General features: G+C 35.5%; 4 protein-coding genes across 7 annotated transcripts; 2 read left to right on the top strand and 2 right to left on the bottom strand.

Annotated features, from left to right (window-relative positions):
• Positions 1-15,727: 15,727 nt before the first annotated feature.
• LOC135087252 (JNK-interacting protein 1) lies at positions 15,728-28,292 on the bottom strand. Of its 2 annotated transcripts, none has more exons than XM_063982086.1 (8): positions 28,168-28,292; positions 27,745-27,983; positions 25,252-25,506; positions 24,686-24,886; positions 24,494-24,611; positions 21,509-21,671; positions 20,454-20,635; positions 15,728-18,476 (listed from the first exon to the last, which is right to left on the bottom strand). In XM_063982086.1, the coding sequence occupies exons 1-8, from the start codon at positions 28,248-28,250 to the stop codon at positions 18,404-18,406; spliced, it is 1,314 nt and encodes a 437-aa protein (XP_063838156.1). In that variant the 5' UTR covers positions 28,251-28,292; the 3' UTR covers positions 15,728-18,403. The 2 variants fall into 2 exon arrangements, with proteins under 2 accessions (XP_063838156.1, XP_063838157.1); XM_063982087.1 differs by having other exon boundaries at positions 25,252-25,494.
• A 12,806-nt stretch (positions 28,293-41,098) lies between these two features.
• Positions 41,099-54,495, top strand: LOC135086506 (tryptophan 5-hydroxylase 1). Its single transcript, XM_063981230.1, has 10 exons — positions 41,099-41,440; positions 41,527-41,680; positions 48,259-48,424; positions 48,965-49,015; positions 49,899-50,016; positions 50,314-50,477; positions 50,995-51,121; positions 51,783-52,015; positions 52,851-53,067; positions 54,276-54,495. Exons 1-10 carry the CDS (start codon positions 41,162-41,164, stop codon positions 54,363-54,365), a joined length of 1,599 nt encoding a protein of 532 aa, XP_063837300.1. The 5' UTR covers positions 41,099-41,161; the 3' UTR covers positions 54,366-54,495.
• Positions 54,496-57,710: 3,215 nt separating this feature from the next.
• On the top strand, positions 57,711-75,375 carry LOC135087019 (UDP-N-acetylglucosamine--peptide N-acetylglucosaminyltransferase 110 kDa subunit-like). The gene is made up of 9 exons (XM_063981872.1): positions 57,711-58,016; positions 58,117-58,475; positions 66,382-66,776; positions 67,286-68,526; positions 68,599-68,890; positions 71,253-71,433; positions 72,712-72,816; positions 74,393-74,578; positions 75,000-75,375. Exons 2-8 carry the CDS (start codon positions 58,357-58,359, stop codon positions 74,544-74,546), a joined length of 2,487 nt encoding a protein of 828 aa, XP_063837942.1. The 5' UTR covers positions 57,711-58,016; positions 58,117-58,356; the 3' UTR covers positions 74,547-74,578; positions 75,000-75,375.
• Positions 75,376-83,457: 8,082 nt separating this feature from the next.
• On the bottom strand, positions 83,458-114,885 carry LOC135086508 (gamma-aminobutyric acid receptor subunit beta). Of its 3 annotated transcripts, none has more exons than XM_063981232.1 (10): positions 114,806-114,885; positions 92,018-92,118; positions 90,623-90,690; positions 88,146-88,372; positions 87,968-88,050; positions 86,245-86,382; positions 85,636-85,920; positions 85,283-85,461; positions 85,050-85,184; positions 83,458-84,872 (listed from the first exon to the last, which is right to left on the bottom strand). In XM_063981232.1, exons 1-10 carry the CDS (start codon positions 114,883-114,885, stop codon positions 84,708-84,710), a joined length of 1,461 nt encoding a protein of 486 aa, XP_063837302.1. In that variant the 3' UTR covers positions 83,458-84,707. The 3 variants fall into 3 exon arrangements, with proteins under 3 accessions (XP_063837302.1, XP_063837303.1, XP_063837304.1); XM_063981233.1 differs by lacking the exon at positions 90,623-90,690 and adding an exon at positions 90,170-90,237; XM_063981234.1 differs by having other exon boundaries at positions 85,271-85,461; positions 114,806-114,843.
• Positions 114,886-135,022: the final 20,137 nt, after the last annotated feature.

Here is a 135,022-nt window from a genome sequence, read left to right as displayed (position 1 = left end):
AGATTCACAATAATAGTTCACGGCACTGCACAAGGTACAGCCACAAACTGACTAGTAGGCTACATTATTATTTGAACATACTCGTATTAACGTTATTGCTATGTACTCGTATTTTAGGCTCCGTTTCTGAACGTTGTTGTTCCGCATTGTACAGTTATCCGATTTTGTTTTTTGCTATAGGAATAAAAGTTACACAGTTCTACTCGATGAATCATTCCAGAACTATCCGGAACTTCAGTAGCTGGAAATTTTGATCAACTGAAATAAAATGCGCGTATATTTTAGCAAGAAAATGCTTGATTAGGGTAAGTACGTTGGTTCTCGTCCAATTAGCGGAGTTTATTTATTTATTTATTTATTTATTTAAGGATAGTACACAGCACAATATCAATCTGTAATAACAATGTTTTTTAGTAGATTTTGTAGGCCAATTATGACTATCCAACATTAAACATTTCTACATACCTTCTCGAGTGACAACCATTATGAATTTAAATATCCTACTGAAGGGAAGCTAAAACATTATGTAATTTAAATAATGATCCATCACACACTGCACCATGCAAACCGCAAGTTTTTTTTTTTTGTATCCTTAATGGCTGTATTGTGCGCTGCCAATGTGCTGAAGATAATTCTTGCATGGACAGCGCCGAACACAACCAGTCTTGCTCACACATAAAGACCACCCAACACCACTAAAATATAAACATTATACCCACGCAATGCACAACCCAATATCTCCCTCATTCCTCACCATTATTAAAACATTGTTTAATATTATTTTGAAATTTATGTTTGGAGCCAACGAAAATGTCAATATGATTGAACTTATCATTATAAGTGCGTGGTATTCTAGCGAAAATGGAGTTCCGTCCATAGTTAGTGCGATGGTGCGGGACATGAAGCAAGCGAGTTTGCCTCGTGCGACGCGTTGAATTGCCAGCTTTGTGATGCGAAATATATATCTTGAAACACCCTTACATATATGTATCATATGTCGTTTTAGTCCTTATATAGTCTACTTTACGTTAATATTACATAAGAATAAGTACATATCACGGTTTTTTTTATAAAAAATATTTTATGCAAAAGAGGCGATTTCGCTAGTTTTCGTCCAAAAAAATTGGTTTTCGTCCTAGTGTAAGCTAGTTTTCGACCACTGTGTAGAATAAAGAGTGCAGTTGCATTATTGAGTTAAAACCAATTCTACAATACAGTAACTATGCATTGTGGTATATCATTTGAAAGGTAATTTTGTTAGCTTTCAAATGATATCAAAAAGATATAAATAAGTTTCTTACCTAAATTTAGGAAAATATTGCAATAGGTCGAAGGACAAATGGACGAAAACTAATCTACAGGAATAGCTAATTTTGGTTTTCGTCCACCCCAGTGCTTGCTCATGACGTCATGGACGAAAACACAACAACGTTTAAAGCTGTTTTGTTTTCGTCCACATCTTTTTAACGGTTATTATGGGTTCATCACTGTTAAAAAGTGGACGTAAACTAAAATGTTTAATGTAATAGCAATAAAGATCATATGGAAGAAAAAACATTGTATTTTGTAGGTCCAATGAAGTAAAATGATATTTAAAAATATTAACTAGGTGTCAGGGTTTCCGTCCACGTGGACGAAAACCAAAATCTTGCAAAATTGTTATGCTAGTATTAGTCCACTTAATTATCTATGATTTCTATACAAAAACTTTAATAAACCCTTAAAATAGTGTTTATTATGCTAATAATTAGACATACGTGCCAAAAACATTACGTAAAGTAGCTAAAACAGTAATTAAACATACCATGAAAGTTCCCTACCGGCATTTCTAACTTGACGACGTTTTCCATTCACCTGTATTATAGATTGTAACAAGTCCAAACTTGCACGGAAAGTTAGGTTTGTATTCAAATTTTCCGTATTTGTTTGTGGCAAGTCGGTCAAATGGACGAAAACAGGAGCTGGACGGAAAACCGGCGCAATTACCCTACTTATCGTAAAATAAAAGTCAACTTCAAAATATGTACCTATGCTAACATTCAATTTCATTTTTAAGCAACCTCGATGTTGTAGGTATCTTCTGTGGTTCATTTAATTCATTATTTTCAACAATATAGCGCTTTTCTTCTTCTCTCTTTATCTCAAGAATATTAAAGAAATTCAATGGCCGCGTGAACTTTCTTATTATTCTTTGTTCGATCCGTATTGCTTTGTTGTTATGCACTAGTCCGCGAAAAACCATTGAATAGGAGTGAAGACTAGAATAATAATATGACCTGATGATGATCGGGATGATGTAGGTAGGTATGTTCAGAACTTGACTTCCAACTCAATGCTAGAAATCCTATGAATTTAAGTGTAAATTATTTTTAATTAGAAAAAAATATTGTTTTTATATACAGGGTGTTAGGTAAATGGGTATGTGAGCCGACACTAGCCCATGTTAACTTGGGCATATAAATGGTATGGTGAAGTCAGAAAGATATCATGATTTTAATTTTTTAAATTTTCATACAAAATAAATTTTATAAAATCTGATTTGTATGAAAATTAAAATAATTAAAATAAAGATATCAATTTTCTGACTTCACCATACCATTTATATGCCCATGTTAACATGGGCTAGTGTCGGCTCATATACCCATTTACCTAACGCCCTGTATAAACGATTGAATGGAGACAATAAAATATATTTTGTTCAGTGTTATCAAATTATGTAAGTACTTTAACATGAATCAAATGTAATATTGAATGAATATCAGTTATTTTTCCTTAATACGTTTTGAATAGCAACACTCACCTATTCATTTTGTGTTTTGACTTTTGATTTTGATGTGCTTTTTCAAGTTTGAATAATACGAGTCATCCTGTGCCAGTTTACGGGGAGTTGTAAGTAAACCTATTGACTATGGGGCCGTCCATATTATATTACGTCATTCTAAATTAGGGGGGGGGGGTTGGTCTGCGAATGACGGTAAATGATAGATAGGGGGAGGGGGTGTTTCGAAATTGACGTCATTCTTATTTATTTATTTATAGTTTATTGTTCACGTACAAAAACAAAAAGATTATTTCTAAAAAGAAATTTCTTCCAGCACACCTAGTAAGTGAGACTGCAAATGTGAGAGGCGGCTAAGGAGCGTACAATACTAAAATAACTCATAATAAACAATTAAACATACATAATGCAACATAGATGTACACAAATACAATAATAACTACAGATAAAATACTCTAACAATAATATTACATATAATACTAGCTGCCCGCCCCGGCTTCGCCCGTGGTACTTACATGTATTATACATATAAACCTTCCTTAAGAATCACTCTATCTATTAAAAAAAAAAGGTGATTCTATAACCAAGTGTTTTAATTTTGTCAAACTGGTAATGACGTCAATTTTGGGAGAAGGGGGGGGGGGTCATTAAGAAATGACGATAGGATGATTGTAGTGGGGGGGGGGGGGGGTCTAAAATCTGAAAAAATCGATGACGTAATTTATTAATTTATATTTATTATACGTCTGTACTTACTGCATATTTACATAATATTATCATGTTTCGTGAAACTAAACTAGTTTGTACGTACTATACTACAGTTAGAGATGGTTATCTCTAACTCTCTAACTTCGTACGCGTGGATCCCGTTTTACCCCCTTCATCTATCTTACGCGGCTTAGATTTTTTCATACAAATGTTTTTTCCCGCTAACTCCCGTTCCCGTGGGAATTTTGCAATATCCTGTTATAACTAAGCTTTAAGTTTACTAAGGTACCATGCATGCCAAATTTCAAGCGTCTCACTTAAGCGGTTTAGATGTTTCATACAAAAGGATTTTCCCGCTAATTCCCGTTCCCGTGGGAATTTCGGGAATTCCTTTCTTAGTGCACCTCTACGGTACCTAAGCTACGTCCCTTCCAAATTTAACCATTAAAGCTGCACACACGACGGAAGCTTAAAAAATTGAGTAACTTCTCCCGTTTTCCCAAAATTTCTCTTCACTATACTCTGCTCCTAAGTATACTATAACCTGCCCAGGATTATGAAGAATAATTGTACCAAGTTTCGTTAAAATCCGTCGAGTAGTTTTTGTTTCTATAAGGAACATACAGCCAGACAAAAATTTTACTGATTGCATTTTTGGCATCAGTATCGATCACTAATCAGTAATCACCCCCTGATAGTTATTTTGAAAATATATTTCATGTACAGAATTGACCTCTCTACAGATTTATTATAAGTATAGATAAAAAGACCGACCCGACTGCGCCAGAAAGAGGGTTATGTTTTTCGAGTGTATGTATCTAAATATATATATAACTTAAAGGTGACTGACTGACTGACATAGTGATCTATCAACGCACAGCCCAAACCACTGCAGCACTGGACGGATCGAGCTGAAATTTGCATTTTGATGCACACATACCTAAATGAATTAAAAGTCACAATTTAAGAAGTATATAATTTATAAGGTGTCTGTGGCTACTCCATTTTATAAAGTTGAAAGCAAATATAAACATTTGAGATAAGTTGGATAGTTCCTGAGATGTTGCGGACGGGAAATCCCACTGGGCGCACGGCTAGTCTGTATTATAAAAGGCAAAGTTCTGACTGATTCATTTTCTGTCTTTTCATCGCACAGAAAACATAGTTGAAAACTTCTGGAAATTTTCTACGCGTTAGTTGCAAAATGTGTAATATTGAACTTCTTTTATGTTACCTTTTTAATGGCATCTCATCCATCCATCACATCGTCCTCTTTCAGCACTTTTGCCAGTATTCATTTTGCAGCACTAAATGTTACTGGATTGGAACCACAGGTCTAAGAAGCTTAGCCTTGGATTATTATGTTTGCTCTACGGTACCGGGGAAGCGCTTAGTCCTTTGCCAAGCTTTGCACAAAGAACTATTGTGTAATATGTAAGGCTGCAAGGGGTGTTCAGCGAATCAAATATAATCAGATATTCAGTATGTATTAAAAACTTATAGGGATTGAGAGAATCGGAAGTAAATTAATTTATTGAATTATTACCCCCTTACTAATAAAACTTACACGCTCGGTGATCAGTGTTTTAAAGTGACGTTTAGTATGGAAATGTCATTTTAAAACAGTGATCAACAACTGTGTAACTTTTTATTAGTAAGGGGGTTATGGTTTAATTCCACAAATTCATTTTAATTAACCGACAAAAAAGGAGGAGTTTCCATGTTCCACTCTATGTTTTTTTTCCTAGACAGTTTTTATACATGTTCAAAAATGAAAAAGGAGTTTTTTCTCTGCGAAATGGCTAGGTTAAGTGCTCAGCAAGAAGGAATACACCGGCATGCCGCGGCATTCCTACCTCCTTTTTAATTTTTGAGCAGATTGTATTTTACGACGAGTATTTTTACCCGACTACGGCAAAGCAAAAGGAGGGTTATGATTTTGACAGGCAATGTATGTATGTATGTTCATCGGTTCCCTCGTAACTTCTAAACTACTTATCAGAATTCGACAAATGACATAGGCGTAGTCACACGTTACATATAGAGTCATTCGGGGTAACAGCACGCGGTGGGTAAAAGTACGCGGTGGTCCGATCTCCGACAGGGGTGGGGGAGCCGAGGTCTGTGTTTGTAAAACAGAGTGGCGCTACTGTCGACGTTTAGGGGCCACGCGCCGCGCCGACGCAATCTAAGTACTGGACGCGACACGTCGCCGAATACTTGTAGCACGCTTATTTCGTTTAATTTTGATGCCACAGAAAAGTGTGCTGTAGTTAAATGGATAGCTCTGTGCCAGTAAGTATACTATATTTCTATTGTTCATTTAATGTAGTTTTGATCTAAGTTTATCATATTCGTAAAAAGTATTTAACGTGTGTGTTGTGACTGATTATTTGGTATATTTGCCGATTGGGGTAAGAGTACGAGATTAATAGTACGCACGCGTACGTTTACCCCCGTTGCGCACTTATACCCCAAATGAAATAAAAATATCTAAAATTGTTCAATCTTTCAGAATACCTACACCAAAATGCCGAGAAATTACATAAGGAAGGCCTCTCAGCGGACCCTCATCTCATCTCAGATGACCAAATAATGAAGGTCAATTATTTTGATCTCAAAGTGTGACTATTGCCAATATAAATAATTTAAGACAAGATTCACATTATAATAGATACAGGGTGGAATTTTGTAATGCCACCTGGAGGGAAAGTACTCTTAGTAATGTAGAGGAATCGAACCAACTAAAATTTGTTAAAAATTACACCCTGTATTTTTATTGCATCGATCGTTAGGGTTAAGTTTATGGATGAAATCTCTCTAACAAACTTGCTTAAATTAAATAAAAGGAAAACCATGAAATCTTAATTTATTTTAATTATTTACAAAAAAAATTATGGTATGATAGTGAATTTTCGTAAAATTTTCAAAAATCTTTGAATGGAGTTCTCTTTGTTTAAAAAAATTAAGGAATGTTTTATTTGAGTAAAATTTTCTATCTACAATATTAAGAGTGCTTTCCCTCCAGGTGGCATTACAAAATTCCATCCTGTACCTATAATACAAAGAGTTCTTATTTTTTTAAATGTTAAAGTTCTTAAAATGATTAAATAAATATTGATTACTTATTGCCAATCTTAATTGTATTTATTCTCTTAGAAATCTGAATGCGTACGTTTACCCCGCGTGCGTAACTTTACCCTAAGACTTGCGTAATTTTACCCACACATCGGGTCAAGAGTACGCATTGGAAAAGTTTTCAGTTAAGTCTATGTAGGGCTAAAACTAATTAATCTTGATGGAATTTTTTCTTAAATAGTGAAAATTTATTAAATATTCTACAGATTTAATATCATAACATGCCAATTATATAATTCTTTATAGGTCTGGGAGGCCATCAAAAAAAAAGTGCGTGCTCTTGACCCGAATGACTCTACCTACCTACCGTAGCACTTTGACAACGTGTGACTGCGGTTTTCCAAACATGAAAATTACTATGCAACTACATTAGCAACTTTGTTCAGTTCAGTATTCTGAAGATCTTGTTTTATACTTTTTCAGCGTCGTTTTTTGTAGTAGTTGTTCTTATTATTCTAATCAATGAATTTACAAACCGTTTTTGATCATTGTTTTAAAAAGATATGAAAATGAAATGTTAGGCTCCAACCACAGAATAATAAATAGGTAAGTACTGCCTAACCTATCATATCACGGAAAGTAAAATGCTTACATTGCCCATGTAGGGCATGGTTATAGGGAAAATTCTTCCTTAACATTTATTTTTAGCTCATTATGAAACGTCTTCCTGTTTCGTCATATAACACGATATTTTGGGACACTAAGAGCAGTATTCTTATAGTAATAAAATGGCAAATCAAGAGGAAAATAGAGGGGTAGCCTGGATTGGAGCGTTGCTTGCGCAGAGTGATAAAATATGAGCTCATATCGGTATGGGTGTGTCAGGATAGCAACGAAATCTGATTTTATTATCTTGTGGCCGAACATTTCGGAACAAAGCATTAAAATTTTTGAGTTTTTTTTTTCTGATAATTGTGTTAAACTAGTAATAATTACCATGTCTACACGTTTCGATTTGTATTTGACAGCATACTAGCATACTTTCATTATTGTATTAGGAGCAACGCGTCGAAAGTTCACCGGCATTGAGATTGAGACATCAGCTTTTGCAGATAAACTTTGCGGGTATGGGCACCTAACGCCATCTATGGGGAAGTTTTGAAACGTCACAAATTAGGCGGGAGCTTCAAAATTAGTTCCAGCCGATTTCAATACTTTTGTAGAGTTGTTTCATTGTCGACTAGAAGAAAATTTAGTGAAAAAAGTTGCTATGAGTGAGGTTATATTGATGAAAATAAATTAAATTAAGATCTTATTAGAGTTTTAATGAATTAAAATAAAGAGAAAATCACTCTGCCACATCCAGTTTGATGCGCATGTGTAAAATGAGAGTGGTGGTGTGAAGGTTATTAGCTAGATGGCGCTTAGAGCGCTGTTATTGATCAAGTCTGCGAGAGCAGGTAAACAATATATTGGACTTGTTTTGTTCATAGGGGTAGGGGGTTGGTTTCACTTTCGCTAGCCCCGTCAACACGTGCTGTTTATCGCACTCTTCTCTCCTGAGATGTCTCGCTCTGTCACCCGGTGTGGACTAGACAGATTTCCGAGAATTCTTTAAAATCTGCGTTGAAGTAAAACTTGGAATATGTAGTTCAAGTTCAATAACGTCGCTTACGTTATGCATGTGTGTGTAACGCAGGTTATTGCAGTTTTGTCACTTGCTTCGAGCTTAGTTTTGATTTGTGAGGACATTATTATTTTAGTAAACATGATGTTTATGACGATGTCATAATTTTTTAATGACGATGTCTTTAAAAATCGAATAAATATTTTTTTGTTATCATTTCAGTTACGGTTACAGTCCGTCAGACAAATAATTAGAAAATATTAGACAGTTTATTTTATTTTATTTCATAATTAAATAATAAACAGTGCTACATAAAGTTGAAATGTCGCGTGACGCGACTCAATATAATACATAAATACTGTAATGATTCGATTATGAAAAAAATTAAAAATACGTATCCAATATTTTTTATTGTCTGTCTTGACGGACTAAAAAGAATTTCGACTTCATTACCCAGTATCATCCCAATTATGGAATAGAAAGAGGTTTTTATTTTCGGAGAACCCTTTGTGGCGGTTGTTTACTGTGTGTAATGTTAAATTATGGGCTAAAGTATGGTAACGGTAAGTAATGGTAGGTAGTACTTATCTGCTAGGCGAGGAAAAATATTTTTCAAAAGGTCTAATCATTATGTTACTTGCCTGAAGATTTATCTTTGATTTTTCGTATCGTTGCTTTTTTCTGTTTATTACCATCCATACCTTAATAATTATCTTATCCGGACTACTCTAAACAGACATGCATATTTTTGTTTCCATGTTTCTCCTGCCCGAAGAACCGCTTTATCTACCCGTCTCTCTAAATTTCTATCATGACCCCCTTACTCGAGGCCACTTACCTGGCCTCTCTGCCGTTGACGAAGTGGGGTGCCCTGATTCGCATCTAGATTTTAATATGTTAGACCTAACAAGCATCGGGAATACTGCACTGTAACTTAGCAGTTTTTTATAAATAAAAATATTATGAGATGAGAGTACATAATATCAAATAAATTTCTGACAAATAATGTACCTATGTTAAAGTCATACATTGGAGGAAATCATCAAAATTATTATGACTCCTGAAACATTACTTCAAATGAATACTACTAATGAAAATATCTATTCTCCAAGCTTTTATTTGACTTCATTTTTAGTATTTTTTTTATCTCCAGCCGAAATTACCGGAATTAGGTTTTTGCAAGGTAATAAATAGTATTTTAAATATGCAGACAAATTAATGTACATATTTAGAGAGTGCTGGTAGCTTCTCGCCAATGTATATGTCACCGTAAAATTGTGAATTTCGTCAGATTATAATCTGACGTAGTTAAATTACAATCTAACCTAACCTAACCCACTGTTAGTTTACAATCTAACGCGATATATTATAAACTGACAGAGTTCACAATTTCACGTTGACATATACAAGCAAACTTGTAGGCTCCATACTTGACACACATTTATGTACAAGATTTAAAATTAACAAAGTTGTCGGCCGTTTGGTGTAGTGGTTCGAAACGGACTACTATTCCGGAGGTAGCGGGTTCGATTCCCGCACAGTACAAACATTTGTGTGCATGAACATAATTTAATATGTTTATATCCGTTGTCTAGTACCCATAGTACAAGCTTTGCTTAGTTTGGGACTAGAAGCGCAGTGTAAATGTCCAAGGATATTTCCGTACCGCGCGGGAATAACTTGACATGTCATTTTTGCGTACTTTTCAGGGGAGCGATTTTAAAGTTTAGAGTTCTCTGGTAAATCTGAATTAATGATAATTGATATTTTTATGATTCAAATAAGCTAATTTGATGCGTATCTTTCGATTGGCGTAAGAATTTAATTAAATTATCTTCTTAATCTATTAAAAAAAAGACTTGTCAAGTTGTTTACCGACGACTTGTCAAGTTATTCACCAAAGAAAAACAAACATTTAAGGTGTAAAAATTGGATTTAAGTTAATTATTTTGAATGAAGTTTAAGTAAAAAAAACAAAACATAAAAATAGAACATATTTTTATCACTTTTGCAATGAAATAGTAACAAATTTATTAGAAAAATCAAATATAATCGCAGATTATGATTGCTTTTGATCAGATAACTGTACGTTTACTTAAAATAAAAAAAAAGACAAATAAAAGAACAAAAGCCATGCTTCATAACAAGCACAATTAATTTTAATTATTTTAGGCTTACCATTAAGCTTAAAATAATTAAAATTAACTGAAATATTTTTGCGTCAGGTCGACACGCCCTTTCGCGTCCACCGTCCAGTTCACGTCCAAATGACGGATCACTCTAGAACGAAAGCTATTGCTATGATTCCCTGAATGTATGACAGGTAAACCCACATTAAAAAAATCTTATAGCATGCTACCGTTTTTGCCAAAAATAAATCCCACGTGAGCAGGTGCGCGTTTCAAGGTAAGTTTTTAATATATTTAGGTCTAGTTTGGGATTTACCGCAGTCTCTAAGCCTTAACCATGAACCATACAATACGGATAATGATATCGGTGATTGTACTTTATTAAATGACACTTAATATAAGGTGGATGCGAATTTACTACAATGAAATTTCCACTTTGCGTCAGAAGTGATCGCGGTCTGATCTAACTGGGTCTAAGATATTAAAATATACAAAACAATGCATGTTGTATATTATTTAAAACGTTATTTACATGACTTATCGAACACAAAGATTTTTTTCAGTACTTAGGCCTTTTCCTGGACGCTAATACACGCTCCAAATGTAGCTTACCCTTTGTGATAGCCAATTTGTGTCCACATTATCACGACAATTTTTTTAAATACAGAGTACAGACGTTGTAAATAATATTAAAAAGCAAATTGTGCCTAGAGAAGAGACCATATTGCAAATTGAGCCATGCTATTGAAATTTAAAAAAATGAAATAAACTAAAAATATGAATGTTTATAATTATTAAGTGTGATACCTAAATATTTTGAATACCAATTAGGTAGTAAGATTTTATCTATATTTTTTTATTTCCATGCTGTTATTAATTATTAGTGATTTGAATGCATTTTTTCTTTATTATTAATATTACAAAGATATTAAAACTTCTAATGGTTTAGAGCAAGTTTAATACTATACTTATAAAGACTAAAGGGAGCATAATGACAACAATTTTTCGTTCAAAATGATTACGAAAAATTGTATATTATTTTTATTCCTCAAATCTACAAACTCACTAAATAGACGAGATCTGGCGTATCGACCCTACTTACCTCATCATTATTCCTAATTAATGTCATTGAAGTCAATAGACTATAAAAATATCCGGAACTTAAAGTTGACCTAAAAGTTTATTATTAGATTTTTTACTTATATTCGGTTGTCAAACGAAATCTTAGTCTGCTATGAAAAAACATAAGTAGATAGTACCTACCTATTGACTAAACTTATCCTTCTACTTTCAACTTGCTATTTAAACGTTAATTTCGATGGGTGCCTGGAATAAAGCCGCAATAGCCATAGCAGCAGTTTTCCGATTAAGCGATTTTCGTAATCTGGGGGTCCCTATACACCTTGTGATTTTTTTTCAGAATTTTATCTTTGAAACTGGCTGATTTACCAAAAGCACTATGGATATTGAATCGTTATTCCCGGAAATTTATTTACCAGAATAATCGTGGCATGTTCAATGTTAAAAGTTTTATTTCAAACTTCTACAAGTAACGGCCATTGCGGCTTTGTTCCCCGAAACAAACTATGTGTACCAAGTCACAATAAACATTACCTACTTGTACAATTTCTTTAAACTTTCTTAAGTAATAATACTTCATGGTGTTCTTCTATGCAATAAAAATATGTTGATTGGATTTACATTAAGCAATGCTGTGTACGAACCTGACAACTGCTGGAACACAGTAATGCTGTCAACATTATTGTTATGGCGACAGACTTAGGAAGATAAAGGGGACTTAGGAAGAGAAGAAGGAGGGATATTTGGTTTATGTTCATTAAAGCTTATTTATAATAACAATATGTTTCGGCATTGGAGGTAGGAAGCCATAGTTTCTCTGTAGTTGAAGTTTCCTTCTACCTTGAGCCTGATCACAGTTTCCACCAGGTGTGATAAAGGGCAAAAGCTTCCTTGCTGAGAATAAAAACATGTTCTTTTCAGTTATTGTCTCTAAATCTGTTCTACGTAATGTAAACTTAGAAGATTGCCCATATTAATTCACTTTAAGAAAGTCAAAAACATTTAGCGACTTACCACTTTAGTGGAGCGATTACAAAAATAGTGGCCTATTAAGTACATGTTTTTTTTGTATTATTATGAATGTCCAGAAAACTGCGCAGTTTTTAAAATTATTTTAGACCTATGAAAGTTCTCATTTTTTATTATTTAAACATTTAAGTTGAAATTTTGAGAATGTTCTGCTAAAAGCATTTTTTTTATGTTTCTAGCAAAAATTTTGAATCTTGCATCAAAGATAGGAAGGTGAATATTTTTTTCAAACATTTGCAATTAATAGCGATATTGTCAAAATAAAGAAATCTGAGATAAGTCAACCCGAAATAAAGATAAGTTTTTTTAAAGCCTACTAGGTCATGAAATTGAAAAAAAGTTACAAAATTATTGATAACTTCTAAACTACGAAAAAGCCGCGGGCAAAAGCGTGTAATATTATAATATTATCATTATGTACTAATGAATTCCACTACTTTATATAAAGATATTAACGAAACACTCTAGATATTCAACTTTGTACTCATTTCGGTACGGACCATATGAACATAATAATGTACACAGCATTCACCAGTACATTTTCCAAGTCGATCATTAAATTCAAGCAAACCGCTATTACTGTATTCGCCATACATCCTTCAGATCAGCGCACAACGCTGCAATGCACTATTGCTGTATGATTACTTTTGCACTTTTTACCGGAATAAAACCACAATGGACTCTTACGAAACCGACTTTCAATGTATGAAGCGGCAATATGTATTTCTACCTTTTTTATGGTATATTCTAAGCACTATAACCTTATGCACATTATATGTTACTCCAGAAAAAATAACGCATCGTTTGATATACAAACCATTTGGATACGCCTCGTAGTTTAGTTATTATTCAAAAATTTCACTAAATCTCTTCTCCTGTAAAATTGTGTTTTGTCGATTGCGGCTTTATTCCAGGCACCCATCGATTTAGTTTTAAACTATTGAAAATAGTAATAAAAGTAATAATTAACGCTTAAATATATTAAAAAATATTTTCAGGTGTTGCAAAGTAAAAAATATTTAAAGACGCTCGAAATCCTGACAATGTTATATTTTAAAACTGCTAAAACACATATAAAAATATGATTATACGAATGTAATAGCTGGATAACTCCAAATATCCAAACTCTTGACAGTGTGCATAACTAGACAACTGCACATATCATGGATGTGTTTAGTACTCAGAGGGGATCATAACTTGATAACTGTTTTTGTCAAATTAAAAACGAAAATCCATAAATGTATAAGTCGAGATATTAACAAATACATGTTCTGACATACATTGATAAATCGAAATATAAATGTTTGTACAAATAATATTAATTGGATATATCGTTATGTCAAATATTTATTGCCTAAATTGGAGATATTTACTTGTGAACAAGAGCTGTATTTCAAGTATTTTTGGATATTTCGAGTTGAGTTTTTTATACCAGAAGGGTATAAGGTAGAGGAAACGTTTAAGCTAATAAAAAAAAAAAAGTGCAGGTCGAGATGTCAAGTTATTCCCGCGCGGTACGGATTTATTATTATTTAAAATAAGTAAGATAATATTTTTATAGTGGTTTTTTTTAATATTTAATATATAAATAAATTTCAATATGATATAAATACTTAATTATACATTTATGCAATACTTTAAAAAAAAATACATAGGTACATATTATTTCTTATGTAGGTACTTTTGTATTCTTTTAAATTATTTACCATATATTTACATAGTTCTGTGAATGATTGGATGGTGATCGTCGATATTTCAAAAAGTTTTACTTTAAGGTATTGGCATATAGCCATATGTTGCACTCTTTGCCGGATAAAACGCGGACAGTCTTTGAGTAGATGGAGTATATCCTGGACAGCATTTGGATCGCAATTACACTTGTCGGTCTCAACTATCTTGAATTGATGTAAGTATTGTCGGTGATAGCCGTGACCGGTTAGAATTTGTGTCAGGTGGAAGGAGTATTCCACCTGAACGAAAAGTTGGATAATGTTGTCCAGGTTTGAAAGCCAGTTCCGAGTTTTAGTATGTGTGGGACAAATCTTGCAACTGAAATTGGGTAGACTTATGTAAGTACGATGACAATGCAATGATATGGTACCATTGAGCTGGTCTGATGATGGAGTCTGGAGGTGGCCATAGAAACTCTTAAACGAAACGGCGGAATCGCATCGAGTTTGGGTTCGTTCGATTTGTCTTTTCGAGCACTGTGATGCTAAATAATGACCAGGGTTCTGATGATGTAGTCGGAAGGTGGCCATAGGAACTCCTAAACGAAACGGGGGAAAATAATCGAGTTTGGGTTCGTTGGATTTGCATACCCGAGGACTTTGGTGCTAAATGGTGACCAGGGTCCGGATGATGGAGTCGGGAGGCGGCCATAGGAACTCCTAAACGAAACGACGGAAACTCATCGAGTTTGGGTTCGTTAGATTTGTCTTTTCGAGCACTACCGTGAAATAGTGTTACATTACAAGAAATGCGGAGATTGAGAACAATTAAAAAGTGTAAAATAAAATTATAATAACAAACTTTTTTTAAAACTAGCTTTTATTTTATAATGCAGTTGTACAAAAACGAAAAATAACCCAAAAAAATGTACTTACCTAAAATAATTTGGAAAGCTTGTATCGCAAACAGAAAACAGAGGAATCGAAATTATTTTATGTACGTACAATTATTATTTTTTTCGTTTTAGTACAACTGCATTTTAGAATAAAAGCTTGTTTTTAAAAAAAGTTTTTAGATTTACCTACCTTATGGGTTTTTCATGTTATCAGAACTCAGAGTGAATTTAATAAAATATGTACTTGTACTTTAAGATGATATTCCTTGAAATATGATTTTATACCAATAATGTAGGATTAAACATAATGCAGTGTAATTAATTGTCATCTGCAAATTACGCTTATCTTCTTACTAATATTATAAATGCGAAAGTTTGGATTTCTGGATGTCTGGATGTTTGTTACTCTTTCATCCAAAAACTGCTGAACGAATTTTTATGAAACTTTAAAGTATTATTGTTTATAACCCAGAATAACATAATAGGCTATAATTTATGACGATTTGTGACAAAATTTCACACGGGTGAAGCCGCTGGAAAAAGTTAGTATTAATTATATCTCAATCACAAGTCTTTGTGAAATAAATCAAATTAGAATCCTCTTCGCATCTTTATGTTATACAGAACCTCCCTATTTTTTCCAAAATGCTGACAACGTTCAAATTCACAAGAGGTCATACCTACTATAAATCTTGATAGGACGGGAATGTTAATTTTAAATTAAACAAATATTCAGTCCCACAGATATTTTAATGCCTTATGCGTTATAATGTCGAATATGCTGACAATTATTGGAAAAATAAATAATATATTTAGTTTTATTTCTTTCACAGCTCTATTCAGCTTTGTTGAATACATTCTCGCTTCGAATACGCTGTAGATAAATAATTGTATTTACAAGTTTGGGACACATTCATGTGATAATACTTTTGTATATACACATACTAACCTTACAAGCAATCTTTGATAAATCTCATAATATGTATACAAGTATTTTATAGAAGTAAGTGTGTATAACTACAAGAGTATTATATTTAAAGCTTAGTTCTTAAACGTTGTAGGCGATTTGGCTACAAGCATAATGTAAAGTAAAACAACGCAAAGAAAACCTATCCAAAAAGTTAAGCTATGTACAAGTCATAGAATATACAACCTTTTGTTTTCACTAATACTGTTTCTTCAAGGGCACTATGGTGTTCTATGTGGATTAAAATAGTAATAATATTATTGTTATAGCTAGTGTCTCACTATAGTTTGTATTTATTGCTGATTTATAAGCTTACTCGGTTACTTATGTAGACCTTGGGACTACCTCCACGAAACTGTCAGTTTCATGTTACTTACCTCAAAAATGACAGACTTTCATGCAAAACCATAACTTTACAGGCTGCAGCAATGTGCTTTCAGCCATTGAGATTGTTTATTTATAAAAATATCTTTTTTTTTTTGTTTCATTCATCAAAACCTTTCCAACACTGATGCTCAACAACCCCGGATTTTATTAATTACGTACGATTTCAATTTCACCCCCACTTATTGGGTTTACTAAATATTATAGAGGGAGAAAATTAGAATGTAAAAAAATACTTTCTCTTATGAATCGGTAGATATGTTAGTTCATATTTTTTTTTGTTTTAAGTCATAGAAAACAGAATAATAATATTTTATCGATTGATATAATGGCCAGAATGGTATTTATAAAAAAATTGAAACTAAAACATTAAGAAAGCCTGTCACCTACATGCATTAATTGTAACATAATTATGATGGCCTTTACACGGCACAAAATATTGCTCCAATATCTTATAATCTAGAACATGAATGTGACCCGTTACAATTATTTCTCAAAAGATGATCATTTACAATTTAATTACCATCTAACTTTTAATTATGGTGCAGGTATAATCAACCGAAAATAATATCGCGATTAAGCGAATCAACCGCTATTGGTTACCTATCTACATACAATACATACATTGAAACTGCAATGCCTAATATATTACATTAAATTCATACGAATTTCTGTACAATTGATTCTATCTGATAACCGCTTTTAACACAATAATCTAATAATATGCAATGTAATGGTTATTGATTTACTAAAAAATACTCGTCATAACCAAATAATTATCAAAAATTTTGACGATACAAACTTACAAACAAAAATTTTTAATAAGAAATTATTATAAAATATACCTTACACCAGAATAAATTATTTGAATTGATATCACAGTGGTAGAGATTCTTGATTATTATCAATGATCAATAACACCCGATTAAAAATTCTGAGATGAAGAAATCTTTGCTTTACCCTTCTTTGCATTAATCTTAATTGAGCTCTCTAGCCGTTTTTATAAAAATACACCAAGTTACATGAAGTTATTGAATTCAATTTAGTATACGGGGTGAGATTTTGTAATGCCACCTGGAGGGAAAGTACTCTTAATACTGTGGATAGAACATTTTACTCAAAGAAAACATTCTTTTAATTTTGAAAACAAAAAGAAGCAAAAGTATATTTTCGAAAATTTTGCGAAAATTTACCACCATACCATTTTTTTTGTAAATAATTGAAATAATTTAAAATTGCATGGTTTTCCTTTCATCTGATTTATCAATTTTGTTTGAGATTTCATCCTTATACCTACTTAACCTTAACGATCGATGCAATAAAAATAAAGGATGTAATTTTTAACAGATTTTAGTTGGTTCGATTCCCGAAAATAAAGAAATGTTTTCTTTGAGTAAAATGTTCCATGTACAGTGTGAAGAGTACTTTCCCTCCAGGTGGCATTACATAATTCCATCCTTTATAAAATTTTGATCATACAATATTCGTAATGTTTCTTCAAAAATAATCTCTAAGTCTTATATCTGTAATGTGGTGTACTATTTATATTCATTTTTCTATGTAGCCATGCCAAATTACTCATAGTTATAACAATCTATTACATTACTACATAGTATTAAACAGCAGTGGAAATTTTAATTAATTAAGATATTTCATTTTACATTAATCTTATGCGATAACAATACAATTATATCATCAATTGCTAAAAATGTAATTTAATTTCAAGGCTGAAAATATACGTAACGACATATCAATGTCTTATGAGTACATATTGTTTGAATATCATTAAAAGTTTACAATGTAATTTATAACCTATTGAAAAGGCGACATAGCATCGATAACAAGTTCAGAAGAATTACATAATATAAACTTTATAGCCACTGAGCTTAGTATTTGAGAGACAGAAGAAGAAAATAATGTAAGACGGGACAACGAATCAGTATGTACGAGTATCTATGCTTCAAAAATAATAATATTCTCAGTTACCTTTAAGCTCTGTGGCTTTAAAGTGAAATAAGTATAAAAAGCTAGTGAAATGTTTTGTTAATTATGATTTTTACTCTATGTAGATATCTTCAATCGGATACGCTGTCTCTATAAACTTCTGATAAAACCTCTGGAAAGCTCTCCTGAAAAGATAAAATAATATGTTATGAAACTATCTTTTATGTCTTTATGGACTGCAAACTCGACTTATTGCTTAAATGTGTCTCAGAACACTAGATTTCTCTGTCTCTGTGTCTGTGGCTGTTTTTCAAGTATCATAAGTCATGATGATGATCTGCCGGCGTCTTAAAAAAAGTTTTTAATACTTTTTAAGTTCTCATCCCTCTTTTGCCCAGATTTTTAAGAATAAGCTATCAAAGTAAATAAAAAGTAAGCATACGTTTTTTATTTTCAGTAATATCCAAATTTTTTATGAAAAAATACACACTAAGAAATCATCATCAAATCTAAAATCGGCGATTGAAGGATTGCACTATAACTGTTAAAAAATAACATTCAAATAACTAAATGCAGGCGTTTCGTACAATTTTAATAACATAACAGTAAAGAACTACTACATAGATGGATAAGGCAGCATTTCGTGTAACAAAAACTCTTTGTTTTTGCTGGCTGTTTTATTTTGCTGGCCACTTTTGTATTTTTTAATTTCAAATTTGTCAAGAACGTGGTTTCGTAAAGAAATACACTCAACATCAAATAAACCGCACCTTCCGCGACGTGAACTTTTAAGATTTTCTTCTGACACAATCGTGGTGCCCCAACAATATTGGTGTTATTTGAAAGCCCAATAAACATCCTTAAAGAAAAACACATTTAATTTCTTAATAAATGATTAAAATATACCATAAATGTGACTTGAAAAAAGACCTCACTTTGGGCTCACCTCTGGGATCAATTAGACCAAATTTTATGGTTATAAAACCAAATAATGATCACACATGTCCTCTTTAACAGATGGATAGCGATTAATCCCAAATTAACAGTTTTATAGGCATAAAAGTTAGCTCAAGCGTAACTACCTATTTTTTGAAGAAGTGACTCTGGATTCTTCTACAGACACATTTTTGGGGTAAAAACCTATCCTTTAAAGAAATGAAGTTTAGAACTAGGCTTTTAAATGGTGCCAATATTGGTGGGAAGTGGGGGGGGGGGATGCATACGTTTGAGAAGTGCTTGTTGCGGGAGGTGCGATTTATTTGATGCCGAGTGTATTTTGATGCCTGACAATCAATAAACGTAAAGTATCAGAGCTGAGAACTCAGAATTTTATTGAATATTGTATTAAACATAATCTTGTACAATTATGTCTATTTTTGTGCCATGTGGTTTTTGTGCCTTCTAGGATTCTATTCGGATTTTAGTATGTTTTTAAACAAATTAATCAGTATTGGAGTCTATCGTATTTTTGGTTTTTGTCATACCAATCCTACCACGCCACTCCTGTTCCGACACAAATACATGAAGGAGTCCTCCATTTTTCCCTCTGTCATCTGTCGTTTTTCGCTTTATCACCTGCCGTTTTTCATTTTAGGTACTTATCTGGTTGCAGGTCGTTAATTTTGTGAAAGGGAATTGTTTTCGCTATTTTGCATGCACCATGTGCTTGATTTAATAACTTGGGTTTTTAAAATGTAGTCCAAAATCATTTATAATTCCGCGAGTTGTTATTAACCTCCAGTACCAGTAGTCCGATTGTTCGTCCGGTTAACCAAACTATAAACTTTTTAGTAGCAGTGCTTCGGTTCAAAAGTAGAACCGAACTACTGATACTCTTTAATAGCAACAGTTTGGTTGGTAATATTCAGAAATAAATTGAACAATATTATTTTATTGATAATTCTATAATGTTATTATATTCAGGTCAAAGTGAATGCAGCCTGCATTATGTATGAACAACATTGTCGGTCTCTACACATTTTGTTCTGATCCGATCTGACAGTGCGGGCACGAGCAAAGAACGTAACCTGACAGCTGCTAGTTGCGTTCATTTCATCTGGTCGCAGACCGTAAAACGCTTCATTAAATACACTCTGTATCACCAAAGGTAGTTTGTTTAAACTGAAATGGAAGATGATAATATTGTTACTGTTTATACTTACCCCACGGCTTCGGCGACAGGCCTAGTAGACTCCTGGCCCCGGAAGACGTGGCACGCAAACCGTTGCAGCGTTGGATGCTTTGTGATGAATCCCAGATACCGGTGATCACGGGGGTGAAACGCGCAGAACGATACGTTCTTCAGCGAGTAGAAGTAGTCAATGCAAGGGCCACTACGACTTCTCTGTAATAATAATTTAGATGTGTTCAATAACGCGAGTAGTTATTCTTTCAAATAGTGTTAGTTTTGTATATTGAACGTTTCATCATCATGTCAGCCATAGGACGTCAACTGCTGAACATAGGCCTCCCCCAATGATTTCCTTCATTCTCAATAGTTCTACTGAAAGTGAACAGTTTTACCGTAGAACTACTTTTAATAATTATTTACTTTTTTATTATTTGTTTATAAACGATATTATATATTTTTTTAAATATTGTGTAGAAATAATATTAAGTTTTCTTCAGAAATAATGTTCCCACTAGTTTCACTAGCTAGGTATTCGGTGGTACATTTAAAAGTAGAACTAGTGGGAAATAAGTCCCATTAGTACTACGAACTATTGAGAATGAAGGAATGATTTCCACAATGACCGGTTGGTAGTGGTCTGCATCCAGCGCAAGGAACATATTTACTGGGATCCAGCTCCTTCCTGTTATCTTTATGAGGTCGTTGGTCCACCTTGTGGGTGGATGTCCTCCTTTCCAGAACCTTGCTGCCTCATCGGCCGTCAGTCCTGCGTACTATGTGCCCTTAGCTGTGTTTCAAGGTTGGGCAAAGTTAAGAACATAATGACTAGGTCACAGTCATTTTACTATCATCATTATCATCTGGGTATTTGGTTTCCACTGCAGGAGTATGAGGGTCATCTTCTTTCTCTAACATGTCTAATTCACCGGACGCGAAAGGAAGGATTAGGCCTACGTCGTCACCCTAGTCAGACGGTTTGTCGAGGCCTGATATCCTTTAGTCGCCTATTTATGAAAGAGTTGGGGTGGTCCTATTCTTCAAATATTCAATGTGTTAATAAACATAGGTTAAAAATGTAACACTTACATCTGGCTTTGATCGGTCGACCATACGTAGGCCTTGGTCTGATACTTCCAATATACAGGGCTGCACGACTGGTTCTCCACTGCACTCGCCGACGATCTTCTTCACCGCTTGACATACCACACCTGTTCCTTTGTGAGCCAAGGTTTCTACTGACCCCATATATCTAGAAAAAAAGTGTAACTCAAACAGTGTTCAAAGCATTTAGTTGTCTTGTGGTGTAACAGTCGAACTCTAACCCGAATCTGGATTGGATTCCCACACCAGTTGCAATTTCACTTTATGTTTGTTAACAATAAAATCAGGACGTTCTAGCAAGCTTCAATAAATCCGATTTACAAAAAAAAAATTAGAGAATTCTTTCTGCGGAGGGAAATTTTGAGCTGTTACGTTTTTATTTAGCACAAGCGGCCGCCCGCTACTTCGTACGCGTAGATCCCGTTTTACCCCCTTCATCTATCTTACGCGGTTTAGATTTTTCATACAAAGGGATTTTCCCGGTGATTCCCGTTGCCATGGGAATTTCAGGAAATTCTTTCTTAGTGCACCTCTACGGTACCTAAGCTACGTCCCTTCCAAATTTCTAGTGCCTACGTTTTGCCGTTTAGGCTGTGCGTTTATATTGTCAGTGAGTCAGTCATACAAAAGGATTTTCCCGCTAATTCCCGTTCCTGTAGGAATTTTGCAATATCCTGTTGTAACTAAGCTTTAAGTTTACTAAGGTACTTGCATGCCAAATTTCAAGCGTCTAACTTAAGCGGTTTAGATTTTTCATACAAAATGATTTTACCGCATATTCCCGTTCCCGTGGGAATTCCTAAGTATACTATAACCTGCCCTGCCTATGAAGAATAATTGACCTCTCTACAGATTTATTATAAGTATACAGGGTGGAAACGATAAGTGATCTCACGCGATTAATTCTAAACTATACAAGATATCGAAAAACTGATTACTGATCCTGAAAGTGCTTCACGAGCTCTTTCAAACGATATCAGTTATAAGTTACAGAATTAACTGGATCTCTCCGAAAATTCAATGTTTTCAGCCTCCATACTAAATGTATGCCACTATGCCTGCCACACAATATTAGAAGTGTTAATTTTTTTTATTTTAAATAATAAACACTTAAAATTAACTAGTTAATTGCATTCTCATTTAAAATTATCCATGGCAAACATTGGTTTTAGGCTTTACTTGCTATAATATTATCAAGACATGAGTACCATGACTGTGGCAGTACTAAATGTATGGAAGCTGGAAACATTGAATTTTCGGATAGATCCAGTTTATTTTATAACTTATTATTGGTACCGTTAGATAGAGCTCGTGAAGCACTTTCAGGATCAGTTACCAGTTTTTCGATATCTTGCATAGTTTTTAATATTATGTGGTTTTACTAAATGTATGGAGACTGGAAACATTGAATTTTTAGATAGATCCAGTTTATTTAGTAACCTATTATTGGTACCGTTGGATAGAGCTCGTGAAGCACTTTTAGGATCAGTAATCAGTTTTTGGATATCTTGTGTAGTTTAGAAATAATCGAGTGAGATCACTTATCGTTTCCACCCTGTAGATGATGCCAATGGTGGCTCATATTAGTCGACACCCTGGAGACTAAGATATTCCTTATCAATATTTAATTTTCTTCTCTTCAGAGTGATGTCACTCATGTCACATCATCTCTTTTATAAACGTGAATCATAATAAGCATAGAAATAAATACCTCGAGTACCTACAATACAGTACAGCTTTCCAGCTGTATGTAAATCGAATTTTCGTATAGATCCAGTTTATTCTGTAACCTATTATTAGTATCTTGATAGAGCTCGTGAAACACTTTCAAAATAAGTAAGTAACCAGTTTTTCGATATCTTGTGTAGTTTTACAAATAATCAAGTGAGATCACTTATCGTTTCCACCCTGTATAAAATGTACTATCACTATTTGAGATATACAATGTTATACCAAACACAACGTTATCTTTGGAAAGGCCACCATAGACACGACACGCGCCGTACTCTCCATTCTGAATGCGGTTACCCCCCCGCCGTCCGCCCGCACGTTTAATTGATGACAACAATAATATCACTATTCATCAATTTCCCGTTAATACTCGTAATTTCTCGGTACTTGACGTCAAACTGCAACGATCGTCACAGGGCGTGTAGTGGCCTCTTTGATTATAATTAAAAGCGATATAAATAACACAACGCCCCTTCGTCCATTCAATGTATGTATTTGCCGACAAGTTTAGCTTGACCTGGTATAATAACTCCTTTCGGAAATGTCATTGCAGATTAAATTGAATGAATTTATTCCCAATGATTAGACAGATACAAAATTGTCATTTAGGAATTTTACATTGTCATGTTGTTGGATAAAAAAAACCTCTGTGGTCTAGTGGTAAGACCACCTGCTTTAGACGCAGAGGTCCCGGGTTCGATGCCCAGTGGGGGCAGATTTTTTTGTTCGGTTTGGTTGGTGGTAGGGCTTGTTCTAAGTCCGCCTGGCTAGCTACCACCATCTGACCTAAGTCTGTCGCCATAACAACAATGTTAACAGCATTATTGTGTTCCGCAGTTAGAGGTAAGATAGCCAGTTCCTCCGTGGTTGAGGATTCCGGGTGAAGCTCGCTTCCACCTTCGGCCTGATCGTCACTTACCATCAGGTGAGATACAGGCCAAGAGCTTCCTCGTTGTGGATTAAAAAAAAGTCCTGATCAATTGCACTACCGTTACAAAGAATAAGATTTCCATATGCTTGTGTGTGTAAAGTATCCAGATATTTGAAAAAGTCTATCATCATAGTCGGATAATACTTACATTAGATACGGGTCCCGTATGAAGCCAGGATACGCCGCCAGTAGTAAGTTACACGGGGGTATTTATTGGTCTTGTAAGAAGTGCTTCGCATTGTGGGATCATAACGTTACGTTTTGTTTCTTTTGAGATACTTACTAATATTAAATAATATACTACTTACCCTAATAAATATCTCTCTCGTTTCACTTTGGCATTGGCTGGGTCAAAATCGTTATAGTCCATGTCAACAGCATACGCAGACGGGAAAATTCCTTGTTGGCCTGTCCTGAGATTTACACCTGTGAAAAAGGAGCAGTTGATAAAATATTCGTGAGTTGTTTGTATTTACATTTTATTTACTTGTGATTCTTACCTTCGCACCATAAATCATCTGCTTCCTTTTGTACATAAATGGGATCCCCAATTTCTACTTCGATTTCATCGTGATGTCTAGGGTTGAACTTGTGTAGGCCTCTGTGCGTAGCTTCGAGCATTTCTAGTTGGTTATGTGGAACTGTTGTCATGTTACCCGCAAAATGAATGCCGCTGATACTGCAACTTGATGATGGTGATACTAAAAAAATAATTATTGTGTGAAAAATACAAATATGAAAATCTAGATTATGTTAAATTGATGGTGATTATGAAGGCAAAATACGTCTATTGCATTAAAAGATCTTTATAAAAAAAATATCCCTTAAGAAGAGAGATTGTGATGTTTTAATTACCTTAAGTATAAATGATAAAAGGAGTGCAAGTAGATTATTTTTTCAATCGTGAAGACTGAGGGTTAAATTGAGGTCACTACTTCAGCGTTAGACTTAATGAGCCGCCATAGAGGCGTCTGAGATGACTCATTTTGACTTAACCTGTCCTTCGCAGCTGGGATCAGATGCATATTTAGATTGCAAAAATATGATATACGAACATAATACGAACCATTTTGTTGTAACGGCGTTGGTGATATACTTTTCGGCCCCGTGTCGATAGGGGAGTGTGCTGTGCTGTGTCCACTGTCGACATCACCCAGACTCTGCAGTCTCTCCGAGTCAGGGCTCGAGTCTTCGTCAAGGAGGTACCCGCACTTGAGCACCAGTAGTGGTCGGCCCTGGCATCCTGGTCTGATCAGCACTCCAGCGAGGGCTCCTAGCTCATCAGCGAGAGATGCGGGCTGGCTGCATGCTAGTATAGAAGCTGGAATTTGTGAAGATTTTATCTCAGGGAATGTTACCTAAAACTTTTACTACGGCATAATAACATATTATTTGGTAGTTTTGTTTACTCAAAACTTGACCTTTGTAATATAAATTAATATTCTATTAAGCCTTATAGCACAAGTTTGTCATTTTTTATAGCAATATTGGTGAAACTGTAATTGAACTAAAGATTAAGTTTTGATTTCTAATACAAAATAATATTTTCATAACTTCTTTGCCTTGCCATGAGTCTGTTCCCAATATTTTGAATATCTACCTACAGTTTTTTTAGGGATTTAACTCGGATTTAATGGGCATGATGAGATATTTTTGCCTCAGAAACAAAGAAGTTCCAATAAATAAATGGTGCACAAACTCCTCGAGATATCACTGTTTGAAAATCAAATTTTTGGACTTTTTGAGTAAAACTACCCAATAACCCTACATACTAAATGAATTGTCTTCGTGCACCGCTTAAAGATTTCTTCGTTTGTTCCTATTTTATGTATGATAATGGTAATATAATGAACCACAGCATGTCATTGATATTTATTTATTCTTTTTAAATATAGGCACAACAAGATCATTTAACTTTCACCTATCGTGGCTTTACTTAACTACTACAAAAAAACTTTTTAAAAGCATTAAAATGTAGATTGGTTTTTAGAATTTTAACTTTAACGTCTACAAGTAAATTAATTCTTCTCCAATAAAACATTAAATAAGTTGTAACCAATTTTTGAACACAGTATTACATAAGATCCGATGGTGACAGTACTTTAACGTGAGTAGTAGTAGTCGCCTATGCATGCATGTTTAATGGTGCCCTATAATCGTTAATGTACAATTATGAATTCTGATATCATCGATTTTCTTTCCTTATTGTGTCAGTTATGGTTTTCTCATTGTATTCAATCAAATGGAGTTGTCGTATAAAAAATGAGCAATTTTTTAAGTAGACACTATTATTTAGAATTTTAGAAGGTACCGTTTTCGTTAATTAAAAGACCATCACTATTGTTACGTATTATTTTTGAAATAATTTTAAATATCTAAATTATCAAAAGGGCGTCTCTCATGATCTCCGAGTAAAGATACTTCTCAATAAATATTTAATAATAACAATACAGTATTCTAGCTTCAAACTCTTTGTCATGGTTTCGTTGCTACTTGTGACTTTAAGCAACGAGTAGCCTACTTTAACATATTACTCAGACATTGTGAACGAATCCCTAAAGATCGTAAAAAAAATTGTAATAAAAGTTTTTTGTTGTAGAAAAAATAATTAAATTTCTATTATAGATTTGGACTTTTGAAATGAAATTGATTATTTTATTTTAAAAAATACAGGGTGGATTTTTGTAATGCCACCTGGAGGGAAAGTACTCTTAATATTGTAGATAGAAAAAAATTCTCAAAGAAAACATTCCTTTATTTTTGAAAAGACATAGAACTGCATTCAAATATTTCCAAAAATTTGCTTGCCGCACCCGGGAATCGAACCAAATAAAATCTGTTAAAAATTACACCCTGTATTTTTATTACATCGACCGTTAGGGTTAAGTATAAGGATGAAATCTCTCTAACAAACTTGATAATTCAAATGAAAGGAAAACCATGAAATCTTAAATGATTTTAATTATGTACAGAAAATTGTATGGCATGGTATTGAATTTTCGAAAAAATATCGAAAATCTTTGAATGCAGTTCTCTTTCTTTTCGAAAATAAAGGAATGTTTTCTTTCAGTGAAATTTTCTATCTACAGTATTAAAATTACTTTCCCTCCAGGTGGCATTATAAAATTCCACCCTGTATATGTATGTAGGTTTAAATGAGAAATATGATTATTAAAATTTAAAATAAATATAGAAGTAAGTATAATTAAAAGAAATATTTGTGATTGATTTGTTACAGAGAGCAATGATAACTACATTATTTGACGTCTGTAACTGTGTATCATGTTATCAGATCAATTTTGTGAAAATTCTAATCATACAATATAGGATATACCTACCTTCAACAGAAACAAATAAAAAAATTTTCGCTCCGGCAATATAAAAAGTGATAAACAATATTATAGGAAAAAGTCAGTCGCGAGAGCGCAGTTGCAGTTTAAAAATAGAGAGTCAAATATAGGCGCAGACTTATATTAACTGTCTGGCGACCTTTACCTGTGATATTGAACTTTCATAGTGGCGTACTAGTATCTATATTTAATAAACAGATGGTACTAACATCTTTTGTCCTTTGGTATTTCGGGTAATTTTCTCCTTCGTCTTTGGCCATTTGTGAATGTTTGATGACTCGGGCTCCGTTGTGTTTCAATTACGTCGGGTTGTGGTGGTGGAGAGACAATTTCTTCTTGTGCTGAGGCTGCCGTTTCATTGTCGCCCATACATCCTCTGTCCTCCTCAGGCGAGCCGTCACTTTTTGATGACGGTGATTCATCATCCAAACCCACATTTGGCACTAACCTGTATCGATCAAGAGAAAACCTTCCATTAGTGATGCCAATGAACTGGTGAATGAATAAAACACGTCACTCAGAGAGAATCCAATTTTGCTCACGTGACAAATGCACCCCGACATTATTGTTTTCAGGTGAATCAACCGGCGCGGGGTATTCACATATAAAAACATTGCGTAAAATGTACTTACGAGTAAAACGGAGTGGGAGCTTTTATGTGCTGGGGTAATCTGTCGAATACTCGACGAAATTCTTCGAACTCGCTATCGGCCATGTCGCTTTTACACCTGATTGTCGGCGGAGACAGTGTCGCATGCGCGAATGGTCCCCGCAACTATATCGACCGTAGTCAATGGAACCAGATGAGTGCGATCGCATTGCGCATGTCAACCCTCCCTTGTACGCGCAACGTCACAGCGCAGGCGCGAGTGTCCCCAACAAATGCATTGAACTTGATGCATCAGCGGGAAACCCCTTCAAAACTTTAATTAGGCTTGTTGAACGCTATGTCACAGACGACCTAGTGACCGACTTGTAAGCACATGTATTTGAAACACGGGATGAGCTTGTTTATGTTTATCGCCTATCGTATAAGCGTTTTTGGTAAATAAACTTATTCATTATACATATTATTATGATAAATAAATAACTTTTTAATTTTAACAAAACAGGGTTTTCAATAAGAACTTTTTTTTGGAAATCAAAATAAAATAATGAATTAAGATGCCCATATTAGATTGTGTTCAAAATTAAAGTTTATTAACTAAGTATCATTGAAAAATGAGAATGTCACGCCACGACCACAGTTACAGATGTCGATTCATTAATAAAAGCTTGGTCCCTTGGAATTTTTCCTTTCCAAAGTGGAAAACAATTATTTTATTGTGTTATTTATTTTTGAGGAATAAAATAAAGGGACCACCTCGTGGTGCACCCTGGGCAACGTCCGCGTTGTCTGTTCACGCGGGCGGCTAACTTCTCACTTGCGCGGCAGGTCTCGTCAAAAGGACCGGGGGCCGTCGAGGCATTTGCCCGGGCCACGATGCAGGGCCCATTCTTTGGAGGGCAGCTCTCGGTACTTCTCTGATCAGCAGAGCTGACTAAGCAGCGGCATGGAGCAGACCGTAACCCGCTACGGCGGGCTGGGGGTCCTGTTATACGAATGTCCAACTAGGACAATAACTCGCGGCTCCGTTTCTTTGGGCTCTGGTGGAAACCAGATGACTAATATTATGCATTTTAGGAGTGCTGATTTCAGATCCCCCTTCCTCCAGTCAAGATGGCCGATAGGCCGGCAACGCACCTGTAACGCCCCTGGGACTGCGGGTGTCTATGATCGACGGTAATCACTTACCATCAGGTGATCCGTCTGCTCGTTTGCCTCTTGTCACATAAAAAAGTATCTACCTAAATAACTTAGTTGAAGTTTTATAAAACTATTTCAATTTTATTCATCAATCGACTTTTTCTTAGATCTATAATTTCTGGAAGAACACAATCAAAATAAAATTTTGTTAATCGTCCGTGGAACTACATATCTTTTGTTCCCAGAAATTATCGTCTCTGAAAACTTTGATGACTTTTATATTAAATTCACAGCCAGTCCACACAGCAGACAAAAACACACATTCTTGTTAGCGATGTGTAGTAATTTAAAGTAAAGTTTTTTTTGCTGAATAGCAATATCTAGATCGATACCAAAAATAGAAAGAGGGTACTTTATTTCGATGTCACATCTTCATATATTCCGTCCTGTGATGCTTCCAGGAAGAAAAGGGATTTGTCAATAAACAACCCACATTTCTCCATGGCTATGTTCTCTACTGACTGACTTAGTTGTTCAATAGCTTTTGCCTCGTTTTCTTTGCTGTGTTTAACTGATGCCATAATATTATCCACATTATACCTAAGTATTTCAAGCCAGAGTGCGCTTTCTGCTTGGAGTATTGTTTCGCGCTCATTTTCATGACGCATTGTAGCTTGTTTTTGTAGACTCTCCAAAAAACAAGATTTGGCTTGTTCGTAATCTGCAGAATTCATGTCAGGCTTCTGACATTTATTTGTGTCTTTTTTGTGTCTTCAGTACAGTAATAGGGTATAAATAAATCCCTTCTGACCCGTGGAACACCAAAGTGGTACACCTAGGTTTTCCATGGTTAACTTCTTGTGCCCCTGGTTCACCTAGGTGTTCTGCTATTCAAAATAATTCAAAATCAAAATATCAAAATATTTTTATTGAGCCATCCATTATTCTTACTAACTAATCAACAAAAACATAACTTATCAGTAAGTGTACATTGTTTATTTACACATAGATAATTCAAAATAATGTACCCGTAGTTCACCTATTTCGTGAAATACAAGTAATAAGGATTCTAAATAATTCAAAAACTAAATGTTAAAATTGATAAAATTAAACATATTCAGGGCAAGACAAGAAAGAAAACTGTTTTGGTAATGCAACAATTTAATAAGAGATAGAAAACAAATTTTACCCCAGAGGTGAATACTCTAGTTTAAATTAATAGATATTGTGTCAAATGCTTGGTTCGCATAAACAATTTAAAAATCGCCTAATTAACTTCGTAGCTTTTCTAATGCACTCTCTATAGTGATTTCCTTATTAACTAATTGCATTTGTATGTTGAGAATATAGTTATCATTTTCGAGAAATATTTTTCTTTTTTTAATAGGAATTTTATCAGCATGTTCAACTGATACACTTTTTTCTAAATTATTTAATAGTCTTAATAATGTCACTGTGTTTTTGTTTAGCCCTTGGTTTAATTTGGCATTGAACCCCTCGGTGACATTATTGGTACGGTGTTGCTGTCCAAATACACTTAATGTTTTCATTATATCATGTTTAAACCAAAAACAATTTATATAATTTATAAATTTTGACATCGAAATATTATAATGGTCACATTCGGAAACTATGTATTTCCAACCATCTAAAATAAATTCTTCCGGAAGTAATGGTAGAACTGCCGTGAATGCAATAATTCGCTTTTGAGGTTTTGAATTAAGATTCCTTAGTTTCATCATTTTCCACAAATAATTCGACCAATGATAATAGCAGCCTATAATCTTCACATTTGGGAATATACTAGATGTTATAGCTTTTAATGCTCCAATTTCAAAATCTACGTGGAATTGCTGAGGATTCCATACAGGTAACTGACTCTTAAATAATTCAAATAAAATAAAGTAGGTTTTTTTCTTTTTTGTCCGGCAATAACGCAAATATTAGGGGTATTACCTTTGTAGCAGTAATAGAACTTCCTACTTCGCCATATAAATAAAATAAAGTTGGTAGAAAGGCTTGGGGCAACTACATTATTTTGAATTATTTTGAATAGCCGAACACCTAGGTGAACCAGGGGTACAAAAAATTAACCGTGGAACACCTAAGTGAACCAGGGGTACAAGAAGTTAACCATTGAACACCTAGGTGTACCACTTTGGTGTTCCACGGGTCAGAAGAGATATAAATTACAATCGGAATGATCTCCAAAGATGTGTTTGGGGCTGTTAAGAATTTCTTTTTGTAATCAAATAATTTTGCTGGATTCCGATGTAGACGTCTTGGTCTTCCAATGCCGTACTGCAGCCCGGACAGCTGTTCTTAATCTGACTAATCGTTCAGGTGTTAGTAATTTACGTTCCTTTAAGGGAATCGTGGTATTTGTTTTCAGGAGCAAATTTTTTCCGTTGTAGTTGCTGAGTAGTTGGTTAGTGCATCAAATTTTTTGAATAGGCACTTCAGGATACGGTCTACTCTCTAGTAGTTATACGTGCTGGCATCACCATCTGCAATTAGCGTATTGTAAATCAGTTTCCGTTTCTTTAAAGAAGATTTGAATCCCTCATCTAATATATTTGGTTCCATACTTGATACATCAGTATCAACCAACACCCATTGAGACGTCGTGCTCCATGATGGTAAGCGTGCGAATGCGATACGGAGCAGTGCGACAGTGAGTGGCGGGTGTCGGCGTTTTGTGTGGCACGTAATGACCACTAGAGTGGCGAGTCGCGGACACTACTGTAGCGAGTGGCCGCCACCGGATACACGGGTGCAGCGCTTTTATACAGAATATAATATTATTATTAAAAAGTGTGTTAAGTCGCCGTCGCTGGGCACCGGTGACTGTCGGTAGCCCATTTGCGCCGAGCCTCACAAAGGTAAAAATCATCTTTATCACCATTTCAGGATGCCTCCCCCTACCGATGATAAACCGTTTGGTGTAGTGGTTCAGAACGGACTACTATGTCGAGAGGTCCCGGGTTCGATTCCCGGCCGAGCAGAAATTGAAATGATGAATTGTAATTTCTGTGACGGGTTTGGGAGTTACTTAGTAGAAAAAACGCATCTCAATCCACACGACAATGCGTCGAATAAGTTATAATAACGGAATTGGAATGAAGTTCATTGGCGAGATTATAGGTACACGAAATTGACCTTGGTGTGCGAATTTTGTAGAGATAAAAATCCTTTTGTTCTTCTAGTTAGCGCAAGCCATCTAAAAAAGCCAATGCTACCCAGTGACATTTGCAATTAATGAATGAATAAAAGTGTACCTACTTGTATACATGTATTAATTGTGCAAATAAATATTTGAATTTCAAAAGGTTACTACGAGTATGTCTTCCGAGTCCTCCGGGTCAAGGATGGCAATACGCCCAGTAAACCGCTCATTATCCTGGAATACCTTAACAAGACGCTGCTTCTTTGCCTTGATAGTTTCTAAAGGCAGTCGGAAAAATGCTTTTTTTGAGTTAAGATAGCGAAAAATGTTCGTGAGCCGTTTCAAAGTCGCAAGTGATAAAAACACTGTTTTCCCTCTTCTCCTATGATGTTGTTCCTACCTTCAAGAGTTTTTTCAATATCTTCCATCACTTGATCCTTAGTCTTCTTTAAGGAGTAATGTAGTTGTACGAGTATATGATTACTAGAGAAACTGTGAGAGGACTTGCCTGTTCTTGATAGTTAGTTTAAAACTTCTTGAGTGAATCCTCTCTTCCTCACACCAGAAAACGAAGCCTGCTTGTGTCTACAGGGTCAACATTTCCTAAACATTTTGTCAAAAGTGCTTGTGCCATTATAGACATAGGTATTTTATATTTAAATCTTATCGGAGCAAAATCTAACTTTGGTGCTTCACCCCTTTTTAAGAAAACAGAGTTCATTTCTTTCCTTTGGAACCATTTATTTGTTCACAAATATCCAGGTCTTCGGGGTAGATACCAAACATGGCATGGAAAACAATTTGAGCTGTTTTTATTATACATATCTGAACTACTACTGTGCATGCGGAAAACCATACCACATTTCATCTTATCTTATCTTATCTTATCTTATCTTATCAAAACTTTTGAGTGGATGTAGCAATTTATTTGTAATGTTTATTTGGAAAATATATAAAGTTAAAATATTATACATAGAAATAAACTACCTACATAGACTAAAATATTCATAAGCCATAATAGGTAACATCTGGAGGCTATTAGATAATGCTCCTTTAAGTTTATTGTAATATTTTTCTTCCATTACAAACATTACAGCTTATATAAGAGTTCCTAAGCTTCTAATCACACCTGTCCGTCTTTCTGGAGCAAAAGTTATTCCTTGTAGTAATGGAACATGATGATTCTTTAGTCGATATTGAGTTATGTTTTAAGTTGATTCACTGTATTTATCCCGCCTACCAACAACCATTCCTGATGATTTTCTTTTGCCACTAATTTTTGCTACATTTTCCCTTACTCTAAATCTTATCACTCCTGTTTTTACTTCATCAAAACACTATTCGTATTACAATTAGGAAGTTTAATTCAATCTTTGTCTTCTTAATTTTCTCCACTATGTCACTAATTAATAGAACTTCAGTCTCCATTATCTTAGTTGTATAAGACTTACATCTAAGTTTTACTCTTTGCGTAAATACGTGAAAACTGTCATAAGGACACCTGCTAATTTTATCAATGTCTATTATTACCTTTCTTATATCCGACTGCAATAAAGTTATTATAATACCTAAGCAAGATAATAAGTTATTAATCTATACGTCTCTTTCCGCCAACCTGTTTTCAGGATCAATCTCCATATACACGGTGTTAGGTAAATGGGTATATGAGCTGACACTAGCCCATTATATTAACATATTAATATAAATGGTATGGTGAAGTCAGAAAATTGATATCATCATTTTAATTTTCATACAAATCTGATTTTATAAATTTTGTTTTGTATGGACATTGAAAAAATTTAAATGATGATATCAAACTAACTTCACCGTACCATTTATACGCATATGTTAACATGGGCTAGTGTCTGCTCATATACCCATTTACCTAACACCCTGTAGATGTGGATGCCGTATTGAATTTTAGAAGAAAGGTGTGTTAATATTATTTATTGAAACTGAATCGTTAATTTATAAATAGGTACTATCACTGTTTCTGCAAGTCAGATTTATTCATTATTATTTACTTACTAACTTAGCAGACAGATGAGAAGTAGTTTTGTATAGCATCTTTCATGATAGAAATGTGAACTATTTTAGGAATTGAAACTCGAGATAAAAAAGCTATGAAGTGAACTAAGTTTGCTTCTAGTGCTGTCCAAACAGCATTGCGTCATCTGTGGTCGATTGGCGGCTTAGAGTGTTGATTTTGCTCTCAGACGTGCCCCGGCCGGCTCGGACTGGATGAGGGCGGAATCTTACCACTGGCACAGTTCCGTTTACTTTAGGTGCTCTAATACTTCAATTGACATAACAATCACATGGACCAAGGCTTCTTTTATTAATAATAACCGAGGAAATTATCTTTGAGGATTTATAAAATTCCTAACAATACTTTATTGTTCACCACACACAGAACAAGAACAATTAAAGGAAATACACAGGGCCAGTACAATTTATTATTTTCTTGTCGCTCTTCCCACTACATAATTTATTAACCCGGCGTCATTGTGGCGGAAAAAAGTTACACTAACGTTGAGGTGGGTCATTATGACCCTGGTTATAATTGTCACAATTTTGCCTAGTATAAAATAATTTTTAATATTTTAAATTTAATATTTATCATAAATACTGTATAATATAATCAATAGCAGCAATAAAACACATTGGTAATGTATGCAATAATTTTTATTTTTCATTTTTCTTATAGACTATTAATTATACAACAAAACTGTAACTCAACTTTTAATCAACAAAAAGCAATATCGTTTCTAACAAAAATAATACTTAAATCAATTCTATACTACCTATGCTCTCTATCATTAGAATTTTATACCATTTAGTACCATCTTTCCCGCTATAAAAGGGATCTCGTACCTCGAGGTCTGACGATTCAGAATTGTCGTCATTTGGAGCCATTACATTAAAAAAACTGGATTGACGTAATTGTTGCAATGGAATGTCATCTTCACTGTCACTTACTTCTTGGTCGGTATCACTTTCCTGGCTACGAACACTAACATCTTCATTTTACAAATCAGACGCATAAGGTCCATTTTCGTCACTATCTGAGGATTCTTCCAGTATCGCCAAGATTCGACGACCCTCACGTTCTTCCGGGTCCATATTAGACAAGTATCTGAATATAAAGTATCGAAAATAAGTATAAATAAAACATTAAAAAAAAATATGGCACAAAACAGCAACGTCGCCGTTGAGCTGGGTCATAATTACCCGGTCGCACGTTTACACACGTGTTGCTCCTTGCGCGGGCGACAGACGACTGAAGTGAGGTACGTGAAGGGGAGGGGTGATCCTTTGCTGCAGCTACTGAGACAGACGGTTGTGTGCGGCAATTATTTGTAAGCAAATTTTCGTATGCAAAACTTGCAGGGTCATATTGACCCTGCCTCAATGACGCCGGGTTAATATCTTACTGAACAACTGACTACGAATTTTTTACCATCTAACTTTCATTAATAACTCATAAAATTTACAATAATAATGCTTATAAAAATACATCCAGTCTAGTTGATGGGGAAAAACTACACCTAGCCACTCTAGTATAGTACCGGTTCGTATAACTAAATCCTGGTGGCGTTTTTCCAAATTGTCACCGAGCATCTTTTAGTGGTAATCCTTGTGATAGTGATGCTAGTCACCAGGGGGAAGTTATGACACCAATAACCACAAAAAAATATAATAAAATTTCAGCAGGGATATCCTTTAAACAAAGATCGGTATCTAGGTAATTGTTTTTAAATATTTTAATACATGGTGCCCCCTAACGGAGCGAAACTGCTAAATTAAATGTCGTATTGTCTAGAAGTGTGCCAATATGAGGACAAGATATAGTGAAGCCAAAGACCTGATTTCCACTCGGCTATAGCCAGAAGACGAGCTCGATCGGCAGAACTGGAAGACGTGTTTAATAGGTTATTCCGTACAAGTCTGCAGTGCGACTCGTTCCACTACCTTTGTGAAATGTGAGACAATGGAAAAATTTCAGAGCTTAACTGTCTCCAAGTATTAATGTCTTCGGCTAGGTGGATGGTAATTGAGTTAGAACACTTACTCAGTATTTTTGAAACCAATCCACTAGTGCTATGAGCTGAAGACAAAAAAGCCGGTAGAGCAACACTGGAAATTTTGCGGATACCCAAACTTTCAAACCTAATAGGAAGAGAAGCTTGGGTCTATGAAAGATCAATCATCTAAAAAAAGTATATTTAAAACGGAGGATATAATTTGTTTTGAAGAGGTATCTAATTTGGCAGTTAAGCTAGGGTATTTCCAAAAATATTATTATGAAGAACGAATACAATACTTACTCGTATGTGAATTTAGGGACAAAAAGACAAGACCGAATAATAATAATTGTGCACGCCATGTGTGTATTAATTTTAAGTAAACGGTTCGAAACATTTTCAAAGCTGTATCATTTTTCGTCTGTAAAAGAAGCAAACGATTCCTTTATTATAGGAGACTCAACGAGGCGTAGCGAATCTTTTTTAATATTTATAATATTGAGAGCTATGAAATTAAAATTTGAAAACGCTATCTGAATTAGGGGAGGAGTCGGGTGCAAACAATAATCACATTTTGAAAATTTTTAATCTAAACCAGCTTTTTTCACAATTTTGTGTTAGCATATTTAAATCGGCCAAAACTGTATTAGGGTTTCCTCAAAGGGTCCCGTCGTCTAAATCCACTGAATTAAAAGCATTTTTAACATCCACTGTCAGCAGGACGTCGCTCGGATTACTGTACAAAAAAGAGCGGAATGAACGAATGGCGGCTTCGCAATCGCCTTTTATACCAAAGCCATGCTGGACAGGTTCAAAATAAGCTGCAAGGCTATCGGAAACAGCCCTACAGCAAATTTTGGCCATTAGTCGTCTCAGAGTTGAGCAATGGGTCGAATGCCACCATCCTTTTTTTGAGAGCGCAGATATTGACTCCGTATAAAATATTTATAAATTGAGGGTTGACGCCACCAGATAGCATCAAATTTGTCAGTACGAACAACTCCTTCAGGAGGATAGTACCGGCTTCGCCACAGTTAGCACATACTAGATCTTTGAGATGCTGTGGAATAAGACCATCCAAGCCGCCCGCAGAACCACTCGCAAAGGAATTGATTGCACCCAATAACACTTCTGGTGTCGTCTGGAGGCAGGACTGTGTAGGATCTGGTTGATCAGGGTATACTGTGCTGGTTGCTGAAAGTGGATGTTTGCTTTTAAGGGCCGAGAGGGGGGTATCAGGAGTGTAAGGTGCTATAAGATCGTCGGAGAACAAAATACGAGCAGCACCTTTGATGTCGCCGTCACTGATTTTTGATTCTACATGTTTTATAAAATTTTCACTATTAGAAGTACGGGAGCTAGATATGGAAATGATAATATCAGAGGTTTGCCACGGTGCACTACAATTTTACTAAATTCTGTTGGTCAATGATTGATAGTTACTTATTTGTTTCAGATTTTATGTATGAAACTCTATAAGAAAATGTAAACAAATGCTTCCAGGCCTCAACAGAGCTGCTTCTAACTACTTGGGATATGGAATGACTTAGGCACTGTGTAAATATAACACGAGCGTCACGACGAATGCGTTTAATGATGGGATGCGAATGTTTAGGTGGCGTATTTTTTCCAAAAAGGACACGTGGACGGTGAGGGTTGAGATGAGGATCGATTTGGTTGGATGGAATCTGGAACTGCACTTTGATGAATATGGCTAAGATGAATTCTCAGGCCCCGTTGGCTTTTGAATTTATAAATTGTGGTACAAATACCCATCACCCCATTTCCCCCTTTTTGGCGAAAAAATTGTTCTTTTTTATTTAGTGACTTATTAAACTCTCAATGAATTGTTTTTTTTTTTTCAACAAAACAGACCTGTTACCGACATTATTCTACAAAACCTTGTTGCCTGGAAGTATCACTCAAACCACTTATTAAGAAACTGACATTCTAAGTTTATTGGTATTTGAAATTATGGCATATTATGTTCACAGTGGCCCTTTTGCAGTATTATTGATGTTTCTCGTCGTCACGAGTCACAAGTAATCACAGCTGAAACTGCTCGTTCGTTAGCCATAATTGGGTTATGGATTAATCAATTCAATTAGCCAGATATAAAGTCAAACGTTGCTTGATTGATCTTAGAAAGAAATGTTGTTTGCAAATACTAATAGACATGAATCGCGGGAATCAGAAAGGAGCTGGGAGCCGTCTCGGGGGAAATCGAATTAGAAGCGACTCGCAGCCAAAGGAGACACACTAAGGCTTAGCACAGTCCACAGTCTACGCCGAACAGTTTGAAATTTGCTTTGATTGACAAATAAAGTTACCAGAGCATTCACATTATCTGGATATACCTACATATTCATAGAATCCAGTTCAGAAAAGTTACATAATACATGCTGATGTTATTTGTCACTCACCTGCTTCTAAAAATAAAGTTTGTGGGTACGACATTGTAATGAACTTTTTACGAAGATACTATTCTAAATACGTATGTATGTATAAAATATTTATCATCCCAAATTAGGCAAGTTTATTGTTGTATGTTACTCCAATGTCTTATAGAAAATGGTTACAATAATTGATTTATTACTCCCAACGCAAATTAACACCTTTGCTGCGGCAGTAACTTTCTAATACTTTCCATTCCTTCGGTACAAGGTCGGTAAACCTGGTATTAAAACTTACGTTGTGGCGGCACAAGGCTTAAAGACCTTGTAATATTTAAGATATATTAATTTTATTTTTGGCTTCATGTTAATAGATATTGTGTTTTTTTTCTATGGATATTAATAATAATGCATTTATTGACATACACCTGAAGGCGTTCGTGAATAACTTGTTTAGTATAAAAATTATAGCTATATCCAAAATACAAGGCTTATGCACCCTGTGCCGCACTGAAGTAGGGAAGGCTGGTGGGTATTCTAGGGATGTGAAATACAAATATCGATAGTTTTAATTAAGTTTTAATAAAAATTTAAAAAAGTAACAAACAAAGATGTTTTAATAATTTAGTCTAAATATTTTACAAATAAGACATACGTGCAATAAGCTATATTTAACGAAAACATATTATTTAATAACATTTAGTTACAACTTCAAATATTTGTCACGAAAAACTATTTAAATTAGCAATAAATCGTGTAGCAAATTAAATAATAATCAATTTGCAGTTTTGATTTTGTTTGTTTCTCTTGACGCCATGTCGACATGTGCGTTTCTTACGAATGCGAGGCAACACTGGCTGCACGAAGCTAGCGTGGGGTGCGGTACCAGGTGCGTAGGGTACAAGGTGCTTCGACCTGGTTTCGCATTGTGAAGACATTTTATTACTTCCGTGCGGTACCAGGTCTAAAAACCTGGTATTAAGGTAGGTACACCATTGGATTCTATTTTAAGAATACATCATAGATATATATTCATCACTTTCCTACACCGGACCCAATTGAAGTTATGCCTTTCGCACGACAAGGAAGACTATAATTTTCTTAGCCGCACGGTAAGCGAAACGTACACAAGGTCTATAGACCTGGTTTCGCACTCAACGTGTTAAGGATAGAATATTAATTTGTGCGATGTAACGAGGCGTGAATAAGTCAAGATAACGTATGACGTCACCCACGTTTGTGATAGTCATGTCCAGCCATAGGGGTGGTATCAGATTTTGCATGTAACTTGGTATGTACTATGGGCGAAATAATGAAAGTGCCTACTAGAAAATGTTCGATTTACACTGTTAATTTAAAAAAAATTAAACGTGCCAGTAAAATTATATTATTTATCTGAAGAATTTGTATTTTTACTAAATAATTTTGCCAGTGGGTGGAATGAATGTCGTGAGATAGAGCTCCATTTTATTTTTACATGGCGAAGGCATTGAATAAATGGCGGGGTTCTGCTTGGTAATGAACGATAGGGAATGCTCTTTCGCTAAACAATGGTAATAAATACAGTGACTATCGCTTAACACCCGTCAGGAGGATGGAGGCCGGACGCACACGTTTGCACCGTGGTGTGAGTTTAGTCTGGGTGTACGATGTGAGCTTTTACACCGAATAAATAGTTTTATTTAAATTAATAAATTGAAAATAAACCAACTTGGCCTATACTATCAAATTGGAATAGAATATGTGTTTCATTGTTATTTCGATTGCGTTCCTACACAGTAACTATATTATTACTTTCATAAAAGTGAAAAATTAACAACTACATAAGAATACAAATAAATGAAATAGTAAATTGAAGTTATTTTATATCACTTATTTATTAGTTCATACAGTTGTAAAAATTGATTGCAACATAATTTGTCTAATCTCATCTTCGAAGTGAAAAAACTTTACTTCGGGCTATGCATCGAGCAACCACAAACTCCTACTAGGTATATCCCAAGCTTCACAGCTTAAATAACTTTAAAACTGAAATAAAATAAATAAATCTTAGATAAAGTGTGTCCGTGACTTAACGGTGTGAAAAGCGAACGTTTCCAAGTTACTCCGAACAGTTGATTCAGCCAATCAAATATACCCACCCTCCGGCGTGTCTCCCGCGCCTCTTCTCTTTATAAGGCGAGCACATCCCCTAGAATGGCACAGTATCCCTTAGTCCACTGCGTCGTCGCATCAATTTTGACCGGAATAATTATCTTCCAAAGTAATTTAATTGATTATTGTAATCTTGTAATCATGAGTGGATCAGGGAAAGGCCTTCTGGGTCTCTGGTTGTACCGAAATGGTTCTGACTGGCAAGTAAAGAATGAGTCACCTCATCATCCCAAACTTGGTGATCTTCAAGCACAAGTAGCTGCTCAGCAGCAAGCCCACGCTGAAGGCGAAAGGATTTCAGTGATTTTCACCTTGAAGAATCAAGTCGGAGGGCTGGTTCGAGCCTTGTCTGTTTTCCAAGATCTGGGAATAAATGTTCTCCATATTGAATCAAGGAAGTCTATGACAGCTGTGTCTTCTGTAAGTTTAGCATTTATTGTGTATGCTGTGTTATCTTTTTTAATTTCAATTATAAAAAGAGTAATGTATATTGTAAATTCATTCAGGCTGACATTCTAGTGGACGTAGAATGTGATCCAAATAGGATGGAACAGTTAAAGCGAATGCTAAAACGTGAAGTTCAAGATTTTGAGGTGGTTCCGCCTCAATCTGGCGAGGAGTTTCCACCACCGACTCCTCTCTCGGCAGCTGCTAGTTTTGGTATTTTTCAATTTTATTTTCAAAGAACTATTACTGTGCCAGCCTGTATTCAATATGTGTGCATTTTATTTTTATTTCGATGATTGTTCTATAGCGAAATAATCCGAAAACTTGCTTTTACGTTTGCGTGTGTTTCTAACTTTAATTTGCTCACAATTTTATTGTGTTTATATACTCAACATCAAATAAACAGCACCTTCCGCGACGCGAACTTTAACGATTTTCTTCTGACATAATCATGGTGCCCCAACAATATTGGTGTTATTTGAAAGCCCAATAGGTAAATATCCTTAAAGAAAAACACATTTAATTTCTTAATAAATGATTAACATAAACCATAAATGTGATTTGAAAAATACCTCACTTTGGACCTATGGGATGAATTAGACCAATTTTTATGGTTATAAAACCAATTTTATTTGATTATTTGGATAATGATCTCACGTCTCCTCTTTAAAAGATGGATAGCGATTAATCCCAACTTAACAATTTTATAGCCATAAAAGTTGGCTCTAGCGTAACTACCTACGAGTATTTTTTGATGAAGTGACTCTGGATCCTTCTAAAGACACATTTTGCGGGGAAAAAACTTTCCTTTAATGAAATGAAGGTTAGAACTAGGCTTTTAAATGGTGCCAATATAGGTGGGAAGTGGGGATGCATACGTTTGAAAATGCTTGTCGCAGGAGGTGCGATTTATTTGATGTCGAGTGTATTTTTTGTTACAAACACGTTCCATATTAATCGCCATTATGTGAATTGTGCAAAACACTGCTCGTATGAAAGAAACTTCAAACTTCAGAAACTTCGTAGTTACAAAATTATATTTACAATTTTACATGCCTATTCTGAACCTTATTTACTATGTGCAAATTGAAGAAAATTTCAGTAGTAATATAGTGACAAGTATTTCCATGTATTCAAAACTGAAACCAATTTACGCTCTATCATGCGAAGTCTAATTTTAATTTATTTATAATATTTAAGAATTTTATTGCTTTAATGAAAAACCACGTAATTAGTGTTATTACCAATTAAATATGGCTAGAATATGTAAAAAAAATCGTGTAATAGAAGATACGATCAAAAAAATATTATCTTATTTAAAATTAATTGCAAAATCTTACCATATTTTTACTACCACCATTGCATGTAAGAGCCCCACACTTAAAACGATTTTACGAATCTTTTCATCATTTTAATTTTAGCAAGGCAACAATAAAGATAAAATACCACGATTTCTTTAAGGTACCTACCTACCTAATCACTTAACTGATTGCTACAGTTGGCGATCAATGCTGGATTGAATTTCAGATTCCGATGAAGTTCTGAAGTTAAGCAATTGATTATACTTTAGTAGTCAAGACGCGATATCTTTAGAGCCATAACATTCAGTGGCACTTTAAATAAGGTCACTGAGTAGTATAAATTAAACTTTTTAGATATTTGAGTGCATTATACCATACAAACATGATGAACGAATATGTCAAGCAACACAGTGAGATAGATATTTTTAAATTGAAAAAGCTTTTAATTTAGTGAAAATAACAAATTTTTATCTTTACATAAACAAAGTTGCTACCGTTTTATGTACGCTTAAATCTTATCTATACAACTATTTTTAACGCAGTTTTCAGCAATAGATAGTAGTGATTCAAGAGAAAGTTATGTATGATAAATACCTGTGCGAAACCGGGGCGGGTCACTAGTATTGTAAAAATAACTCGATTCCTTAGCGAACATTCTGTTAATTATTTTAAGCTTTCACATTGCATGACTATTTTGTTCGTTTAAAATTAAAACAATGAATTTTCCAAAACCATAAAAACAAGTGACAAACGCTAAGAACACACATAATGAAAAACAAATTTCTCGCTGGCCAGGCGCGCGACAAAAGTTGCCATATGCGACCTTTACAATTTAATTGTTTTTTTTTTAATCCATCTAATGCCCTTCAAGGGACAGACCAATGCCAATGCCCTTAGATATCTTTCTGTACCCCCAGTGAAAAGGGATCTAACTCGACTTAGATCAAAATTGACTTTATAACTTAATGTGAATCTCTGAAAAATTAGCTATTTTTGTATCTAATCGGTATGTTTCTACGACGTATAGAAAAGAAAATAATTTTGTGCCAAATGATACAAGTAAGGCTTTGTGAACCAATTTTGAGTTTTCTTTCGTGTATATTGATACATGTCTACTTTTAACAAAGTGTACCGGAGGCTTCTTTCAATTTTTTATTGTGTCAAGAGGTACGACTCGTGTTACTACTTTTTACACGATTGAAGTTGTTCAGATTGAATTTGTGATTAACAATATAAGATGACTCATATTAATATACACAAAAAAACTATGTATTGTTGGTTGGTGAAAAAGAATGTAACTTAATTTATAGCACAAAAAGTAAAAGACAAATGATTATTTATTTTGTGTATAATGATTCAATTAGACTAATACCATTAACCACAAAAGTTTCGTACATGTGTAAAATGTTATCAGTTACTTAGATCAAAAACATTTGAAAATCGCAACTAATGATTTGGTTAATTATTTGGTGTAAAATGATATAACTTAACCCAATTGTCAGATTAAAGGAAAACATAATGCGTAGTTTATAAATCAAAGAACTTTAGTTAATAGTTTTAATAAATAATGGTTAACATCTACTAGTAAAACATATAATTGAATTCATAGTGCCTAACGTTGTCAATAAAAGTACTTAATAAGTGCATTATAGAATTTACAAGAGCTCCAACTACCAGAACTCTTTATAAACAAAACTCATCACCTTAGACAACAAATTGAACTGGACGAGTCATGTCGAGAACAAAATAAAAATGGCCTGTATAGCATTCCATCAGTGCAAGAGACTCATTGGTAGTAGATGAGGTCTCAACCCAAAGATAACACTGGCTCTACACGTCGGTTATATGGCCCTCTTACACATATTATTATAGATCACTTGTTGGTGGCACAGAACACAACTATCAACAGCAAGATCAAAACTCCAAAGCCTGCAACGCCTAGTAAGCATAGCGGCCACTAGTTGTATGAGAACCACTCCATCGATATCACTTGAGTACCTTCTGAATCTCAGATCTTTAGACCTCATCATTCAGGAGGAAGCGCAAGCAGCCGCTCTAAGACTTAAAGGTAAGAACGGCATATAGAAGCAAAACAAGGAGACAGGACATTCCACGATCCTGCACAAAACCCTAATAAAAGAAATACCTCTCACCGAGGCACCTATCGGCAGAATTCCCTGTGTTCACTCTTCGACTGAAGATATAATATCCAGCTTATAACGGAAACGCAAGATTGCTCTGGAATCAATGAAGTTAGGATATTACACTGACGGCTCCAAAACCCAAAAAGGTACGGGAGCTGGTGTCTTCTCGAATTACCTAAATATACTAAGAATATCAACAACACTAGATAAACACAATACAATTTTCCAAGCAGATTGCAATCAGAGCAGCACAGGCGGTTGCAACCATAGACATCCGAGGTCTGAATATAAAAATAATCTCAGATAGTGCAAGCAATACAAAGCAACTTAATATACTACATTATAATACTTATATTGGAATGCCATGACGCGCTCCTAAGTCATTGCAGATGCAAATGGCGTTACCCTGCACTCCTGAAGTGGATCAAAGGACACAGTAACTCCTTGGGCAACGACGCAGCAGATGAACTGGCCAGAAGGGGATCGTACATGACGGTATTTGGTCCGGAACAATTATAATGCCGATACCATAAGCACAGATCAAGACCTGGCTGCGCTCCAAAATAGAAAAATAACACCACACAGAATGGAAAGATTGTGAAAGATGTAGGCAAACAAAAGATGCAGTTGTGGATATTATATCGAAAAAGTCAAAGACTCATAAGACTAAACAGGGACAACATCCGCAAGGTCCTAAGTGTAATAACAGGTATGTTAAACAAACACCTACACAGTATAGCTGTACAGACAGCCTGCTGTGCAGAAGATGCATGGAGGCAGAAGAAAAATCACAGCACGTGCACAAGGAGTGCAGAAGCGAAGCAGATCAACAGGCTCAAATTCTCCAATCACCAGGGTCGCTGCAAAAGGCCTGTAGAGACCTAGATAGGCTGCTGCTACCTGGGGGGATCTAAAGCGGTTGGAATAGGAAGATCAAATAGCGCACAATGGTCTAATCAAAAGGTTAAGTGCAATATTCGATTGCCCTGCAAAACTAACTGCGTAAGTCCTTATGAATGGATACTATGTATAAAGTAAATAATTATGTAAATGGCATGTGTTGCTGGACTTTATCTGCTTAGCTCGCAAGTATAACATGTCTTGTTAATCATGTCTCTATTGATTTAAGAAGATTCCCGTCTTAGGCAGTTCGATTTTTTCAAGTTATTTATGATTTAAGAAGAGGCTGACAAGGGTGGCTAAATATCTTGCGCTGCTTCTTCTCAGCACTGACCTATTTATGTCCCAAAATAAAAGTAGGGTAGTAGAGGGCTTTTTAAAAGCCTCTTTGTTGAAAACAAATGCATTTTATGACTTTACTTTTATATTATCCTTCTGTAGCCAAAAAGCAATCAATATAGCTTGACATCATCATCTCTGGTCCAGAGTTTGATTCCTAATAAGGTAATTGTAGAAAACAAACTTTTCTCTGTCTCCTGTCTAATTAGTTGATGTGAAACCATTGTTGTTTCTGGTCTTTATTACCCAATTGCTTCAACTAATACTTACTTTAAAATAGGAGATAATGTATGTGATTTAGGTCGATATCATTCATGGTATATGGTGTAATAATTAATAAAATAGTAGTTTCAGATCAGAATAAACATTTAAGGAGTAAATAATTAGAATCCACTCTAAAATTCTAGCCTTATTCCTTTATAATCGCCACTTATATCACTTTACACATAATTATTAGGATACTTAGATCGCTATTATGTTAGTTAGATCAGTTTACACATTTTTTTTCTCATCACAAAATTGGTGTATATTGATATAAGTAGAAATTTTTGGACGATTTACCCTAAATAACCTGAAATAATGATTCCTCATAGTGTAATTACTAATGTTTGTTTTACAACTTTTTCTAAAATTAAAGAAACAAAAAAATATCAACAGAAATGGCGTAAAATGTATCACTTTACACTTGTTAGCGGGTGGTCAATTCAGTGTGGTGTAAAATGATTTATGTCCCATTACATCACTTTACACGAATGTAAAGTTGCCGTGCATGGCGATATAACTGGGTTTTTATTTAATTGCGAAAAAACTACATGCTATATTTCCCAAACTGGCACACTGCCTAATTATATCTAACATTACCTTTCACCTAAAAAATATTTCACCAAGTTATCTCTTATAGCGACGAAGCAGGATTTTTTTTAACTTCAAATGCGATTTCCCAAAAATCACCATTTTTGACTTAACTCCGTTTTCACTGGGGGTACAGTTTTGTCTCGGTACTCGTCTGAAAGTGAAAAGTAAAGAAAGGTGTTATTCTAGTATTCTAAAAGAAAAAACTAATAAAAATAATATTTCTTTATTGCTTTGAGAACATTATTACGAATAGTGGTCGAAGTAACCTTTTAAGCATTAGAACAATTAATTCTGTGCCAGGAGACTTCGCTTCTTTTTATTGTATTGATGATAACATTATAATTTATGATCTTTTACATAAATTAAAAATCAATAAATAAGGAATACAACACAACACAAGCAAATAATTGATCAGATTGCAAATTTAGATTATACAGAATGAAATCACTCATTTCTATATGACATTTCATTCAACCAACATACTTAATTTGTTTTTTATTCCTGTATGTTACTATTATTATTATTTCTGTATGTACTTGCGCGTATTTTATTTACAGTCAATTTACAGTATCACTTCCGATCCGATCAGTGTTAAGTTAGCTTTGCTAATATTTGATGTGTGCAAAATGTAAATGTTTGTACTGAAATGAAAATATGTACCTACTGAGAAATATTTACGATACGCATAAAGGGAAATGCATCTTTCACTCGTTAGACATGAAATTGTATTTTAAACTGAAAAGCAGTATGTTATACAAAATTAACGAGCATTGTTGCTAATAACAAAGAGGAAATGTGGCTGATTTTGCTACCTGCTTGTTTTAAGGAAGAAAATTACCTTTGAAAGAATGAAACGTCACTATGAACTAAAACTACTAAATCCTACAAATTAATTCTTTAAAATCAAGCACGTAATGAAGAGTCAAAGAAAATGTTTTGAAATCATTATTAAATGTAATCATGAAAATCAAAATGGATTTCCTCGCTACTTTCATATTACTTAATTTAAATTATACTGATTTTTAAGGTGCCCTCAACTTTATTATCAAATCTTTAGCATTGTATATAATTTATCATTCAGTGATGTTTTTATCCAATCATTTAAAAGCATTTAGTCGCAGTTTTTTTGTCGCTTGCATGATTTTATTGTTGGCTTTCTGTTTGAGTTATTCTAACATTTTATTTCATTTTCCTATATAATTTTCAAGACGATGATTTTTTGTTCGTTATATTAAATATCTTGAATATACAGATTTCGGGGAGATGCACTGGTTCCCGCGTAAGATCTCAGACCTGGATCGAGCTCAGAATGTCCTGATGTACGGCTCTGAGCTGGACGCCGACCACCCTGGATTCAAGGATCCTGTGTACCGCAAACGTCGGGAGCAGTTCGCGGCCATTGCAAACAACTATAAATAGTTAGTATTTAATTAATTGACTCACGTTCCGCCACGTCTATTGAGACGACTCCCATTGGAGTGCAAAATGTCACTCAGACAATTGGGGCAGGGGCAGGGGGTTAATTGCATGAACGGAATTGCGGGAAGCACCTGAATGTGGACAGCTCAAGATCGACAGTTGTAGAAATCCTTGGGGGAGGCCTTTGTCCAGCAGTAGGCATCACTTGGCTAAAACTTACGAACAAAATATTCATATTTTTTGAAATTAATTTTGATCTAACTAAATACTTCTTTCTTTTCTTCGACGGTTGTTGATAATATAAAAGTTACGAATTGTTTTTAAAGCTGGTAAAGGCAAAGTAATATGACTAAAGTAACAAACACTTCTTGCCTTTTTGAATCAAGGTGCCTACTTATTCAATTATACACACACTTGTTTGTTGATTGTTTGTAAACTCATACACATAATACACGTATAAATCCACACATTCACACAAACACTGGTGGTATTCGTGGAGATATCTTATTAAACTTTTTAATTAACCATTTGTATTATAGTGGTCAGCCCATTCCTAAGGTACAGTACACCGAGACCGAAATCAAAACTTGGTAAGTGTTCAGAAGTTTCCAGCAGGTATCTAAGTGTTATTGTTGGGTCGCTTACCGCTTTTTAGGTTGGTTTTGTTTATGTTTGTGTAAAATTAGTGCGATCGCATTTGTTTTCGTATAGTCGGCGAATGCTTGAAAAAAATACATTTCATAAAACGAAAAGTCGTGCAAAATAAATAATGATCCTGAAAATGAAATCATAATTATGATAAACATAAACATTTTCACAACTGTTTACAAATCTCATTCCACAGTTTACTTTCAAGAGTCATGTGTTGTTTTATATTTAAGGCATTCCATAAAATCGGTAGCCAAAATGATGTTGTTTTCATATTATTTGCGCAATATTTTTTGTGTCAAACAATTTAAGTGCTTTGTGTTACACTCACTTTTCTTTTTGCTATTTATTCCATAGCAGTGCTTACGGCCGTTATATTGAATACACAGTATTAGTTTTTGTGCTGTTAATTATTATCGATCAAGGCTACTAACTAAACTGCAAATTCTTTTGCATTCACTGAAATGTAACGTGCAATTCACGCATTTAGACACTTTTATAACAAGTCGACTTTTTCTTTTTTGATTAAGATTGGAATGTTTTGTTTCCCAATTTTATTCAACATATCGTTGTGCCCTCTTTGTAAAGGAATACGCACTATGAGTATAGAGAATATAATTAATTTTACTTCGTGACTTAAAAAAAGCTCTTGAAGTCTTTACTCCAATATTTTACTGTAGATAAAATCCGAAACGTATGTTATTAAAGAATAAGCCTATAACAAGGATAAAGTGCGTATTCCTTGTTCTGAAAGCTCTCCTATAAGGACCCTGTCTTATAATTTGTTTGCAAAGACTTGTTGCTAACTTGAATTGCCATTTACAGGGGTATTGTATTCCGTGAGCTGCACAAACTTTATCAGAAACACGCTTGCGAGGAGTACCTGGAGAATTGGCCCCAGTTAGTCAAGTACTGTGGTTACAGGGAGGACAACTTGCCTCAGGTATTAATGGCTTTTGTTGTATCATTGAAGTGCTGTTACTACAAGTTTCCGATAAAGTTTATCTAGAGAACAATCTAGATATTGTTATGGTTATACCCGTACCGCATCCTCAATTTTGATCACATATTGTGCCTAAAATCTATGTAATACTTTATTCATTTATTTTATGTAATGTTCGTCGAGTTGGAGAATAAAATAAAATTGGTGAAACAAACTTGATTCAAGTTTCCAAGTTAAAACGAATGTTGATTTACTAAACTGAAAGTGAATGCATAATTAGCTCATTTAATCTTTCAGTTGGAAGACGTGAGCGCTTTTTTGAAGCGCAAAACTGGTTTTCAATTACGGCCTGTCGCCGGATATTTGTCACCCAGAGATTTTCTCTCTGGTTTAGCATTTAGGGTGTTTCATTGCACCCAATATATTCGTCATTCATCGGATCCTTTTTACACTCCGGAACCGTAAGTACAAGATACAGTCGGTAATAAATCATTTTTTTTTATGCATAATGATATCGGTTACAATAAATAAAAGTACCACAGTAATAAGCGAACATCACAGGAATAGTAAACGTTCAAACTTAATAAATAGATTACTTAACAAACTTTATAATCCTTATTTATTGTTAAATCCCTTTATTGTAAGTAAACATAAATCAATAAATTACTTCGGTCCTATTTTGTGGCTTCGGTCTTAGTTCAGATAGACTCCATTCAGATTCAGATAATTTCAAATAAGATTTTGCTAACTTGACATTACCATAATTCCACTTACTAGAATCACAACCCGCAATAAAGATATAACACCGCTTTGGGCAACGTATTCAGAATAATGTAGATAGTGTGATTCATCGTCTAATAATACCCGACTAGAGTTCAAATACCAGAGCCAAGGTTGTATTTGATACTCAATATTACTGGATTAATATTAAACTGTGAAATAAGTGATAAAATAAGATAGTAAAAGTTCTATTTTTAGGGATTGCTGCCACGAATTACTTGGTCACATGCCACTGCTGGCAAATCCGAGCTTTGCTCAGTTCTCTCAAGAGATCGGACTGGCTTCTCTTGGTGCTTCGGATGATGATATTGATAAACTAGCGACGGTAAGGGACAATACGAAAATATTAGTAGATATTTAGATGAAAGTCATTCTAAATATCACCTACATATAGGTATACTTAGTTTTGAATAATCGAGTCAATCCCATGCGATACTATTTTTTTATCCCAATTTGAAGTGATCCGGTATGGATACGAATAAAATACCTCATTAGTTCCAGCTGAATTGAGTAAATTATTTTAGCAAACAACATTCATAATTGGGCACTCGATGATGATTGAGATAAATATCATTTTCTGAAGCATATCTCTTTTACGTATAATCGAGCGCGAATTTTCTTTATTATTTTTATCTGTATCTGGATAACTTATCTTCATGAATTCTAAGCACGTGTTCCAAATTAACTCGTTAATACAACTTTGAAAGTTTACAGAACACTTCTATCTATCAGAAATACTTCGGAAACTATGCGTGGAATTTGTCTTGCTCTGGCGTAGTGGTTTTGGCAACTCGCTTGATTTTCTCGATTAATGTTTTGTCTCATCCATCTCAGGAAATTTATACTTTTAACTTTTGTATATGTGGCATCTCAATGCCACAAGCGGTCATTTCATTATTTATTATGACAACATTTTTTATTATTTTCTGTATGGTACCTATTAAAATCAGTTATAAATTGCTTGTAAAGGTCGATAAATTTTCCAGCTTTATTTCTTCACCGTCGAGTTCGGGCTGTGCCGGCAGACGGACGGCTCTTTCCGAGTGTATGGCGCTGGTCTACTATCATCAGTCGCTGAGCTTCAGCATGCCTTGACCACCTCCGAGAAAATCAAGCGCTTCGATCCTGACGTCACCGTTAACGAAGAGTGCATCATTACTTCTTACCAGAATGCTTACTACTACACTGATTCGTTTGAGGAAGCCAAGGAGAAAATGAGGTGATTATTAACATTGTCTTTTCGAAAACTATCAAATAACTTAGATATTGAAGCAGATCTTGAATAATGTAAAGTTATTAAAAAAGAGCACAAACCCTAGAGAAACCGTAATAGCTTGTAAAAACAACTAATGTCATCCGCCAACGTACCAGGTGGAAATTGTTAACGTGCCACTTAAGAATTAAAGCTGTAATAAGAGAATCAAGGTAATTTCCACTACTTCAGAGATCCAAGACGGTCTCGGTGTGTCGTTACATCTTGTTTGTTCTACACGCTCGTAAAATTGCGCTCTCAAAACATATTCCGGAGAGCACTCAAATTATCGCTGTTTTCACGATCATGAAATACCTAATACATACATTTTGTTCGGTTGGACGTAGCTTCCAGAAAAATTGTTCCATAATATTTGATAAGTTTGCTATTGGCGCGAGTCCCTGCATAACTGAAATCAGAAACACAATAATGCTCGCTAATGGATACTTTAGCCGTCCAGTGGCGTGGGCTGAAGGTTGTCTCGTCTTTGTGGAAATTCCACGTGTTGATCCTATTTAGTTGAACAACGGATTTTTTTTTATCAGTATTCTTAAGTTTAGATTTGGACGTATACATTAATTCAGAGTGCTAAAGTTTTTTTCCTTAAGGCCATCAACAGTGCTTTTAGAGAAAGTTTACGTCGAAACGAATATCTGTACTTGACCTATATTTAGATACGATTTATATTTTTACTGCCTTAAAAATAAACGTGATGGTACGTTGACACAATTCAGTCTCCAACATTAGGATTACAGAAATTTAATAAAGGTACAAACTACAGTTATGTAATGTGTAATTACAGGGCTTTCGCTGAAAGTATACAACGACCATTCGGGGTCCGCTACAACCCTTACACCCAGAGTGTTGAGGTGTTGAGCAACGCTCAGAAGATCACTGCTCTAGTGAGGGAGTTACGAGGAGACATCTGCATAGTGTCGTCTGCTATCAAGAAGATTTCAGCCCAAGACTCCACTCTCGACGTGGAAACCATCGCCAATATGCTACACACTGGCTTACAGGTGAGAAAACGCTTGTACAATGGGGCTATTCCCTCCTCTTGTTCCCACCGCTGCAACTCCTGTGTAGCCAGGATCTACAGCTTCACCGCCAATAAAAACCCAACCAATGAAGGTCAAGTTTGTCCCGGGTGAAAGTTAAACGCTTGTTCAAGACAAATTAATTAGGTGACCAATGTGACCATAGAGATCACTCATTGTTTCAGCAATGTGTATAATTACATTTTATGCATAATAAATACAATCATTCTTCCATGATTATTCATAATGATTACTTATTTACGTAATGATTTTTAGTTCTGAATTGTCCAGGAAATTTAATTGGGCATTTATATTTCGTACTGTCTCGATATTAAGGACATTAATATTACGAGACTGTTGTTATAAAAGCTTCATTTAGAAATGAACGGTAATTTGACTTCGTTTTCCATCCACGTAATAATTAAATGTGCCTAAATTTTGATTGTATTTAAAGCAGCTTAAACTAAGTGAACAGATTAAGATCTTTGTGTTTTGTGTATAATTATGTTAACCCAAAGAAGATTGTCTGTTTGAACTCAAAAACACACGCAAGTTATACCTGGCACGCTTGTATTTACTGTTAAATTAAAACGTAAGATATCGTACCAAAGGGATCAGAGGTAAACATTTTAGCCTTTGATCATTACTTCAAAGAAATATGTAATTAATTACGCCTACAGACGCCACCCGCTGTTTACAATTGAGTAAACATTTTGACCTAAATGTAACTTTGTGCCGTTACTTACTATAAATAATAAGAATTCATGTCGGTAATTGAAAAAATATTTTAGCCGTAAAAGGATAGCTTGTAACGTTTTATTTTCACTGAAAAGGAACTTTGGCCTATTCCATGAAAAAAGCATTAGGTACTGTAAAGGCATTGATCCTTCCCGCTTGCTCGTTGCGCCGCAATGCAGAGTTTCTTTCAATTTCCGACCTTTCATTCGAAAATGATTGATTCGTAATCCCAAATTCATCTGAGATTGATTCGACGCACAGGCAATCTTTATCGTACGAACCATTCCTGTATAATAAAATATGGATACTTTTATTGCCAAAGCTCTTTCAAATAGCAACAAATGAATACTATGATGATAGTTTGCAATTACCTAAGATATTTATTATCGTGTATCAGGAAGTAAAATGTAATTATGGATTTTTGTATTTTCATCATTTTGGTTTTCATGCAGGTAAACGAAAGAAGCCCACAAAGTACATCTGGATGCAGCACTCCTAACTCTGAACGTGGACATTCACCTAAGCCTGATGCCTGCAAGTAATTCGACTCCCGACGACTTATGGCCACGATGAAAGGTTTTACGATCTGCAAGACAATATTATAACAATAAAATATGTATTATGATGACAATAAGTTATACCCACTTATAACTATAATCTTTTAAATATTCCTACATTTATAATAATAATATGTCAAACATAATCACAATAATAATTTCATCTCATCTTTGAACTAAAATATGTATTTATAATATGCTTAATTAAACTGACACTATTACATAAAAATGTTTATCGAACTAACGTAACGTTGTAGACTAATCAAATATTTATTATGTCCCTCTAGGACCACTTGTCTCTAGCTGATATAATATTTATTACCTACTTAAGTAAACGGTGGTAATTAGAAACTAAATTAGAATTATAATGATGTTTTCGTTACAAATAATTAATTACCTTCTACTTTTATTAGTGCGCCTGAACTACATTATAAAAACGATAAATATAAAGCTCCATATTTAGACCGTAACATACTTAAGTTTCTCTCGATGGAAAAATCATACATAAACAAAATTAGGTAACTTAATATTTCTCTAGAAATTTTAGTAAGACTAAGTAATCATTTTATGAATACCAATTAATCTTATGTAGCTGTTAAGTTATACCAAATTAAATCATGATGGCAAAATGGTTGTTTTATTTGCAGCCCCACCCAAATGTATTTTAGAAAAATATATTTTCAAAAATAAAATTCAAGTGAATGTGGGATAATTGTAACTGACATCAAAGCGTTTGACTGATCCAGTAAGCGGCTCAAAATATATCGATGACTAAGTAGCGTTCAGTCAAACAAGAACAGGTCCACTAAACATAAACCGAAATGTTATAAACCATACCTCTGGTTTTACCCGTAAACATTCATTTACTGGCAGCTCTAAAATAGAAATGATTTAACGATCGTAATCTAACCTTAGACGATGTGGAGTTAACGGCATTTCTAGCCACACGTTTGGAGAATATCCAAAAGAACGATATTAAGTAATTAATGACACGAAAAAACAGGAATATACGACTGTATCGTCACCGCGCCATTAAAATCATTACGGGAGAGGCAAAATGTTTCTCTGACGTAGGACTTCCGAAGCGGTTTAGGCACGTTGCCAAAAATATTATTCCATTAATTTTTAAAATGAAATGTTGCAACGATGCAAAATTGGGTCGTGTATGGTTATGGTATCCGTATGTGCGTTCGAAGATGAGTACCTAAGGATGGTTTAAAAAAATCATACGCTGTTGTTGAAAGTGGCGCAGACCGACTCTCGTAAATCAGAACGATGTTTGAAATACGGAAGATAATGTGCCATCCCGTGTATATTAAACTAAAGTCCTTGGCAATGTTTCTTGAATTTAATTATATCTACTTACGTATCTGTCAAAATCGTATGAAAGTTGGCAAGTGAACGTAAAGAGTAGTGACAAAATTAGCTTTTAACATTGAAAACTGTAATCACATGACTCTTAATTCAGGTCTTGTAAAGGAAGAATTTTGAAAATTATGTACTACTAGCTTTACGCCCGCGGCTTCGCCCGCGTGGAATTTTGTCTGTCACAGAAAAACAATATCGCGCGCGTATTTACTCACCGTTTAGACCTACCCTGGACTACGACAAACATTTTAAAACCAAAATCAGCTCAATCGGCCCAGCCATTCTCGAGTTATAATCAGACTAACGAACATCAATTCATTTTTATTTATATAGATAGATAGATCATGATAGCTAGCGGCCGCCCGCGACTTCGTACGCGTGGATCCCGTTTTACCCCCTTCATCTATCTTAAGCGGTTAAGATTTTTTTCATACAAATGTTTTTTCCCGCTAACTCCCGTTCCCGTATGAATTTTGCAATATCCTGTTGTAACTAAGCTTTAAGTTTACTAAGGTACCTGCATGCCAAATTTCAAGCGTCTATCTTATGCAGTTTAGATTTTTTCATACATATGTTTTTTCCCGCTAACTCCCGTTCCCGTGGGAATTTTACGATATCTGTTGTACCTAAGCTTTAAGTTTACTAAGGTACCTGCACACCAAATTTCAAGCATCTAACTTAAGCGGTTTAGATTTTTCATACAAAATGATTTTTCCGCTAATTCCCGTTCCCGTGGGAATTTCGGGAATTCCTTTCTTAGTGCACCTCTATGGTACCTAAACTACGTCTCTTCCAAATTTCAAGTGCCTACGTTTAGCCGTTTAGGCTGTGCGTTGATCTGTCAGTCAGTCAGTCAGTTTCTCCTTTTATATATTTAGATTGTTAAATGTCAATCTGCTATTAATAGTACCTTTTCTTATTATGGTACATTATCAATTTAAAATCTTTAACATATTTTCAGGTAATAATTTATTAAATTATTAATAATAAATACAGTAAAAAAAAACTATACAAAAATTTTCAGGAACTATCTCATAGTCAGAGTAGAGTCAAAGTAAGTGTAAGAGAGATCAAGTTGTTTATTTAAAATTTATTTAAAAAGTAAGAGAGATACTTCAAATTATTAAATGGTGGTGACAGGAATTGAGTTATTGTAGATTATGAACAATTGTCCACGGATTTCATAAAATCAAACCGTAGTAAATAGTTGAACTGGGCTGTAGTTTACCACAAGTTCGTGCTCGTTGACTAATAACTATTCATGCCACAAATTCTCCCGATTCTCATTTTATCTGTAATCACTATTACGATACCACCTCTTTTATTTCACTAACCAATATAAATGCCGTAATTATTATTTTCGGTAGGATTTTTAAATGATTTTAAAATTTAAAAAAATATATAACGTTTAAAGTCACTATCAATTCAAAATGATGATATAATATTCTGTGCCTAACAAATATTGGCAAAAATAGGACCTTATTATTTTCTTGTAAGTAGATAGGTACTGGCTATTATTAGGAGACGATATGACAAAAATTGACCATGTCAGAAGACAAACAAAGGCGTTATCTACTCATACAAGAAAAACACGAATTATCAATATTATACTCGATATACAATTTCATTTATGTTTATTTATAGGCTGAAATTCGGAGTTAAAATTATTCCTATTTAAGAGTAAAACGAAGAGGATAATTATTTTAAAGGATACGGACAAAAATAGGTCAGTAGAGCATTGCGGAACTGAGAGCGGTTAGCAATGTCAAGCGAGTTGCCCAAAAAGTTCTCATCAACTTGCAGTAGAGTTTGGCGCGTTGGCTTGTTTAGTGTTTAGTTCAAAGTTGGCAATGGGATGTGTTTAACGTGTTAGTTATGATTAAGGGGAATGACATTGGGGACTAGAGTACGACAAATGTCGGCCAGCCTCCAGCGGGATGGCCAGAGCGACCGCAGTCGCGTCGAGCGCCCGACGCGTCCCGACGCCGCCACCGACTCCACCGCTTGCCGCCCGCCCACGCTAATCGATATCACTGTTCCGCACATGCACGCTTTTATAGCAACACGTAAACATTTTTTTTGCCGTTAAAAGTTTAATCACGCGGATCTAATCAACTATGTAATCCATCGCTTCCCCATCAAAGAATCCAGCGCTCGCATGACAGTCCGCGTCGCGATGTAAACAATATGAAAATAAACGGTCGCGTAACAGCTGACTTATCCAAACAGCTGATCGTTTCACGCGTGCACCAATGATCGTTTTTAAAGGTATTTTATCTAAATTGTAATATATTTTTGCACAGCGAATGCGATTTGCGACTGTCTAGAAAGAGTTTGGATGGAATTAAGTTTATGTGGATGTTTTTAGTACGTCAAAGCGTTAATAGCGGGCGCGCATGGAGTGTGTGTCGCCAATAGATCGTGTGAAGTATGTTCGCGATTTGAGAATATAAACGTGCGGTTTGCGAAGGCCGCGGTTTGCGTCGACGCAGCGTCGGTCCCGGCTGGGGAAGTTGGCAGAGGCGCGCGCGCGTCTCTCCGCGATGCTCCCGTGATCGCGCGGTCGCTGCCAGTACAACCTTGCGCGCCCTGAGGACATGTCGATGTTATGGATTACCAATGCGTCGTCGTGTACACCGTCATCAACATCGCGCCGCCCAAACTCACGGCGCAGGCAACGGAATTCTCCAACGGTTGTGTCACTTGGTTCAAAAATAAAATCAAGAGGTTAGTCAATTTCAACACCATTTCAACTCTGCCAAAATTCAGTGTTTTTCAATTATTTCGGAGAATCAGCTTCATTTGTCTTTATTTAAGATTTTTGTTTCAATTTTTTTTTTGCTAGAGTTTGTGGTCGTTTTACGATTGATGATTTGGAATTTTCTTATTACGCTCATTAAATTGAACTACTATACAATATTTTTTACATATCTTTCGTCTACCTTATTTTGCTTTTAAATATTTATAACCACTTCCTGCCTATTTCCATCGAGTTCTAATAATTTATTTCTACTCGTTGACCGAGTCTTCCTGAACTAATAAATTAGGACAAGCCTTCAGAGATCGTGCCGGCATACAATTAGTGCCCACGTAGTAATACCGACCGGAGTGCATTGATTAGCACACACCCTCATCGCTACTCCATAATAATAATAATTGGCTTGGGTGACCCTGATGTAGTATGATGTTTTTAATTTAATTAGCTTTTATTACTATGTTTTTCTTTTTTAGCCATTTTAAAAATGTAATGGGATCGATTTAACATTTTAGCTGACACAGTAAACACCAAGTCAGTTAAAATGTCTCAAATCATCCTATGGCAATCTTGTACAGATTGCCGTAGGATGCTTGCTTGTAGAATCCGAAAAAACTTTACACAATTTTAATGTCATGTTTGTTAATTTAAGTATGATAACAAAATTAATGTAAATCTGTTTGAACGTAACTAAAAAAAGTTAACTACTATACATAAATACAAACGTATTCATATTACATGCCGGGTGCTAGTTTTATGTCGAGGAAGGCTGTAATGGAAATTACTAGCATTCCAACAGCTAATTTCAATAAATAAAACAGCTGTCAGGACGGCACACCCTACTAATACAAATGGAAAGCACGCCACTAACTCATATCCACTTAGATTATCATATTGTGCGAATGTTATATTTACAATTCATTTTAGTATTAGTTGCTCAGCGAATTTTCCAGAGAATGCTTGTAATCTGTAGCGGCAATTTGAAACTTTTTATAAAATCGTCATCATTATCAAACCCACGTCAATCCGCTATTAGGTATAGGGTGTATGGGACAGTTTGGCAACTGCTTAAGCAATAAATTGAGGCAGACATCTTGATTCACTTCTTCTTCATTCTCAGACTTTTAACACAAAATAAAAAACTATACTTATCTTATTATATCCACAGAATCTTTTTTTCACTCCATTTATTATTATACCTATGCAAACAGCATATTATAAAGTTTTCCAATTTATGGAGCTGTACCTAATCGGTGACAGTTTGCAACAAAAAAATATCAACGCTATCGATTTTTACAATATTACCGCAGGTTTCATAGTCTGATTTCATTATAACAGTTGAACACTGGCTGAAAAGTACTTTTTTACCGATCGATATCATTAATCAAGCGTTGTTTAGTCTCGTTTTTCATAAAAATAAATTGTACTTTGACTCACCTTTCTTAATCAAACTGATAATGGTAACAATAATGAAGTTTATTAAACAACTGTAAACAGCGATTTGTTAAAGGGCTCATGTAGAATAATTAATTCAGGTCACAACATTCAAGCTCAATGACTACCGAATTGCTTATTTTGGACTACTTTAAAAAGGATTCCATGGCCATAAGCATTAAGAGTGTATGAAAGCAAGATACATACGGAGGCAAATGGGTTGAGAAAGCACACGTAATCCGCCCCGCTATGTAGAACTCTTGAGCAGTTCCAGATACTATGATAACGATATTACGTATATTTTATGTATAGATACATGGCGACAGATGTACTTTGGTCGTATTTCAATTACATAATAATTTGTTCCAATCAACCATTATAAATTCCTCAATCGTTAGGATATTCGAGAATAGGTATTCTTTAGGCCTTGAGAATCTATAATAATCTTGGAAAATAAACGTGGCCTATTCTGTCGCTGTATCGAAATAGATTTCTATTTTTTTTTATTTGACGATAAAAATAATAACTAGGTACCTACTTGTGTGTTAAAAACCCATGGTACGAGTAGAGTCTGAAAGTATATTATTTTTTAATATAATAAATTAGAAACATGAAAAAAGGTCGATTTCACTTCATATTAGAGCATCATAACTTTCCTGTACATTGAGTGAGCATGCCTTGTGGCGCATCTACATATGCTGGGCGGCACGGCCGGCACACTGGCAAGGCATTTGAAAGCCGGCGGCAAACCCGGCAGCATAAGCCGGCGGCATGTGTGGACACGCCATTGGAAAGCATTCAATTTACACTTATCTATTAGTAAAAGGCCTAAAACAATTATTTGTAAAAACAATCTTACCATTAGTAAAAAGATGAAGCCAAATATAAATAGTGAAAAGTCGACTAACTCAGTTCTTTCAGAGGATCAACCGGATCTCCGTATTATTATAAGTTTTTAAATATCATCAGTTCCCGTTACTTTGTAAAAACTCTCTAAAGTAAGTGTCTTTAGTTTAAGATTTGTTAGGGCCGTAATTACAAATGTTTTTTTGTGCTCACTCAATCCGCACGCTATGCAGGGTGTCCCAAAAACAATGGATAACCCTGTAACCATCGATAGGCCTCGCCTCGTCAAATTTGTAACTTTTTGATTACAGCCCTTACAAATCTAAAATTATAGACCCTAACTTTAGAGAGTTTTACCAAAGTAACTAGCACTAATGATATTTTATAAACTTATTTAATTATAATAACACGGAGATACGGCTGTTCCTCTGTGAGAACTGAGTAAGCCGACTTTTAAATATTTTTGTTTCATCTTTTTACAAATGGTAAGATTGTTTTTACAAATTGTTTTATGCTTTTTACTAATAGATAAGTATACATTTAATGCTTTCCAGAGGATGCTCACTCAAAGCACACACATACTATCAAAACAGCCGTGCAAAACATCGGCAATACGATCCAAAGAGCTTTACGATGTCCAATACAAAAGTGGAACAGATAGATGGTTTAAATTAAATTGCGCAGACCTCGAAAGTGCTAGAAGATTGAAAACTAATACAATCGAGTTGCAACACTGAAGAATTTTGCAATAGGATACTGTATTGAGCATTTTCAACTACTCGTACTAATATTACTCTGTCGAGTAGTGTTGTCACTCGTTTCGTTACTCGTTTATTTTTAAAAAAGAGATCAACTTTTAGTAACATCAAGAAAATCAGCTTATCCACCTTATCGATAAAATTAGATAATTTACGAGAATATTTTATGCTAAGCTAAATCAAAATGTCTAAAGAAAACCTGTATTTTGAAACTTCAATCAAACTAAAGCAGATTCTAGCATATTGTTGTTTGTTGGAACTTTCTTGTATAAATGGCAGATTCTTAACCCTCCGTGTACGAGGTGACTAAAAGTTACGTCCCGTACCAGGTGGGGTATGACACACCCCAATATACAAAGTGATAAAATTTTCATTCAACATTTTTTTAGGTGGAATTTAATATTTAATATTGATTATTTACGTATGCTAATTAGGTTTAAGAAATGCTCTGAGCTGAAAATATGTATTATAATATTTGTATCATAAAAAACAAAAAGACACAATTTCCGTTGTTCTTGTAATTTAGGAATCAGTTTCCTAAGTATAATTTTTAATTAGTGCCTTTAATTATGACAACCGTTTTTATTTAACAAAGTACAAGTATTTACTTATAATTTAAAAGTAAATTAAAAACTGGAAGGGTATAAAGGACATCATCCACGTTTCATATATTTTTGGTCCAAAATCAAAAGTGCCGGCCAACAAAAGAAAGTGCTGTATTCTGACAGAATACGTCTGCCTTAGCATTTGTTACTATGGCACCAAAGCCGTAGCTCCACTGTGCGTCGAGTATTTGAGATCTAAAAGTCATCGATTATTCATACATTTTTTGTTCAAAATCAAAAGTGTCGGCCAATAAAAAAAAAAGTGCTGTGTTCTGACAGAATACGTCCGCCTTAGCATTTGTTACTATGGCACCAAAGCTGTAGCACCACTATGCGTCGAGTATTTGAGATCTAAAATTCATCGACAATTCATACATTTTTTGTTCAAAATCAAAAGTGTCGGCCAATAACAAAAAGTGCTGTCTTCTGACAGAATACGTCCGCCTTAGCATTTGTTACTATGGCATCAAAGCTGTAGCACCACTGTGCGTCGAGTATTTGAGATCTAAAATTCATCGACGATTCATACATTTTTTGTTCAAAATCAAAAATGTCGGCCAATAAAAAAAAAGTGCTGTATTCTGACAGAATACGTCCGCCTTAGTATTTGTTACTATGACACCAAAGCTGTAGCACCACTGTGCATCGTAGTATTTGAGATCAAAGTCAGTCGTTTCATATATTTTTAGAGCTCAAATACTACGATGCACAGTGGTGCTACAGCTTTGGTGCCATAGTAATAAATGCTAAGGCGGACGTATTCTATCATAATACAGCACTTTTATTTTTTGGCCGGCACTTTTGATTTTGGACCAAAATGGATGATGTCCTTTGTTTAGATCATCGGTTTTCAATTTACTACAATTTTTATGAAAGAAAATAAGTATGCTCAATGCATAAAATGGGAGCGTAACAATTTTATTTATTTATAAAATATGTTATTCCATTTCAGTAGCCCATAAATTGTATCACCAAGTATAAATTGTAGCCCATAAGTGTATGTTCACATACATCTTCGGATCTCAGTACTAAACTTCCAGATTCGCACTAAAAGTCATCTCATTTGACTAAAAGTGCTTGAAAATTTCAAATACCGTAAAAATCACGAAAAATAATATTTGTATTGAATTTTATTCAATTGACAAAGCTAAAAATATATAAATTACACCAAAACTGTTAGATTTTTTTTTAAACTTTTTAACAACGTCCCGTACCAGGTGGGGTGTGTGACACCCACACGCACTTTAAAGGCATGTAACTCAGTTGGTAGTCACCGCTGGACTGATTTTGCAACGCTGATCGAAGCAGCAGTGTCATAATTCCAGCTACTGAGAATTTCAAATTCATCACTTGCAAATTTTTAAAATTGTGGCTATTTTTAAAGGACTGGGGTGTGTCACACCCCACCTCGTACAGCGAGGGTTAATTGAAAGTTGTTTCAGTAAACCGTAGATTCTTAGTTCTTAGTTTATCTTTATTATGAAAATATAATTATCATTAAGCTGCAGACGGCAACAGATGAGTTTGAGGATTGAGGAACCTCCGTGGTTCCGGGTGAAGCTCACGTCTTCCACCTTCGGCCTGATCATCACTTACCATCAGGTGAGATACAGGCCATGAGCTTCCTCATTGTGGATAAAAAATAATAACATAAATAACAATTCATTTCTCCCACGAAAGATGTTTATAAGACTGCTATGTTTATTCCTCTTTCGTCCAAACAAGATAACATGTTTTGGGATCAACGCAGCTTTTGCCTGAAAATGATTAAGATCCTGATTAATATTAATGTGCAGGGTAATATTTTTCTAATGAATAAAGTTATTCTCATTAGAGACCGCCCTCTCTAAAACATTTATAATGCGTGTCGAAAGTTCCAAACCAACACATTGTATTAACCGTTATCTTGCGAATCAAAGTTAGAAATTTAGAAACTGGAGAAAACCATTAAACTTTTTAATGAAGTACAAACTCTAGTAGGTATTTTCTTTTAAGTAAAGATCTTATTAAGTTACCGTACCTACCTATTTGTGTTGAATAGGTTTTTGTATCTTATTAAGTACTAGCTGACCCGGCGAACTTTGTTCCGCCTTAATGGCAATAATAAGCAGACTTTTTTTTTAATTTCGAACGGGATAAAAAGTATCCTATGTCCTTCTCCTGGCTCTAAACTACCTCCCTGACAATTTTCAGCTAAATCGGTTCAGCCGTTCTTGAGTTATAAGTGGAGTCTAACACGACTTTCTTTTATACAGTGTGAGTCACGTTAAAGTGTACATATGAAATTAGGTGAAACTAGACCTATTTTTATCGACAAAAAAGAGGTCAAAAATTTTTTGAGATTTTTTTTTAATTTTTTATCGAATTTTTTTTCTTCCAATTACTTATTGTACAGAAAACGTAATAACTTTTAAACTAAGCGGTATATCCTGATAAAATAAAAACAGTAATAATGCTAAATAACAGGCGATACTAAAAAAATACATAAAATATACAAAAAAGGCCAAAAAATAATAAAAAATGATACTTTTTGAAAAAAATCTGCTTAAAAATTCGTATTTTTTTGGTTATTTGATAAAATACTCCAAAAAATGCCCCTATAACTGGTGGTTTTTATTACTTTGTATTATTCTCTATCGTATTACCTTCGTAAAACCAAAAATCGCATGTCTCTATCCCTATCACAACGTTTGCAATGACAGTGTGAGTCACGTTAAAGTGTACATATGAAAATAGATAAAAGTAGACCTATTTTTATCGACAAAAAAGAGGTCAAAATTTTTTTGAATTTTTTTTTTAATTTTTTATAGAATTTTTTTTCTTCCAATTACTTATTGTAAAGAAAACGTAATAACTTTTAAACTAAGCGGTATATCCTGATAAAATAAAAACAGTAATAATGCTAAATAACAGGCGATACTGAAAAAATACATAAAATACCCAGAAAATGCCAACAAATAATAAAAAATGAGACTTTTTGAAAAAAATCTGCTTAAAAATTCGTATTTTTTTGGTTATTTGATAAATTTCTCAAAAAAATGCCCCTATAACAGGTGGTTTTTATTACTTTGTATTATTCTCTATCGTATTATCTTTGTAAAACCAAAAATCGCATGTCTCTATCCCTATCACAACATTTGCTATGATCGTTTGAACAAAGGCCTGCCACAACATTATTCTCCGCTACAGGTAGAGACAATTTTAATTTTAACTAAAATGCTTATTTTACTTCGAAATCTTTTGTTTTTATTTGAAATCTAACTTGTCTTTATCAAAATTACAAATCTAGAGCCATTTTCATTTTCGTTGTTAACGAAGCGTTGAATGGCGCGCCCGGAGAGGCTTAGTTCAAACAATCATTGCAAACGTTATGATAGGGATAGGGACATGCGATTTTTGGTTTTACGAAGGTAATACGATAGAGAATAATACAAAGTAATAAAAACCACCGGTTATATTTTATTATTTCATCTATTTTCATATGTACACTTTAACGTGACTCACACTGTATAGACTTATAAATTTTACTTCCACTAACAACTGATACTCGTGTAGGCGCATGGTATTAAATTGTTCTCATAACTCTCATTACATTGTTCTAAAATGGAGGCAGAGTAAGTTTTAATTGGGACGTGTAAATTAAAAGTTATCGTATCGTTACCATAACATTTCTATATCGATATTTTTTTCTATACTCGCATTCGATAATGACTTACTAAGCCATTGATTATTTATTAATTTGATCTATCGATTTATTTATTCGATAATGGATATGTACGCAATACGCATTTGATGGAATAATAGGCTGTCGTGAATAGGAAAACTACGAATTAAGTTTTGTGGTGCGATTTGCGTCGGCAACGCGCTGAAGTTTAGAAGTTTCGCTTTTTATAATAATTCAGAATCAATTATTTGTAATATTCTGATACTCATAAAAACCTAGGTAAAGATAATTTGGATCAAGGCAAAAAAATCTTAGGGTCTTTTCTGGTCAAAATCCCTTTGATAGCTTGAATACACTCTCATTTTTATTTATGGACTTAGTCTTATGTTACAAGTCCATAAATAAAAATGAGATTTAATAATCTTTCAGAGCTTTGAATACAGCAATCAGTGTTCGAAACGTACTAGAAATCCCTGATTAGGAACTGTGTCGACTCCTGCTATATTTAGACGCTCAAATGCAACACACATCATGCAAATTGCAAATTTGAATAATTTATTTTCTATTCCAGGGCGGTAGCGGTGTATTTGCATTCGCTGAAACTGACGCCGAACAATGGCTTCATACACGGAAACCTTGCGTGCATTTACTACAAACAAGGCCTAATCGACCTAGCTATAGACACATATCGCCGTGCTATAGAACTCCAGCCCAATTTCCCAGATGCGTACTGCAATCTGGCTAATGCACTGAAAGAAAAGGGCCATGTCATGGAAGCTGAGGAGTGCTATAACATGGCTTTACGATTATGCCCCTCACATGTTGATACACTCAACAATCTCGGTAACGTTAAGAGAGAACAGGGCAATATAGCCGAGGCAACGAAATTATATATGAGGGCTTTGGAAGTGTTCCCTAACTTTGCCGCAACACACAGCAATTTAGCCTCGCTTTTGCAGCAGCAAGGTAATTACAATTATTGTGCTAAGATTAGTGTATGTACTTAAGTGCGTAGTGAAGTTATACATGAAGTAGTGTGAGTCTTAAAAATTATTAAAAAATGTTAAAAAAATATTTTTTAGGTCTAGCAGAGTAAAACAATTATTGATAGCATTTATGTGAATCGAAAGCTACTTTTTAATGCAATCTAAGAATCGATCTGATTACATTTTAAACCGAGAATAGACTGATAAAGAGTTAATTATTATGTATAGTGTTTAATAAACTAGAATTTACAGCCATATAGACAAACTATGTCTTAGGGATCTCCAACATTTTCTCTTAACTCTTCACTCCAACAATTCGATCCGTAGACTGTTATTTGCTATTATTTAATTTTATCATTTTCAATGCTTCAGGTATTTGATTTGACAGATAGAACTAAAACTAATATTTTTTAATAATTTTTGGGGAATGTTTAACATTATTTTCTGAAGTTAATTTATTTAGCAGTCTAAAAAAATATTTTTTCACAGGTAAACTACATGAAGCGTTAATACATTACAAACAAGCTATCAACATTCAACCAAAATTTGCAGATGCTTACAGTAATATGGGAAACACCCTGAGAGAACTGCAAGACATTACGGGTGCACTCGTATGTTTTAAAAAAGCCATACAAATCAATCCATCTTTTGCAGATGCTCATTGTAATCTAGCAAGCATTCACAAAGATATGGGAAACATCACTGAAGCGATAGATTCTTACAGGAATGCTTTAGAGTTGAAAACAGATTTTCCCGATGCTTACTGTAGTTTGGCTCATTGTTTACAAATAGTCTGTGATTGGGACGATTACGAAGAGCGGATGAATAATATTGTTGCAATTGTTGAAGACCAATTAAAGAGTGATAAGTTATCTTCTGTACATCCACATCATTCCGTTTTATATCCACTATGTAACAAATCTAGAAAAGAAATAGCTGTTAGGCATGCAAACTTGTATGCCGAAAAAGTAGAAATGCTGGGTGAGCATGTAAGTTTTTCGTACCAAAAAGAAAAAAGGAGTGAAAGATTGCGAGTTGGCTACGTAAGTAGTGATTTTGGTAATCATCCTACTTCACATTTGATGCAGTCAATTCCGGGATTGCATGAAAAATCAAAAGTGGAATGCTTTTGCTACGCTTTAAACCCAGATGACGGTACAACATTCCGTAGTAAAATAGCGAAAGAGTCGGAACATTTCTATGATTTATCAAAAGTTACATGTAATATTGCAGCTGCAAAGAAAATCCATAATGACGGTATTCATATTTTGGTAAATATGAATGGTTACACAAAGGGTGCTAGAAATGAAATATTTGCTTTAAAGCCAGCACCAATTCAAGTCATGTGGCTTGGGTACCCAGGCACAAGTGGCGCTGAGTATATAGATTATTATATAACGGATGAAATTTCTTCACCTCTTGTAATGAAAACTGATTTTACTGAAAAGTTTGCTTTCATGCCACATACTTATTTTGTTGGAGATCACCACCAAATGTTTCCACATTTGAAAATCAATTATAAAGTTAATACAAATGACAATGACTCGTACGATTTTAATGAAGCTTTAATTAATGCAGCTGAAAATATCAATATTAAAGAAACTCTTAGTGTAAAAGAAAAAAAAGAAATTATTCATTATGAACAAAAGCCACCTATAGAAGAAATCGTAAGAAAAGTTAACATTCCAAGTTATGTTATGGAAATGACAATGAATTCTAGACAATTGCAGGTATTAACTTGTGCAGTATACTGAATTGTATATTTTCGTTTTAGCATGGTTTATATTGCTATGTTGTTTAAGGTGCTAGTAAATGGTGCGACGATTGACAATGGTCTATCCATACATCATAGTAACAAAAAAGTAGCATCGGGTGAAGAGACATATGACAATATTATATTTACATCGCGGAAACAATACGGTCTTCCGAACGACGCAATTATATACTGTAATTTTAACCAATTATACAAAATTGATCCATCCGTTATGAAAATGTGGATTAACATTTTGAAATTAGTGCCAAACAGTGTTCTTTGGCTACTGAGTTTTCCTCCTGCTGGAGAACCTCATGTTAAAAAATATGCTCAAAATTCAGGTAAGTAATTCTAAGGACCAAAAAAAAAAGTACTTCAAACCCTGGTGGTATCGTGGATCTCTATACAGTTTAATACTCAGACCCACCATACTACTGGCGATACCACTGTACGGTGGATCTGAAGTGTTAACCAACGGTACCACCAATCTATCGTGTTGTGAAATACCTTTATAAAATAAAAATGCTTTCATTGATTGAAAATAAAGGAAAAGAAGTAAAAATAAAAATTTAATGGAAAAAAGATATATTACATTAGAAAAGCTGTAATCTTTGGCGCTGCTACTGTTAATCTATGTGCGCAATTTTTGTAGTGCATATCCAACAGAGATATTTTTATGGACAATTTGTAGTTGTACATCGGTAATGAAATCATCGTTAATCATTTTTGCTCCTTCCTTCGCTTCTTAGAAGGACCATTTCAAATGTGTGGATATTTATTAATACTTTGAATAGTCGCATTTTTTTTAACTGTATTTTTAGTAACGAGTTTATTACTTTTCGAGTGGTACGACTCCAAAATATTTGTTGATCTACGCTCGGGCCGGTGGAAATAACAAAAGGCCTTGGATAAAATAAAGGTTTATTTTCCTTAAAATGCTCAAACAGCTATCAAAATATTACTTACTTCAAAAACTTAAAACAAAATGGTATTAAAAAGAGTAAAAAAGTACTTATAAAACATAGACAAAGATTCAGTCATAACGTATTGAACGCCATTTTGAATTTCTTTAGCAGGAAGAAGTGGTAGTACGCTTGCTAAGGCTACTAGTCTTCGGCCTGGCTTATGTTTGGTACATCTTAAAGCAGAAAGGCAACTTTCTTACACATGTTTTTTTATTCACAACGAGGAAGCTCTTGGCCTGTTGTTTCGTGTCCAATGATAATAGCAGCCTCGTAAATTTTCTGATGGAAATAATGCCATGATGGCGTTCATTGCACCTTTTTCGTAATTTGTGTGGACTTTATGTGGGTTCTATCCTGAGATTTGTTACTTTATCATACTGTACAAAATGAGATAACTCTTTTCAGTTCGATCCGACATGAGTGCGAAAATCTCCATTCTCTTCTTCTTCTCACATCTCCATGAATTTATAAACTTTAGTAAAGGGTTTTGGCCAAGAATAAAATGTACTATTGAAAAAATATTCATCAGTATTCGGAATTACTTGTCGCATTCTTTCGAGCAATAAACTATAATTCGTTTTTGATTAGTTTCATCACTGTAATAGTAAAAAGTATAAAACATAGACAAAGATTCAGTCTTAACGTATCCAACGCCATTTTGAATTTCTTCAGCAGGAAGAAGTGGTAGTACGCTTGATAAGGCTACTAGTCTTCGGCCTGGCTTAGGTTTGGTACATCTTAAAGCAGAAAGGCAACTTTCTTACACATGTTTTTTTTATTCACAACGAGGAAGCTCTTGGCCTGTTGTTTCGTGTCCAATGATAATAGCAGCCTCGTAAATTTTCTCATGGAAATAATGCCATGATGGCGTTCATTGCACCTTTTTCGTAAATTGTGTGGACTTTATGTGGGTTCTATCCTGAAATTTGTTACTTTATCATACTGTACAAAATGAGATAACTCTTTTCAGTTCGATCCGACATGAGTGCGAAAATCTCCATTCTCTTCTTCTTCTCACATCTCCATGAATTTATAAACTTTAGCAAAGGGTTTTGGCCAAGAATAAAATGTACTATTGAAAAAATATTCATCAGTATTCGGAAATACTTGTCGCATTCTTTCGAGCAAATACTATAATTCGGGTTTGATTAGTTTCATCACTGTAATAGTCTGCTAAAATAAAATCATGACACTGACCCGGAATTACGATTTCTTCCAAATCACGGCATATAGTTTTTGAAGTTTCAAGAGCTGATTTTGTTCGGGCGTCCTGAAGAAAATGCTACGCCTTCATACCTAGGATATTCCCCTATTTCGAAATTAATTTCCGTGTTTTCGTAACTTCTTTTTATATTTTCGTACAATCGTTCAATAGGTTCATCAGATGAAAGTACCACTTCACGCAAATTAGGTACATTGTTTTTTCAATATTTCGTTACTCGATGAATTTATTTCACACTTGTGTGATCCTTACTTTTCATGTAGTTATTCTCCTAAAACATAACCGGGTTGTATTATAAGTATTTCTAAATCATAGGTCTAAAGAAAACTTGTGACTCGCACTTGGCCGGTTCGTATTTTATTTTATAAAAGTATTTCGCAACACTATACGTAGATTGGTGGTACCGTTAAACTTTACTACCAGGGGTATCGTTGGTCTGAAGTGAAAAAAAGTATAATATTTTTAAAGCCTTTCAAGATAAACTTTTTCAGTTACATTGTAATTATTTTGTTTCAGGGTTATCACCTAGTCGAATCGTATTTTCTCGTATAGCGTGCAAAGAAGAACATGTTCGTAGAGGGCAGTTAGCTGATGTTTGTTTGGATACCCCGCTATGTAACGGCCATACAACTGCAATGGATGTTTTGTGGGCAGGAGTCCCACTCGTCACACTGCCGGGAGAAACACTAGCATCAAGGTAACCTCAAAAATTAACAATAAAAGACATGCACACACAACGCTAGGGACAATAGCATTTCGTTCACAATATTACGGGCTGACGGCAGTTTTATCACCGATTGGTTATCAATTTGACATCTTAAAATATTACTTTGTATACGTATCAAATTTTCATAACCTAATACGAAAATTATGGACGAGCGCCTAAACGAATAAGGGCCTTCGCTAAAATCTCACGTGCACTGCTCATATTTATTTCCGATAACACTCCGCGCGTGCACCCGCGCGATTTTTAGTAGAGGGACCTAGTTAACAACAACCACTCCATTGGAATATTCAATTGCAATATGTTATTTTATGGTAGTTATTAGAATAGAATAGAATAGAATATTGTTTATTTGGCACAATACACAATACAAGATAAAACATACATAAAAAAATAAAAAAGAAACGTTATAAAATTAAAAAAAGTTTGAAACAGAAAATAAAATTTGAGTGCCCTGTGCCAAAAAGGTCCCTGGCTCAGCATTAGTCGTTACACTAAAGGTGCCACGACACTGATTTTTAGCAAGGACCTTTGGGGCACTGGGGTCGCCGTAAAAATTAAAAACAAACACACAGATTACCTACCACAGAAATACAGACAATAAAATCATAAAACAATTATAAAAAAAAGTTCCAAAAGTGCAAAATGTTACAAAGGAAAATTAAATGAGTAAATTAAACAAATAAAAAAATAAAATTAGGAGGAAAAGGTAAAAAAGGACAAATTATATAAATAAGATTAATGCACAGGCATGACACATTAAAAATAAAAGGGCACATTTTTACAACTTTGGCTGCTACGTCCAAAGTATTGTGTTGAAGAACAATTGCCAAATGATAGAGAATCGTAAATTTAAAATAATATTCTTGCTGGCACGAATTGGGCCAGCGACTTTTGCGATTATTCCTTTTTTAAAAATGAAATATTACCCTTCATGGCCTAAATGTGTCTTCAAATATAAATTTTAGCGCCTATTATTAACACTTTTGTGAACAGAATCAATGACAACATTTGCGGATATAATCCGCAATTGTCATTGATAATAATAAAATAATATATAAACTAAAAATAATAAACTAATACCTATTGACTGCTCATGTAAATATGAGTGGATTCATGTTTTTTTACGAGTATATTGATTCAATGCTTTTCTGTTACATGCGTGCACGAATAATTATTTTGATTCACTACTTTACTTTCATAAGTTAGATTAAGAAGAGGAAAAATTACACCTACTTGGATTGATTTCAGAGTTGCTGCTTCACAATTGAACACATTGGGGTGTTCTGAGCTTATTGCAAACAGTCCAAAGGAATATCAAGATATTGCTGTAAAGTTAGGTCTAGACAGGCAATAGTAAGTTTTTATGATAATCCCTTTTACCTATTATTATTACTCGTACCTAATAATTAGATAACTTACGTATTTACAAACATTACTATGAAGACTCAATGTATGTAGGTCTCAAGGTATGTGTGGAATCCACGCGCACTGTGAGACATTGTCCACGCCGTGGACGCACAGGGACCCAAAATTTGAGTAAAATTTGACTGGCGGAGTGACTCACACGAACCAATCACAGAGTTCTATTCAACGCTGTGAGTTCGACTTCGCATAGCGTTGCTACTTCACTTACGCAAGCATCGTTTGTGAATACAGGATACACCTGTTGTTGGGGGGTTGTTGCTCAGATTTAAGCCTCCTGCCGAATCATAAAACAGGCGACTGCATAATCATTGTACTCGTAAATAAGTTACCTTACCCATTTTTGTTGCATTGGCTCCAATTTCAACTAGTACCTACCTAAGATGCACAGTGTTTAGCTTGAGCTTTGTTGTCTGTACTAAACAAGTTGTTCAAAACAAAAAATGTGTCACAACAACAGTAGATGTTACCAAAAATAACTGCAAATCACGTAAAAAATTACGTTTTATCGGTAAACACCCATAAATCATTATGAGCGTTTGTTTACTAAAATTTTGGTAAGCAGTTGTTTGAATAGTGTTATTATACCGTTCTATTCAATGAATAAAAATGAATAAAGCCTTCTGTTTCGTCCGGACTCAAAAGTTTTATCTACACTAATATTATAAGGAGGAAAACTTTGTTTGTTTGTTTGGTTGTAATGAATAGGCTCAAAAACTACTGGGCCGTTTTTTTTAATTCTTTCACCATTCGAAAGCTACATTATCCACGAGTAACATAGGCTAAATTTTATTTTGGAAAAAAATAGGGTTCCGTAAAATATGTAGATAATGTAGTCCACGCGCGCGAAGCCGCGGGCGGAAAGCTAGTAACGTAATAAAATTAAAGTTTAGCACAGCCTGCTTTGATACGTAGAAATCTTTGACTCCCCCACACATGATTCATTTAAAATTTAAAAGATAGGAATTTACGTATGGCTCCAGTTTATAATGCTAAAATATTAATCATGTTTTACAATGTATTGTAACATTATGTACCTAATAATCTGTTTTCTTTTGTAGAAAGAAAAAAGGATTTTTATATTCAAAGTGTTGTTTTATATCGGCGACAATAGCCCAAGATTACAATTCTAGAAGATTAGTCATTTGTATTGTTCACATTACTAACAGCCCCGTTAACTCCCCTTGATAAGCTAAATGCTTGTGTTACAAATTGGTTCACTATCACTACAATAGACTAAGAACGGGGTTGAAACCAGCGTTCCTTGAATCTTGAGCCAGCCAGTCCGACACCGACACCGTTGAGCTAAATTGTCGCCTCAAATTCCAAGAACGCTAGTTTGGGGTCGACCGATGGACTATACGGTGAAGCCACTTGTAACAGAAGCGAATATATATTTAGCTTACTTGGAGGGGACAATAAGGAGATCATAGTAGCTCATTCGTAAAATGAAATATCTTTGATGCTTGTTGCTATCACAAAACTACTAATAGATTTATCATTTTAGTTGCAGGTATATGAGAGCAAAGGTATCTAAAGCCCGTTTGGAAAGCACACTATTTGATTGCAAACATTACGCTCGTGGACTGGAAACTCTTTACGAAAAAATGTGGAAACGATATGAGAATGAAGAGCGACCCGATCATATAAAAGCCTACTAAAAATTACACGGATTACTGTCTCGAGAAAAAAGGTACACAACTTATTTTTATTATTGTACCCAAATAACTTCGTTAATAGGGTATTCCCCTCCACTAATCAATTGACGTACTTTTTACAACTGTCAAAATGAGTATCACCGATAAATTTTGTATGGAAAAGTGACGTCACTATTTTGTCAACTCAATTAAACTAGTTTTTTTAATTACAATGCAACCAAAAATCTTAATTCACAGGTAATTTAAAATACATTATTTTTTTAAGACAAGAACGAAATGCCTTTAACAAAAAGTTGTGCTTTAGAATTATTGGGGAGTGGTGGCAAATACCCAATTCCAATAGGTAGGCTCAGAGAAATCTCTAGAACTTAACCTTTCTCCTTAGTAGGCAAATTGTTAGATCGGTTTGTTTTTATTACTTAAAATAATATTTCATTATTGCTTTGTTTGTTTCAGCAAAATGAGGATATGCGACATGGAAAGAATATTCTGACAACGAAATAATTTCCCCCTTCTACATCTACATATTCGAATAGGTCCTCCGTCCAGACAATGTCCAGAAAAAGTACGATTTTATGAAAGTAGTTTTTAAAATTGTCATTATTGTAAGTGCGCAAATGAATAAAACTCAAGTTTTCTTAATCGTATCTATTTTAAATCGGCACATTCTTGTATAGCGTTAAAATATTTTAACGTCTTAGATGATAGTTATAAGAACATTGTTGATGTGATTATCAAGAAATTGTTTTGGGATGAGTGTTTAATGTTATGTGCCGCAATGAAATTTTATTCCATTATTAAAAACTTTTAAAATAAAGACAGAGATATATCATTTTTTATTATCATTCCCCTTTCAATGATGGAACTACTGATAATAAATTTGCATCATTAGTTCAATTTAAAATGGAGCTCCAAATAATGGAACTAGTGTCAATTTTGTATAATTTTAACACCAGTCCCATCCATTTATTTTCTGGACACAATAGACTAATGTCAATTTTATTATCACTTGATCCATTTTATAATAGGTATGTAGGTAACTAACTGGCACTTGCGAAATTAATTTTCGACCGTGCAAAAACTTATAGAGGTAAAAAATCTTAGTTTTTAAAATAAAAATATTGAATATTAATCAACAAAACATTTATTTATTTATTCTTCTTCTCACACACTACAAACACTTGTCAGAGTGGTCGTGGACTCGTGGTCATTATTGTGTATCACGATGAGTGATGTTCCTCGCAACACGGCGCCATTCCTCGCGCTTTCCGGGCACTTTCGTTAACCGAGTAAGTACGTAGTTGCAGCCTTGATCTGGTTCTATCTTGGTCTAATTTAAGTACCTATTTATTTATAATTTTGATTTATATGGTTAACACACGCTCATCGCAATTTGTCTAAAAAATGACCGACAGATGTTTCGCTTGCTAACAGTTGCATTTGTGTTTCCGTGACAAAATCTCTCGTTTTTATTGACTCTTGTATTAATACTGTGATGCCATCCTCAAGGACATTAATTGTCCTGTGCATCTCTCCATACAGGCACCATCTTTTTTGTAAGTCTGGTTTAATGCAAAATGTGTTAAAATATTGTTTAACCTAGGTTTATAGTATTATAGGTATGCCTATGCGAGTAGTGCCTAGTTTCATCTCTTATTTATTTTATCGCCATATCTGGCTGGTATCATGGAACTGTTAATGGTACTATTCAAGTCAAAATTGATACAAGTTCCATTATTCCGAGCTCTATTTTAAATGGAACTAATGATGTAAATTAATATCAGTAGCTCCATCATTGAACTATTGGATGGTACTAGTGTCACCGAAGGTTCTAAATTATCTAGTTTTTTATAATAAAACAACGCTGGTCACTAGGTACTATTGAAACGAATAGAGGTTTTTTTTTTTTTAATGATGTACTCCTTTAACAACAGCAACTCTCTTCGTTCCAACTAATAACCTTCTACTTAACGCGAAAACAACATCTTTTGAAGCACATTCGCGTTCATTCATCTCAATTAGCTTTCCGCCAGTGGATGACCGTTTAAGTGGTACTTAACTAGTCTAGTCTCAGTTGGTTGGATAGTCTTTCTTAAAAAGATTTATGCCCGTATTCACAAACGATGTTTGCTTAAGTGAAGCAAAAAATCGAACGCACAGCGTTGAATAGAGCTCTGTGATTGGTTCGTGAGTCACCCTGTACGTCCACGCGCACTGTGAGACCATGAGGTCTACTATGAAGTAATGTTTGTGAATACGGGCGTTAGGTATTGACACCAAAAAATAACTTAAATTCATTGTTAAAGTCAACAATCAAATCTTTTTGCCAATGAAAACTTCTAAAACAAAACCGTTGACACCTATGAAACTATAGGTAATTAATAGGTATACAAGTTTGAATTTAAATTGAAAAGCCGAATGAAATCTGTGATTGGTCTAAATAAATTCAACCAATTGCAGGCTTCAACCAAGCTTTAACACTAGAATTCGAAATACGAGCTTACGTGTAGGTACAACGGATCAAGCTTTAGGACAAAAATTAGCTGAACAATTTCAGTATCGGACTGCCGATTCAAGAGGCGCTACACAAGTAGAATTTTATTAGTGCAATACTTACTGTTAAAATCTGATCCCAGGCCTGCTGGTGGTGATTATGCAAGAAGCTATTGAGGAAAGGAAAATCTCCAATTAAGTGCCAATAGTCTATTTTGCTCAAGACAAAAGACAGTATAAAAGCAACTTCAAAAACAAAAAAAAATATTTAAAAAAGTAAAATACCATAATATACTCGTATAATATCAAAAGAGGATTGCTGGCCAAACTGCCAGCAACATCCTCCACCCCCCTGGCAGAGCCAATTTAGTCAGGAGGGGGACTTGATGGAAGTTTCACCAGCTTAGTGACTGGTCGCCGCAGAATCCCATTTTTATAGCAATAAATCGCGTACACCACTCAAATTAAGCTAAATTATATTGCTTTTATTGTTATTGCTAATTAATATTCATGAAAAAACATTATACAGCCCTGTATTTTCGGATCGAATCTCTTAGGCCCAGAACAGACGGTGAAACGCAACTGCAACGAAACTGCAACTGCTAGTTACTTTTGAGTTGCATCTTTCTGCCATAGCGTCCGTTGAGAGACCACACATGACGCGACCAGTTTGAAACTTTCAGTTTCAGTTTCATTCATCAGAATCATCACAAAGTTGCAGTTTCGTTGCAGTTGCGTTTCACCGTCTGTTCTGGGCCTTACTCGTTGATCTGAAGTGAGGCAGCGCAAGAAAGCATTGCGGACAGGAGCTGCTGCTTGTCCATTGACGAGGAACAGGGCATAGGTAATAATCACGAAGACTATTAAAATAAGAAAGACGTTTATTTGAAAAATGATTTATTTTTTCCCCTCTTTTTTACATTTCATTAATACTCAAATAACTATAGTGTAGCTAATAATAAATATAAAACCGATTCGCGAAATATTGTTCGATAAGTTTACGTTTCTATTAATGTTAAACATCTAAATCGTTTAAAAAATAATTATAACTTCACCGAGATCAAACATATTTTAATGCTTATTAAAAAATACATAAATACGAGTGTAAAGCGCACATAGATACAGATCCTTTATTTTTATGAGCTATTCCGATAATATTAACGTGCTACGGTATATTGCTTTGTTTTCGTTATTATATCGCTATTAATCTCATCAGTATATCGTACCAATTAAACAAGCGCTAATCCATATTGATTTTTTTCGTGTCATAAACTTTCGATCACTTGTTTATTAATACTGATTTTCACCCACATTCTTAATCCTTTTCATAAGGCTTACTCAAAAAGGAATTCCGAAGAAAATTTGACTATCCTCATACTCAATATAGAGTTGGTCGTCGACAAGCAGTCTGAAAAATATATTGAGTAAAACTCAATATTACTTCAGATATTCCATTTGTTATTTTCATGAACGGTAAGAGAATTCACAAGTATAATTTAATTAATAGGTACTATGCAGTTATTATAAACAAATTGTATCACATACTGATTGCCGATTTCTACTCCGATATTTTTTAATGTTAGTAATCTCGTATGATATTTCAAACAATTGTTTTTCTTTGAGAGTTTAGGGTCTAAGTTTAATTACCCATTCCAAAATATTTTTTTATGTGACAAGGCAGGTATTTGACCGCAATCGCACCTGGAGTTAAGATTAAATAAATAAATATCAAAATTAAATCTGTAATCAAGTTATACTTAGTTACATTAAAATATTACAATAGGTTTATAAAGTTCTGGCGTTTGCACAAAAAGACAATCTATAAAAAACATCCAATGTTCTACTACATTTCTTTTTCATTTTCACAAATAACAATTGAGTTTGAGGAAATCAGATTTAACTTTCCTTATTTTTTTTTTCATTTCTTTATTAATTGAGTCGAGGTAGTATATCATAAGAACATGGGTGATAGTCGCTTTCGAAGAATCGTTGTTAAATTTTTATGTCACAGATCTATTTTATCTTCTACAACTACATAATTTATAGTTAAACTATTCATGTTTCTTTATTTGTATTATAATATAATATTAATAATTATTTTTTACGTTTCGTGTTGTGAGTTCGTATTATACAGGCGTTCGTCTTTAAGAATTATCGCTATAACTAATTGAACAATATTACAAATGCCGTTTTGAGCGTTTTGTCATGTGTTATATTTATAATAGGAATGTTTCATACAAAAACACCGATATCGTGCAGATTTAGTTTAGAATGTGGTATTGAGATGTCAATTTAAATATCATGATACTCATAGATACAATACAATAATATGAGTGAGCAATAAAATGACAAAATCTAGAACTACTCTTGTACTGTAGTACTCGTAGCAAAATGACTCAAATACTTGTGCAAAGTTAAGATCTTAGGTGAAGAGATTATTCATCATAATTTGTAAAACGTTTGCCATAAATATTGCTTAGGTGGTTCAACAAGAGAAAAGGATCTAGATCTATTTATTAACTACAAAATATGCTATGCCAACCCCGATACAGGTATGTTTTAAGGCGTTTTTAGACTCAATGAAGTATGTGGCTTAGTTTAATTAACAATATACAGTTTTTGAGTTACAAATGTCATGTATGGTAATAAGATATATTAACATTGCTACTTGGTGTGCCACCGGAGAGATCCGCACACATGGTGGGTGGCGTAGCGTCTCATGCATATGCCCCGCGAGGCCGCGTATGCCCCGTAGCAATCTGAATACACCTTTAAATGTCAACTAGCAATAATATATACTATAACATAATAATAAATGTCTTTTAATGTGTAACAGAAATAATCTCTAAAATATTTTAAACAACATAATATCGTTTCATATTTCTAATAACTAATGAATTTTAGAATTTTAAAATCCACGTAGATATTTTATTGTTTATCAGATAAAAGAGGTACACATAATTTTACATATAAAAAGAGATCAGTCTATTCATCGTAGTATGATACTCCAAAAATAATCATACTTTAAAGTCAGACACATAGGCGAAATGAAAAAAGAGTAGAAGCTTTCATACTACGATTTATAGATAAGTATTTTAGACAATTTATTATTTACCTTCACTAATTTTAAATTACTTACTACAATAATATTGAGCAAGAAAATAAATCCGTAATAACAAAATGTACTGGAGTAACATGAATAAGAAAATAGACAGGTTGATTACTCTTAATGAGCTAATTACCTATCATTTGCTTACAAAGTACGTCTATGAAGAGTGCGTTTGACTTAATCCAATAAATATTGAAATCTAGCGCTTTGTTAATAAGACACTGCTTGTGTGCTCTTAAATGCTAATCATTTTGAAACTTAACCGTACTAATAACTACGACTGCGTTAAAATTTACTTTTAATGAATATGGCACTTGCACTTTTTACTCTGCTGATAATAAATATGAATCCAATTGATGTTAATAAACAGTGGGCAGTATAATGACCAACTAGTTTAGTTCATCGCAGCACAAAATAGGTCTACCTATACTTATTATTTGAGTTAGTATAAGACCATTAAAATATATGTAGTTAATATATGTATATTGGATTACTTTATTACTATAATGTGACTGATTCTGAGGTTTCATTATGTCTGAATATAAGATTATCTTTAACTTATAACGCAGTAAGTGTCTAAGTTGGCATTAAACTTAAATATTTTGAAATAAATGGCGACTTAGGTACAAAGTTACAACCATTATACAAAGAATTTTTAGATCAATACATATTTGATTATTTTTGATTTCTAAAATACCTACATTGAGGTATAAAATGAAATTGTATGTGGCTACAAAGAATTAGACCCAATGTACTAAGCTTATATTCAGCCAGACCATGATAAGAAGGCTTTCTATAAAAGTCATTGTCACTGACACCGATCTGGTTATATGATTTACCTTACAACACACATAAACACACTTTGCAATATGCTATACTTATGGAACAAATGTATTAGTTTATAACACATTAATTGGATTGTAACTTTAGATATACATACATTTATAATTACATGCGATTAAGAATTTAAAATTTACAGCGAATAATAAATTATTTAAAGTCAGTTCAGGTAAAGCTTAAATAAAATAACTCTCTCCTCATAACGTAACATACTAAAGTGTGTAATTGAATAAATACGTAGATACTTTAATTTTATTTTTCTTACTTAAGTCTAACCGTTCCGTACTTAGTATCTAATCACTAAACAATTTTTAGAATTTCGTTTCGGAAAGACGAAGCTGAAGCTACGCCATGCACGATGATGCCCTATGTTAAAACCTATACATAATATAATGCGTGGCGTTTGCGGGTCGTGCGTTGTTTTTATGAGAGCGCGGAGTGGGAACGGACAGAGTCCGACCCACATGGCTCATTCGAGTCGCACGCCGCGCCGCGAATCCTTGTGAACATACCTTTATTTATATTGCCCGGTCTACCCAGCAGCAAACCTAATCTGTCTAACAATATTCTAGTGAGTAGTTTAAAATATAAATTGGGATCAAAAAAGGTGAATACACATTTACAGAGTGCCGTTATATCTGAGTGCATTTCAATATAATAAGGTACATAATAAATATTTTCTAAAATGTACATATTTTTTATCGTGTCTAAGATTTACACTCCTACTAATAAGAAGGTATAGTTCCTCATTTATCTACGAAGGTAAATGTATTTTTAATTTATACTTATATATAATCCGGCATTTATAAATACACGATTAACCTACTTATCCTTATCTGAATGCTGGTATGTAATAAAATTTAAATGTAAAACTTGCCAATATAAAGATATTTAAATATATAACAAAATCGTATCATTGTTACATAACAGTATTAAAAATTTAAAACATGTTAGAATTACTTATATATAAGACAACCATATTTCATAAATAATATTACTATATTGTATAAACAAAAACTCTAGCGTTCTGTAACATAACAATGTACAAATATATTTGGTGTTATGGAATTGTTTATTTAATAATGTATCATTATTTTGTTCTAGATTATAATCAATGTGACAATATATAACTCTAAACTGGGTTCCATAAGGTACATTATTTATTACATTAACTAGTAATGTAAATATTCTAATCTAATATTATTTATAACAAAAAACGACTTATAATATACATTTAGTATTGCATTATTGGTGTTTGTCCAAAGGGCAGTATCGTCCGAACTAGAAAAACTAGATTCAGCTTAATAGTTGTAAATCTTACGGGTACAAAAACATTATCATCATTTTGTACGTTATCACTGCCTATCATTCCAACCTTAGGGAACCCGCTATTGACTGGGGAGAAACTGGTGGTCGTAGCTGAAGACAGGAGCCCTGCTTGTCAGATATTTGAGGGTATCACTATATCGAAGTTGTAGAGGCAGGAACAAACATTTCATATTTGTCGCAACAATGAAAATGATTTCAAATGTGTGACAAAACTTTTGAAGCGCATTTCCCACTTCGACAACGATTTCCAATGCTCAATGTTATGCTACTCACTACTGGAGCGTTGGATAAGATTCTGAGCGAACGAAACAAGCTATTTATCTAATTATACTAATTTAGGAAAGCATTGCAAGGTCTACGGTGCGGCTAGTCTAGTAAAGAAATGGCGAATGTATCGAAGTTACATATTATTCAACATCATTATGTAAAATTTAATTTGTAAAGTCGTGAAAAATTTTGTACATTTATGTTTGGATTCAGGGAGCTATAGTCATGCGGTGATCTAGCGTTATCCATGCGGTGACAGCTTTGGCGATAAGCCAGGGTCACGGGAGACTATCGCAGGTATTTAGAATTTCAGGAAACACTTTTATTTCCCCAGCTTTAAGTAGGTATAGTCTGCTTATGATTTGACATTATGACATGATTTTTCGTCGTCGCAGTTTTTTCAGGTTTCCCGGCACTATCAAAAATCTGTTCCTAACATTCCTTTGACATAGCCCTTATTATTAGGTACAGGCAATATGACTGATATAAATACACATAAAAGCTACAAAGCTAGCATCATCTGCAACTACACATGCCTAAACTCAATAAAAATCCAGCACCTTTCGACCGTACATAGGGTGGCTAATATCTAATTTACATTATGTTGTTGTCCTTTGTCTTATTATTTAATTTTATCTATCTTAAACACGAATGTCTGAATTTATATTAAGTTATTTATACGAGAATATAAATGAAATGTAACAGTTAACATACCATTTTCCTATAATTAAACTAGATAACTGAAACATTATAAGATTTCAAAAAGTATTAAAGTAACATTTTAACGGTGGGATGACGTTAAAACAGTCAAGGGCGCTTTGTTGTAATACTTGGAAAATGAGGAAACCGAATCATACTACAGACAACACAATTAGAAGTACATGCTGGACCGGAATTATATTTGGGTTTAGAAATCAATGTAGCGCATGCATGCCATTGATGGATTTGAGTTAGCAATAAATTAACTCTTGTTAATTCATCCATGAAACTCGGTCATGTCATCTACTGATAAATTACTTTCTAGTGCTGTCTATCAGTAATTATTGCTATTAGATTGATACGTAAAACACTGACACGAGTATCATTGAACAATCAAGTCGATTGTATATCACAACGTTGGAAACTCAGCATGCAATACGATTAAAAGCAAAGTAATTATCCCAATACATTAATAATTTTACAAACAACAACATAAAGCTACGTACAATATTAAAATAAAAATATTCAAGGTTTAGTTTTACTACAATAAAAAAAAATTAATGATCAATCTAACAATACAGTCAGCAAAAAATAAATGAGTCACTTATAACATACACAAAAATCTAAATGAAACTAAGTAATTATCAAGCAAAAAAAATTTTGAGCATCAGTATTATTTTAATTTAATGTTCCACTCATTTTATCACAAAATAATAATTTGAAACTTTTTGTCGACGATTATTATTTTCTCTTCCGGCGAGACTTCCGTTAAAGTCAATTTTATAGGAACTTCATGAACGTACAAATAACACGTAAATCCACGAGTGTATCGAAATATTAAATTGTAAAAATAACAATTTTAGTTAATGAATCTATACTTTTCGATTTTTCCGACCTTACTATCTATCGCCATGACCAGTATATTTACAGAGGTTAGTTCACTAGGAAACGTTGGTTACCGACCCTCAGTAAATGGTGAAATTATTACTCTATGGCCTATGCTATACATAAATCCGTATTTGTAAAAAAAGTACGCCTTTTACGAGACCTACATGACAATTTTCAGTCGTTTTAGTTTCTACCTCAGACTCAAGAAAAGAGATTAAGACTTAGACTAAGACGTCCATAATTTACTCGTATCTTTCAAGTCGCAAATATTTACAAGTTTTTTTAGGTTTTTAGCGTTTAAATACGTTTACATCTAGCAATTACGGTTTATATCTACCTACATTATATTCAATTGTAAATTAGGTTCGGTGTTTCATAAGAACTACATTTTTTCCAAATGCTATCTCTCACTAAATCGACACATCGATTACTCTTGCACTATGGACTACCGATTTCTACGCGCTTTTTATTTAAGTATGTTTCAAATTATTATTTGAGCTACGATGGTGGGAAAATAAGTGGATTTTACAATACACCCTCTATTTATCCTCTTCCAGAAGAACCAGATCATCAGCCACGACGTCCGACACGTGTAGGTAAATGATCCAATACATGAGGTTAAAGCATACGAAGCACACTGGGAACACGATACGCGAGTACTTGTCGATGTCAGATGGCGTCATCCCCAGGAGCTTGCTTATATCCTGAAATCAGACAACGCAATTATATTTACAGAATGAAACTATGAACGCTTAGAGATCGCCAGCATTCCTATCAATTTAAATTGAACGTTACCGCACAGCAGTTTATAAAAAAAACATCATCGCTAGCTTTGTCGCCAAGCAGCAAAATATTAAAAAATAATTATCAATTACATTTACCTTTCCAGGATGCAGAATATGAGGAGGAGGGCCAGGATTTTCTTCTTCAGTGCCACTTCTTCCACCGTTGATCGTGTTTTCGAGAGTTCCTCCTTTCGAGTGCGCCTTTGGATCGTGCACTTTAAATCGCACCTCCTGGAAATATTATTAGAAATATTTGCAATAATCCGTTGACATTAATAAGTTAAGTCATGCAATGAAAAAATAGCAAAGGAAATTACCGAACAGCTTACCGAGGGCCTACCCGGCGGACACCGACCGAGAGTCCCCATTTTGGATAACGTGTGTGGATCTCCAACAGGAGGACAGTCAACGGGAGGCATTTTCTTTTCAGATGCAATCTTCTGGATCGCCACGAACCTTTGTTTTCTCATTTGTATCCGTTTAGCCATATAACCCACCGTTGCATATTCTGAAAAGAAGAAAACGAACTGTCTAACTTACCGTTTTAAGTGAATAAAGTTTCACGTTCGCTGAGCTTACACATTTGTAAAACTAATAATTTTCAATTCGCTTATGCAAATTTATTGTATAAACCGTCGCGTTTGCTATGCATAAAAGTAATATTTATGGAAAAGTATATTACCTAATAGACTAGCGAAGACCATCACGAAGCAGGTGCCCAGATAAACATCTATAGACTTGACGTACGAGATTTTGGGTAAGGCAGCGTTTGTGGACGACATAAGGGTAGTCATAGTCAACACAGTGGTGACGCCCAGCGCCACTCGGGCCGGGGTTGCGTTGCGGTTCAACCAGAATGACACCCAAGATATGATTACAATTAGACCAGATGGAATGTAAATTTGGATGAGATAGTATCCCATGGAACGAACGAATTGGATCTCACACGCCAACCGCGAATAATTTCCTGTAATAAGTTCAATTACATATTTATTAGTTTGTCAAAGTATATTGCAATTAATGTTTTGAATCAATATAATTTAAATCAAAATATTAGACAAAGTTAAACGATAATCTTGAAGTAGCATGTAAGATTAAAGTATTTAGTATATAATTTGATTTTATTAAACATAAAAGACAATATTGACAGTACTAGTTCACACCACTCATAGTGTTTTTGTGCAACAATACAAAAGCAGGACGTGAAAAGAATCGTGGCTGTTTTTGTCCAGTGTTCCACTTTGTGGTGAATTTTTAATTTTTGTCGTTTAACCCCCGCAAACTCAAGTACCTGTGGTAAGGGAGATCTCCATGGCTCGCTGGCGATGGCCCAGCACCTTGAACTGCGGCAGCGACACCTCGCTCGATACACCGACAGAGTTGGGGCCCTCGTTCCATTTGTATCTGATGTCCCGCATGGTGTAGCCGACTGTGCGCAGCGGACACAAAAATGAAATAACCCCAGGCCCATCGCAATGGGTTTTGAATCGAGTCTTCATTCGGTCGGGGTAAGAGCGGGGGAGTCGCGAGCTCAGTTTCGCGCGTCTCGTCGTGCGATTGTCGTGTTGTGTTTAGCATGTGTGCGAGTGTCGCGGTATCGATCGTCTGCACACGGGCTGAGGGAGACGGGGTCGGTGGCAAAGCGATGTACGGATAGTGCTGGGACAGCAGAAAATGCGACATGTTACCTGTTGTCAGAGTAACCACGGTAGCCCGCTGGCGGTGGCCCAGCACGCGAAACTGTGGTAGCTGCACCTCATTGCTCATCCCAACGCTTGATAGCCCATCTTTCCAATGGTATCGAATGTCTCTCATTGTGTACCCGACTCCGGAGACATGCCAAACACACAAAACGCTATCACTTACGCTGCGTAGCATCGCGGAGCCCTCACGAGCCGCGGCGGCGACGAGGTTGGGACTCGTGGGCACAAATTGGCGAGACTTAAACGAGCGGTACTGAATGAATCCCCAGGATTCTATTGAAAAGACGCTCGGTTTAGCTCGATATGGATGATAGAAAAATATAAATCTACTAAAATCTAACATCTAAGGTGACAGAAAAGTTAAACCTTAGTTCAGCAGCCTGATCTTGAAGTTAGATAAGATTAGAAGGTGCAAGAAGGCAGAAATAAAGATGATACCAACGCTAATTGTTAATGGATGTAAACATACTTAGTATGATGTGCAAGACATATAGTTAAAATGTGAATATAAAAAGCATGCACACGTTTCATGCAGATGCATTGATGCAGTCGATGAGGGTAAGCACAGCGGTGGTGCGAGGGTGTGTGGTGTCGGCGTGCAGTGCCGCCCGGAGCGCCCGCCGCCGAGCCCGCAGGCACCACCGTCCCCGCCTCCTTTGGCCCGCAGCTATCGCAGCGTCGATGTCTTAGTATCAGTTCTTTCGCTTGATGCTCGTGTGAACAAAGGCTTACTATTGTACAGTCTGCCTTCTGCGGGTGCTGTATGCGAGAAGGAGACATTCCAACTTATGAAAACACGAGGGAATCACAGCACGTGTCGACGAGTAACTTTTACGCTTGTGCTCACAGGGTATCCCTGAGTAGCATCTGTGATACAAGAAAGTGGTCACAACACAATATCTGTAAGCCTAGTGATAAATTGCATTGTGGTAGAGTTAAATCAATGATTGCTTTAGGTGAGCACAACACACGTATGTTTTCAAAATACAATAAATATTATTTTTCTATCATCTATACGCAATATTTTATGTCTCGCAAGGTACTTAGATTTTTTATTGACACACGTCAAAGTAATTAAAAAACAATATTTTATGCTTATTACAAAGGCAACAGACTTCAAAACACACAAAGCGTGCCCGTCATTGTTTTACTAATGTTCACATCTAAAATATATCGTTAGTCTCATTAAAAACACAACGTTGTACGCGTGAGTTAATAACTACCAATGTGAGTATTATACACTTATTAGCACGTTTGTTAAGCTCTCTTTTATCGATGCTTGGCTACAGGGGCCATAGTCAAGATACTTACAACTCTCGATTTCTATATGGCATAATTGTCGGTCCATTGGGAAGTATTGAAGGTTCATAGGGCAGGAGGCTGTGATTGTCAACCTGTAATTAAAAAATAACGTATGTCAGGATTTTTAATTTCTTTAGAATACTTTACAGCCATGTGAAAAAAACGTTGAGTTATTGTTTTGAAATACCTGATGCTCCTTGTGATAGATCCTGAGTAGTGTATACGTATGAATTCGTTGCTAGTTGTTGCTATATGAAAGTATGATTGCTTTTCATTGACGAAGAATGTGTCAGGCACCCATATGTTCTTTATAAATTCAGAACCCACTGATAAAGTTTCAACTCCAGTTCTTTTCTTATAAGCTAATCGGGGGTCCGTCCAGAACTGTCTGAAGTAAAAATCCAATGTGAAATCCTGAGGAAACAAAGAGTTTTAAGTTTAGTTTACGATATATTTTGTACAATAGTTGCCATTAAATAATTGCATGATATATGAACATCGAGATATAAATTGATAGTAAATATTGAAGTTCAGCATCGCTCTTACATAACTATCAAAATGTATTTTAGCTACTTTGTTTTTGTTTTCAATTCATAATGATACTGTTCGAATAGTTGCATAAGAGCTTTTAGACAAAGGATCCTCAGGAAAATTCTGAGTTTTCAAGAATGACTAGTATACGAACATCTAACATCTGCATGCTATTCAGACACGACTTCATCCTACACAATGTCTTATGCACTGCGATAGAGTTGGTATAGGATACGGTTAAATACGAAGTCAGGTTATTTGTAATAGGAGACACCTTACAACATGATATAGACACTGCACTACACCAATTGAGCAGTAAGCTTGAAACAATTATTAAAGTAAACAAATAAATTGAATGTGCAGAGTGTGTGTGATATGAAGCCTACAGAACACAAGTGAGGTCTAATAATGAATAAGTAGGTAGGTGCTCTAAGTGGAGTTGAGGGCAAGGTGAGTGTGGGTGGTGGCGCAGGCGGGCACCCACGGCTCGATAAAGGCAGTCCTCTCGGTTAATTGAAGCCAACAAGCCGGCGCGGTATACAAGTTGCCACGAAAAGTTCGGACCGCGTTTGTAGAACAAATTAACGTTCGTTAATGAGCTCGAATCGCGGGTTTGTGACTTGAAAATAAGGCAACCTCCCCTCCCTGGGCCATGGGTCACGTCTCACTGTGACCTTCCCAACCTTGATTTGGTTTCCACTTTGGGGTCCTTCACCCAAATACACGCCTACCAAGCTCACAGTTGGTTACTTTGGAAAACCGAACGTTGACCTCGATCCGCTATTGTATTTCACAAATATTCTATCATTTCATGCGCGAACTTTACGAGCCAAAGTCACGAAGCTATTTGAAAATGTAATATGTAAAGAGATTAACGGAGGGCCAATTTTATCGATGTTCCAAGTTGAGGGAGAAAATAGAATTTACGGTTATGTTTGCAAATTCTGAAGATACACATATACGTACATACACAACAAACTACAAAATGAATCACGATAAGATCTGAACAGTCGTCGCAAATCCATAGAGCACATGAAAAAAAATAAACACACATGAAAAGAAACTGAAATAATATATTTATGAATCTGCAACTTTAAAATTAGTTTTCTTTTTACAGAATAGAAACAAAAAGAAATTAATAACTCATGAAAAACACAAGTGATGAGTATCTGTTGGTCAGAATCAACGATTTAAGTTCAAATGTTTACTGAAAATAAAATGATCCAATTTTTATGAAATTTTACTACCTATGTTGTGGTAGCAAAAAAATTATCCGTTATACGATATGGAGCTTTCTGTATGTCCCATGTGTAATCGTATGAGATTTGAATGCTCTATAATCCATAATGAGAAATCATAATATTCTTTGCTAGAATAACTTTACTCGAGTCGAAACAAACAGACGTCATCACTTAGCAGCAACTTTGGAATTACGAGTACTGCTGGACACACAACTGGAAAATTCAAGGGTATTGCATTTCTTATTATGATGTATTAGTTCAGTTTAATTTAATTTATACAGTAAACAACACATAATAAGAAAGCAAGTGGGCGGACATAGGGCGATCTGCTCCACCAAAACGCGGGCATGCTCGCAGCCTCGTGTCTGGGGCTGCTCGGTCGCGGCGGCGCAGCGAGCCGAGGCGACCGAGACAAGCGTGAGGTGACAGTGGCGAGTACCATGAGCACTTCGGAGACGGAGCTGATAGAGAGCACATACATGGTGACGCCCACCTCCACTGGCGGACCTGCAATCAAGCCCAATCGTGAGTCGCGCGCGCGCCTCGCGCCGTGAAAACCAAACCAGAGGACGGTGACGTGCCCCATCGCCTGCGGGCGAGTAGAGCGGGGGGGTCGAGAGGCGCGGGGAGCGTGCGGGTGGCGGGCGGAGGCGGTTGGAGCGCCTGGGCTGCGCGGGCGCTAGCGAGGCCTGACCTGACGCCCGCACCCGCGCGAGCCACGCGACCCTCGATGCGAGCGCAACCATACGCCAAAACGCATCGACGCGCCTACTTATGCGATCGAACCGTGGACACGGGTGCTACGATGAACGGTTTAATGCTGGTGATCATACTAAGGGACAAAATCTTGCTATGTATGCGCTGTGTCTTTAATATTGCTTTAAAAAGGTACCATTTTCACTTCAGACAGAGAGCTGATGGAGAGCACGTACATGGTAACCCCCACTTCCACGGGTGGTCCTGAAAACGACGCAATATAACACATGACAAGAGTAACATTCAACTACTAAAGCTTTTTAAAGTTTAAGATTATCTATCTATCGTTGATCTAAATAAACTTTTAAAAGTAAATTACTATACCGGTATCTTTTACTATAATTTTATGATAAAAAGTTCAATATACTAAGTGCATTGGCCTGTTTTGAATCACAAGACTGGACGTGTTTGTGTTAAATCAACAGGTCATCACACTCGTAGCCTGATATCGATTGCTCTCTGCAGTGAAGACGCAGCTTTACGATAGCTACTTCATTATATGTCTGAGAGTACAACAAGAATAGCGCTCTCAATTATTTACACAGACAGACATCTTACTTTAATGTAAACCCGATCGATAGTTTTTAGGACGCGGATTTTTGGCAACGCCATCGGCAAGCCGAGTTTGGTTGGCGTTTCTTAAAATGGATTAGATACCTACCTTTTTAATTTAATTTATAAATTATAGAGATATTCTATCACTTAGCAGCAACATTCTGACGATAACGAATTAAAAACGAATTTCAGCGAGAATAAAACATTTGCTGAATGTCAAAAATCAAATTTGTTTACCCTATAACTTCAAAGTCAAATATGAGCATGTTTTCATCATTTCAAATGTGTTAAGTTGGAATGAATATTTAAATTTTTCCTCGTAGCAGCTAAAAATCGCTACAATTTTCAGTGATGGGGCGTCCGCCGGGCGTTATTTCATTTTAGCCTTACATAAAATATTCACAGCTCATTTTATTTTCATTTGGGCATGAACAACAACGATTATTCTATAATGAACTTCATCATAATAACTAGCTGTTGGCATACCAGAGGTAGGCACTAAGTGCTACAAAATAACCTAGTTGTTGAATGAATAACAATTAGGGAGTTATGAAGAATCAAAATGTGACCTTTGGACCAGGGCCATGCCATTGGTGAATTCAAATGAAGCGAAATTACTGACCACTCGACACTTTTACCACGAATAAAAGGATGCAACAAATTGAACACTCATGTTACACTTATAAGCTAAAACTTTTTTCACTAGACATTGTCACACTAAAAGCTTTTTTACAAAGCTCTCTATATTTGGTAAGTGAGTTGTATTATAGGCTGGTTATATGGGAAAAGAATTAGTTGGAAAGATGTTGTACTGCATTGCATTCAACTTTATTGGAATCATGAATAAGCTTCATTCGCTATGTAATACATTTAATTGGGAATCAAAACCTATTTTTTATTAAAGGTACGTGTCTAAGGGAACTTAATTTATATTCGCGATACGTAAAAATATAAAAAATAGAATATGAGTACTAACCTCCATAGTTGGGCCTTACTCTTTTATCGTAACTTATACTAAACGAATCCAAAATGGCCGATATATTGACGTCACCGAACATGCCACCCCCACCGGCACCCCTGAAAAGATAAAATATACAAATATTAGAATGATTGTGTAAATATTAGGGTAATATAATAAAGATAAGTAAAGTGGACAATTTTGCATAGAAATTGTATTGCGATTTATTTATAGGGAATCAAAAATGTTCAGGTAAAATAAATAATTTAATCGATTTATTCGATTGCATGCGTTTTTCCACTTAAACGTTTTTAGAATTTATTTTAAAAGACGCGCACTGAAAAATATGCATGGCAAAATGATTAGATGTCTTTAAAAGTCAAAGTATTTTTTTAAAGTAGCTACTCGTAAGTACGAAAATATTTGTACCTATTGAGCATAAATACTCGTTAAAGTTATGTCATCTCTATTACTGTTTTTGTTATAGGTAACGCCCAGGTCACTTCATTTTTGTCCAGAAGCAGCACCAAACATATTTCTCAGTGTCTGCAAATTTCAATTTCTATAAAATATTACGTTCAATAAGTTAGTGCTGCTCTGTCATCCAGCTCTCAACTACGAACGAAAGCTAAAACTCTTGAACTAAACGGGAAGTTAGTTCAAATCAATTACACTACTCAACGGACAAACAAATAGAAATAGACAGAAAAGCGAGTTAATAAAACGATTGGTACTTGTAAATACTTGTGGCAGAATAGGTTTTTTATTTCAAAGTTAATAACTACGAGTTATCATGTACGGTGCACTGAATGACAAACATAGTTCCAATAATCACTGAACCTTTGGATGAAAACATTTAATTGGTAAATAAGTTTATTATTTTTAGTCCAAGTTTAGACCTTTGTTAGTGAAACATTAAGGCAAGCTTTCCAATTTAACACTCAAAATTGTATAAATGAATGAAGAATGACACAACCAAAATAGAACAACTTTTACATTGAAAAAACTTCAAACTTCATCTTATCTGTTTTTTAATTAGTTTTCGTGGAAGATACCTATCTCTGCGCACTTAAAATAGATTGTTATAGTAGCTTGGTAGCTATTATTTATAATTTAATGGTAACTTCGCTCGAAATAACTTTGGTGACATCATACATGAATACCTGTCACTACGTGACCATCACACTATTTTAATTCATGTAGGTACTTTCAAAAAGATTAAACCAATATATTTTATGGGCTTTCTGCATTTTATATCAAGTTTCTTTACCTACTTATTTGACACATTTCACCTTTACAGTTGCCGTTACATTTTGATTAGATAAAGTTGCATCGACAGCGGTTCGCGTGCACAATTTGGAGACTTGGTGAAGCGATCACAATCTCAAATCGAAATGGAAAACGTTGTCTACAGGCACAGACTAGTTTCAAGATACAAACACATAGACGGTATGTGCAGGTGAATTTTGCTGCAGACTCTACGGTACCGTCACTACGGCGGCATGGAGTTAACTGAACGTTTAATTTCACTGAAAATTCCGTCCACGTTGCAACAGATTCTACGAATTCGTCATAACAAAGATATTACCTAGCTAATTTCATACCAACTATTTCGTGGAAACTGTAAGTATTTGTGAGGAATTTAAATAAGAAACTGAAAAAGACGGGACTAGAATTTTCTGTTTCACGGAATATCGTGCATTATTAGTTGCGTTTATTCAGAAATAATAAAGGAAACGGAATTGTTAAACATCTTTCTTTTAACTTCAGTTACAGCTCAGAAATAAATGCTTAACATTGTTAAACGTTATTATTGTGAGAACTGTCTCACAATATGCTTGTTTTGCTTTACTTAGTACTTGAGAGGTAAAATTAAAGATGTTTGGCTAGAAAGCAGAAGAGCTTAAGATGCTAGAGATATGAGAAAGTAGAAAAAGTTCGAGAAACTTCAACAGTATTCCTTTCCTCCGAGATCAGCATGGCAATTTCTCTCAATGCACCGTTTTTGGCAACGGGCCAGGCGAACCGTTGGGAGCTTTATCGACGTCGGGGAAGTATCCAAGGATTGTGCGAACATAAAACGAAACGAACGCAGTGCGCGCCGCGCACTGTCGATACTGTAACACATTGCGCCCGATTAATTTATCATGAGAAAAGAAGGATAGAAGAGATACCAGTATTTATTGCTGCAAATAAGTTGATTTATTACAGAACATCACAACCTCATCTAAATAACAACAGCTGCAGGTATCAGAATAGCAGGGGAAGCAACAATAATAATGCAAACTGCCGAAGCAAACGGGTTATACGTTTGATAAAAAACAAAAGGTTGCATGAAATATGGTTAGTTATTTCCATGCCTGTACGTTGACGGAACTGCGGTGAGTGTAATTTTATTGTTTCGTTGTTTGATAGGCTGTTGTGCAACCGCGTTTTGAAACGCTAACTCATTGAAGTGCTCTTCACAAGCGCGTGCAAACGCTCGTCGTAGGTACTTTATTTACTTCTTTTCCGTTAAAATAATGTTATGCCCGTTTTCGCCATCAATCCCTAGTTTTTATGTGACCTCTATGGTAACACATAACAGGAATTTTGTTTTCATAGGGGTCATTTAAAAATTAGGAATTGATGGTGAAAACGGGCATTAGTCCAATAAAGCCTTTACAATTTTATTGTATTCTTAGACAAATCAATTATTTCCTAATTGTGCTGTTTAATAGCATGATTAAGAAGACATATTCTTAATTAATTGATTAACTGCTAATTTATTTGTAAAATTAATCATTTAAGCTTTTTACCCAAATATAAAATATAATAAAAAGTTACTGTCCATTCACGAAGGACTAGCGTTGCATCGACGCATTATGTCACGCCATTAACCTAAGCTTAAGCTCAGATTACAGTCGCTGTAAACCAGCTGATACTGAACCGCAAATCGGCGACTAATCAACGGTTCGCTGCAAAGCAAACTGTTCTAACATTTGTTTGAGCGTATCGTAATCCACTGGCGCAATATTGGTCCTAATAATCCCCGCACACACGCCGACACATTTAGTCATCGACTGATTTGTAAGGATATTACGCGCAAAAATTTATCCGGTTAGCTGCGATACGTGCGAAAATATGCAAACTAATTGAATGGAGTACGCCAGTTACTCAGTTAGCTGAACAGTCCGCTCACTGACAACGCAACGCACCCAGCTGATTAGTTTAGTCGCCTATTCCCGGCACACTGCCGAGTGGCAGATTTTGAGCCTAAGTTAATTTTAGCCTAACATTTACAATTGACACTTTTCGTGACTTTGATTTGATCTTGAATTTATCTTATTCACAGCTTTCTTTTCTGACATTAAAACACTGAAATCACGTTCTTCAAAATATCAAAGTAAAGAATCGTCTGAAAATAGCTTCTTTTTCTTTGTCGTCCTTGGTTTACGGACAAGGTTAATAAAAATCTGAAAATGTTTACGATATTACGAAGAAATGGTACTATTTACGTACGAGTACTATCCCAGTTTGTTCATTAATTTATATTACGGCGTTTTGTCGCGCTGCCGCGGTATGCCGCAATCACGATACTGCGGTACTATAATGAAGTAATTAACGTCGCCTGGTGCTTTTTAAATTGTGAAAGTGTACATTGAAAAAATGTCCTTACATATAATCTAAAAGCATGAAAGGTTTCTTAACTTTACTTTGGTTTCAAAGGAAACTTCAGGAAAGCCTTTTATGTATGTGGTATCTTTTTACATTTAAGACCAAAGATGATTTCCTCCTTTTCTTACTTATTTACTTTAATATCATAACGTAACTTCTGTAACCAGGATCTTGAACTAATTAATGATCCCATTTTTTAATTTAATAGGTACCTAATACTGTACATGAATGATCGTACACAAAATTGATTCTAATTCATCAAAACAAGGTAAAACTATTTTAACGTATTTCTTAATTTAGGGCTGATTTTTCAATCGTCAGATATATTTTAACTGACGAATAGTCTTGTAATTTTGACATATTTCCCATACTAAAACTGTCAATGTGCCAAACTTATTCGTCAGGTAAAAGTTATCCGACGATTGAAAAATTAGCCCTAAGACAACTTAAAACAGACTAACCCACGTTAAAAGACTATTTTTATTCCATTCAAAGTTAAAATAAAGCGATATTCTTTATTCATCGCCGGACGCCGAGAAAAAGTTGGACATTACATTGAAGCCGATATGCTGTTATAAACTTTTGTTTGCTGCGGATGTCCTTGTCTGAGCGTATATCGGGAAAACACTTTTAACGTCGCATAAAACATTGAGAGATAATGTCGTATAACTTGTACAGACAGCGTATCAGAATAACTCTTTTATCACAAAGTAGCACCTAATAGAAACTCACAAGATGCTTTGTCCGTAAGCCGTCAAGCAGAGGACAAAAGAATACCGGTACATACGGCTCAATATCTTATCAATTTATTTTACAGATCGGATAATGGCAATCCTTTCACATCCTCCAATCATATTTCCTTCTAACGTAATAAGCAATCGGTAACAAATTAAAAATAAACGCGCATTTCTATAAAGGTTTAGAAATAAGTCTTTTGCTTTAGTCACTTTTTTTGTCTTACTAGCTGTTCCCGCGACTTCGTACGCGTGAAAGTGGTTTGAATAATATTTCCCGTTTTTGCAACATTTTTATTTACCGCCCCGAACCTATTGGCTGTAGGGTGATGTTATAAAGCCTTCCCAGATAAATAGGCTATCCAACACAAAAAAGGTTTTTCAAATCGGCCCTAGTTCCTGAGATTAGCGCGTTCGACCAACAATCTATTCAGCTTTATAATACGAGTATTGATATAGATCTGTTATTTTATACGATTTCCACTTGCACAAGAAAAATTAATTAATACAACACAACTTCATAAAAAATAAAATAGTCAATTAAATATTAATTGTGCTCTTCGCAGACTGATGACATGATTATTTTTAATCAATGCTATTTAAAGAAAACAAAACGATTAATAGTTTTGTTTATATTCCACATTCCATTTCATTGAAGTGGTTTCAATTTATTACATTAGGAAATGTATTTTTCTATTTTCTTGTATCAACTGACAAAACAATAATGTCTAATTCTACGGCTAATTAAATGATAAATAATCATCATTTATTTGTTTAAAGTTTCTCTGAAAGTTTGATTTATAGGCAGAACCTAATGTTTAATTCCAATAATGAATATAAAGTAAAATATCTTAGCATTATTAGAATGTTATGAAATGGCAGCAACTCAAACCAATAGAATTTAAGTTTTGTAAAGTTTCTTTACAGTCGTCACGTTCTATTGATAAAATCCCAGCATCCTGTCCAACTTTCCCGAGCGCCTTTTTCTTTTGCTGGGAATTTTGCGTGTGTAGCACTTTTTCTAGAAATGATATACGAGCATTTTATAAGGTCCATTTCACATCAAAATATTTGCTCATCCAAATTTGACCGTCCAAGGTCTTATGTAAACGCGATTTTATCCCAACTAATATTATAAATGCGAAAGTAACTCTGTCTGTCTGTCTGTCTGTTACGCTTTCCCGCTTAAACCTCGCAACCGATTTTGATGAAATTTGGCATAGAGATAGTTTGAGTCCCGGGAAAGAACATAGGATAGTTTTTATCCCGGTTTTTGAAACAGGGACGCGCGCGATAAAGTTTTTCTGTGACAGACAAAATTCCACGCGGGCGAAGCCGCGGGCGGAAAGCTAGTTATTTATAACAGCGAAAAGTAACAATTGCTATAAAATAATAAGCATTAAGATCATCACGGAATTTAATACTTAATTGGGACGTAAATCTCTTGTTTCGTAGAGCCCCATTTGAATAAGCATGTGAAAATCGAATGTTGATATACTTTATCCATCTGTCTCATGCCCGCCCTTAATGCGGAAAGAGCTAAGAAAATGGTCCATCCTTACTTATGGGATACGAAGCTCTACTACCCAAATAATAAGGGTAAAATTTGGTAGGGCAACCTGTATAAGAGTCTGCCCTGCGCGTTAGCGCCCTTACCTCCGGGATACTGTCTATTTTTAGCAGCTGAAAAAGGCGTCAACTGCTTCAAAAATTTAGATATCGCAGCACTCGTAACCAATAACATTAATTAGAAGTCATGTTCTTTGGAACCATATCTAGATATTACCTGCTCGTTGTCATTAGTCAAGGTTAGTAAATAGGTACCTACTTATGTAAGCAATCAATACCTTTTTGTTCTATGAGGTTCACAAAGGTAGTGTTGTGAATGAATCAGATTTTAATATTTCTTCTCAAAGTGCGAGTACAATTTTTGCTTTTAAAATAAATATTAATATCTTCAAAGTAAGATTACAATTACTTAGTTTATCTTCTTTGATAAAATGCGAGTAAAAATGTTAATATTGTTCCATCAACTATGGACAATATAAAGTATTATGGAGCTAACGCTACAAAGAAGGTTAGCATCAAAAGTGATTCTGTTATTACCCGGCTTTTTTTAGCTTCAGAGCTTAACGGAAAACTTATCTTTGTAAAAAACTTTTCTTTTTTCTACTTAAATATTGTTATAAGTGTAAGATATTTTTAAGACTTACCTACTTAGTTCACACGTTTTTCGTGTTAAATAATAATAGTAAGGATTTGTTATGATGATTTTATTCTTTTCACATTATTTTAGTTTCGTGAATGGAATCTGTAATAGACGTAAGTCTAACTGTTACGGTGGCTTTTTCTGTATATTCAATAGACTGTAATTCTACTAACGTTATACCATAAAATCTGATTTTTATGTATAATATTTGGGCAATGATTATAAGTAGTTTCCCCATCAGCCAGACAGTTTTTTAGGGTAACTGCCAAAGCCACGATGACCCAAACATCATAATTCACCAACATTATATCCTATAATATTAGGATCATATGCAGACAATTTTCAGCTTTTATAAAATGACGTACTTAGGTCTGGCGTTTACTAGCTCTTAGTCTATAACGATTAAAGCTCCGCAACGGAAGCTCTCAGAACGGACGTCTTTCCACAAATACTGGTAGCTTATTGTGAAAATTTTAATTTCCTAATTGTATTAAGTTATTCAGACAATTCAACGCAAGTCGTAATGCAGAAAACTTTATTTTTGTGGATATTATTTTTTATTTTATTTTATCTATCTTATCGTAATACTCCAACGTAAACATTACACACCTACGTTATGGTATAATAATATTACGTGGGGTATAAACCTGGCAAGCCGCATCGAAGAGACAAGGATTGAAATCGGACTCAGAGATGTGACATATATTATTCTATTATTCACACGGGCACGATGGAAGCTGTCTTTTCACTTGGTCGGATACATTATTGAGTATCAAACGCTAAGCCCGAAACTCGTTCGCGCGTGTATAGAATTGGCTGAATGAAATTCACGTCCAGCTAAAAATAAATATCCTAAATATAAATTACAACTTAGTAATAAACCAACGATTAAGTCTCAAAAATAGGCTGTTATTATTAAATACAAATTAATCTTCAGCGAGATTCCATTTCAAAGGTCTCTTACGTTCACTTAGAGAAGTTAGTAAACTTTAGGTGGTTCTCTAATTCTATAGTTCATAATTAGTTAATATTAGGAACTTGGGTTGTTTACCGTGCTTATACATTTCAAACTGAAAACTTTTTGATTGAGCTACGAGAATAATTCTGCCAGTATTGTCTGCCGATCTTAATTAGAAAGACATTCCTAAATCTTAGCTGAAGTGTCAGTTAGCAGTTAGGTATATACTCTGGAATTATTACAAACGAAGTTAGGCACCGTTCGCTATTAAGGAACAAGTGTGCTTCATCTACGAGTACCTATTCATATTCTAAAGGCATTTTCAACAGTTGCTTTTGAAATGACTCTCAATGCACTGAAATTAAGGTCGTAGTGCTACTTAGCTACTCATACGTGTATTTGTCATCATCATTAGTGCTCCAATAACGGGATTTGACCTATACCTACCTAATACATTTATTGTTAACAACACATTTACTAAAGTGGCTTTTAATGCACTGAAATTAGGTTTATAGTGCAGCAATGCACAACTGCACACACGTCATGTATTTTTCATTAACATAAGTGCACTGGCTTTGGATTGTGAATAATACGTCACCTGCATGGTGACGAATTCGATGCATGCGGGTGCGCACGGTTGGCATACGACATACGATTCCTATCAACTATCGAATCGGCATTCATGTGTGAATCGAAATTTGAATGCTATAAAAACGTTAATAGTCTTTCTAGATTCGGATTTAGCGGAATTCACTGTTCGTGTTTTGCCCACTTTCTTTAAGTAAAACTAACTTTTAAAGCCGAAAATAGGAATTGAAGTACTACAAACACAAAACAACAAGTCAAAACTGTAAAAACCTAAAATTAAGTTATAACAAAACAAATAAGAATGATATTTAACAAGTAACGATGTAGGAACTTTCCGCGGTTATGATAGAAGAAAAGCTATTTTTTTAACAATCTACACACTAGAATAACACTAGTGCCGTAAAGGAGTAAATCCTTGTTTAAACAGATTAACCGTAAAATCTTTTTCAAATCTGTTAGCATCGGATAAAAAAACGGCCAAAGTTAATTGAAAAAGTGAAGCGCTCTCGTGAATAAGTGTTTTATCGAAAACCGTTGAAGCGTCATCGACTTTTTTAAAAACTCTCGGGAAAATAATCGAGCTTTCGCACGTTTGCTTCACAGCCATTTAGTCGTTTTCTCTAACTGAAACACGGCCCGAGTTGGTGCAGGTAATTGTTTTAACTCACGGAAAAGCTAAGCTGGCGCTTTATAATTGAAGCTTTGTTAACTGCAGCACTTGAATAATAAATGTATTTATTTATGGCTCTGGCGCTAGATTAGCTTCATATTTTATGAAGCTTGCTAGTATTGATATTTTTACTAGTGCTATTGAAGGTGTTTTTTTTTTGTGCTTTGATATCAAATATCTATCCTATCCTATCCTATAAATAGATATCCTTTACTCTATAATATTATAGAGTTATAGATTTGTAAGTTTTTAGAAAGTCGCTTTAATACAGATAATATCCAATCTGTTCTTTTTGGGTTAATCATACAAGGTACCTAATTTACGAGGTTATCTATTTATTAAGTTAAGTTTCCCATATTTTTTAAGAATTTGGAATCACCTGACTGAACGTCTTTTCTCTATTTATTGCTTCAACGGGTGCAAATACGTATAGTTTGAAATCGTCATATTTGGAGAAAACAACGTCTAGTTTTACCTAAAAACAAAACAAGATTAAAAATACAATCTGACAATATCAAAGAAATCACGAAACAATTTACGCAACAAACAAAAATGTTCGAAAGTGCGAATAAAATCTGAAAGACGACTTTCTCCTAATAATACATTTTACATTTAAAGCAACCACCAAGCCGTCGCTGTGCCGTAAAATAATATTGATAAAATAATCAGTTTACCGCGGATACCCTGAGGCGTCAATTAATAGCCACATTACTCGTTTGGCTTATTATTCCGTTAAAATAAAGCAAAATTTTAATAGCGCTGTATTTTACTCAATTAAAGCGGAACAGAATAAACTTTTCCAACGTATTTTCATGTTCAGTAAATGAAAGTTTACAGCATTGCCCAAAGTTGTGGGGTAAAAATATAATGTTTAGTCATGGTGTTGTGAACATTGCATTAGTGAATTTGTTTTTTTCTTTGAAACTTTTACGCCGCGCTCCGCGCTGAATTAAAGCGCCTGTGTGTAAAGTTAAAATAATAACTTGTTACTAAACGCATCCCATTCTGAAAGTATGTGCCACCAGATGGCCACTTGCAATAATATTTGTTTTGATGTTTTTACACGGCGTAAATACTCGTAATTGATGTTGTAAAAAGACTTGAACTACTTACCTTTATTTTAATCAGCGTATAAAAAATCTAATGAAATAATGAAGTAGGTAAATTCCTGACGGACTATACAGGGTGTCCCAAAAAGTAGTGTCAAGCCGAAGCCCAGAGGTAGAGCATCACTAGGGCTATCCAAATCACCCCCATGTATGTTCAGCGATTTTTGATAGTTTTCGAGTTATGATTGTTATAAATTTCTGTGCTTAGGCACTTCTTTGGTCACTGTGGCGCAAATAGTCAAGTTACATGCCTGATTTTTTTATTATTATTAGATGAATACGAGGCCTAGCTGATTCAGAAGTGTTTATATCAATAACACGAATATAAACCAAAATCCTGTATGTTGTAAAAAAAAACATAACTCGAAAACTGCGGGTGTCTATGGGCGACGGTAATCACTTACCATCAGGTGATCCGTCTGCTCGTTTGCCTCCTGTCACATAAAAAAAAAAAAAAAAAAACTATCAAAAGTCACGGTGATTTGGGTAGCCCTAGTGATGCTCTACCTTTGGGCTTCACTTGACCCTACTTTATGGGACACCCTGCAGTATATCACTTGAACGCTATAACGCCGACATAAGTAGGTAGAACGGACGAAGTGTAAAAGATCTTAATTTCGTAAAATTCGTTTGTAAAATATTATAACAACAAAATAAGGTAATAGTACGAGTACTTCATAATATAAGAGTAGTATTAGGTACTATAAATGGGTAAAGGTTATCAGCCCCATGAATGCTATAGTTATCGAAGTATTATTCAACCGCGGCAATAATACTTTGATATGCTTCTCATTGTTAAAACTGCTAAGAGAAGCGCCAACTGTGCGGATTAGTAGAACTTATATTGTGGCATTTATCACCGAACTAAATTGTTCGAGAAACTTTGTCATTCAAAACAAGTAATTACAGTAATAACACGCGATTCTATTCACGAGGTCGTGAAGTCACAAGTAAATGGGGCAAGGTAAATTCCGAGTAAGCCGTTGTTTGAGTAATAAACCAATTTCAATCAGCGGGACGTGTAATAATGCCCTTCCCGGTTCTAACATATACCTATCATGACTCTTTCCACTCGAAAAAATTGGTTTTTATGCCTAAGGTTAGAAACTGACAGCTAAGTGGGACTTCGCGTGATCACATGGCTCCCCCAACTCGCGTGATTTCGTTACCTAAATCGTGTATGCAAATACAGTTTCTGCGCGAATGTGGCGAACCTTTCATACGGAGGGCCAAAAAAGTTACGTTATTAAGCAATGTACTTCACAGTAATTGCCGAGCTAAACGACACACATTAAACATACCTAAGTATTGTGATTTTGCTGAAATGTTATCCGGATGACATCGTTACTTTTTATTTATTTTCGGTTGTTTCAACATTGTACATTATGATCATTTTGCGCGATATTAGGATTTTTTGAAAAAAGTGTATGGTTAACTTGTTCGTAAAACGGAAGGGTTGTGTTAAAAGGGTAACGGGACTATTCCCACCTCACGTTCCCACTGCTGCAACTCCTGTGTTGTCAGGATCTACGACTTGAGTTATAAAATTAGGTTTAAGCTAAAATTCCTCCACCAACTTTTGTATGATGCTAGACGCAAAAATATCTTTATAATTTTCCTAATGGGGCCTAGACCCAAGTGGTGTCCTGACCCCTAGCGGTGGTCAGTTATCTTCAGCAGTGAGGTAATACTGCGGGAGTCGGTTACTCTCTTTTGTGTGGAGTAGTGTGGACACCATGAAAAATTTGATGTTAAGGCTGGGCCGTTGGGGCTTAGTTGTTTAGAAATTCAACGACTGTATAACGACGTATTAAATAAGGAAAATCTGAGTGTAAGACACTCGAGTTTGCTTCAATTTTTCTTACACCTCACGTAAAATTTAGCTTATATTTTTATTAAACGTCTGGTGCTGCAGCTTGAATATTCGCACATCTGACTTGAGAGCCTCTGAGAATTCCCTGTTTATTCCTGGAAATGTGTCTGGATGTTAAATGTACATCACGTTAAATCTCGGTATCTCCAGTTCAAGTCTAGGAATCTGGGCCATTAAATTATAATATTGTGTAACTAAGGATCAAATCATATTATGTGTAATTACACGTAAGAAGGTATGTTCAAGTTATTATGGTTCCCTTTATTGCCTGCGGATCTCAATATTAATAAATAATCATATTTACCAATCCCGATTATACGATAGCACTGGGCAAATACGGTGCAATCGGATATTTTGTTAACCGATTGAATTTGTTTACTTAATTAAAATCTGCTAGGGAAAACAAAGCTCTATCACCATTATTATTTCATTGCTCTCCCCTTCACCCTTACTGGACCCCTTATCGATAAATCCTCTCAACCTTTATCAAATCAAGTGGTACACTTTCTAATAACATCGTTCTGTATAATTACATGCCAATCGCTTCTAATTTGGTGGTCGTTGTCTTCCTCTTTACCCACTTTCAGATTCACGCTGATTAGTTTTTCTCGTTTTTTCCTCTCTTTTCTCAACAAGATTAACGAAAATTCCGACACAAACTGTTATCTGTCATATTTCTGTATCGAACGAATCCTTTACCTGTATCATTTGACGAAATCTATTTATCGGTCTGTTTCAGTTCCGATTTTCAGCACGGTCTCAAGCGACGCGTCGCTTTGCACGGTTTATTGAGTTATTTCAAAAATAAAATCTCCTTTGGCTGGCGGAAATACCAAAATACGAGCATGTTTTCCTTCAAAGATCACTGTTGTAGGGTATTAAACTTCGAAAAATCCTGCTGATCCTGCTGACTTTTTTTTTTTTTTTTGACGCGCGCTGGTAGCTTGAGGAGCTTTTCCAGCTTCACCGGGCAGAGTGGCGAGTACAGAAGGTACTCTAGCCGTTTGGCGATCGTCGGTGCGCGTTCCGACGAGGCCGAAGCCCAGGCTCGTCCGCGTCGGTCGCAGACCGACGTTCGCGATCGGGCCGTATCGAGCGCATAAGGCGCCCGATCAGTGGCGAACCCAACTAGAGGGTTGCCCACCGCGGTGTTGGACCAAAGTCCAGCCTACGGCGGGCTCACTCTAGTGGGCCCGATCGATCGAGGGGACTACGGACGCGGCCTGAGGGCGCCACGGTAGGCTCGGACCTCGGCTCAGGCCGTGTCCGGGGGACGGATAGGGGAGAACCGGCCCGGTACATGTCTGTACCGTCCGAAATGGAAAGCAGGGCCTCGTACTCGCCGGCGAGTACGGTGTAACGAGCTACTGTGTTGTGGAGTAGTTGGCGTGCTTAAGGCAGTGATGTCTGTGTTCAGAAATTCGGTAATAGGATCGTCCGGGTCGTCTAGGACATGCCTAGGTCGTCGGTATTGGGCAGCGACATCTTTCTGGGGTGTATACGTGGCGGCGCTAACGATAAGAGGGTTCTTGTGGTTGATCGCTTTATCAAAGTAGCGGCGAGAGGCTTCTTTCATAAAGTGATCAATCGATGGGATCTCGAAATCTCTATGGAGATTCGTATTACGCACGAACCACGGGGCATCCGCGGCTCGGCGTAAGAATTTGTTTTGGAGGGTCTGGAATTTCTTAAGGTCTGTGCAGCAAGTGTGAGCAAACACCGGACTGGCGTAAGTCAACACTGGACGGATGCAGGTTTTGTAAATTGTCAACTTATTTCTAAGTGACAATTTACTTTTCCTTCCAACTAGGTGGTAGAGTCGGTGAATGTAGTGGTTCGCACGGCTCAAGACGCGTCTGAGGTGCGGAGCGAACGATAATCTCTGGTCGAGCGTGACACCTAAGTACTTGGCCTCACTTTTCCAAGGAATAGTTTGGATCCTGCTGACATACGATATGAGAGCGACTACGCTACTCTACGCGACGAGACCGTGACCTTAGGCGCGCAAGATTGGTTGCTAGGCGACGGCCGTCGGAGCGAACAAGTAAAAGGAGCCGCGCGAGCGCAGGGCGATGGCCTACGAGCTACGGCTAGCGGCAGACAGACGTCAGACGCTGAACCCCTTCAGCCGGTGAGTAACCTCATGGCTACAGCCGCCCAGTTCTGTGAACTTGCGTCGTTGCGTACGGTCGTTGTTGCGCTGAATCTTCTTTCATTCATGTATTTTAATATATCGTTATTTGGTTTAATTAATCTTTAAGTATTTTAGTAATTGATTTCACAAGTGGTTAGTTTTACTTCGAAGGCAATCCAAATGTAGAGCCAACATTAAACCTCCCTTTTAAAAAAACACATTAACACAGTTACGTAAAGGCTATTTTATTATGTCAACAAATAAATTAAACGTAACTATTTCCACAGGACTTCTGCATAAAGCTTTTATAGACATACCCTATTCAAATAATTACACAGTCACATCAACACCGTCTAGGGATATTTAGTGTAAAGTTCTTAAGCTTAAAAAATATTGGCCAGTGTTAAATTCTTTTGAAGAAAGCTTATTTTGTAAACCTTTTTTAACGATTCTAAATTTGGCTTTAAAAAAATAAATTAATATACAAAGATTTTCGCGGCATAATGGTTGCGAAAGTAGAAGGTTTCATTTACCTACAGTAGTTTTTGGCTATTATTTTGTGTCTTTAACCCGGCGCCAATGACGTGAAAATAATTGCAAAGACGATGACCCCGGGTCATATTGACCCATACTTCATCGATAATTTTTCAGGAAATTGAACAAGTAATCTTAATTTTAATTACTGTCTATGTTTATAGGGTTCTTTACTGAGCTAATAAAACAAAAATAATACTAATACATAATATAAATCAATTCTTTATAAATTTTTAAACAAAACATGAAAAAATCATGTGTTTTTACACAATGAGTCTATATTTTTTGTTTTTGGTAAAGATTTTTAGTATTTATAGGAATCAACAATGTTATATAGTGAAAAAGAGATAAAATCAACTTCTTATATGCAGATACAATGAGATCAGTCTTCTACTTCATCATTCAGAGTCATGGAACTGCTGCAACTGGTGCAGTATGTAATCAAATGGTCTGGGCATGTAAAAGTGGCATGACGCACTTGCCGACGTCGTACTAATGCAAGGTCGAGATTATCCGAAGACTGAGTCCACATTACTTGCGTATTTTTCACATTCGTTGCCATTTCTAATTTTTGGCTATAACAGCCTGAAATTCTTCACTTTCGGAATCAGACTCTTCTAGCAGCGCTTCATTCTTGCTGGGTCATTTAACAAAGTCATTTTGACTAAAACTTAAAAAAGAACAACATAAGCTAGCACTAAACACAAAATAAGCGAATAAAAGTAAGCCACAAAATCACCCGATGACGCCGGGTCATAATGACCCGTTTTAATTTGAAGCCTGTGTATCTTGCTACGCAAGCGGAGTCACACTGAGTTAACTAACGGAATGGACTTAGGGAGGTTGTATCTCCAGCTATACGAACGATCGAACCACAAAATGGACGCAAAAAAAAATTATGAACGTTTGAAAATGCCTCGGGTCAATATGACCCAGCGTCATTGACGCCGGGTGTTTTATAACAAGTTATCGGTTAATTTCGAATTAATAATAATTGTGTGCATCATGCAGCGGCGCTATTTAACAAGAGAGGAAATGTTTAGGGTCGTAGGCATATGCTCCAATCTGGGGCTACTCAACGGAGTGTTGAGGAGATTGAAACAAGACAAAACGTAATAACAAGGTTATGGTCACATTATCGTGCTACTGGTGAAATGGCTAAAAAACACTGGCGGGAAGCGCATAACCGCTCAATGACAAGACTGATTTTTGCAAGTTGCCGCGAGAAGACAACCAAAAATGTTACGGCCATGCAGTTGGTTCAGACTCCAGTCGGAGCACCAGTGCTTGTGAGTCAGACAAAAGTATAAGGAGAAGTCTGCATGAAGCTAACTTTCATGCTCGCAGACCTGCTTCGTACTCCAGCACTACGCCGAGGAAATCGTTGACGATAACTAGAGTGGGCTTGTGAACATTTTCTCTGGGAAGATAAGTAGTGGTTTATAGTACCTACTGTTTGCCAACGTACATAGATTACGTTTTTGGCGAGTTTTTGGTCGTGAGAACCGTCTACAACATCCTCAGGAAGTCCATTCATACCAAGGCGACAAATTATGGTTTGGGAGGGAATTCGTATTGGTGGAAGAACCTCGTTTGGGTCAGAAACACCTTGACGGCTGAAAAATACCGTAACGTAATTCACGCTCATGGACGATAACGCCCGTCCGCATACAACGAGAGTGATGACTTTGGTTGCAGGAACACGACGTAGGTATCGGTCTTAGGCTGGCCAGCTCAATCGTCTGATCTAAACCCCATAGAACACGCGTGGGACATGCTCCAAAGAATGGCTTTGGGGAATTTCCCTACAAACTTAGCGACGGAAGAACAACTTTTTTCTGCATCTTAGCCGGATCTGGGATCATATACCGCAGCAAGACTTGGATAACTTAATCCAAAGCATGTAAAACCATTGCAGAACCGTCATTAACGTCATGGGTGGTTTTACTGACTACTGATTTTTCACATAACTGTTAAAACAGATTATTTTTCCTTATTTTTCACCTTTTCTTGTGTAAATGTTACCATTATTTCACGGTTTTTTTCTTGTGATGTGGCTATCGTTGATGTGTACATTGATAAATTGGTCATTACTTGTTTTATATCATGTAGTTCAGGTTAATTTATTAATTATTCACACTTTTCAAAAACACTCTTAGCGCACGAATACGTTATCAAAACACACAGTAACCAATCAAGCGTTAAATTAAAGCACCTCGCTTCCGCGTATTCCAATATTTTCATCGGTTAAAACACGCTGTGCAACCTGCGTGTTGTGTGGACACCAAAAAATTAATTCCAGGCGTTGATTGGACGTGGAAGCTACATTGGCCACCCTCGCCACGAGAAATACAGTTCGCGTAACCGGCTCAATTTTATTTTTCGAAACAAAACTGCGGGGCAGTAACGAGACCGATTAAGGGCTCGTTTTGATTTTCGCTTTTTCGCTTTCCAATAGTGAATCTAATCCGACGGTGTGTTTTGTTACGGTGGCGCTTTGCGTATACAATTTTCATTGGAATAAACTTTACCAGGTTCAACGGTTATTTGTAGCTGAAAAAGGTTATTCAAAGCTTAGTTCGGAATGGAGAGGGATTTGGAAATGTCGCCATAGCAACTTCTGATCAATAGTAGCTGACCAACGACAGTATCGAACTATACACAGCTCCTGGAATAACTAATTGGCATCCCGTTGAATGAAAACGACGTGTTCCATTGATATTCATCTTATTTTATCAGGCTAGCTGTAGACTACGAAATTAATGGCTGTCACTAAGTACTTACTATTCATTCTAGCATAATATTTTAATGCACCGTTTGGGTAGATAATAATATTAATAGTTTTAGTCCCATGGCAGGACACAGGCACACTCAATCTGGGCTAGTAGACCATAGTGCGGATTGGTAAAGGAGTAGGTGTATGACTGGTAGATGGCCAACCTATGATTTTATCTCTAACTGGATTCCTTTTCTCCCTATCTCTCTTTTTCTCTGATTCTTTTCTTTGCTTTCCCAAACTGCAAGGAAATGTTAGTGATAAAGATTTATTTTGGTCAGATTTTTTGACCCATCCATATGTAGACGTCCGTGATGTAAACTCCTCAACTTTGATAAATAATCTGAGCATGCTATTGCACAAATAGTTAAGCGTAAGTAAGTTTTAGTCAAATTCATTTTACTAAGTAAATATTGAATTTAAAAAACATAAAAGTCCATATTTACAAACAGCTCATCTCTTCTTAAAAAATGTAAATACTCCTATCCTATAACTTTCATATCAAACAGTGTAGGAATTATTGGATTTAAAAATTTCCATGCAGCAAACATGCTTTCAAAGACTCGGATGTGCATGAAGTATTGCCTGTGTAATGAAACACGGGAAAAAGGAAGAGCTAATCCATTAACGCGGACGAACACCTACACTGAGCTTTTATACAGAAACGGAACTTGGCGCAAAGCGTTAAGCAGAGCGTATGTACCTACTCATAAAGTGGACCAAATTTTGGTAATGCCCAATGCAAACTAAAAACAAATACGCTATAAAATACGTACGGGTGAAGCATATGATTATTATATTTTCAGGTGGATTTTTACGCTTTCATGTAATGGAAATGCCGGTGCAGAGCGGATTAGAGAGCGCGCCGGAATGCCTTAAACAAACTAACGCAAAACGTTTGCTGAAAGTCTTTTCACAACCCGCTCTGAGCTTCGCCTGTGTGTGACTGTGAACGTGGTCAAAGGGATTTTATTCGTTCGATCGCGAATGATCAAAGATAAAAAAGGATAGCGACAAAATCTCCTTTGTTTGGCACTAAAATGCACTACACTACACATATTGAACATTTTCGCACAAAGACTATACCTACAATTCAGTTGATTGCAAAACAATGCAAGAAATTTCGTTTCCTGCAAAGAAAATAATAGAATGGAAATGCATGGAATCCGCGTACGTACAGTCATCAAATCATTTCGAAAATGATAAGTAGTTAGTTTCAACGCCGCTCCCCAAAGATTTTATGACTTGCACGGAACGTAGACGTCTCTCGTAACGACCACTGCCAAAAGCAGTCGTCTTAATGTGCAGTCCGAGCACAGAATAATCTATTTTATTGCACGATTCGATATTTAAACAGTCTCAAAGCTATCTCTCCGCCACTTTATTTGCCGGGAATCAAGTCCAGGAGCATTAAATACAGATGTACTAAAAGAATTAAACATCTCGGAGCGACACAATTCTTTCAACTTTATCCTTGCTAGAAAATTCTAATGAAAGTCGCTCGGAGAAGACAATGTCTGTAGTAGGAGTCAACAGTAAAACAGCGGATGGCTCTAAAAATAAATAGCGATGAAAGGATTACATTTATTAAAACGAATAGAAGATGCTCTGTACCTACTTGATGCGATAATGGAGTCATCGATTACACAGTATACAATCTTAGAACTCATATTCTATAACAATAGGCGTGAATCCGTAATGCAATGCCAATTTTAACAACCAAGCGCTCGTTATTATTTGAATGGAGCTTTGAAATTCAGTCAAGGAAAGTATTGATCGTTTACATAAGGCGTTATCGCTCCATATTGAATAGATTTCTTCGCACCTAATTTGTTGGAGCCGCTTTTGTAGTGAAAATGATAACTGCTTATTCAATAATATTTTGATATTATATTCTACCATTATTTAATTTGGTCTGGTTTCTAACACTAACTCCCTAAATAGGCTTAAATAGCTAAGCCTAAATAAGACGATCAAATATCTCCGTCAGATCTGTTTTATTGTTTCAAATGAAAACCAAATAATGAAGATTTTAGATAGCCTTTATTTTAGAGCAACAACATTTTTTAATATTTATGATTCATTGTACCTGCCTGTTTCCCCTCTACATTTTTTTAATTCAATTATTTTTTTTAGGTACAGCAATGCTACAAAATTATAGGCGTAAGATAAAATCACAAAATATGGACCAATAAATATGAACATGATTTATATTTCAACGATTAAATTTAATTATTTCATAGAATGGGTTTTATCACGAACACAAAGGTCGAACACAAATGCGGAATTTAACCTGCCAATACTGCCGGTTTCCTATTCATAGGCGTACAGTACAGATTCCCGTAATGTAAAGGGATTCAGCGTATTATGCTGTCGGTGTCGGAGAGCAATTTAATAGCCACTTACCTACTGGTCAATCGGCGATCTGAACCCATTGAGAGATAATCCCGTTATTTCAACTAAGTAATTAACTAGCCCGTATTGAACACTACTACGCTCTGCAACATATCAGCGCCAATCGGATTAATAATTAACCAAATTCCGCTGTTCGATTTGAATAATTACGTTAATTGCATTGTGTGACGTTGTTGCACTGCGACTTCATGACTCGTTGAGCATTCTACGAATTATACGGTTACGAACTATTCTCATTTACCTACAGTAATTGGTATTAAGGTTGAACTTGAAATGGAGGTTAGTAGGATGAAGGGGGATGTGCGCGATTTAAATTTACGGAAAACCTTTTTCTTTCTAAAGATATTAGGTTTGTTAGTGTAAAATAGGTATAGATATGTGAAAAATCATCAAGCCCTTCCAGTTTCAAATATTGAACCAAAACTGTCTATAAAATTGTTTGTTATTTTAATGTTTCTATGGAACCCAAAAAGTGAAGGTTTAGTGAAAGGTATATTTTAACCTTTTGCTAAACTAACCTATCAAACACAAGACCTAATTGCCCGTGACATTCATTTATTCCAGTTATATCGTCTTGCTGGGTGTGCTTTCTAGTCAACCTAATTGTTGAATTGTTTTGCCGAGCCTAAAAATTAAACAAATTAAACTACACAGTTATTATCAAAATTCGTTGAACATCAATTACACATGGTGAAACAAAGGTTTGGCCAGTTGCTGACGTCAAATAAATTTTGTAAAAATAAATAATCAAACGTTTAAGAATACAGCAAGGCCACATAATAATACCAAAGGCTATCAAAAAGTAGCGATTTGACACGAATTTTAAAAATATCATTTTTATTATATTATAATAATCAACCTTCTGGGTGTAAAGAAAAATGCGTCAAATGATCGTAGTTGCAAAAAATAGTAGGATCTAACTTTTTTTTAATTTGTGAAGACCCTCTTGGGAACCGCAGTAGAAGGCTTTTGTTATCTGGTAAGAGTAAGTCAGAGTTACAAGCTTTTGCCGACTGTGTAAGTTAGGTTGAAAACAAACTTTTATTATCTAGAAGTTTTGATAAAAAATTTAAAAATAGCAAACAGACAGAATAACTTTCAGGACATCGGCAACATTTGAGTTTGGTTTGGAGATACCGCTGCTTATTTGTGCAATAAAACGGTGTTGGTCTACCAACTTTTATTAAGTTCATAAAAACTGCGACACCGCACTAAAGTGGATATACTCGTACATTGTGTTAGATTTTCTCAATTGAAATCGTCTAGACTGCCAAAAATTTTGTAGCGGCAAACTTTACACGAGAACTTATATGCAGTCTTGATGAGTCCATGGGAGCATTGACATAAGATAATGTCAAAGGTAAGGACGTACGTAGGTACTTGTTATTATGAAAATAACTTACAAAGCGAGTCTGGCACAATGCGGGCAGCTTTTCCAGTTCAACTCGAAGTGAGGGTATTATTATCTAAATGAGATGGAAAATATAGTTGAAGATCAGTAAAACGTTTGACTTTTGTACATTGCCAATTTAATGAAATGATTTCGATAAATAAAGCTTTCCCAGCTCCGGCCATTCTCAAACTTAATTAAACTTTACGTGTTTCATTTAAATTGCATGAAAGGCAGTATTAAAGTTACATCTCAGATTCCAATTGTACTCGTAGCTTAGTATTTTGTTAATTAACAATTAATATAGGTATGTATAAAAAATACTTAATACTTAATTATCTTGCACGTTTGCTAATTTATAATACACGCTTACTTGTATTTTTATATTTAATGAAATTTAGGGTGTGGTGTAGATTGAATAAATTTTCGTTTCGACAATATTGTACAACGTGGCAAGTGACCTCGCCCAAAAACAGTTTCGAATCGGAGGTACACAACACAGGGCACGCATGTATCTTTAATGTTTCAGAGGCAGGCTGCTGAGTTTTCTACATTTTGGGCTTATTTATATAAGCAAAAGATAATCAAGCTAGAATACCCATATAAATCTAAAAACCTTGAAAAGAATACAAAAAATACACTTCGATAGTGTCGGTAAGTGTTGTTTGACGTGAACTATCAAGATACTGCTACGTAATTACAAGCACAATGCTAATAAACCCTGGTTCTTTCCAAGAACTGCAATCAAATCGAATTTTTAATGACTATTTAACCACAGTAATCAAAATAATAAAACTTCGTGAAAGATAGCAGTTTTTTCACACGTGCTAGAACTTTGCGGCAAATTATTGTTTATCACGACGTTCTGTTTTTCAATATTCAATCCAAAAACCTTCAAATAATGGCAAAAAAACTGAAATGAATACCTGAAATACATTAAAAACTTTATCTGAGTAACGAAAATTATTTTAGCCAACATCCACTCAAATAACACAAAAAGGTATGCAAACAAAAATATCTTTCATCTTTTATACTGAAATGGAATGAAATATTAAAATAAATACGTCGCTTTGCTGAAACTGTTTCAGTTTTTGCAAAGCGGCTTATGTTTGAAATATTTTAAAGCAGTCAGAGATCGAAAGCCAACACGTTGATATTATTGTGTTATTATTTTCCATTTAATATTTTAGTTTTGTACGAATATTTTACAATGGTGATTTTGTATTTTTTTTAATGTTTCTCAGGAAGAGAATAAATTTTATAATAATACATTAACTTAAAATAATACATTGTTTCTAAAAATCGGAATGAAAAACTTGACGCATTTTACCAGTAACGAATCATTCGCATGCTAAATGTACCTACTTTAGTCGTTAGAATTTTAATTTAACTAATTAATAGACCAGTTTCCGCACGAAGGTCGTAATAGTCACAATAATCCATCAATTCGTCACAGTATTTTGAATACTATCGATAAAATAATATTGTAATAATATTTCAACAGCAACCTTTCTCATCTGATGAATGGGCGCGTGTTTATTTAAATACTTACCGCGAATTATGCTACGAATTTTAGTGTGTGGCATAAATTATGGACGCCTGCGGAATAATAATTCAGCTGGAAGATAAAAAACTAACGCCCGCCAATCGTAAATCTAATGCATTCCGCTTTACTGCCGAGATTTACGATCGTCTCAGCTTATCGGAGAACTGTAAACTTGGGTCGCCAGGGAGACGTTGGAGCGTGCTAGTTACTCACGCGACATGGTTGGCTTGCGGTAAGAATGCGGCGGCCAGCGCGAGTAGCAGCGGCGCGCTGCGGGGGCGGGCGCCGCTCATGGCGCGGGCGACGGGCGCATGGGAGACGCGTCTTCGCCGGCCAGTTCGCGCGTTCGCCGCCGACGTCGCGCGGCGGACTGCCCGATGCGTGTGCTGCTTGCTGCCTGCCGCACGCTGTGCTCGCTCGGCGGGTTCTCCCGTCGCGCCCGCCGCGCGCACCGCGCTATCGATCCACCAAGCGTGACCCGGGACGGCACCGCCTGTCGCTCTAGCTATCGACCGTTGTGCCGCCGCACCATGCGACGCGTACACCTCCTAATTACTACACTACCGGACCCGTTTGCATTAAAACTTCAAACCTGCGCGCGACACCGCGGAAAATAAATCCCAATTTTCCAAGTTAATTTTCAACTTTTAATACCGGTACAACCGCCCCGACTGTACATTCCTGTAAGCCTCAGCTAACACTCACTGCTACAACAGCAAACGTTTGTACTTTTATAAATAAAAATTGTTTTGAAAAGTTTGCAACTCCACGCTTACCTAGTAACAGGAACCGAGGGAAATTCTCGGAAATGGGAGCGCGCCGCGGCGTTCGTAGCGTAGATACCTATGTGTGCTATGATACCTATATTTTCAACATTCACTTTCACTGTCTCTCAGCTGATTCTATTACGTTGGCGACACATCGATGCCACCGAGCTTGTGGAGAGTATCAAACTTGTTTAGGTTTCGTTAGTTACCTTCAACGTCCCTTTGTAATTGATCTCCACAGCCTTTTTCTGGTTGCTTTGCACACGTTTTTCGGTCACAAAAATACTGTACTGCAGCCCATGGGAAAAAGTTTAAAAGAAGACCATGAAAGGCAACAGTGTAGCTGTGTGCAAAAAGAGTTTTAGGGTGGGTTGCACCATCTTACTTTGACAGTAAATATGACGATAACCGGTGCTTTTTTATGGAGTTTGACAGATTTTTGACGTTTGTCAAAGTTAAAGTAAGATGGTGCAACCAAGCCTTAATATAAAATCAAATCAAGTAGGTCATATTTTGAAAAATGAGCCGAAATACCTTTATAAATAAAATATTAAAAACATTTCAAACTGTTTGTGGTATCAAAGGTTAAAAGTCAACGAGATAAAGAGAGATTATTGAATGGGAATCACAACGATGCCGAGCAGTCTGCCGCTACATTGTTTTTATTTATTAAATTTACGCCGAGTAGATTGAGTATTTTAATAGTGAAACTCGTCAGCTGTCATAGCTTTGTTGTATAAATTAATAATATTATAGGAAGTTTTCGGGGGAGATGCCAATAAAGTGCCTTACAAAGCATATCTTAATAAGTAATTGTATTAGGTGTTAGTAAACATTGTCGAGCTAACTGTAGATAATAATTGGGAATTCCTGCTTGTACCTATGTACCGTAAGGTTGTTGATATGTCCAGTTGGTACAATAGTTAAAAACTGAAACCACAACCGTACCCTACTGCATTCAGTCTGCCCCATTCAATCACTTCAAGGCCGTCTGGTGAGGCGGGGTTCACACGACATTGTAGCTGTAAGTTTTATAGGTACACTAATAAAGGCATGTACTCGTATGTTAAAACGAACTAGTGTGAATATTTAAAATGTATTCTTCAACTTCCCCTTTATACAAGTCTTACAATTACTAAAACTTACGTTACAATGTTAAGAGTAGTGTTAATTGTGATTCGGGTACATTCCACTCTGAATTGCCGAATCACAGCACGATAGTTTTGGCAATCACAACAAAATGTAACCTGACAAAATAAAACGAATTTTTATTATAATATCACACATTTTAGTTGATGAAAAAACATTCGTAGGTACGTCATGTAAAAGTAATCTCTTAAATCCGAAATCGTTTCAATGCGATTGACGTTGACGACTACATACTCGCACGAATAAATTAATAACGTTTCATTTTAATTGGTGTAAAAGAATCCCTTTCGACATGCATAAAATCTCAGATTACAATTAAAATAACAATCGTGTATCAGTTAAGCGGCTTAATATTATATTTCGTGGAATAAACAGCAGGTAAAATTAATAATTAAGGCTGGGTTGCACCATCTTACTTTAACTTTGCCAAACGTCAAAAATCTGTCAAACTCCAGCCTTAGGCTGAGTTGCACCACCTAACTTTGACCGTAACTATGACGATAACCGGTGTTTTTTGTACGGAGTTTGACAGATTTTTGACGTTTTTCAAAGTTAAATTATGATGGTGCAACCCAGCCTTAGTGTTTATTTGGTTAAATAAATTTCACACGTTATTATTTTCACGCCATTTTCAAATATCAACACTGAAAATTCACACTTCAAAATTCTGTAGAGAAAATATTTTGTACGGTGATGTTCTCGATTGATGCGCTCAAATTGGGTTTGCTCGATCCACGGCTTTTCTATTTCAACTAAACTTGTTTTATACTTTTTATTGACTTTGTGTTCACTTTTGCCTTGAAGATGACAAGCCATTGTGTTCGGTACTTCGACAGACAGTGCTAAAGAGCGAAATGAGCCTATTAAGCTCATGTCAAAATTTAGTATGATAAAAAATATGCACCTAATTAGTTTCTTAAAAATGTAAAGAACTGTTTTATTGCAGTAAGGAACAAAACAGATAATTATGAAGTAATTAAAAATACCTAATAAGGAATATAACCCATTTTTTCTTTGGTCACCGATAAATTATATTTTTACTTTTCTGTTACAGTTTCTGTTACAGCACAGCTGTTTCAATTAATCATACGAGTACTTCATCCAAAATCCATACTATCTATACTAATTATTATAAATGGGAAAGTAACTCTGTCTGTCCGTCTGTCTGTCTCGCTTTCACGTCAAAACTACTGAACCGATTTGAATGAAATTCAATACACAGATAGTCTATAGCCTGAGAAAGGACATAGGCTACTTTTTTATTGCATAAAGAGGTTGAAAAGGGGGATGAAAGGTGTCGCGGAAGTCTAAGGCTACGGCCAGATACTCGCGACACCCCACTCGGGCGATGACGGAACGCCGCGGAGGTTTTAGTGGGTATACACTAATACCTCCGCTAATAGTATATATATTATTATTATTATTATTATTATTATACCACGTCCTTCTCTGGACGGAGCAGCGCCCTTTTCAGGGCGCCGGGAGTCCCACACACCACCCTGTCCCCCGGCAGTGGTGACGGTGCGCAAAGCATTTCCTCCGCGACACAAACAAAAGGGGGATGAAAGGTTGTATGAAAGTACTCGCTTTCACGTCAAAACTACTAAACCGATTTGAATAAAATTTAGTACACAGATAGTCTAAAGCCTGAGAAAGAATATGGGCTACTTTTTATAGCTAAAAAGTGGTTGTAAGGGTTGAAAAGGGGGATGAAATGTTGTATGAATCGATTTTCATAAAATTGTGTACACAGATAGTCTAGAGCCTGATAAAGGACATAGGCTACATTGTAATGCGAAAAAAAGATTGTAAGGGGTTGAAAAGGGGGATGAAAGGTTGTATGAAACTTTTTGAATGAAATTTGGTACACAGACAGTCCAGACTCTGAGAAAGGACATAAGCTATTTTTAATGCTAAAAGACGTTGTAAGGTGTTAAAAGGGGTAAAAAAGGTTAAATGAACCAATTAGAATCTTGAAACTTCTTTTTTAGGCTATAGGTTAGATTTATATAAATATTGCCTTTAAAGTTTGTAATAATCTCATCCTCAAAATGTTAATAAAATTAAGGGATGAAAGTTTGTGTGGAAATTCGTCATTTTTGAAGCTAGAACGATGAAACTTTTTTCAATTTTTTTTCAATAGGGATACTCCCGATGTGATCCCATTGTCACCAAGTCAGGGTCTGATGGGATCCTAGGGAAATCGCGGCAAACCCTCAAATTTTTTAAGCTTTAAGCACGTATCACGTTTTTCCTATGTTTTTCTTATATTAGTCAAGCATCTGACTGAAAGTCATCATTTCATGTTGAGCTGATAATAATGGAAAGTAAAACTTCTTAACGTTTACGAGTTGGAGGATAATTCTTTAAATATTACAGGTACGACTAGTTCGACATTTGTATTCTTTCAGGTTATTAAAGTTGGCTGATGATGGAAGGTCATTTTAGGTTGCTGATCGCCAATTTACTAACCTGTAATTTGTAGGGACGATGTTTTTTATACTTAACATGGGAAAAATATTACGTGGCGCAGCACGGTGTAGGTGGGGAAAGTTATATACCTGAGTGTTCTTACTCTCAAAGTTCGACCAAACCAACGCACCATCGCCATCGCGATCGCAACGCGGACTGCACGTGTTGGTTTGGTCAAAACTTTAAGAAAGAAAGAAAGAAAGAAAAAACATTTATTTGGTACCAAAAAATTAAACAATAAGTACAATCAACTTAAAAAGCAAAATACATTTTACCAAATTGGTCTCTGCTCAGTATGAGGTCATAACGTACTGAAGAGCACGTTACGGCCACTGGTATTCTGCAGAAACCATGAAAGAGGGGTGCGGGGCCCACAGCGAACGTTACAACTTACTACAAAATTTGACAAATAGAAGAAAATAAGTAAGTGTGCATTAATTTGTGCTATTGAGCACCTTATAATTATGATGATAATCTAAGATGATGCAATAAAGGTTTATGACTTAATAAATATGAATATATGTTAAGGTATTTAAAATAAGTTTGAGAGAGAAAAGATCATATGAATAATAATATGTATTGAGTGTAATATCATTTACTTTTAATGTTGGTATGTGCAGTTTATACATTTAGGCAGGTAGGTAGGTACTTAAATATTCTTTTGGTAGATAGTATAGTATATACAGGGTGGCCAAAACAGTGAGGTCTAAAAGAAAAATTTAGATTCCTTACATCAAGGTGTACCTAAATCACCCCCATGTATGTAATACGATTGTGCTTAGTTTAGGAGATAGAGTTAATTTTGTGATATTTTAAAATTTTGTGACCTAGTAGGCTTTAAACATTTTTATCTTTTTTTTGGGGTGACTTTTCTCAGATTTCTTTTTTTCGACAGATTTGTTATTAATTGCAGATGTTTGAAAAAAATAATCACCTTCCTATCTTTGATTCAAGATACAAAAGTTTTGCTAGAAACATTAAAATTATGCTTTTATCAGAACACTATCAAATTTTCAACTTAAAAGTTTAAGTAAAAAAAAGAACTTTCATAGATCCATTAACATTTTAAAAACTGCGCCGTTTCCTGAACATTCATGATAATACAAAAAAACATGTACTTAATGGGCCACTATTTCCTGTAATCGGTCCACTAAAGTGGTAAGTCGGAGATTCTGTTACACTTTTTTGACTTTCTTAGAGTGAATTAATATTGGGAATCCTCTAAGTTTACATTACGTAGAACAGATTTAGAGCAGTAACTGGATAGAACATGTTTTTATTCTCAACAAGGAAGGTCTTGCCCTTCATCACACCTGGTGGAAACTGATGATTAGGCTGAAGGTGGAAGGGAACTTCAACTACAGAGGAACTATGGCTTCCTACCTCCAAATTCTGGAACACATTGTTATTTTAAGTAAGTTTTAATGAACATAAACCAAATATCCCTCCTTCCTCTTCTCACTGTAGTAGGTATTTCAAGGGTAACAGTAAAATGTAACAACTGACTCTGTCTTCAAGTGGTAAGAGGTAAGTTTCAGAGGTCCCGGCTTTGATTCCCAGTGGAGGTGAAATTTTCTGCTCGGTTTGGTTGGCGGTAGGGTTTGATCTAAGTCTGCCTGGCTAGCAACTCTATTTTCCTAAGTCTGTCACTATAACAATAATGTTAATAGCATTACTGTATTCCGGCATTTGGAGGTAGGAAGCTATAGTTCCTCTGTAGTTGAAGTTCCCTTCCACCTTCAGCCTAATCATCAGTTTCCGCTAGGTGTGATGAAGAGCAAGAGATCCTCGTTGAGAATAAAGACATGTTCTGTCCAGTTACTGCTCTAAATCTGTTCTACGTAATGTAAACTTAGAGGATTCCCAATATTAATTCACTCTAAGAAAGTCAAAAACATGTAACAGAATCTCCGACTTACCACTTTAGTGGACCGATTACAGGAAATAGTGGCCCATTAAGTACATGTTTTTTTGTATTATTATGAATGTTCAGGAAACGGCGCAGTTTTTAAAATGGTTTTGAACCTATGGAAGTTCTTTTTTTTACTTAAACTTTTAAGTTGAAAATTTGATAGTATTCTGATAAAAGCATAATTTTAATGTTTCTAGCAAAACTTTTGTATCTTGAATCAAAGATAGGAAGGTGATTATTTTTTTCAAACATCTGCAATTAATAACGAATCTGTCGAAAAAAAGAAATCCAAAAAAAGTCAACCCAAAAAAAAGATAAAAATGTTTAAAGCCTACTAGGTCATAAAATTTTAAAATATCACAAAATTAACTCTATCTCCTAAACTAAGCACAATCGTATTATACAGTGTGAGTCACGTTAAAGTGTACATATGAAAATAGATGAAAATAGACCTATTTTTATCGACAAAAAAGAGGTCAAAAAATTTTTGAGATTTTTTTTTAATTTTTTATAGATTTTTTTTTCTTCCAATTACTTATTGTAAACAAAACGTAATAACTTTTAAACTAAGCGGTATATCCTGATAAAATAAAAACAGTAATAATGCTAAATAACAGACGATACCGAAAAAATACATAAAATACCCAGAAAATGCCAACAAATAATAAAAAATTATACTTTTTGAAAAAAATCTGCTTAAAAATTCGTATTTTTTTGGTTATTTGATAAATTTCTCAAAAAAATGCCCCTATAACAGGTGGTTTTTATTACTTTGTATTATTCTCTATCGTATTATCTTTGTTAAACCAAAAATCGCATGTCTCTATCCTTATCACAACATTTGCTATGATCGTTTGAACAAAGGCCTGCCACAACATTATTCTCCGCTACAGGTAGAGACAATTTTAATTGTAACTAAAATGCTTATTTTACTTCGAAATCTTTTGTTTTTATTTGAAATCTAACTTGTCTTTATCTAAATTACAAATCTAGAGTCAGTTTCAGTTTCGTTGTTAACGAAGCGTTGAATGGCGCGCCCGGAGAGGCTTAGTTCAAACGATCATTGCAAACGTTGTGATAGGGATAAAGAAATGTGATTTTTGGTTTTACGAAGGTAATACGATAGAGAATAATACAAAGTAATAAAAACCCCCGGTTATAGGGGCATTTTTTGGAAAAATTTATCAAATAACCAAAAAAACACGAATTTTTAAGCAGATTTTTTTCAAAAAGTATAATTTTTTATTATTTGTTGGCCTTTTTTGTGTATCTTATGTATTTTTTTAGTATCGCCTGTTATTTAGCATTATTACTGTTTTTATTTTATCAGGATATACCGCTTAGTTTAAAAGTTATTACGTTTTCTTTACAATAAGTAATTGGAAGAAAAAAAATTCTATAAAAAATTTAAAAAAAATCTCAAAAATTTTTTGACCTCTTTTTTGTCGATAAAAATAGCTCTAGTTTCATCTATTTTCATATGTACACTTTAACGTGACTCACACTGTATACATGGGGGTGATTTAGGTACACCTTGATGTAAGGAATCTAAATTTTTCTTTTAGACCTCACTGTTTTGGCCACCCTGTATAGTATATACAGTGTGAGTCACGTTAAAGTGTACATATGAAAATAGATGAAACTAGACCTATTTTTATCGACAAAAAAGAGGTCAAAAAATTTTTGAGATTTTTTTTTAATTTTTTATAGAATTTTTTTTCTTCCAATTACATGTTGTAAAGAAAACGTAATAACTTTGAAACTAAGCGGTATATCCTGATAAAATAAAAACAGTAATAATTCAAAATAACAGGCAATACCAAAATAATACATAAAATACACAAAAAATGCCAACAAATAATAAAAAATTATACTTTTTGAAAAAAATCTGCTTAAAAATTCGTGTTTTTTTGGTTATTTGATAAATTTCTCCAAAAAATGCCCCTATAACGGGTGGTTTTTATTACTTTCTATTATTCTCTATCGTATTATCTTTGTAAAACCAAAAATCGCATGTCTCTATCCCTATCACAACATTTGCTATGATCGTTTGAACAAAGGCCTGCCCCAACATTATTCTCCGCTACAGGTAGAGACAATTTTAATTTTAACTAAAATGCTTATTTTACTTCGAAATCTTTTGTTTTTATTTGAAATCTAACTTGTCTTTATCAAAATTACAAATCTAGAGCCATTTTCAGTTTTGTTGTTAACGAAGCGTTGAATGGCGCGCCCGGAGAGGCTTAGTTCAAACGATCATTGCAAACGTTGTGATAGGGATAGAGACATGCGATTTTTGGTTTTACGAAGGTAATACGATAGAGAATAATACAAAGTAATAAAAACTACCGGTTATAGGGGCATTTTTTGGAGAAATTTATGAAATAACCAAAAAAACACGAAGTTTTAAGCAGATTTTTTTCAAAAAGTATCATTTTTTATTATTTGTTGGCCTTTTTTGTGTATTTTATGTATTTTTTTAGTATCGCCTATTATTTAGCATTATACCTGTTTTTATTTTGTCAGGATATACCGCTTAGCTTAAAAGTTATTACGTTTTCTTTACAATAAGTAATTGGAAGAAAAAAAAATCTATAAAAAAATTTAAAAAAATCTCAAAAATTTTTTGACCTCTTTTTTGTCGATAAAAATAGGTTTAGTTTCATCTATTTTCATATGTACACTTTAACGTGACTCACACTGTATAGTATAGATAGCAGATGTAGCTTGAATTTGACTTTGAAGGCTCTGACTGTGACACAGTTACGTATTGGTGGAGGAATGTTGTTCCAACATTTTGTTGCCAAGTACCTTTACTTACACATGCGAATATTGATTTTTACCACTGCAAATTGATTACAATTAAATTTGTGTTCAGACGAACATTGATCTCTGATCAGCAACAAATTTGGCCTACATCATAGTGCAATCGTTGCACATTACACGGGCGTACACTATTATAGATTTAAGTAATGTACTTGTATGTGTGTGTAAATAGCGTTAGTATAAATATTGTAAGATTGTTAATAAATCCTCTTTGACTGTTTGGACTTGGACTACATCATTTCAACCACGTATAGTTCCACCTGGTAACTATATTCCTCTCACTGTGGCCAAGACACCCTTAGCCATCAGATCCTGATCAGTCTTGTGAGTCTGCTTGACTGGCAGTGAGAAAACCCACTCCTCACCTTATTCCTCACCACATTCCGTCTGTTACCTTAGGTCTTACGGTGCAGACATCCCTCACTTATTTATATATTTATTTATCTTACATTTATGCTGTAGGTTAGGGAACTAGGGAATTAGGATACCTAGGGACATAGTTCTATCCTATAGTATAATTGTTCATGTGTAGCTAGCCGGTGCCTTTACAAGAGACCACACTTCCACGCACTTAAATACATTATTTTCACACTCTACATTAACATTAGTCGGCAGCTGCACATTATGGTCCTTCGAGCAAAAATAGGTTAAAATACTAAATTAATTTACTACGCGGTCCTATTACCCCCTTAGGAATGACAAGGACAGACTGACACTTCGGAGAGTTATGTGCTGGTGTACTCAACAAGCATCAGTTTCGTAGCAATCTGGAGTACTTAGATACCTGTTGTATCCTGTTGGAAAGCTTCTATTACGGTAGCGGTTCGGTCACTGGCCTCCCGGAAGAGGGTCTCACCGGCTGATTGAGAAGTCGCAATATACCGTAATTAGGGCGCAGGTACATCAAGTATTGACATAAGTTTTATTGATAGACGTAGGGTAGGGTATTAGGAAGGAACAGAATAGACAAGAGGAGCACCATGGAGATACAAGACATCAACGAGTTAGTCAAAGAGCAAGAAAACATATACAATGATATCCTACGACTTATGGCGAATATGAAAAAGGATTCAGCCTCACGACATTCACGACAATACATAGACGACAGGACATGTCGGTTAAACAAATTATACGAAAGAGCAAAGACGAACCATACGAAACTACAAGACCAAGAAATACTTTCAACGCACAAATACACTACATTAAACTACTTTGAAAATTACATCAAGAAAAAATACGACGACACTATTGACTACTTGCAAAAAATTGAAGCCAAACTGCAAATTGTTCACGAACTATACCAACCAGAAGAGCCGCAAGAAGACTCAACAGACGAAAATCTTGAACAAAGTCCAAAAATATTCATACAAAATTTTCGAATATCACAACTCGCTAAGAAGCTTATTCAGGCAAAGACAGGAATCACAGAAAATAAACCTACGTGGCATCTACAATCATTATTACAAGTTATACAAAACCAATGGCAAGAAATTGAAAAAAATCACCTAGAACTACTCATGACTGAAAACACGCACGAACTAAATTACTTCAAGAACAACTTATTCGACAAAACCCAATTAGATTATGAAATCACTACAGAACTTATCCAAGAAAAACTATTTGAGAGTAAACCAACCACAAGCAATATAATTCCTAGATCATCAGGAAAATTACCACAAATTAAAATCCCCGAATTCTCTGGAGATTATAACAATTGGAACACTTTTCAAGACTTATTTACTAAGATAATTCACGAAGATCACTCAATATCATGCACGGAAAAAATGCAATATTTGAAATCACATGTTAAAGGCGAAGCAGCAAAAATTATTCAGTACTTACCAATTAACGAATCAAATTACAAAACAGCGTGGGAATTGCTAACAAAGAGGTTTGACGACAAGCGAATGATCGCAACAAAGTTCATTGACAAGTTAATTGAATTACCAACTATAAAGAGAGCAAATTCAGCACAACTTCGAGACTTACATGACACAGTACGTGAATGTTTAGAAGTATTAAAAAATCAAGGACTCGATACAACATCTTGGAGCCCTATTCTGATCAGACTTATCACGCGCAAATGGGATGTTGAGACAAATATCAAGTATGAGTACCAATTAGAAGACAGCACTAAGATCCAAGACTTTGAGCAAATGATGAACTTTTTACAAAAACGCTTCAAATGTCTTGAAACATCTCCGAATCCATCTACATCCAATATACATCATAAACAGAACATTTATCAGAACAAACCTGAAACACATTATGAACAAACTTCGAAAAAATGTTGGTACTGTCTGAGTAATGACCATTACATTCATATTTGCCCTAAATTCAAAACACTAGATGTAAACGAACGCATAAAGGTAGTTAAAAACAAACAGAAATGCACCCGTTGCTTAAATCACAGTGCGACAAAGCAATGTGTTGGGAATCCAACAACGCGCGGGAGGAGACGTGCGGGCGGCGTACAATGACTAACGTCACCTCGGGCCGACAGCGTCATCATCGGCTGCGCTCGGGTCAGACACTCGCCTTTGGACACCACCGTCGACGCACGATTACCGCGTATCCTAGATAATTATTGTAAATTAGGCTGGCGAGAATACAGCACCTATTTTTTATACAGTCCACTATTTTATTTATACTAATATTCGTTAGGACCCTAACAATGGTCCTTTAGGATATCGCCGTCTTATTTGCGAGAAGATTATCGGGAATACCACTTCAAGAATTCCTTCAAAATTCAAGACCCTTCAATTGGAGCTCTTCAGTGTGGACTTCAGCTACGCTAGATACCTGCGGGAGCCTTCATTATTCCCGCAAGGATACTACGCAAGCACCGCACGCGCCATACGCAGGTCATTTGGAGGACAACGCGCGACGGACTTTGGACCCGCCACATACTTATTCGAGTCGTCGTGTCATCAATATCGCACAGTCATTATCATTGTGACCTGTGCCAAGGATTTGTTGGAAGGTTTATAGAAGATACGTGAGTCGTTCCAATTTTTTCCTTAATTATCCCTCTTTTTCACAGTGTTTAAATTGCTAAAATTGAGCGAGTGCTTCCCAAATTATTCAAATTTTGCCTTTTCTTCTCCTTATAGCAATCTTTCGCGCTTCACGCTAGTTCATATTAGTATTAATTAGCACATTTAATCATTAAAATCACAATTATAATTAGTTACATTAAATAAAATCAATCATTTCACTTATTAACGCAGTGTATTTACATTTCGTCTTCATACGCATTTTTTTCCTTTGCTTGTAGGCTAATAAGATAACGGAGCGGGCCGCTCGGCCGTCCTTATCTACGATCGCACAGCTGTTCTTTTGTTAACGCTCGCTGCCGGGTCATTAGCTCGCTGCACCTGTTTTATTACCTTTCCATTCATTGCATTTTATTGATAATTTTACAACTTCCGTCTTCCATTCATCTTTCTTTTCATTCATAATGGCTGACGACAAATTACTTAAGAAGCGTAGTTGTATGAAGGCTAAGCTGACGATCTTTAGTAATTATTTAAAGTTGCTTAAAAGTTCTGATGAACCAGGAAACTTGCAGTTAGTGGATTTAGAAAGTCGTTTGCAAAAATTTGAAAGCTTATACGCCAAATATGATGCGTTACAGTGCAACATCGAGGAGTTATCGGAAGACCAAGATGACGAGTGCCGGGAGCGTGAGCAGTTCGAAGACACGTACTACAAGCTGGTGGCAGAGGCGCGCGTCCTGCTGGGCGCTCGCCCGCGCCAGCAGCGCGGACTCCAGGGAGGAGCCGTGGCGAGTGACAGTGATGAACAGGCCAGTAGCTTTAAATCTAATTGCGTGAGATTGCCAAAGATTGAATTGCCAGTTTTTCACGGGAACTATCAACACTGGCTCGAATTTAGGGATACTTTCATATCATTAATTCATTCCAGAACCGACATAGATAACATCAATAAACTCCATTATCTTCGTGCATCTTTGAAAGGTAGTGCTTCTCTTGTTATTGATAATTTAGATGTACGTGCAGACAATTACGAGTCTGCCTGGAAGTTAGTTTGCGATAGGTTTGATAACAAAAGGCTGCTCGTAAATAACCACGTCCAGGCCTTATTTAACGTCAAGCACTTACAGACTGAGTCTTGTACAGGAATTCGTCATCTTATAGATTTAATAAATAAAAATCTTAGAGCGTTGTCCACTTTGGGTCAGCCTACCCAGCATTGGGACACACTCATCATCCATATGATGGCAGAAAAACTAGATTCAATAACTCATAGGCAATGGGAGGAGCATAGAAATACATTAACGAATTTTCCTTCATTAGATATATTTATACAGTTTTTAAGTAACAGAGCAGATTTATTGGAAACATTGCAAGAAAACAAAAATAATAATACAAATAAAATAGAAAGTTCTAAAGCTAATTCTTACTTACAAACTACAAATTATAAACAAAATACCTACAATACTAATAATAATAACAAAAAAGAGACAAAAACAAATAATAATAATTTCAAAAAACCATATTTGTGCACTATTTGTAAACAGAATCATTTCTTATTCAATTGTGAATCATTTCGTGCTCTTCCTATTGAAACCCGTATCCAAAAGGCGTCAGACGCCAAAGTTTGTTTAAATTGTCTTAGACCAGGTCATGTAGAAAATAAATGCAGTCTTGTGCCTTGTAAATATTGCAAAAAAATGCATAACACTCTTTTGCATTTACATGAATCAAACCCCACGCCTGGACCTTCTGTCCCAATTAATACTTTTGCAAATTCCACCGACATTAATAAGCAGATGACTACTCCGCCACATGTTTTGCTTTCCACAGCGATGGTGAAGGTGCTGGACAGCAAGGGCGCCGTGCACCAGGCTCGAGTGCTGCTCGACAATGGTAGCACGGCGAACTTCGTCACGCAGTCATTATGCGGTAAGCTGGGTTTGTCTCAACGGAGTGCTAGCGCCACGGTAACGGGAATAAATAACAACACTTCATTTAGCACACAATCTTGCAGCCTAACTATTATGTCGATTCACGATGATAGTTTCAAAGTTACTCTTGACTGTCATATTTTACCCCAAATAACTAAATCTTTACCTTCTTCATTCATTAATATTGATCATATTAACCTTCCATTGGGAATTCATTTAGCTGACCCGTCTTTTAACATACCATCAGCGATTGACATATTGGTCGGCGCCGATGTTTTCTGGTCAGTCTTATGTAATAATTTCATTGATTTAGGGAAAAACCAACCTAAACTTTACGAAACCAAACTGGGTTGGCTGGTGTCAGGGTATGTTACCCGTCTTAAGGCACAACAATCTTCTCCTGTTTGTCATTTTATCAACCAACAATCTGACCCCGACTTAACTCGATTCTGGGAGCTTGATAGTGTATCTGTCGAGCATGCCCTGTCTTCTGAGGAACGTAGTTGTGAGCAGCATTTTTTAGAAAATACCTCTCGTAAAGATGACGGGCGCTTTGTGGTCAAAATGCCGCTGAAGCAAAATCCTTCAGTCTTAGGCGACTCTTTTCAAAAAGCTAAAGTCCGTTTCTTATCTTTAGAGAAAAAATTTGCTCGTGAGCCCGAATTCAAAGCAAAATACGTGGATTTCTTAAATGAATACGAGTCTTTGGGTCACATGACACTTAATAGGGAGCCTTCGCCCAACCCTCTTCAAAATATTAATTATTTTTTGCCTCATCACGGTGTCATTCGTGAAGAGAGCCTTACAACGAAGCTCCGTACTGTATTTGACGCTTCAGCCGCAACCAGTACTGGTGTGTCACTAAACGACATCCAGATGATAGGCCCCACAGTACAGGAAGATTTGACCTCCATATTGTTTCGCTTTCGCCAACATAAATATGTTGTAACTGGCGATGTCGAAAAAATGTATAGAGCGATTGAACTACATCCTAGTCAACGCTCTCTTCAACAGATTCTTTTCAGATCAGACCCTTCAAAACCCATTCAAACATACACACTCAATACATTGACCTATGGGACGTCATCAGCTCCATATTTGGCCACCAAGTGCTTAGTAAGTTTAGCACATACAGCTCAGAATAGTGACGTCAAAAAATCGATTGAACGAGATTTTTATGTCGACGATTACTTGGGGGGAGGAGCAACAAAAGAAAAAACAATCAAAACTTGTAAAGGGGTAATATCAACTTTAAAATCAGCTCAATTTAATTTAAGAAAATTTAAATCAAATGATGACAAAATTTTAAAAGAGATTTCAGAATTAAAAACACAAAATAATGATAATAATAAATTAGAATTTGCAGACATAAATAAAAACATTTCATCTAAAACTCTTGGTTTACATTGGAATTGCTATAAAGATACTCTTTCTTATTCAATTAATATAGAAACATGCAAAAAACTTACAAAACGACACATACTATCTGTCATCAGTCAGATCTTCGACCCTCTGGGCCTTGTCAGTCCATGCATTATTGAGGCCAAGATCATTATGCAGAGGTTATGGGTGGATAAATATGACTGGGATGATGATGTCTCGTCGGAAATAAAAGAGTTGTGGAGTTCATTTTCGTCTACTCTACCTTATCTCAACAATTTAAAAATCCCTCGTTGGATTCTTAGCGACGGCTCTGATCATTATGAAATCCACGTATTTTCAGACGCATCGGAACGAGCTTACGGCGCTTGTTTGTATGTTCGTTCTGTGAGTCATTCAGGGTCCGTCACAGTTCGCCTTTTGACGTCAAAGAGTAAGGTAGCGCCTATCAAGCCAACTACGATGCCGCGTCTTGAGCTTTGTGGAGCCTTATTAGCCACAAGATTGTGCAGTAAAGTGTTGGCTGCCTTAAGTATTCCTATTGACAGTTGCATGTTTTGGTGTGACTCTACTATTGTGTTAGGGTGGTTAAAAACTCCACCTCTTCAACTTAAAAATTTCGTCCGCAATCGTGTTAACGAAATTCAGGACAGTACGAGTAGTTACACGTGGCGCTACGTACCTTCTAAGGACAATCCGGCGGATCATGTTTCTCGGGGGCTGAAGGCCGATTCCATCTGCTTTTCTTCTCTTTGGTGGACAGGTCCTAGCTTTTTATTAAAAGACGAGACAGACTGGCCAAAAAATCCTAATAACAGATATGATGAGAAACATGATCTACCCGAATTAGTCGCTTGTTCAATTGATCTCAATCTCAATTCTGATTCAAATTCTGACCCCATCTCTGAATTAATAATAAACAAATCAAATTTTACATATTTACAACGATCAATGGCATATTTACAGAGGTTCATTCATAATTGCAAAAATAAAAATAATAAATTAAATGGTCACTTATCTGTACAAGAGCTTAATAATTCTTTAAATGTTATCATACACAAGGCACAGATGGAAATGTTTCCTTCTGAATATGCCATTCTAAAGTCAGGAAAAGCACTTCCTATCAAAAACCGTCTTATCTCGTTATCCCCATTTTTAGACAAAAATGACATTATTAGAGTTGGTGGGAAAATACAAAATTCCCCATACAGCTTCGATACTAAACATCCCATTTTATTATGTTCTAAACATCATTTTACAAAAATTCTTTTTAATTATTTTCATTTAAAATTTATACATGCTGGTCCACAGCTTCTTTTAGCCAACATTAGGCAAACTTATTGGCCATTAGGTGGCAGAAACCTAGCCAAGGCCACAGTACATAAATGTGTTCGTTGTTGCAGATTCAAGGCAGATACTATCCAACCCATCATGGGACAGCTGCCAGCATCTCGAACTGAGTTAGAGTACCCTTTTTTACATTGTTGCGTTGATTACGCAGGTCCAGTGTTGATAGCAGACCGTAGCGGTCGTGGATGTCGACTCATTAAGTCATATTTGGCAATTTTCATTTGTAGTTCGATTAAAGCCTGTCATATTGAACTCGTTACGGCTCTGTCTTCTGACGCTTACTTAGCTGCTTTGAACCGCTTTATATCTCGCAGGGGAAAGCCCCAGAGCATTACTTCCGATAACGGAACGAATTTTGTAGGCACTTACAATGAACTGTCGAGATTCTTGGTTCAGTCTGACCTTGAAAGCCGTGTGGCTCAGGAGGGCATCGAATTTAAATTTGTTCCCCCACATAGTCCTCATTTTAACGGTCTGGCAGAAGCAGCGGTCAAATCAACCAAGTACCACCTTAGACGCTTGCTACAGACAACCAACTTCACATTCGAAGAGATGGCTACATGCCTCGCTCAAATTGAGGCCGTTTTAAACTCCCGTCCACTCACTCCTCTCTCTTCAGACCCCAATGACCTTTCTGCCCTTACTCCTGCCCATTTTCTTATTGGACGATCACTGTCTTTTGTGCCTCATCCACAGATCCCAGAGGAGACCAACATCAACCGGCTGCAGCGCTTCAAGAGAATTGAGCTCATAAAGCAGCACTTTTGGAGACGCTTCTCCTTGGAGTATGTGGCTCTGTTACAGCAGAAGGTGAAGTGGCAGTCATCGAAGGCAGAACCAAAGATTGGCGCTCTTGTGCTCATCAAAGATAGAGCTCTTCCACCACTGCTCTGGTCTATGGGCCGAGTCATCAAGCTCTATCCTGGCACCGATAATGTGTCTAGAGTCGCTGAGCTCAAGACGAAGGGTGGCACTATTAGAAGAGCCCTCATAAATTTGTGCCCTCTTCCAGATTTTTGAAGTCTTATCGTCTTCAGACTTCAAGCCGGGGAGCATGTTGGGAACCCAACAACGCGCGGGAGGAGACGTGCGGGCGGCGTACAATGACTAACGTCACCTCGGGCCGACAGCGTCATCATCGGCTGCGCTCGGGTCAGACACTCGCCTTTGGACACCACCGTCGACGCACGATTACCGCGTATCCTAGATAATTATTGTAAATTAGGCTGGCGAGAATACAGCACCTATTTTTTATACAGTCCACTATTTTATTTATACTAATATTCGTTAGGACCCTAACACAATGCATCAGCATTAAATACGTAAACTGCGAAGTGTGTCAACGACCCGGTCACCACGCATTATTGCATCGAAATTACAACTACATGCCCAACGAAAATATACGATCAGATCAGACGAATGAGAAAAAGAATACAAATAATTACGCTAAATCAAATGAAAAAAAGAAGTTCCAGTCAAATGTATCCGAGATAACTACTACAAAAAATGTACTACTTGCCACAGCGTTAGTACAAACAACAACAATCGATGGTATGCCACAATTATTACGAGTGCTATGTGACCAAGGTTCAGAAGCATCCTTCTGTACAGAGGAAGTGGCACAACTCTTAGCACACCCAAGAACAAAAATATACGCCGAAATAAAAGGTATTGCTGACGACGAACTTATCTAATTATCCTACCGAAACTAACAAGTTCACTACCACGACAAGATTTGCAACAGCTAACGCCACGGAGTCTAGAAAATAAGCTGATTGCGGATCCAACATATTACAAAAAGGGACCTATAGACATTATACTAGGAGCCCACGAATACAGTAAAATACTACGACATGGTTTTGAAAAAATAGAAGACGGTATAATCGCCCAGAATACTGAATTGGGTTGGATTTTATCAGGCCTCTGTGACACCTACAAAAACACTGAGCTAAAAATACTCAGCATGACTGTACGCACGGAAGAAGTACAACAATTAACTAAATTCTGGGAATTAGAAGAAGTTCCAGAGAAAAATACACTAAGCAAAGAAGATGAAATTTGCGAAAAATACTACAAAGACACGACAATACGAAACAAAGACGGAACCTACACCGTACGACTTCCTTTCAAGGATCACGAATTACAATATGGAGTGTCCCGACCACGAGCTGGGGCACGACTATTACAACTAGAACGACAATTTAAAAAAAATGAAAATTTACAAAAACAATATCACGATTTTATGAACGAATATTTACAAATGGGTCACATGAGGAAAGTGGACAAAAAACATCACAACACAGGAAAATATTATATTCCACACCAAGCTGTAATACGCGAAGATTCACTAACAACAAAATTGAGAGCTGTTTTTGACGCAAGTAGCAAAACAAACTTGAAAATAAGCCTTAACGACAACTTATACAAAGGTCCACGATTGCAACACGATTTGGCCACCATACTTTTAAGATGGCGCACACACAAAATCGCATTTATGGCGGACATTATGAAAATGTATCGTTTCATAAAGATACACGATGACGATATGACATGCCAAAGAATATTGTGGAGATTTCATCCAGACCAGCCAATTGAAGAGTATGAACTCACCACGGTCACGTATGGTACTACAAGTGCACCATACCTCGCAGTCAGAACACTACAGCAACTAGCAGAAGACGAGAAGGATGAATATCCAATGGCTAGTCAAATAACATTGCAAGACTTCTTTGTCGATGACATCTTATCAGGTCAGGACCAACTAGAAACCGCAAAGGAATTACAGAACCAATTAATAGCTATGCTAAATAAAGGTGGTTTCGTATTGCGGAAATGGTCTTCAAATAGTGCTGAATTGTTAGCAAACATACCAAACGAGAACAAAGACGACCAACTACTAAAAATACCTTTAGATGAAAATAGGAAGTCGCTAGGAGTGGCATGGTCACCATTAGAAGACACCTTCTATTTTAAAATCAAGGTTACTGAAAATAAACAACCTACGAAACGCTTTATTTTATCAGAAGTCGCAAAAATATTTGACCCACTAGGATGGTTAGCACCCATCATCATAACCATGAAATTATTAGTACAAGAACTATGGACTAACGGCACAGATTGGGATCAACTTATCAACGAGAAAAACAACAAACAATGGAATGACATACAAAACCAATTAAAGTGTATTGAAACTTTAAAAATAAACAGATGGTGTCATATAACAAAAAACGTGAGCATTGAATTACACGGGTTCAGTGACGCATCGGAAAAAGCCTACGGTGCAGTAGTCTACTGCCGAGTAAAGTGCAATGACCAATATTATGTCACGTTACTACAAGCAAAATCGAAAGTAGCACCAAAGAAAAATAAAACAACATTACCACGTTTAGAACTTTGTTCAACACTACTCCTAACTAAATTAATCAAAACTGTACGAGATGCATTAAACATACCAGATGTCACAATATACTGCTGGACAGACTCAATGATAACTCTTGGATGGATAAGAGGAGACGCTCAACGTTGGCGAACCTTTGTAGCAAACAGGCTGAAATAAAAAGTATTTTACCTAATGCAAACTGGAATCATGTAATATCAGCAGAAAATCCCGCCGACGTAATTTCAAGAGGAATCGAACCTCAAAA

Source organism: Ostrinia nubilalis, chromosome Z (assembly GCF_963855985.1).
Source record: "Ostrinia nubilalis chromosome Z, ilOstNubi1.1, whole genome shotgun sequence".
NCBI lineage: Eukaryota > Metazoa > Arthropoda > Insecta > Lepidoptera > Crambidae > Ostrinia > Ostrinia nubilalis.
This window is presented reverse-complemented; position numbering and strand designations above follow the sequence as displayed.

Excerpts from the sequence above, each read along its gene's own strand:
- LOC135086506 (XM_063981230.1), top strand. The coding sequence starts at position 41,162 with ATGAGTGGATCAGGGAAAGGCCTTCTGGGTCTCTGGTTGTACCGAAAT. Across the intron at positions 48,425-48,964 it reads ATTGCAAACAACTATAAATA|TGGTCAGCCCATTCCTAAGG; the intron begins GTTAGTATTTAA and ends TTTGTATTATAG. Across the intron at positions 50,017-50,313 it reads GGGAGGACAACTTGCCTCAG|TTGGAAGACGTGAGCGCTTT; the intron begins GTATTAATGGCT and ends TTAATCTTTCAG.
- LOC135086508 (XM_063981232.1), bottom strand. The coding sequence starts at position 114,885 with ATGAGCGGCGCCCGCCCCCGCAGCGCGCCGCTGCTACTCGCGCTGGCC. Across the intron at positions 88,051-88,145 it reads TCTATCACAAGGAGCATCAG|GTTGACAATCACAGCCTCCT; the intron begins GTATTTCAAAAC and ends TTTTAATTACAG. Across the intron at positions 84,873-85,049 it reads ATATTCTGCATCCTGGAAAG|GATATAAGCAAGCTCCTGGG; the intron begins GTAAATGTAATT and ends GTCTGATTTCAG.
- LOC135087019 (XM_063981872.1), top strand. The coding sequence starts at position 58,357 with ATGGATTACCAATGCGTCGTCGTGTACACCGTCATCAACATCGCGCCG. Across the intron at positions 66,777-67,285 it reads CTCGCTTTTGCAGCAGCAAG|GTAAACTACATGAAGCGTTA; the intron begins GTAATTACAATT and ends ATTTTTTCACAG. Across the intron at positions 71,434-72,711 it reads GGAGAAACACTAGCATCAAG|AGTTGCTGCTTCACAATTGA; the intron begins GTAACCTCAAAA and ends GATTGATTTCAG.
- LOC135087252 (XM_063982086.1), bottom strand. The coding sequence starts at position 28,250 with ATGGCCGATAGCGAGTTCGAAGAATTTCGTCGAGTATTCGACAGATTA. Across the intron at positions 24,887-25,251 it reads AACGCCGTTACAACAAAATG|TATCACCATCATCAAGTTGC; the intron begins GTTCGTATTATG and ends TTATTTTTTTAG. Across the intron at positions 24,612-24,685 it reads AGATGATTTATGGTGCGAAG|GTGTAAATCTCAGGACAGGC; the intron begins GTAAGAATCACA and ends CCTTTTTCACAG.